Raw genomic sequence first — 139586 nt, forward strand, 5'->3', positions numbered from 1 at the left:
AATTTAAAATTCTACTACCTCCGTTTCATATTTTTTGCAACTTTGGGTATTGTTTGTGCAACATAAAATATTCCAAAGTTGCAAAAAATATGAAACGGAGGGTAATATATATTTTTTCTAATTTTTTTACCTCTCTGATTTCTAAACCCCTTTATTACTGAAAAAATAAAATTCATAACATAGCCCTAAATCAAAAATTATTCACGATCACCATAATATTAAATCATTAATGAGCTATAAATGGGTTAGTTTTCATTAAAATTCTAGCCATTCATATTGAATTACATAAATCCCTTTCCATCTTGGTATTTCTCTTTTGCCCTTTGTTACGGGCTACTTGTGCCCTTTGAGTAATCCTCGGACAATTAATAATTTAATTTGCACTCAATGACTGTTTTAGTTGGTATATGTTACACTTGTTATTAATTTTGTATTTTTGTGCTTTTGTCAATAATAAATATAGGTCATTTTCAAACCAGTTAACAAACATCCCCACAACAATGACAAAACCAGAAACAATAAATACGTAGTTAATATCACTAAGGTTAGTTGAATGTGCATTTTAACAATAACACTACTAAGGTTGAAGTGTACGGAATGATGAATTGATAGGAGCTCGAGCTCCTACTTTTTGATCTTTGCAAATTAGGGGGTCGAATGAAGAAGTAATGCAATGTAAAGGATAAATGCAATTTGCAAAAATTTACCTATACAACTTTATATGTTCATTCACGAATAAGGGATTGGACTATCCAAAAATTATCACGAAACGAGACAATAACCCAATCAACTTAAATCGTTCAACAAGTCGATCATGAGATCATTGACAATTTGACACACATATGGTCTTGAACTTTTTAGGGTTCGGGGATGATAATACATACTTAATCAGGAGTTAATGTTTGTCTGTATTGTTCTCTAATCATTTTTATAGTGACATACTACTTACATTATCAAATTCTAAAATTATGACATGTTGTCTCTTGAATCAATCACATATATAAAAGAGTAAGCTAGTTATTAATTAAGGACTACTTGAATTTGAATTAATTAGAAAGATCATAACAACTAACAAGTCGATCCTAATCATATTATATATGTTATGTGATTGCATGTGCTTTTTTCGGTCTTGATTAACAATATACAAACATATGATTGACAATTTATTAATATAAAATAGATCATATATAATCATATATACAAAGTATAATGTACATACATAATAACATACAATGCTGTAAAAGTGTATAAAATATATATAATAAAAATAATAACTAATTAAAATGGATATCTACATCATAAATTGTTAGTATAATCCAATAGATTTACACGTTTAGCATCGTTGTGGTTTTCTGTTTTTTGGTTTTTTGTTTTTTAAAAGTATATTATATATGTCACATAATGAATCAAAAAATATTTAGACTTATTAAAATCATGATAATTTTGAAAACTGATAACAGAAAAGTGGAAACACCTTTTTCTTATTTCTTGTTTTTGGTTTTTAGTTTTCAAAAAAAACAGGAAACAGAAAACCAAAAGTGATACCAAACAAGCCCCGAGAAAAATATTTTGTTTTAAAAGTACCCATAGAATAGACTTTCTTTCGTTTTTATAAATTATTGCATCATTTGGACTTTTACGCTATTCACGCAATCTCCTTTGGCTATATTTGATGATTTATACGCAAGGTGAACATAGTCATGTGAGATCTATTGAGAATCATCTCGATATCTTCTTATCAAGTATCACAATTTTTTAAAAAAATATTTGCTAAATTAAGATTAAAAAAGTTACTGGAAAAAGTAATGTATTGGCAAGCATGAAATCACAAATGGTGCATTTAAAAGAACAAGGGAAGTACATTTTATCACTGTATGATTTGAACCTTCAATGAACCTCAAAATGCCTAGGACTAATAGTGTATATTAAGGATCGAGATTGATGGATTGGATCACCTAATAGGTTGCATAGTTACATTTAGATTCTCTCTCCTCTAATTTACCTTTCACTAACCCTACTATCTCTGTAGTTTATTACTTTCTTCAATTTTTCTTAAAACTCCGCAGATGGAGAAATGAAGCAAGTATTTAAAAATAAAGGGAGTATATGATCAATTTGTATATACATAATTTGTAGACACTTTGCACTAGAGCTGGCAACCTTGTTGTGTCGTGTCATTCTCATATTCGTGTTCGAAGTTACACGAGTTAGATGATCTCAACACTAACTCAACCCGTTTAATAAACATGATGTGTCATATGGTGTCCCATTGAACTAATCGTGTCAGAATTGCTAGACGCTAACCCACTTTTTTTAGTATTCAGTTCGTGTCGTGTTGTCAGTTATAAGTAAAAAGTTAGACCCAAACAAAATATTTATCATAATATTCGTAAATTATTAATTTTTTTTCGTAAGCGGGTTGATTCGTGTAAGAAATCTATACACTAATCCGACCTGCTTAATTCGAGTCATAAATTCTTAACGCTAATCCAATTTTTTTTATGTCCGGTTCGTGTCGTGTTAACTTTTGTCAGCTCTATTTAATATTGTATTACTCTTGACCAATAATGTTATTATAAGTCTTTTAGGGTTCTTCATGGTCCGGGTACCTAGTACAACCGTCTATAAATACATGTACAACTCCTGCCATTCTTTCATATCCGATTTCATCCAAAAATAATATTAATTGGAGACTACAAAATATGGCAAACACAAAACCTTTTCTTATTGTCATGCTCTTCGCTGCAATTCTTATCAGTTCCTATGAGGTCTCAGCTCGTGAGCTTGCTGACCCTCAGTCGACTAGACAAACTCGTTAGTTTCTTTTACATCCTTCCCATTATTTATGACCTCTTTTTCTTAAAATTTTATTGAGTTAGTTTTGTTGTCATGCTCTCTGTTGATAATTTTATATTAATCGTTTGAAATATGACTACCACAATGTTTTAATGATTATATGTTTGATGATTGACTTATTTTACTCAACTTAGAAAATATATTTATTTTATTATTGTTATTATTATTATGTTTTGCATAAAATGAATAAATGAATATCATCAATATTTTTTTATTTATCCAATATATATATATATATATATATATATATATATATATATATATATATATATATATATATATATATATATATATATATATTATAAAAAGTTATATTTGAAAAATTAAAATTTATAATAAGAGGATTCTAATAAGATCCCACCTGCTAATTTCTTTCTATTGTATACATCATAGATTGCGGTCAAAGTTATTTTATTTTGACTGTATGAGTAGTAAGTGAGTCGATCTTTTAGGAACGAAGGTAGTATTTTTTTAATATTTAACAGCATAACATGACTAATTTAAGTAACAATATTCATAATTTATGTACAAATAAATATACCTTGTAGTAATATTGTCCTGAAGGTTTTATGTAGATCGTGAGTTTGTATGTTCATTTCGATTTTTGCAGAGTCCGTGGAAGAGTCAAAGCAGTATGGTAATCCAGGAGGAAGTTATGGTAATCCAGGAGGAAGTTATGGCAATCCAGGAGGAGGTTATGGCAATCCAGGAGGAAGTTATGGTGGAGGAGGTTATTCGTATCCAATTAGCCCACCCTCAAGACAAAAGATGGCTAAGGTTGTTGAGGAAAAGCTTAACTAAATGATACGTTGTGCATGAAATCTTTGAAAGGGAGAGCATAACAAAATATGTACTCATATATATTTGTGTGTACCAATATGAAATAAATAGATTGGGACTTTGGGAGTGAACAAAATATATGGTTTGATAGATTATTCTCATAAGTTAATTGAGTTGGTGCAGTGTTCGTCCCAAGTTAACTATCATGTATAATATGATCCTAATATATATATAGACTTGTAATATATGTAATGCTTCTCCATTATTCAGTACTCGTACTCTTTAAAGCTTTATGTGTATCAGTGTCTAAGGGATTACTAGCTCTAAATTTCAAGGTTATGGGGTTGTTTGGTAAGTAGCTTTTTGATGGCTTTTTGTATAGCTTTTGGCTTTTGGCTTTTGGAAGTGGTCAAACAGCCAAAATTTGTGTTTGGTTAATTGGCTTTTTGGTTGGCTAAAAAGCCAGCTTTTCCGCCAAAAGCCAAAAGCTAGTGAGAGTAGCTTTTTTGGGTTGGCTTTTGGCTTAAATGATAACAATTACATTTTTATCCCTCATGACACCTATTATCATTCTCATCTCAATTACCTTTCTCTCTCCAAAAACCAAATTACCCACTATACTGCTACTATACTACAGAGAGAATTTGGGAGAAGTTTGGGTGAAGGTATCACTTTCACTAGAGCGTCGGGAGCGGCGGAGTATAAATTCATAATCAAGCTCCGGCATCTGCATGACTACATTACTTGGTTACTTTTTTTTATTTTCATTTTTATTTTTGTGGTTATTAAGTTTTTTATATCTGTAGAAAATGCTCATTTAATTTGGTGAAATTTGAGGTAGAATTTACCATGAAGCTCTTTAATTATCTTTTTATTAGGGAAGAATTTAATAAGAAGCCTTATTGGTTAATTAAAACAAAATTGTTGAGATCTCAATTTGCAAATGTATGGGTTCTGATTTGTTTTTTATAAAAAAAAAATCGAAAAAAAAAAAATCTCATCAAAAGAGTGAGATCCCAACTAGCTTAATGCACGAGCATAATGAAGAGGAAGCAAAATGACGTCTTTATTAGTGTTTGCTGCTTAGATTTACTACTATCACCCTAGTCACCCAAAATTTAATTATACAAAAATTAATTTGTACAGTAGTTGCTAATATGTATTAGAACATTGAATTTGCAATTTACATCTTTTAGGAATGAATTTGCAATTTACATTTTTCATATGCCCTGTCCTTGTGAGTATAATTTTAAGAGTTTGAGTTTTAAAACTTGCTATTCTATACTTAATTATCTTGTTATGTGTAGTTGTTATTTACATCTTTCGTATCACAATTTTGGTTTTTCATAATAATAATAATAATCAACAAAATAAAAAAAAATTATTATGAAAATAAAAATACGAAGTAACAGTAAAAAGTGTTAGTAGTAGTAGTAAATAATAATCCTATTTACAAAACAAACAAAAAAAAATAAAAAATAAAAAAGAATTTATTATTTATAAAAAAAAAATAGGGAGTAGCGGTGATACTACTTGGTAGTAAAAGTTTAAAAAAAAAAAAAAAAAATCATTATTGTTATTAGAAAGATAATAAAACATATCAATGCCCTTAAATGTAATTTTAGCCCTAAACAGCCAACAGCCAATAACCAATTTTACCAAACATATTTTTTAACAGCCAACAGTCAAACAACCAACATAAAAAGCCAATACATAAAAAGCTGGTCAAACAAGCCAAGAGTAACAGCCATCAGCCAACAGCCAATTGTCAAACAAGGCCTATATATTCTATGTACTTGCTAAGTTGGTGCATATAGGCATATAGCATACTTCCTGTGTTTTCTTAATTTAGTTGATAACTTTAACGTTTGTCTTATTTATACTACGTATAAATTACACTTTGACTAGATTTTGTGGTGATTTATAGTTACGATAAAAAATAGTCATGTGATATCTGGTTTTAATCACCATAGTGTAAATTTTATTAATATATTATAATAATTTTTAAATGGAAAATTGACTCTAAATAATCTCAATTGTTGTTTGTGTGCATAATAATACAAGTACTCGTATAACCTAAAGTATTTGCTCTCAGTATCACCTCCTATTTAACTATCTATGCAATTAATACGCCGGTCCACGGAACCGGAATCTAAGGGAATATTCCATTCAAAATTTATTAAAAAAAAATTTTATATTTAAAGCATCGGTTTGCATGCAATAGTGCCTTGGTATGCCGTATGCGTGCTTTATTTATAATTTAAGTCGCAAAAATTGTTAGGTTATGGTTTTTATGATTCATTTTGGCCCTTCAAAATTGCAAAAATGATCAAAACCCCCCTCAATTTGCTTGCAAGCAATTTCCAGGATTTGATGTTTGTTTCGAGCTAAAAAAAATTGCTCAATTATGTTTTTGGGGGGTAATTTTGGTCCATTGGGATCAAATTTGGGGTTTAAATTGGCAGTAAATCAGTAGAAACGCCCCCAATTTAATTATCAGCGAGTAAAATTCTTGCTATGTGTCATTGGATGGAAATCGATTGAAGTATTGTTTTCTATCTTCGACCTCAAATGTGAGCATTAAGGACTAAAATTACCCTCTAAACCTCACTACAACAATTAAGTAATTGCGACTATGAAACAAAATACACACGCATTGTAAACTAAAAGAGTATTTATTAAGCCTTTACGTATGTCAATATATACAATGTTTGGTTAAATCAAAGTCTAATAGTTGATGTCAACTAAATTGATTGATTAAAAATCAAAACTTCTACACTATTTGCGTTTTAGTGTTCTTTATACACAAAAAATTTATACTGATATAGTACCACTTGGATGGATTATTAATTGTCCCTGTCTCCCTGACAACAATTTTCTGATTTATCCTATCTTTAAACATCGTGAATGCATCCTATCTAGTTGATAGAATTTATACCAAGTGACCTAAATTACACGTTTCCATATTTTTAGTACTAACCTCTCATCTATCTACAACAATAATGCACACTCAAGGGGTGTTGAAAACACACTCGGGCCCAATAAAACGTCACATGTGACCGAATTTAAAAAAATAAATAAATTAAAAAAAAAATAAAAAAAATTAAAAAAAAAAAACCTCATATTGAGGGGGAGTGCTGAACCATTTTGTGCTATAACAATACATGTGAGTGTATAGTTCCGCATTGACACAAAAAAAAAAAAAAAAAAAAAAAAAAAAAAAAAAAAAAAAAAAAAAGTGAGAGAATTAAACACGTTATGATTTAGGGACTAATCCTCTTAGCTACAACCACATAATTTTGAGATAGAACCCCGTTAGTCATCTGAATTAGAAATCGAGATTGGTTTCATTTGTGACAATGTGCCATCAAGCTAGCTGGTATGTAACTTTGATGATTTGCAAAATAATTTGGACATTTCATTAATCGAAGATAAAATCCTTAGGATTATGTCTTGTGGAACCAAGATATTTATTTGCTAGTACGTAAGTCACAGTCACCGGTGGTTGGTCATGGGACCAAATGCAAATACAATCAATTTCCTTTAATTAATTATCTTTTGTAGTGTTGTATGAATAAATGCATAACGAGGGGCATGGGGGTCATCACATAAATGCAACTCTGAATTTAGAGTAGTGCCACTGAGTGATCAATTGTATCACTAGATGATTAAATGGTATTGTTCCAGGTGTGGATCCTAGGGTTCTGCTGGGTGAACTGGGTCCCGTCAACTACCTATACAAGGTAGCACACGTAAACTGCCCTCGGGGGTGGCTCGAGGAACCCCCCTCCGAAGCTTAAGTTAGAGAGTGTTTAGAGAGAGAAAGTGTACTTAAAAAGATGTAGAGAGTGTAATAACTTTAGTGTCTAACCTCTTTTCCGTTGTACTTTACCCTCTATTTATAGGCGTACTATCTCCTTCGCGGAGAGTTTAGCCTGGTCAGCCCTGCGGGCTAACTCTGCGGGCTAATGAGCCCTCCTTTAGTTGCTTTCTCGGCAGTGAGTGCGCACCTTGGGGGCAGGGCGATAGTTCAGCAGGAGCTATCCTATACAACTAGCCCCTCAAGAGGTGGTATGAGGTTACTCATGCCGACTCTTTGCCTGTAAGAATCGTTCTTCTCAACTGAGCCCAGCTGGAAGGAATAGCTCAGCAGGAGCTATCCCCTACAACTAGCCCCTCAAGAGATGGCGTGAGGTTCTTTCATGCCAGCTGTTCTGAGCGTGTAGCCTTATCGGTCCTGACTCAAGGGGTCGTCTGACTGAAATAACCTGCACACTCCTAGCCCCTCAAGTCTCTAGGGTGTTGAGGCGCCCTGGAGACTTGGGAGGTCAGGTTCTGTTACCCTATTGCTGAGTCTGTTACCCTACCTATTGCTTGTATGGTAACATTATTGGTTCCACACTTAAGAAGTGACGAGCTCGCAAAGAGGAATTTCGATCACTCCCGCTGAAGTCTGAGAGAAGACGAGCTTGCAGAGAGGATTTTCGATCACTCCTGCTGAAGTTTGAGAAATGACGAGCTTGCAGAGAGGATTTTCGATCACTCCCGTTGAAGTCTGAGAAATGACGAGCTTGCAGAGAGGATTTTCGATCACTCCCGCTGAAGTGCTCTCTTCTCAATTTTTTTTTTTTGTGGAGTGAGACACGTGTTGGCAATCCGGGCTGTCAGTTTGATTTTACTGAAGTGACATGGCGGTTTGGCTTTGCCCTTTGTCTAACTGCCCATTTACTCCATATTAATTTCATTGTCCCCCTTTTTTACATTATTTCTTTTACGCCTCCAATTTTTTCATCTTCCCTCTTCATTATTTTGGCATTTCAAAATTTTCGCTCTTTGCTCTTCCTCTGTCAAGCGTCCTTGATCCTCCATTGTTGTGGTAAGTTCTTGCTTCTTCGTCTTTGTTTTTGTCTTAATTTTCACTTTACTTGCTTTTTCTCCCTTAATTCTTGCTCTTTTGCTAACTTTTTCTTCTTTGTTCTTCTTAATTGCATATTCGAACTTTTGTCTTGCTTGGGCTTTTATCTCCGCCATCGTTGTTGTACTTTGTTGCTTCTGCAACTTTTTCCTTAAAGGTACTTACTTTGTACCTTTTGTTGTTTGTATTTCCCCAATTTTGGTTCTTTTTACTTTTTCTTACTTTTTCTTCGCAAGATTGTGCCTTTTGATTCTTCCCAATTGCCGCTATTCCCATTTCTTCTCTTTTGTTGTTGTATTTGTATTCTTGGCTTTTTTCTACTTATTCCTTCATTGTTTCTAAACTGATTCTTTGATTTTCTCGCGCCCCATTGCTTTTTTCCTTCCTTTGCGGGCCTGTATTTCCTTGTAGATTTCATAATGTCTAACGCCTCTGATAGTCAGAATATGAGTGAGCCTCAAACGGCCACAAGATCGGATTCCTCTTCTTCCCGATTTTCTCTCTCAGGTGAGCGCCCTGAGCACACTTTTTCTATTTCTCCTACTTCTATACAAACTGTTATGCCTCCTGAACTTCCCCCCGCTTCGAGCGGGATGGGTACTACTGCGACTCCTGCTGCTGCGTCTGGGTCGGGCAGTAGTCGTCCCGCTGAGGGTAGTGCGTTTCGCCTTTTCCAGCGTGGACCCCGTCCCGATTTCTTTGATCCTTACTGTAAGCGAGTGCTCACGCTGGATGGGATTCCCTTGTCCCATCTTACTCGCCTGAGGCTGCGCGCAATGCGCCATAAAATGTTGGCTGATGTTGTTAAGGCTAATCCCCCTGACGTGTCTCTTCTTAGCCCCATTCCCCATGTTCAGCCTTTAAACAGTTTTGCTTGGCTTGATGACATGGCTGACATGCATCGGTTTGATCATTATGTAGTGCGCGGTGGAAATACTAGGACTCCATCACCTTCTCCTTCCCCAGCAGTTCAATCAAGTAGAATGTCTGAGTCTCCTGGTGACCGCTCATACTTTGACTGTCAGCCCACTTATGTTGTAGAGCCCGTAGGGGAGGGCAAGACTGAATTCTTCCTGGATGACAAGTGTTATGGGCCTAAGAACTGTGTGTTAGATTCCAGTTGGCATAAGGACGCTGAGAGGTTGGACCTGGCTGCTGTTAGGCAGAAGTTCTATGGTTTTGGGGAGGGCTACGAGCTGGTTCTGCCTGCTGACGCTGCGAAGTTATCAGCCCCTCCTGCAGGTCATATTTCTGTGTTTGCCTCACAGCTAGATTTGGGCTTGAGGTTCCCTTTGGACCCCACCTTAGAGAAGTTGCTACGTGCTTTTAACATCTGCATATCTCTGGTGCACCCTGCCTCCTTTCACACCTTGATTTGTCTACTGTGGTTTCTGAGGTTTCGAAGGTACCCTGAGTCTCTGCATTTGTTCAAGTCTCTCAGGAGCCTGAAGAGATCAGCTTCATTCTGGGACTGAGTCAGGGTGGTACTATGTTGCTCCTAAGGAGAGTAGGGTCTTGTCCTACCCAAAACTTGGACGTTTCAGGGACTGGATTGGCAAGTTCTTCTAGGTGAGAGTGTCTTCCAACTTTGCTGCTCCGCGGAACTTCAGAGAAATTCGCACCAACATGGCTAGGGTCACAGTTTCCCTCTCTGAGCCTGCTCGTGAGACAGAGGCTTTTGAGGCTCTGCAGGGAGCAGAGACAAGTGACTCCAAATTTTCCAAGGTCTGGCTGCCCAACTAGATCTATTTACATCGTGGGTAATGAGCAGTTTTCTGCCATGCGTTTGTGCCGTACACATGAGTCTGGTAAGCTCTTTCTGCCTTCTGCCTTCTGCCTTTTTCTATTTTCTGCCTTTTCTCTTTTTTTTTTTTTTTTTGCTCTTGCCTCCCTGCCTTTTTTGACTTTTTTGGAAGGACCTTTTTGCTATGACAAGTAGTCCAAACGCATGCTCGGGCTGGCTGATAATTGGAAGGACCCTTTGACTGCCACTCCTGAGAACCTTCCTCAAATTTTTGATACGCTGGAGGTGTTTGTTGGCTTCCTGAAGAGTGAGGTGCGTTTGGCTCCTGCTAAGTTGCAGGCTGTTGTTGGCACCGCGGCTACTGGTGAGCCCTAAACTGAGCCCTCGTCTTCTACTGTTGGGAGTAGGCGTGAGACTCGCCCTGCTCCTCGAAAGGTGGCTTCATATTCTAAGGCGTTAGTGGCGCCTACTGCTTCCCCTGAGAAGCAATCTGTCGCGGCTTCCGGCCGGGTGGCACCTCAAACTTCTGCTGCCAAAAGGCACGTGAACAAGCTTCTGAAGAACCAAAGGCTACTGCCGATTGAGACCACTGTTGCGGGTGATTTTGTGAAGAACAAGCTTCTGAAGAACCAAAGGCTACAACCTCAGACTTCAAGTTTGTAGGTGTACGTTGCGGGCTCCGGCTGCGAGCACTACTACAAAAAGAGTGATTTTTGGACGCAATTGGTTCGACGCTGTTGAAGGGGCGTCAGTCTATAATTTTTGGTTCCGTCTTTTTGCGACGCTTTTTGTAGTCGAAAATTTTCTCGACACTTAAAAGCGTCGAGAAACTCACGTGCTATGCACGTGAGTAAGGTTGCCCGCAATTTTGAATTTTTTTAATGAAATAATTAGCGGGTTCGTCTTTTTTCACCCTCAGCTCAGTCGAATTAGTTCCCAATTAAACGTCTTCAAAAAAGAAAAAAAAAAAGAAAAAGGTTCCCAATTAAACTGCCCATATTCTGTTCTGCTCTCCTCCAAATTTGGACTCCATCATCACTTTCATCAGCGACAAAAAAAATCTCACATTTTAGGTTAATTTCTGGGTTTTGCTTGCTAAATTTCAAGGAATTTGGGGTTTTGTGGCTCGTCACTTTCATAAATTTGAGGTATTAATTTACAATTTGCTGAACAATATTGTTGCTAGGTATATATCTCTATCGTTTTTAGCATATAATATATCACAATTCTCTAAATTTTCGTTAAAATTGGGAATTATTTGTTTGCATGTCTTCGATTTTGCGTTGGTGAAGAACAAGAATCAATCTCTTATTGCGAGGTAATTTTTTTCCCTTAATTAGATAAATTAATTTCTTTTTATGTTGTTTTTTCGTGAATTCTGTTTTAAAATCCAATTTTTCATGTTTTTTTTTCATATTGTTTTTTGGTTTTTGTTTTGATTTTTATGGCGTTTTAGGGTTTAGTTTGGAATGTTATGGGTTTTTTATATGAATATTATAGGCTTTGAATTTTCTGGTTTTTGATATGAATTTTGTAGGCTTTGAATTTTATGGGTTTTTGATATATATGAATTTTCTGGTTTTTGATATGAAATTTGTAGGCTTTGAATTTTATGGGTTTTTGATATGAATTTTCTTGTTTTTCTATGGTGATTTTGTGGCTGATGATTGCATTCTGTCCTCACATGCTCTACTCTTAGAAGCAATACTCATTCCCTTATAAATCATTAGACAACACCCCCAATACTCACGGCCTGCTGCTGATGAATCAGTATAAGTTTGTTTGTTCGTTATTATGATATGTACGTATAGAGCCAAGGCAGCAGTGTGAACTGGATATGATCCTAGATTTGGGAGCAGTTGATGAATCAAGTCTTGTTGTTAAGAATGTACGTATTGTTGTTTTCTTTTGAGGTGTGGGAGCCATAGCAGGTAATCTCATATAAATAATGTACTCTATATATAAGAGGAGGACAGTGAGATTGATTTTGGGACAGTGAATTTGGTCTAATATTGGGCTTTATCTCAGAGATGAAATCAAACTTTATGATTTCCCCCTTAAATATGCTATATTAATTGGAAGTTGAAACACAGTAGTTTTTACATGGACTGTATCTAGCAATATCCTTTGTCTTTAGTTTCCCCAATTCCATTTTTTCCACCTAATGTGGTTCCTATCGTTCTTTTTTCCTTTTCCTCTCAGCTTCCCCATCTGGGTGCTCAGTTATTTAAGATTTGATCACTTTGTTTTTCTTCTATCATATTTTGATATTCTCAGTTTATTCGTTATTGTATTGTAGGAAAAATAGAGTTTGACTCGTTGCTTTTCCCTTCTTACACATGCATATTGCATGATGTTTGGGAATCATTGTAGTCTTTACAAGGACCCCTTCAATTCCTTACCCCATGAATTTTGTTACTTTCAGTGCCAATCTCCGCATTGTGCATATTTTGTCTAGCTGGACAATTTACACTCGGGTATCACATCTTGCTCAAAGGATATACACCTTTTTCTTTGTGAGTGACGAAGTAGAATTAAGATTTGATAAAAGATCTATACATAGGATCCATGACACTCCATCAGTAAAACAATGTGGCAGCAATGGGCACATGCCCATAGATTATCCAAAACTGCTTTAATTCTCTGATATTCAGGATTCTTTGTTATGGATGACTTATTTGTCTGTATAAAATAAATGAAGTATCTGAATAGATTTATAATTTAGATAGTGAATGAAAGTAGCTAATTTCTGTGTGTTCTGCCTAATTTTTTAATCATGATAGAACTAAATGTATAGCTGAGTTTACTGTTATTTGGTACTTGTGGCTTTTCATTAAATGTGAGGCTTTCATTTATCTTTTTGAAAGATCTCTTGATGTATAGATATTGCAACTTTTGCACTTTTGACATCAAACATTTCTATTCAACCTCATATCGCGGTTATATAGAAGAAAATATATACTACGTAGTTATGTGGGGTCTTGTTGATTTGTCTTGGTATACAGTTTCATTTTGTTTTAGGAGGGTAAAAATAATTCCAACAAATAGACACGTTGATAAGGATACCAATCTGAAACACTAATGTTGGCTACAATCTGATCACTACTGCCTCCCCTAGCCTAGTTCTCTTTCATTGCCTATATTTTTTTAGCTCTTATTTTGGATCAAGAATCTGAAATATTGACAATTGCTCGGTGATGACAATTGCCTCTTAGTGGTAAAAGTAAGCAATGTATGAATTTACATGATTGACAGAAATTTATGTGCAGAAAGCTTACTTCTAAGGTGGAACACTGTTAAATAACTTGTCATAAATGATTTGCATAATATTTAAACAACTCTATGATGTTTGGAGGGAAGCATGAGGCTAAAATTTTTCTTTATAAACAGATTTTTCCTTTGATGTTGCTGCAGCTGTAGATTTCTAGTTGAGAGTTACATTTCGCTTGTGGTTTTAGACAAGCCAAAGTTTATTAAGGTACGATTTTCATTGCATCAAACATCGATATATTCATAATCTTGTCTGATTTTGTTGTGGTTGAGTAAAGTCTCAATTTTATACATTTTATATTTACTCTAAATATGGAGTCCTAGTAGACTCCTACTGTTGTCTAGCAAAGATAGATTACCAAAATGGATGTGTGTGAGTTAGTTGGATTTGAATAGCTTCGTGCCTCAACTTTCCTTTTTTTTCACTATTATATTGGTGCCTTGGTGCCTTTTTTTGTTCACTCCGGATTGGCGAGATGACATTGATTTTGACGACAAGGAGGAGGTTCTAACCATAGGTAAATGTTTTGTATTCAAAGTTGTCTGCTGATGCTTGATGTTGTTGTGGTGTGATCCTGCCCTATTGCTGCTGCTTGTTATTGTGGGGGGAGGGGGAGGAGGGCTAGCTTGTGTTATACGTGTTATACATGCAAAAGTATTTTAAATATCATTGTCAAACTTGTTCTAAATTTGGATATATGGAATTGTTTATATCTTGAAACTTGTATTGAGCTGCATAATTAATTGTGTTATACGTGTTATGTGCTAATGTCATGTTTGTTTGGTTTTTATTTTTATTTTTATATTTTTTTTCCTTACTTCATCATGAGATCAGATTTTGAGACACACATATGATATGTGTAGCATGCTTTCTTTTTTGATTCAGTACATGCTAATTGTGTTATACGTGATTCAGTACATCTGATTTCAGTTCTGGATTTCAGTTTTGATTTCAGCTCTGAACATCAGAAATGAATTCTAGAACTGAAATCAGAACTGAAAATCAAATCTGATTTCAGTTCTGGATATCAGTTTTGATTTCAGCTCTGATCATCAGAAATGAATTCTAGAACTGAAATCAGAACTGAAATTCAAATCTGAATTCAGTTCTGGATTTCAGTTTTGATTTCAGCTCTGATCATCATAAATGAATTCTAGAACTGATATCAGAACTGAAATTCAAATCTGAATTCAGTTTTGGAATTCAGCTCTGAACATCAGAACTAAATTACAGAACTGAAATTCAAATCTGAATTCAGTTTTGGAATTCAGTTTTGAATTCAGCTCTGAACATCAGAACTGAATTACAGAACTGAAATCAGAACTGCAATTAAAATCTTAAAGCGCTTGTTGGACAATTTTCTCAGATTGTAGGTGCAGTTCGTCAAGGGAATGCATCTCCGGGTCTTCTAGACAAAGCATCTGAATTCTTACGAAAGGCAAAACATCAGGTAACAAACTGATCTGAAGTTCAGAAATGGAAATCAGAACTTCAATCCAAAAATGCTTGTGTGTGTGTGAAATTCAAAGCTTGTGTGTGTGTGTGTGAAAGTCAGAGCTTGTGTGAATGCTTGCTTGTGATGTGTGTGTGTGTGTGTGTGTGTGAGTGTGCCTTGCTCCCCTGCTACTGCTTGTCTGCCCTGCTCCCCTGCTGCTTTTATTCTGCTTGTCTGCCCTACTCCCCTGCTACTTGCTGTATTGTGTAGTAAGTTGTTGTATTGTGTATTGTAACTTGCTGTTTACTATATATTCTTAACAATTTCAGAACTGAAATCCAGAACTAAAAATTGTTGATTATTTGATTATTAGTAGTGCATAATCGACCTATAAATTGTTGTATCGCCTTATGAAATTGGTTAAATTGCCTTGTTAAATCAAAAGTTTTTTTGTTTCAATTCTCCCTTGTCATCAAGATTTGTTTTTGAAATTTCATCGCATTAGCTGTATGTTTTTGCTACCCTCTGATCTAAACTTGTTATAGTGAATATTTGTTTATTTTAATTTTAATGTTATTAATTTAATTTATGATAAATTTAAATGACTATATTGTATATGATGGTAATAATTTAATAAAAGGAAAAAAAAGAAAAAATAAATCTTAAAAAATAAATCTAGACGCTTTTTAATGTCTACATAATTGCACATTTTCAAATTTCAAAGACTTTTCCGCCATACCATAGGCTGACACGAATAAACGCAAGACAACAAAAGGCGTCGCAAAATTTGATTATGTGGACAGGAAAAAGCGTCGCTAAAAAACTACATACATTTGGGATAATGCGCGAAATACGTGATTTTGGACGCTTCGTATATTCGTTTGGACAATAAAAAGCGTCGAGAATCTCGACGCTTTTTTGTGTCTCCGAAAAATTTTCGACTTTTGGATTTGCGACGCTTTTTTGCAGCGTCGAGAAATTATTTTTCGACGCTTTTTAGCGTCGAAAAAAGGCCTAAAAAGCGTCCAAAAAACACGCATTTTGTAGTAGTGGAGGCTCATACGCAGGCCTGCCAGCGTCGCCTCGTACTCCGCTTCGTTATTCGACGCTTTGAACTTGAACTTGATGGCATACTCAAATACGTTCCTTCTGGAGATGTCATTATGACTCCTGCTCCGCTCCCCATTTGGGCTGAGGATCCATCCACTTCTACCTTCCAGACCCCAATGTCATCTTCCTTCTCCTCATATGAGGCTTCCACTATGAAGTCCGCCAAAGCTTGTTCCTTGATGGCTGCTCTAGGCTTGACCTCGAATTCATACTCAGAAAGCTCGATTGCCCACTTTAAGAGTCTGCCCGATGCATCCATTTATTGTAATGCTTTCTCCAGCGGGTGGTTTGTGAGGACCTCTATTACATGCGCGTCAAAATATGGTTTTAGCTTCCTTGCTATTGTGACCACTGCGAAGGCTAGCTTCTCTACCAGGGGGTACCTTTGCTCTGCCGCCTCGGTCAGCACGTGGCTTACGAAGTATATCGGCCTTTGTTGCTTCTGTCTTTCTACCAGCAGAACGGCTGCGATTGTTTGTATTGACGCTGAGATGTACAACTGCGGATTTTCCCTCAGCTCCGGGCTGATCATTGTTGGGAGCTTAGTCAGATGTTCCTTAATACCCTCATAGGCTTCTTTCTCCTTAGTCCCCCACTTGAATTCTCTGTTTCCTTTCAATAGCTGATCGAATGGCAAGGCTTTATCTGTTGACTTGCTGATGAATCTGGTTAGTGCGGCCATTCTGCCTATCAACCGCATGATATCTTTGATGCTCTTAGGTTGAGGACTGCTTCGACCTTTTCTGGATTGGCATTTATCCCTCTCTCGCTGATCAGAAAACCCAAGAACTTTCCCGAGCTTACTCCAAAGGCACATTTCTTCGGGTTGAACTTGATTTTATACTTGTTCAGGGTGGTGAATGTTTCCTCCAGATCCATGATATGCCCAGCCTGCATGACGCTCTTAACAATTGAGCCGTAAACGTATACTTCCACATTTCTACCCTTTTGGTGAAGGAACACTCTATCCATTGCCTTCTAAAAAGTTGCCCCAGCATTCTTCAGCCCGAAGGGCAAAACTATTTTAGACTTTTAAAACAAAAATTCCAAAATTTCTTATGTACAAAATAAATTATAACTTTCAATTAATATCTTATAAGTATGTTAATCACTTCATAAGGCTACAAGCTTGAGAAAAAAACCCTCTAAATTATTAAAATTTGCTTATAGAACGGATCCTGCTTAGTGTAATATATTGAATTGGATTATAAATTTCATCATTTCATGGGAAGGGGGCAGTTGTTTTCATCTTCGTTTCTTGTATATCAACGGCAAAGCCCTTTCTAGATTGCTTCCAGTGATCTACGTACGAATTCAAGTTTTCTGGTGGGGCGATATTAGCCCTTGATGAGATCAAATTATCACTTGTTATCTGGTACTTCTCATCCCTCTTCTTCACTATCTCTGCGCAAATTGTGCTCTCTGGTTGAGGAGACATCATAAGGGCCGGTGCACCCAAGGGAAGCTTATCTCCTTCATATAATTAGTAAAAAAAAAGAGATCCATTAATAAATTTACGTACAATACGAAGTAGTAAATACTTGTTCCTCCATACGATAAATATTTTAAACTTATATAGTCGATACTTATTCCTCCATATGATAAATTTTGTAAACTTATATAGTCGCTTCAAAATATGGTCAAAATTATGTAAATGGGAAGATAAAAAAAATAAATGAAAAAAAAAACGAAAGGAATACTAGTAGATGAAATGAAATTATTAATAGATCAATATACTCCATAACGATTATTAATAGATGAAATGAAATTATTTGTACTCCATATATTGATTGATGAACTTGATAATGAAAAAAGCCAGGCCAATATGAAAAATTTGGTCTAGTTACTTACCTCGGTCAACCTGCCAAGTGCACCAAAACTTTCCGTACATCTTAGCAAAGGTTTGGAGCTCTGAATTTTCAATTATTCCTGGCACTCTAGGGTTATTCCAAAGGCCTGCTTTAATCTTAAACATGCCATCTAGTAAATCAATTGTACAATCTCCAAAACAGATAAGTTTGATTTCAATATAATTTAACTTGCTAACTTTGATATACTACCTCTGTTTTCTATTACGTACTTGCAACAAAAGGTACCATTTATGAGACATAAAAATTGCTTTATTGCAAATAATAAGAAATATAGGTAGTATATATGACTGTACGCAATTAGTTAAAACATTGAGGAATAAAATGATACCTATCTTTCTTAATAATTCATAATTTAAGTAATTACTGACTCTTTATGTGAAAAAAAAAAAAAAAAAAAAAAAAAAAAAAAAAAAAGTGCAAATTAAAGTAATAGTTTCTATTTTTTATTGATTGGACGGAGAGGTCAACACAAGTTTTAAATAAGACAGGTATACATTAACTATATTGTACGAATGAAGTTATCAAAAGTTTTCTGTGTGTCCGGGTTACTCAAATTACTCGGTGAGGGGCTACTTGAGTTGTCGGGGATACTTGAGTTACCCGGTCAGGGGTTAATCGAGTTACTCTGACCGAGTGACCGAATAACCCCTAGTCTGGCTAAGAAACCCTTAAGTAACCCCTAACCGGGTAATCCCTCAAGTAAGATCGAGTAACCCCTAACCAAGTATTCCCTGACCGAACCCCTCAAGTAACCCCTGACCGAGTAACCCTTGACCAAATCCCTCAAGTAAATCCTGACCGAGTAATTTAACTAGATTAACCCTGCCTTGCCACACGGTATGGCCAACCACAAATAAAAGTTTGTTTATTTCTTTCATTTACGATTATGTACATACATGAGATTAAAGTAAGGAAATTTTGTTTTTTACCACCTCACAAAAACATGAAAATCTGTTTTACCACCTCCCAAAAAAAAAGTATTACTTTACCACCACCTCATAAAAAACATGAATATAGGTTTTACCACCACTTAACGGTTTCCATCCAAAAATTCCGTTAAGTCACAAACTAACCTCGTATGTATGAGAATGCCACAACTTCTTTTCATCGGGTGGGAGTCCATCAAATATTTTCTCAGAGATTATGTACTCAATTCCTGTTGACGAAATAGATGATGAACAAACACTTTCAGCATGACATGACACGATCCAAAAAAAAAAAAAAAAAAAAACAAACGAACATAGGCTATCAAATTTGAGCTCCTAAATAACTAATTTAAATAGCTAAATGTAAGACATGCATGGCCTGAATTAAAACAATTTATGATAATGAAGGGTAAGAAAGAAAACCAATGAGACGAGCTGAAGGAAGATCGGAGTCATAAACGCACACTGGCAAAAATCTTGGTTAAGTCTCGAAACAAAATGATGAGTCTCAATCTGTCGAGACATATCGTGGCTATAAATCGCAAAAGTGTTAAAATACTGGCTCATGTTGTTGATTGGCTTCATCGACGTTGTCATTAGCTGCGCACCTCTGTCTATTACTTGTTGTCCCACCGTCAACGCCTTCCCTGGCGTCGTCCCATCATCCCGCCCTGGCATTGGTCCCGGCTTTTCGTCACTTGATGCCATCATTCACCTCCCTAGCAAAGAAGACTATTTTTCACTCGCTACAATAATATGGGCTGATTGTAATGTAGTTTTTGTAACGTAGTTTGAGCAAAGAGAAGAAGGTTCGTGTAAAAAGAGTGGAAACTAGTGCTAGTTTTGAGGATAATAGTATGTGTAATTGTTAATTGTTGGTTGATTGACTAGTTTTTTAGGAGATGTAACCTTTTTTTCGGATCTCTAGCTAGCTTAGCTTGCTACTTTGATGACCATTATACATATAGGCTCCCTTCAATTTGATGAATTATGTTATTATTTTTTTTATTTTATTTTTTTTTTTTTTTTTTTTTTTTTTTTGACAGGGATGAAAACAATTTTTAATTTAATGAAAAAATGTAATTTCCTGAAAAAAAAAAAAAAAAAAAAAAACACTATTTTCAAGGAAAAACTAGCATTTCAAATTGGTTTTTGTTTTTTGTTTGTTTTCTTAGAAGAAGAGTCATACAGAAACTGGTAATAGGTGGAAGGCGAAAATATCTATACTAGATGAAAGGAGAGCTGGAGAGAAGGAAAAAAATAAATGGCCAGATGAAAGGACAAATATTTTCCAACCGAGTGTAATTTTCTCGATCACTTCACAAAACAAACAAGAGGAAAACGAAAATTGAAAAATTTATGTCTTCCTCAAATGCAATAACTGGATATATAAATGGATCAAATTATGTTAATAATTAATTTCGTCTATTTGAGTCGTCATTATATCATAGTTAGAGGTACATACTAACGATCTTTGGGCTAGTAAATAGGCCAAAGTCCAATTGGACGGATCCTCTTAGGTCATACAAAGGGCCTAGATCGAGTATTAGAGGACAAGACCCATAATCCCCTAGGTGGCCGGCTATATGGAGAGGTTTAGAGGATTTTGGGCTTCATGACCCAGTCTAATTATAATATGATTATAAGTAGACTAGGTGATTTGATTATTCTACTAAACAGTTTTACTGTTAAATTAAAACCCTAATAAGCAAACACGAAACCAGGCCTCTCTCATACTCCTCTCTCTCTCTCACGGCTCTCTCCTCCCTACTCAGCGCCGGTGATGTCTCGTGGTGGTAGTGGTTCGTGCGGTGATCGGTTGTCCGTTGAAGGTGGTGATTGTAGTTTTCCCCCACTCAACCAATCTATTATTGGTGAATAACTCGTTCAAATCTCATGGATTAAGTAGAGGAGCAACGCTTAGGGCTCTATTCTCTCCTTGAATTGCCGATCGAATAACTTCGTGGAATTCACATGTGATCTTAGTGTAAGTGCTTATGAATATAATTCATGAAAATATTTGACGTTAAACCAACTTAAATTTTAATGCTTAAAACCGATCTGCCAAAATAATAATAATAATAATAAATAAACAATAGTAAATATTATAAGAGGCAAAAGCTAACGAACGCCATGTGAGCAGCGTTGGATAAGTTAGTTAAAAGTAAAAAGATTAAATTAAAATTAACATTAATTAAACCGGTCGACGTGTTAGTTTATCATGCTTTCTCAAATTAATACCATTTTAGGTAATAATTTACGTCTTATCCAATGCCCCAAAAGTGCTTGTTAATAAGATCCTATAAGAGTACTTTTAGGAAGGATATAAATTCAACAAGATTTAAAATTACCAACTTCTTAATTTAAGAACTATATATAGAGTTCTTCACATAGATATTTATCAAAACAAAATTCAAAATAGCAAATTAAAACTAACCCTACTTACATTTGTGATCAACAAAAACACATACATGCGTAACCTTATAACCATGTGTAACATCACAACAGTAGAACAAGTGCAACCTTACAAAGCTATGGATGATATACGACCATCTTTCTTTATCGATCATATAGCAAGTACATACAACATGTGTACTTATCATCTAAAACTTCACTCTATGGCAAAGGGGTAATTTTCTTCATCTCAGCAGTGATGATATCGATAGCAAATCCTTTTCCATGCTTAATCCAGTAGTCTGCATTGGGGTTCATAAGAGCAGGGCCAGTAATATCCACCCTTGAATCACTTATTTTGGTGCTTGATATGCCGTATTTTTCATCCCTTTGCTGTAAAAGAGGCGCCTTCACATTCCCAGCAACCTCTCCTACCGGAGATGTCATTAGAGACGGTTCCCCGATCGGTAGGAGATCACCTATACATTAATATTTACCTTTAATTGCAATTATTACAATATGATGTACTCTTAATAATTTCAATTTACACCACTATATATATGCATGTAATTAAAATACACAATATATGTATTACTACTACTACTTCTATCCCATAATATTTTATCATTTCTACTTACATGGACTTTAAGACTTATCTTTTACTTATTTTATCATTTCTATTTACATGGACTTTCAAGACTTATCTTTTACTAGCAATAATATTACTCTCTATGTACATAAATAACGATCAGTGCATCTTGTGTGCGGCTGGCCACACCATGTGGCCACTTGTTAAAGAACTAATTAATCCCTATAACACTTACTCAGTAACCCCTTGTAATATTGACCGACACCCCAAAGTAATCCCTATAATAACACTGACAAAGTAACCCCTGTAAAACTGAACGAGTAACCCCTATAACACTAACGAAGTAACCCTTATGATAATGGATTGTCACACCGTGTGGCTAGCCACATATAAGACTTTGTGAATAACGATATTTTAAAATAACACATACAATGAGATGAATATAACATATCTCAAAACAATATCGTCAAAATTTGACCCAAAAATTAAAATGGAAAATTTATTTTAGAACAGAGAGTACTCATATTAAAAACTGAACGTAAATATCATCACCGTTACGGGCGTTACCTATTAGGCCATTAACATGCACCTAACAAATTAAATGTGGCTTCTATGTATACGTAGTTATTTTTACAATATCCCGAGTTTTTAGAGAGCCACGTAGTATTTAATTTTCTTAAAGCGCCACGTAGGATTACAAATTTTTGTTGTAGCCAATCAAATAAGAGATTATTAATTTCTTTTATATTAATAATTCAAATACCACATAAGAAAAATTGAGGAATGATATTTTTAAGTTTAAATTAATTATATATAAAAATATTATCTTTTGATAGTATGAATTTTATCTAAATTTATAACAAATTTAGCACATAAATTTAAAAAAAAAAAAATCATTTTAAAAAATTCTAAAAAAATTTCATCTAGTTTTTAGAATAAACTTATCAAGTGAATTTGATCGTACTCTTATATATACTACTCAATAAAATAATCATTATATGCTAAGATCTTCTTATGCTCATCTCATTGAATTGGTACCTAATTTCGGATTATCACAACTTGGTGTCTTAGTAGGACAATTATAAGTATAAACTTTGTAAATAAGTTGAATAGTCTAAACTATAAAGTTAAACCACATAAAACAATCATACAATATGCTTGCATAGTGCAATGAAACGATCAAACGAAACAAAGATTTCAAATGAATTATTTGATAGTGTTACCTCGATCAGTTTGCCACGTACACCAAAACTTCCCATATGTCTTAGCCAACTTGTCTAGTTCCGGCTTAGCCACCGCTTCCGGAACCCGAGGATTCACCCAAAGCCCTGATTTAATCTGCCACAAATACAAAACTAGATTGGTCAATTCATTCTTTAATTCTACAACTAGATCTCATATTAGTAACACCCATTTAAAACAAAAATAAAATAAAAATAACTTCGACCCTATTTTAGTCGAATCGAAATACATTGACAACAGTAAAAGTCAAACTCTTACAAGAAAAATCTCATGCATGCAAACAAAAAATAAAATAAAGTAATATAATTGATTACTTGGAACAAAATATGTCAACTATAAATTCTACTAAGGTTAAAACATATGGTAATCATATTTCAAACGACTACTGTAAAATTTTCACAAAATACAAGGGTAAACGAGATTGAGTGCAAAAAAAACCTCAAAGAAATGAGAGTGCCAAAGCTTCTGCTCCTCCAAAGGAAGCGCCTCGAAAATCCGATCGGAGATAATATACTCGACACCAATAAGCCTACCATTACGATTATCAGTATCATACACCGCACACTGGCAGAAATCCTCGTTGAGGCGGTGAACAAAGTGATGAGTCTCAATTTGAAGATTCATATCTTGGCTATAAAGAGCAAAGGTACATACATGTTGACTGAATTGCTTGATTGGTTTCATGGATTGCATCATTTCAGCCCCTTTTTCGATTATATGCTCTTTCATTGTCATCCCTTCACCAGCTGTTTTGCCTTCTCTACCAACTGATGAAGCCATTTTTTGAGCTTTTTTTTTATGTTTAGCGGATTTGTTTTAGCGTTTTTTGATCTTGAGCGTTTTGTTGAAGTGGTGAAGGAGTTTTAAAAGGGTGATTTTGGTTTTTAGTTTATTGTTAAGATTGTTAAGGGTGTGTACACGTGTGGTAGTGCATGTAGAAGAAGATGGTGTGAGTAGTGTGATAAGTGTAGTTTAGGTGGCTTCAAGGATTAAGGCCATTTTGCACTCTTGTTTGGGACACTTGGAGTTTGTTCATCGTGTTAGCTTATTTATTTGTAATTGTCGTGTCTATCTTCTTATGTAATTCGTATTATTCATATAGTAGCTTAAGGTCCATGCCATGCACGATAACTCTAATTTTTTTTTTTATGAAAAATTAATTATATCCAACAAATAAAATTTGATAAAAACATACACATCAAATATATAGAAATTATAATATCATAATCTATACTAATATGCAAAGCAAAAAATTAAACAAAAATGAATTTTTAGGGTTGCCCAAACTCGAGAATATTTTTAGGTGGGGTTTGGGTTGATCAAGTCTAGTGGTCATATTAGTAAACACTTATTTATAAATACATTTTTAATAAATATCAAAAATTAATCAAACAACACAATAAAATCTTCACTAAAACTATTAGCAAAAGTGCACAACACACACACACATATCATTTCAATGGAAATAAATACTACGACTCTAGTCATTAAAGGCAAGAACAATCAATAATTGGGCAACACTAATCTAATTATTACGGGTCCGTTTGGCATCGTTGTGGTTTTTGTTTTTTGGTTTTTTGTTTTTTAAAAGTCTATTACATAAGTTACATAATGGATCAAAAAATATTTAGACTTGTTAAAATCATGATAATTTTGAAAACTGTTTTTGGTTTTTAGTTTCAAAAAAACAAGAAATTGAAAACCAAATATGATGTCAAACAAGCCCTACATTTTCTGTTTATGGATTGATGCTCTCGGTATACAATATCGTTGTTCTTTGTTGTTATAAAACAGATGTGTTTGAAGTTATCCAATAATTATAGTTCAATCATTTTTGTTTATTGTGTTAAAAGTTTAATTGGAGATCATAGATGATATTTTTTTCAAAAAAAAAATACAAAAGGAGATGTCAATTGTCACTACGTCTGATGTGTCTTTTAGTATATATGCAGAATGATGTCAGATGTAAAAAAAAACTTAGGGTCTGTTCTCTTACGCTAAAATTCAGTTCAGTTCGGCTGAGTTCAGTTCAGTTGAGTTCAATTCAATTCAGCTCAATTCAGTTCAGTTCAATTCAGCTCCTAATTTCCTTCTCTTATAAAATATTCATTTCAGTTCAGCTGAGTTCAGTTCAGTTCAGTTCAGCTGAGTTCAGTCAATGAGAACAAGCCCTTATTGTATCATCTCAATCAAGTGTATCGGCAAAAGATAATTATTTATTTTTCTTTTATTAAGATATTGATTTTTTAATTACGCAATTTTCAACAAAAAAATTAAGTGATGTTTTAAAGTAATTTCCTTAACATTTATTATATGAATCAATTTATTATTCCTTTTTTGGCAAAATTGAAAAATACTCTATTTATAAGATAATTACTGCCTCCGTTACATATTATTTGCAACGATAAGACATTTTTACTCCTACTTTATGTCAAATCGTTGCAAATAATATGTAACGGAGGTAGTAAAAAGGATTTAAATAATTATTTAGGTAAATATGTATAGAAAAATTGTGAACATCAAATAAAAAGGAATTCATCATAAAGATAATATAAAAGATTGGGAATAATATTATCATAGAACCAAATATTAAAAATAAAAAATAATTAAAAAAAAGGTTAAAAAAGAAAAGAGAGTTTTGGTGGGAAAAATTAGCACCAGTATGTGACATGTGTCAATCCCGGTGTCTGTTTTAGTATTAAGTTATTGATTGATTGATTTCATGCAACGATCGTAGGCATCGTCCAGGCTAATAACTAAAGTTGTTTTATCTAATTTTGTGATAATCTAAATTAATATTTCTGAAATTATGTTCTAAAGTCTTACTCTACATTTAAATTCATTTCTAAATAAGTATATATATGTCATAGCTTTGAACCCAAGACTTAACGATACAATTGAATAATGCCTTTTATTTTTTTCTTTGGGTGTTTGAATAATGTCATATTACATATACAAGTAATTAGATTAAATTCAAACTTAAAAAATTAAAGCTTATAATTTAACTAAACACTTTTTGTTGAAAGTAAATGAATTTGTTTAGAATTAAACAAAATTTAATGAATTTTTTATGAACGTAATTGAACGAGCATACATCTTCCTACATGGTTTAATGGGGGAAAATGGTTTGTAATGGTCCTAATGGGTGAGTGGTGACTCCGACCTTATAGTCCTCAGTGCGTGTCGTGCTGCGGGAAGCGTATGGTGCGTGACTAGATCTCAGAAAGTAGTCGCTAGTCAGCAACGTGATTAGCTAGACTTTACTAATAATCTTGACTCAAGGTCAATCAGATGATCTAACATGCTCAGGAATTTGGTTCCTAACTCTTATTGTGTAGCCAAATAGTGATTCAGTTTATGTTAGTTGGCTTTGTTTCCTCATTTGTAGCCTTATCCTGGTAAGTATAAGCCATGTACAGCACTAAAGTAAGTACTCCAATTTACTGAGTTTAGAACTCTAGGATGTTTAATTGGTGGATTGAATGATCATTAAGAGAAACATCTGCTGAGCATACATTAGAACTATGTACGTGAGATTTGAACTCACATCTTTTATAGCAGCTTAATCAGCTAAAATTAGTTCAGGCCCATTAAATCAATAGTTTAATGACCACAATCAGGTGTCTACACTACCATATTCATGTTTTTCATAAAGAGTGAAATCAAAAAAATTGCAGGCTTCATCCAACATTCTAATTGTTAAATTTGTGAGCAATCAATGCAAAATCAATCAAGATCACATCCCATTTAACCCGAATTGCTAAACGTTTCAACATTCAAGTGGAAACCTATACATTATTTGCAGCACCAACAGGCACTTAACAACCAAGTTCCTCATTTTTCCAAGGAATACCCAGAACCAAAAGAAAAAGAGGCTCTAGAGTAGTAATATCACTACTAAATCGAAAACCCTAAAAAAAATATATTACAAAAAAAAAAAGCTTGACAATTGAGAACGCATCACTTATTACATGAATATACAATCAATCAGATCCAGTTGACTAAGACTACAAAAAATGATGGAGCATCAATTTGACTAAGACATAAACAACCAACACCACAAATGACATGTATCAGTAATTCAAAAGGGAGTATTTGGCCCTCAAAACAATTTTCCCTTTATCCACGCCAAGCTTGGCACCGGTTACTAACCAGTGACCAGGTGAATCTTGTGGCCCTTTTAACATCTCTGTCGAGTCTACTAGTTTTGCAAGCTTTGCTGCAGCAACACCGCTGTCTAATCTCTTATCTTCTGGAGTTTGTTCATTGGATAAAGTACCATCTGCTTTATGCAAAGCAGTAAAATTTGAAGGGGTATGGTCCCATACAGATCGTCTTATGGTGCAACCCGGTACCTTTGAAAACAGGAGTTTGAGATAAAGCACGCTTTTAGCACCAAAATCCCAAACTCCAAGTTGGGCTCCTGTTACAATATGTACACCAGAAAGATCGACGATGCAAGTCTCTTTATATTCTATAGGAGCAGTGCTTACATGAGAGAAGTGCTTCCATTTAATAGGTTCAAACCAACGGCTATCTTGTTCCTCAGGTCCTTGCCATTTTTGTGCACCAATAGCCATGTGGGAATCCCAGTGGGGTTGGAGAATTTTCGGGAGTGAAACTAGGTGCTGGAGATGGATGGCAAGCCTGTTTTGCTTGGCACCTTCAAGGCTAAGCCTCAGACCAGTTACTGGTTTACGCCCAACTGTCACCTGTTAAATTTCGTCATGGACTGTTTGTCAGAGTGAATTTTTTAAAAAAAAAGAGCAATCTTATTCTTATATAGCAAAACTTTAAGTAAATTATTTGGAAATGTCCAATAGAAGGATGTGAACGCAGTGGTCACCATATCTGGTTCGCTGAAAGACCTTACCGTAGGATCTCATACATTACATGTATGTTATAAAATATACATGCCATTATTCCCTGGAAGACCGGATATTTTGGGAGTCATTTTTTATGCAGTTATTATAATGCTAGACATCTGCAGGTATTGTAACTCTACGCTTATTACTTAACAGAATAAAACCAGGCATAGTTATCATACTATGAGTCATACATCAGATTTCTTTCTTCGAGTTATAGATCAGGTTTCCCCAATCATCAATCACCAAATTAAGAAACCAGAGCAAAACAAATGTTAATTAGAAAACCCGTTTTTGAACAAGACAGAACTGCTATCAACGAATATATCATGAGAAACTCAGAATAGATAAGTCACCTGCTCAGGGCTGATATAGAGCTTGGGACCCATCAAGCTGAATTGAAGTGATTGGCAAACAGGCTCTTTTCTTTGCAGATTGCTTTGCTCAGGTGCCCAGACTCGAGGTATTTGAAATTCTAAAAAATACTGTAGATCTTCAAGAGGTGGTTTATCTGACAAAATCAAAAATACAAGTCAGTAATGTAAAATGCAGAATAACTTCTCCCCTCCCACAGTAGCTCAAATACACATCTAGACATCTACCTCTCAAAGAATAATGACACAACAAAGAATGCACATAGGGACGATAAAGCTATATGATTGACCACTTTTCCGAGAGAAAAAACTTGCATACGTCATAGTGAACTTTATTTTCCATTTTTTTATTAGAGAGTAAATATTGTGAGTTATCCTGTTTTCTTAAAAGCTAAATAAACAAAATAAGAAATTATATGCTGGAAATATTGTTCTAGAAAAAGTAACTTTGTGTAGCAAATTAGATACCTAATGAAATCATTGATGAATGATACATACAAATATCTAGGAACATAAGCTGTGACATCTAAAATTAGAATGTACGAATATTAGTACGGGACAGAGGCAGTGATTATTTCAGATGGCATCCTATTTTTCTCTAAACAGACTTAGTTGCACATCATAGGAACACAAAAATAAGCATTCTCTATACGAAATACCCAGCTAATTCTTTGTTGGTACAGTATGGAATTATGGATCCATGGTGCTGGTAAAGCTGAGTAACTGATGACTGTTACATATGACAACAATTTATTGTAATGAAAAATGCTGTAAGCAAAGTGTGGCAGTCATATAAAACTTAAAGAACGAAAAACTACATAATACTAGAAGGAATGAAATACTGAAAATAAATAGAAAATTTAGCAGATGTGACTTGTGAAGAGAACCTTACACTCCAAATAGAGCTCAATAGCATGGGCTAAATGTTTAAGACCAGGTACTCCTTCAAGAAGAGAGACTATAGGTTCAAAAGTCATGTCAATTACATCCGGTGATAAGTAGACAGTCTCTGCCCACTTGATTGAACTCTGTTCAAGATCGTCGCCTCCTCTTCTTCTAAAAATAACAGTAACATCCTGCAAGATTATATTGATTTGTCACTCTGCCCACTTCAGTTTAGTGACTTAGAGGCACAAGGGGGGAACTAAGAACTCCTTCCTCCTCTCTTCCATCCAAAAACAAGAGAGGAAGATAAAGAGAGACACTCCTCACAAGAAACACACCCAGTATCAGTGATAACAGGGATGACAGGGACTAAATAAAAATAAAAATAAAAACTGCACCTACTATAGCAAGAAAAATAAAATAAAAAAATATTTTTGTTTGAGCAAAGCAGGTAAGCAGCAATACTAGCCTTGTCCTTGTATTTCAGAGGGGAAGCATTAGGCTGGCCTCTCAAGTCTGTAAATCTCTGATCCCCAATGTCTTTCATATAATTCTCAATATCTGATGCTGATAAAAGTGAAGATTGGTCTTGTCGGACATAAACTACATCCCGCCCACCAATGGTTGCAGATTTAACAACATGGGTACCAAAATTTTCAATAAAACTGAAAAAGAACAAAAAGAAAACTCAAATGAGCTATCAATCGGAAACCTCATCCCCAAGTTTCTAGCAAAAAGAAAGGGATATCAGCAGAATATAAACATTTGCCATATCATTTCAATACCAAACATATTTAATATAAAGTGAATCACACAAACATGTTTACAACTCTGTGTGTGTGTGCGCGCGCGCGCGTGTGTGATCCTACCTTTCAAGAGAAACTTGAAATAAGTTGCTAAAACACCAAAAACACTAGATGACTAGAGTATTGCAGATGGTCATGCCGGTGGAACAAACAATAAATCTATCAGGCATCATTATAGAGATTAGTTTCTTATGAGATGATTAAAACCTGATAAGTTGTCACTCTCATATGATTATTTTCAGTTCAGTTCAGTTCCGCTCTAATAAGTTTAGTTCAGTTCAGCTCCTAATTTCCTTCTCTCATAAAATATTCATTTCAGTTCAGTTCAGTCCAGCTCTAATAAGTTCAGCTCAGCTCAGTCAATGAGAACAACAGGACCTTATTCCTGATGATACTACATGAAAACCATGCAGACTGATGATAGTTTTTGTTACTTTCATTCCATTCACTGTCCTTAAAAAGAGCGTCAATATTTGCATTGAATACCATGTAGAGAACATCTATGTTATATTAAGAACATGAACATGTAATATCCTGCATAACATTTACCGAAACGTCCAACTAGACCTAGACCTGAGTCTTAATTGTTTCATTGGGCCTTTTCTGATTTTAAAGTTATATGTTCTTTACCCTCAATTTATGATAGACTTTTGGCCCCCCTACTTTGCATCTTTCTTTTAATGTTCAGAGTAATCAACCGTCATAATTCAGCCTCAATCAAAAAAATATAAACTACTACCTCCGTTTCAAATTATTTGCAATGATTTTACATAAAGTGTGAGTAGAAATGTATAATTGTTGCAAATAAATTGAAACGGAGGTGGTAATACCCATCAATATTTTTTTATTTCCGCTACACAGGAGACTAATTGACTTTCAGGTTTTTTTTTTCTTTAAATGTACATACAAAAGCACTTTTGAATTTATAATTGTAATTAGTTACTAGATCATTATATGCAAAAATCCAAAGTAAAGTGCACTACAATCAGGATTAGGTGAAAGTATCATTATGCATAGATCCAGGAAGGATCAAACTTCAAACTTTCTTGAGGTAAATAACTTAAATTTCTAGGGCATACACATAACTTAAGTATCACGAATGCCCAACAAAAATTCTGAACTTTTTCTGATAGGTGCTATGGTCAATCGGTGATTATGCTATCATCTGAAAATCTCAAAGGAAGAAAAATAAACTCAATATACCTTGTGATTGTTATGAAAAGTTATTAGGCATCTACTCTCTTCACCTGATTATTGCTGGACTAATATTATTTTTACTGAGATTATATTATATTTGCTGAACTTTAATTATTTTCACAAATTAAACTTTTATTAATTGAATATTATTTTTAGTAAGGTCAAGACGGGGGGGCATTCAATTAACCAATTTTTGCGAAAGATAAATTAACAAGAATAGACACAACTTCTAAGTTGAATCAGGTAGGCAAAAGACAAGTAACATACTAAAACAAATAGCTTCCACCAGCACAATCACAAACACAATCAACAGTACAAGTGAGCTTTAAATAATTAAGATCAATGATTGCCTCAAAATAAAATATAAAAAAATAAAAAAAGACCAATGATTGTAATTCACATTGTTATAAATACCAATATAGTATGAATATTATTACATAATATCAACTTCTGGTAATTATATTACCTAGCTTAGTACTAGAATGGTGTGCATTGAAAAGCATGAAAAATGAAGTGGAATAGCTACTACCCCTACTAATCTACTCAAGCTTGACGACATGTTCACTTTTGCACTATTTACCGGTCTCACTTTTACCATAATTTTTTTTTTTTACAAACATATTAAAACAAATGCTAGTATATCTCAATGTATAACATACTGCCGTGCATTGGTAAGCATGTTAGTCATTATAGGGGGTGTTCAAAATTACCCGACCCATTGTCCCGATGACCCGGCTTGATTTAGTAAGGTATTTTTTTTATTTTTTAAGAATTAGCGGGTCGGGTAATTAGGGAGATTTTCGGTTCGGGGCATGGCCGTGTTGTAAGAGACGTAGGTACCCGCTGACCCTTTTTTTTTTCTTTTTTTTATTCACAGGTCTATTTTACTTGGAGGTAGGGTTTAACATTTTTCACTTTTATTCTCTCTCCTCCTATAGCCGCATCTCTTGTTTTCCTCCTTGCTCTTCAATCCTCAATTTCTCACAACTCTACAACCTCTCCTCCATTGTTATCTCAAAAACTCTTCAATCTCTCTTACATCTCACAAATCAATAACTGTAATCAATAACGGTTGATTGCTAGCAAAATGTCAAAAAAAAAGTCCATTACTAACGAGGAAATCAGATCAATTGCTTTATCTTCATCAGTTAGCATCAAAATGTAAAGAGTTCATGACGCCGTGACGACATACACAACACACATAGATGCAGCACAGGTGCGCTTATGGTAATTATATATATATATATATATATATATATATATATATATATATATATATATATATATATATATATATATATATATATATATATATATATATATATATATATATATATAATTGTGAAAATTGCATAGTACACTAGGGTGTACCATTCTCATGGTACACCTAGTGTAAAATGATGCGTTTTTAACATTTTATTTGCAAGCTGTAAGTTTGTTATTAAAAAAAATAAATCAATCTCTTCCACAATTCATGGGTTTCAACGTGATATCCTCCATTTTTACATAACTTTTAAAATTAGATTTCACCATATTTCAATTTCGAATTAAGAGAGAACAAAGTTAATAAAATCATTTTATAGAGAGAAAAATACCGAGCAAATTATGAGGACATTATAATCAATGGATCGGAAAAGGTAATTTGATTTTATTTGTTATGATTTTAATTTCATGATTTTGCTTATTAGATTGAATATATTTCGCTATTATTTTGCACGATTATTGTAAAATATTATTGTTTTTTTTTTTCAATTTTGATATTTATGAGAGATACATATGACAAAAGTTGAAGATGATTTTCTTATATTTTATCTATCCAAGGTTGAAGATTATGTTCTTTATATTTTGTTGTAATTATGTTGAGTTATTATAAGTATTGAACAATTATATGAATGTCTTTTATGTTTATCCTTTATGTTCTTCGCTTAGATGTTCTTTGATTTATTCTGTATTTACTTTGAATTATTATAATATTTTTTAAAATAATATAACATTTATTAATTCTATATTTTTTTAATATCATTAATATTAATTATCACTAACTAAGTATATTTATTTTTTAAATCAAGATCATGATGATTGATGACGATATTCTTTTGAGATATCCTCTATTGATGATTGTTTTTCAGGTCTAAAGAACATCCGTAATATTATCAAAGAACATGATAATATTACGTATTGAACATAACTTATATACATACATACCACGATCCAAAGACAAAATTCAAAAAATATTTCACAATGAACATTATGTGACGATAAAAGTACATTGCAATAACAATCAAAAAACATAGACATTTAAAATAAACTATCAAAAAATCTAAAAAAAAATCATTATATGATATAGCTATGGACATAAGGAAAAAGATATAGTTTTACAAACAACTATAAAGTACATCATGTTTTCTAATAGAGAACCGTATTAAAAACACATATAGAACATCACAAAAAATTTATATATACCAACCCTAAAATGAATATTGTAACTATATGGAGAAAAATATGAATGAAATAAAAATAAAAAAATAAAAAATAAATTGAAAACTAAAATTTTGAAAATGAAATTTATAAATTTAAATTTTAAACTTGAAAAATGAAATTTTGAGTTATGTTTAGGTGAAATTATATTAGAGAATAAAAGTAACTTAATTTATAAAGAATATTATATATTCACATAAAGAACCTCATAAAAAGTACATAGAACAATCATTAAAATAAATATTATAATTAAATATTTTTTTAAATTGGTGAAAAAATATGAAAAGAACTTTTTTTTAAAGAATGGGAACGAAATATAGTATTTTGGATAATAAGATTTTGAAAATGAAATTATAATTTTAAATTTTAAAATTTGAAATTCAAAACAATTGTGTTTTTATTCAGGTGTACCATCTGGGTGTAGGAACCACGCGTTGTTATAATTGTGGGTTTGTTAGAAAACTAATGTGTTGGGATTTTTGGTTCCTAAACAAAACAATTTATTTGATAATTTTTTGGGAATCTTGTTGTCGATTACTTGTGTGAGTGTTATGAACTTTGAATTTTGAGTATGTTATGAATTTTCAGTAAAAGTGTAGTCAAATTCAATATGTGTTTAATTGATTAATAGATCTAATAATTTGAGTAATTATTGGGAATTTTTTTTTTTTTCAATTTCTTTTACAACTTTTTAAAACTACGATCTTAATCCTCAAAGATGGAATATAACTTTGTTTTCCATTTTTCTCAATCAAGAATTTCAAAATTTAGGTACCCTATGACCCGACCCTAGTAATTCGGGTACCTGGTACCTAGTTTCTCGGGTAGGGTCATGGGACCTGGTACCTAGTTTCTCGGGTAGGGTCATGGGCCGATTGTTCCGCTACCCGATAATCCGGGTACCCGCATTTTCGGGTACCCAAAAACCCGAGTACCCGGATTTGAACACCACTATTAGTCGATCTACCACATCCAAGGCTTAGGGGTCGTTTGGTTCGCACGGGATAATCGGAACGAAATAAACAAAGGAAAAGACAAGGAATGGAATGAAAATGCCTAAAATTTGGGGTGTTGTTTGTTTTAAAAATAAGGGGAATGAGACCCACCACCACACCACCACTACACAACCACCTGTAAAATTCATTGTCCAACGTTCCCACCACCAAACCACCACCGAACCACTCGCCGCACCTCACTCACCCTTCGCCTCCCTTCTCCAGCCATCCTCGCCCCTCGCATTGCTCTCCCCTCCCCTCGCAACACCTTCCTCAATCGAAACAGGGCGGTGATGAAGGTTTTCGAGGGATGGGGGAAGTGTGACAACCTTCGACGAGGGTTGAGGGAGGTTCGAACATGGTCGGCGAGTGGCGGATGGACACGACGACCAGGGGAATGCCTTTGCGGGGATGGGGACAGGCGGCGAGGGTCAAGGGAGGGGCTCCGGTGGTGTGGGTAGGTAGGAAGGTGGTGGTGTGGTGGTGGTAGGAAATGGGAATGGAAATACCTAGGGGGTGGGGAATGGTCTTAGAAGAATTTGGGCGAATGGAGAGGGTAAAGGGAATGGGAAAAAACGATTAACAAATAGCAACAAAGGGAATAGGGTGGTTGATTCCCTTTCCCTTTGATGAATACCCCCAACCAAACGGCCCCTTAGTTCTCTTCACCTGAAATAAAGTGTTCAGATTACTGGTATGGTTTGAATAATTTAAATCTAGTCTGATGTGGTTGTCTAGTAACTTTGACCTTAATTGGTTATGTATAAGAAAAAAACATAATCAAGTGGAATCCTATTAGATTAGTCTCAACGTGTATTTTCAAATATAAAATTTTCATAACTTTTAATGTTTTACATATACGAAATTGAAGATACATGGCAATAAGCAAGCGGAATTAAGATTTAGTCCGGTGAATATTCTTATGTAGTCTAATTCTAACAAGAATAAGGTGAAGAGAATAAAGCCTAAAACAAAATGAGTAGCTTAAGAAAAGACAATTAAAAGGTACATATACTGCAAAATCAAAGTAAACATCAAGTAGTGAATTATGTCCGTAACCAATAAACAAAAGTAGAGAAAGAAGAGCATGTACCACAGAAAAACGATAATGAATCAAAATGGAAATTTGGAAAGCACGAAACGAAATTACAGAATATGTAACCCCCAAGATTTGAACACTTTTTACTAGGGATCTGGACATGGTCCGATCTGACCGGAAAAAAAAAAAAAAAGATCTAAACCGAATCCGAGAAATAATTATTCTAATCCAACTCTGTATTACCGAATTAGACTCCAAGTCGGAGGAGGGTCAGAGGAGGATTCTTCCAACTTATCCAATCTGAATCCGACTTTTAAATGAACTTTTTTTTTATTATTTAATTAATGGATTTATAGGTTTTTAACATTTATTAGATGTTTGGTTGCTTATTAGGTCAAAATAAGTGTGAGATTCAGAGTCAAAGTCGGTCGAGTTGGAGTCGAATAATGGGATTTTTTGTCGGATCGGAGTCGAATGTCAAGGTCAGAATCGGAGGTAGATTGAAATCAACAGCTTGCAGGGTCGGAGTTGGATTTAGCATAATCAAATCCGAATCCGACCCCTTGTCATCCCTATGTTTCAATTTCATTTGTGTTTAGACTAATAGAACACTTCATTTGTTGGTATGGTCCTACCAATTATCAATTATTTATTACCTTTACCTATGTTAAAATTAAAATAATCGTACAAATTCCCCACTAAAGCACGAACTCCCATCACATATATCTTTCTATTAAAAAAGCAACAGATAACCAAACAACTTATCTCCTTTAACTATGTGATATCACAGATATGTGTTCAAGTAATGTGGGACAGAAGGATTAACTAATTTTACTTGCCTTGCCAGAGCAGGAGGATCCCAGGTGTAAGGAACTGCAGCTTTAATTTCATCCTTCAAAGCTAATTGCGATTTCAATTGAAGTTTGTACAAGGGTATGAAAAAACCCAGCATAGCAAGGGATTTAGTAGCTGCTGCATCAGCTTGCCAATTACCACTAAAATTAAACATGGCATTAAAGCTTCCAAGGGGTATACTTCCAGTCAATCCTGACTTCTTATTGAAATGCTCTGACATCTGAACGAAAACATGAAAACAAGTTTTTATTACTAATTAATTAAAAATTCAGCCATATATGAATATTCCATATTCCAATATATTTCCCAAATAGCACCAATGTCAACTAATAAAGTACAAATTGTAAAAAAAATTCATCTCCACTTAGGCCATGACAACTAAAAAGAAACAGAAATGTCTCCAGGAAAAACTGATCAGCATAAGAATTTCAAAAATGATATATAAAAATCATCCTTTGTGTGGACCTTTGAAATTTTAAGAAGACCAAAAATATAGTTAATGGAGTTCAATTACACTAGTAAAACATCCCTTGAGTAACAATACTTCATTAATTGAACTAGCAATACTCCTTGCTACAGCATTTTCACTGAACGCATAAAAAAGAGTGGGGTGCATGTATCAATGTTTTGAAACTCACGTTGAGAAAAGTTATATTTACTTAAAACTTTTTCAAAAAGATTGAGTTGCTGAAAAGAGTTCACAGCAAAGATGGCTTACTGGCAATTCAATGTGGCACAAAACACAACTCTCAGTTGAATTTGAAGTTTAAGAGCCAGGTACATCTGATCATAGCACTCTTGTAATTTATGTAGTAATAAGGAGAATGCTTGGGGGAAATAGAAAAATATATTTCAATTGTTAGGCTGATTTAGTAGAATCTCCTACTTCTGGAAAAATTGAAAATATGAAAGTAGAGCTCATATACACATACTGGAGGTTGGATTGTTAATGTTTTATATAATCATTATATAAAAGCCAAATAGGATCTGTTGTACATTAGTTCTCTGGATCATACAAGGGTTTGGATTAGAAAATTGCTGAAACCAAAGGAGTTGAAAACACCTTTTCCATAATGGATTCACATGGAATAACGACTTTTAAGCCAGATAGTGTGCTGGATAAATAAAAGAAGAATATATAGAGAGTTTTAAGATTTTTACTAATCCTGCTTTGGTTGGAGGAGTTAGGATACTTTTGGAGAGGATAGTAAGTTCGGTCTGTCACTGTTATTAAACCGGGGCTTGCAAGATATAGGCCAATGCTACCAAGCCAGAAGTAGATGGACATCTATGCAGATTTTGCCATTACGGAATCAAAGAAGACAGTATGAATCATCAACTTTAATAATTAGCCCGTATGGTTGGTATTGTTTCTAAATGAAGAAATCTTGTGAGATGATCAATCCAGACTTCTTTGCAGTTGTCTTGTCAGAACTCAAAACTGGGTTAATGCTTGAAGAAGTCAATGTCACATTTCTTTTTACGATATGACGAATCATGCTGACAGGGTGATCCTTCTCAATAACATCAGAGCTCAGTTGCTTATGTGGCAAAATACTGATTCAGACTTCTCCAAGCAGTTATTGATCATAATGCTCTGCTGGCACTAGACTCTATGAAGTTCTTTGGAAGGAAGAACATATCTCTAAGACCACAATTGAAGTGGAATTATAGAAAGCTTATGATATCTTTGAATGGGTGTATTCAAAGCAAAGATTGCTGATTCTGGGCTCGCATTCAGTTTACAGAAAGCAATTATGCTCAATGATGACTCTACATTGTCTTTTCAAGCACAAATGGGATGAGATAGGATGATCCCTTTTCACCCTATGTCTTTGTGCTTGGCAAAGAGTACCTTAGTAGAGTGATTGACACAGTTTACTAAAGATCCTAAATTCAAAATCCATTTAAGATGTGACAATCTTTGCAGACAGGGTGACCCCTTCTTAACATTTCAGAGCTCGGCTGCTGATGCAACAAAGTAGCCATTCTGAGCCCTAGAGGCAGCTAATCCACCATAGGTCCAAGGCAAGGCGTTAAGGCTGCATCAATCAATCAAAGCCTTTATCCCATAAGTGGGGTCGGCTAACATGAACCAAATTTGATTATTCCGTGTAGTCATCGACATAAATCTTCCTCCTCCATCCCTTACGATCCAATGCTATCCTCATGCAAATCCATATACTTCATATCCTTCCTAACTCCTTCCAACCAAGTCATTTTCGGTCTCCCTCTCTCTCATTTTCCCCGCCATAGTCCCACTCTTCCACTCTTCAAACCCGTGGATTGATAAGGCATTGATTGACGTGCATCAGTTACAGACTATGAAACACTGGTCCAAGTCGAACAGCGTTGGACAGAACAGAGAGAACTATTTCAATTTCAACCGCTACAAACTCAATTGTTTACTTCGACAGAATCTGGAACACATTGGTCCAGTAGAGGCAGATAGATAACGATTTCTGCTAAAGAGCCTCTTTCAAGGGCTATGTAATGTCCAAAACCAACCATCTGTCAAAAGTACATCGAAAATTGATTTGTATCATGATGACTAAAATGACATCTCTATTCTATAATAATACACTTCCAAATTGCTCACTTCATAATATGGTGGGGTTTTGAAGTGAACCTTCCTTAGTCCACCACCCAAAAACTTTATTACAGTCCATGAGCATACACAAATTCTCTCTTTTATTTTACGTACTTGTTTCGGTGTAGAGAAAACCACAAAGGACACTGATGTAGACGGGAATTGATACCAAGTCTTTAATCATATTTTATCTCCTCGATGAATGGTTCAAGTACAATAATAACTCTAAAACCTTATCTTTCAATATCCAATTGAGAAATTCAAACAATAAGGAACCCTAAGCAATGACAACATAAACACAAACAAGCCAAAAAAAAACCCAAAAACCTCATCATATAAAATATACACAGCATCAATCAAAATTCTAAGAAATACCCAGATAATAATTTCACCACAAAAAGCAAAACCAACTTAGAAAATAAACATATAATAAAAAAAAAATTAAAAAATAAAAAAAGGTAAAAATTATCACCTCATGAAAGTTACAAACAGGAGTAGCTTCCCAAGCCTTTTTCCCAGGAGAATACTCAATATCAACAGAAACATTAGGAAGAACAACATCATGAGAGATCAAAATATCCCTTTTATGATCTTCATCAATATGAATTAATCGAGACCCAGGTGCCCCTTTACAGTATAACAATCGAATATCTGAAGTAACATCAAATCCTCTTCCAACTGCTTGGATTGCATTGCTTAATGTAGTGATTAATGCATCAGTTTTTGCCATTTTTGAACAAGATAGAGCTCAGATAAGTTGAAAAAAGCAGCAAGAACAAAGCTTTATAATTGATTAAAGAAAACCCAAATCAAAAAAATAATATTTGCAGGAAATCAAGGGTTTTTTAGGGATTAAAATTGAAAGAAGAGGTGGGGTAGGTTGGACTTTTGAATGTACAAAGTAATGGAATGAAGTGTTGATGTTGTTGTGAGGTTTTGACTGTAATAATAATGGGTTGGCTGGCGGGGTTACTCAAACGCGTTTTTAGTGAATGTGAAGTGGAAGATTCGGCGTTGACTGGTCCTCTTTTCAAACCTTCAATACTCTCTTATCAACGAAGCAAGTTCTTCATTTTCTTTCTTTCTTTCTTTTTTTTTTTTTTATTTTCTATTTATATATTATTATTTTTTGTTATTCACTCTATTTACCCTTTAGGCTAAACCGGATTCGAAATTAGTTAGCTTTCAGTCCCCTTCCAATTGTTGTTGTGGGAAATCAAACACGGTTCCTACCTACCGAATGCAGTCTCAATCACCATTGCACCAACAACCAATTGGTTTATTTTTCTGTGAACACTCTTTCAACAATTAACGTGTTTTGTGTGCAACTAGTCACACCATGTAGCCACTTGTAAAATAAAACAAAGTAATCCCTTTAACATTAACCTAGTAATCCCATATAACATTGAAGAACTTATCCTATAACACTGATTGATTAACCCATATAACACTAACAAAGTATCACCCATGAATCCATGATGTTTGGTCACCTAATGTGGCTAGCTAGATAAAATAATTTGCGTTCAGCAATCCTATATAAAGGGGCGAGTTGTTCTGGTTCCTTGGTTGTTCCCTACTTACCTTAGGAGGAGGGTTTTTCTATCTTCATCCATTGCTAGGTTCTTTTTGTTCTTTTAAAAGTTTTCTTCGCTCTTATCCCTTTTCCCTCCTTCTCTTTCCATCTCTTTTCTTCCTGGTCTCAGTTGTGAATCTCAGTAGGGGCTTTCATTAGTGTTTATATCGAGGTTTTCTCCAAAAACATTTAATAATTTTCAATATATAGATCTCATCATTATTTGTTTTTTAGACAAAATGAAACCAATAATTAATTAATTCGATATATCTTCACATACAGCCAGCATTGGAAAAGATAGTTATTCTAGTGTGTTTGATTTCTTTGTTGTTCATCTGGCGATGATAGGTAATTAAAGGCTTCATAATCACCGTAAGTATATATAGAACAACACGAGTATTATAAACCAAATCAATGGATTTCAAGCCGATTTAATGTTAATTCACAAATTGTATTATTTCATATTAAGCTTTTTTTTACAATGTAATTAATTCTAAGATTTTATACTTTTATGTAAACAACTTGTATATTGTAAATTTTTTTTTGTTACATATTTTCTCCTATTTTATATATTAATGCATCTTAGCTTGGATTGGTAGTGATGGTGGCCCTCTCTTTTTTCTTTTTATTTCATAAATTTTGACTTAAGATTTTGGGAAATTCTCAATGATTTCCTCAACTTTTGCTAAACTAAAATGGTAACCTCAATATTTTAGAATGACTCAAATTAAAGGTTGACTCTACCTAACCCAAGTCACCCGACCTCATCGAACCCGACCTAAACATCCTTATTGACACCTATTCACTCCATTCAACTATGGTAATTGACAAATACATATATAGAATTCTATAATTTATACAATTTTCTTATTAAGGTCAAATCACAAGAGGCAATCAACGTTTGGGTTAAACTTGGGGATGAAACCACATTATGGATATTGGGCCTCATAGGAGTGTAGGACCCGATCCCCCTTAATTTTCTTAAGAGTTATAACACATAATGAATATATTATATTACCTTAAATATTGATATAAAATGTAATGCCTGATAGAGAATTTCCATAGAATACTCTCATCCGTAGAAGGAAAACCTTGAATGGTGTGGTGTTTTATCATCGTATCCATGTTATGCGAACTTGTTGATTGGACAACAAGAAGTTGAGTGCACAAGGGCCGATTGGGCTGGGCACTAAGCAGAAAGACTAGACATCTGATTATATATGGAAGGACACTCTTGGCTATTGATTAGGTGTGTGAGTTGTTCGGATGCACAAGAGACTATTGGGCTGGGCACTAAGCAGAACGAACAGACATCTAACTACGGAAGGACACTCTTGGCTATTGATTAGGGGTGTGAGTTGTTCGGAGATTGTGATGGCGAAGTGAGTCGAGGTGGGCAAAAGTAGGATCAGGTCCTTGAGTTTGGGGCGTCTCAAAACTTTAGGATACTATAATGCATGTGACGTCTCAAAAGTGGGATCAGGTCTAACGACGCAAACATTAGTAGCAAAACTTGAGTTTAAGAACTTAAATCTTTAATTGATCACAGCTCCTTGCAGAGCTTAATTTTGATATTACACTGTTTTCCCAGTGTAAACTACATTAGATTGACAAAAACATATATAACAATAGAATCTAAGGCCTAGGAAATTATAAAAGCATCTAAAATATTCAATCGACGATGTTGGATTCTAACACATCCCAAGTTTTAAAGATCAACCAATGCTCAATAATATGAACCCTTCTATGAAACTGAAAGAATGATAAAACCTTAGGTTAGACCTCCTTCAATTACTGGGGGCTTAGCATAACGAGAAGATGAACAGCCGTTCCTTGCATCTGGAGAGCGAATTAGGCTGTGAGTCTCACTGTCTGATGTCATATCGTGATACCCTTTAGATGCCTCATAAAACCAGTCATTGTTGCATCCACTAGGAGCCAAGGTCAGTTCTTTTACAACCATTTTTCCTTCAAGCATGCTTAGTACCTCAGACATCACTGGCCTTATTGCAGGAGATGGATTAGTGCATAACAAAGCAACCTTAATCATTTTGAGTACTTCTTCCTTATTGTAGTCAGTACCAAGCGTCGGATCCACTAGTTCCATCAAATTTCCGTTCTGTTGTTGCAGAGCAAAGGCCTGAACACAGAAGCAAGTTTAAGAACGTATTCAATCTATTCAAACAAAAAATAAGAACAAAATCTGATCACAAGAAAACCATATTCCTCCCCATTAAGCACATCCAAAATGAAAAGTTTGACTTGATCAACCAACAATTACATACAGATTAAAAAAAACAAAATTAACATTGAGATAAATTAGAGCAGATCTGCCCATAAAATTAACATTTGCCTGTTCCTTTCTATAACGGGTTTGGGTATAGCCGTTCTGAGAAAAGCCATTATATAACGGCGCTTTGAAATCCACACCCAACTCGCAGTGACAGCCTATGGCGCTCCATAACCATTCTATGACACAGCCGTTAAGTTTTAAAAGTCAGTTTTCATTGTTTGCGAAGAACGGAAAGCCGGAAGAAGAAAATAGATTTCAGGGCAAAAAAAAAAAAAAAAATAAATAAATAAATAAACAAAAATTGACATGAAGTAAAGCATATATTCAAATTGTGTGATTATGTACCCTATTTTCCCACCATATCGATCCATATATAACCTAATTACTCTAGTTTGTCATCATCAATACATTTAATGAAACTGATGAAGTGGTCTGGTAGGTTACTGCTAGATAGGGTTATTCATATATATATGGACACTCTAGGCCCCATTTTCTACCTCAAGTAACTTGACATGATGAAATTACTTTGTTTAGTTTCTTGTAAAGAAATTTCAAATATCTGCAAATAATGTTATCCTCAATTAACTATATATCTGCAAACTTAAGCCAGCATAACTAGATTCAATTCTAAAGTAGCATACCTTGAAATTACCCTAATATCTTTGACACTCAACAGGGCCGTTACCTAGAAACACAAGGAATTTTTTAAAAAAATATTATTTTTTTAATATTTTTTTTTGTTGGGGGGAGGGGTGGGGAGGGGGGAACTAGGTGTACGTAGCTTACCAGCACAATTGTGAAGTGGCTCTATCTGGAAACAATCATATTTACAACAAGGTTGTTTCCATTTGTGATTGGACCCATGATTTGGAAGGCAAGTAGCTACCTCTTAATTAGCACTTTACTTTAGAGTGAGTATAAAAAAAATTCTGCCCATAGCAGAAACCCATCTAGTTCAAGAAATGGCATTACCAATCAATTGTGAGTGCCCTTTTTTTTCAGTATACCCCTTAAATAAAGTTGCAATGTGAAGTTTCTGGATGATAGAGCAAGAATATAAGGACTTAAATAATAGCATACCCAATCAAGGAGGCAGAAATAATTATCATCTGGTCTAAAATTTGTATTGTTTCTACCAGCAACTATCTCCAACGCCAAAACCCCAAAGCTGTAAACATCTGCTTTATAGGTCAAATAGCCCCACAATGCATATTCTGGTGCCATGTATCCTCTGCGAGAACAAGATAAGCATATCAACCATTATTCCACGCTAAAGTATCAAAACTTAACCAGAACTTCACAAATGTTCAATTCCATGTTAGTACACTAAAAATTATTTAATCATGACGAGAGATATAACAATTATAAAATTAAAAGCAGCTTTACTAATGGGTGGCTTATATTTTATTATAAAATAAAGCAATAAACTTCATTTCTTAAGATGATTGAGCCTGTTATTTAAGAAACCATTTCTATAAAATACCAGTATATAATAAAAAGTGGTTAATCTTCATAAGGAATGTCTCCGTGAGAACTATTCACAACATGAGATCCTTGTCCTTTTTTCAAGTTTTACTTTTCTATCAGTGTTTTTCCTAAATCAGTTGTGTTGTGCTTCAATGTATCCTAACTAAGGGTATTAACAAACTAAGCCTACTTGCAAACTGCTCAATGCTTGGTGTTGACTCGAATTTGGATTTGGCTCCAAATCTTAACAAGCCAAGCTTGAGGTATCCTTGGCTCGGCTTGAAAGCTCTTGAGTAATCTTAAATATTTTTTTTTTTATAAAATGATTTGACCTAAAGTTATTTATTGATAATTAGGCCTTGGGGGTCCTCTTCATATTTAAAGGCTGATTAAATCAAACATTTGATGACCGAGCTAGAGTCGAGTCGAGCTCATGCACTGTCTAGTAGTTTTGAGCTCAAGCTAAGAGCCTAAGTGTCGAGCTCAATCCGAGCTCAATTTCTAAGATCTTCAAGAGCCAAACCCGAGCTCACCACTATCGAGCTGGTCTTGGCCTGGCTTGGTAACACCCCTAATCCTGACTCCCTGTTTCTATACTAGCAAAACCAACATTTATCTAAATTATTGTCTACCATAAATCAAATCCACTTTTGGCTATAGGTTCCAAAGTTCTTCCATATTAGTAGCAGTAACAATAGTAAGGGTTATTTTCCATTAAGCGAGAAAATATTATGCATCAAAGATTAATTTTTGTGACGTCAAAATCCATCATGCAAGATGACAAACTTAAGTGTTAGCAAGTTGGATCCAAGTAGATGGTATACAAAAGGAAAATGCAACTAGGATAACAAACAATGAAGTATGCAAACTCCAATAAAGATAAAAGACCTCAGCAGTAAAATCACTAGATAAATTACTCACATTGTTCCGGCAACTCTAGTGCTAATGTGGGTGTGCTCCCCTTCATCAAGCTTAGCCAGTCCAAAGTCCGAAATCTTAGCATTGAGGTCTCCATCAAGCAGTATATTGGTTGCTTTGATGTCTCTATGAACAATTTTTATTATTGATTCCTCATGCAAATAGGTCAAACCTCTTGCCACATCAATGCAAATTTTCTGTCTAGTAGGCCAATTCAATTTCAGGTGACTTCTTCCTGTAAATTAAAAATACAGTTACAGCCATGTCCCACTAATTTTTTTTTTTTTCCCTGTAAATATAACTAAGAATTATGAAATGTTACAAAAAATCCAGGGAACAAAATGAACCATTTCTCCAATCAACTAAGTACCCAGGATGTGACTATTTGATTAAAGAATCGGTATAATTCTGTATTCAGAGCATATGTATACAGTAAGGATTTATCAATCACAATTGTTACTTACCAAACAGTGCACGTGCAAGGTTATTGTTCTCCATATATTCATATATCAAGAATAACTGATTTCCCTCGACACAACATCCATACAGTCTTACAAGATTTGGATGACGCAAACCAGAGATCATGCCAATTTCATTCACAAATTCTTGATTTCCCTGCTTTGATCTTGATGATAGTTGCTTCACCGCAATATGGGCACCATCTAGAAGTATCCCCTATGTCATAAAGTGAACATTAAGTACATAAATATAGCTATGACTCTATGTTGTATACAGTGAAGGAATTGTGTCATTAAAGCTAGAAGGATCAAGATCTTGCTAGTAAATTGATAATTATGAAACCTACCAAGTATACTGAACCAAATCCGCCTTCCCCAATTTTACTGTCAGCACTAAAATTGTTGGTGGCAGCTTTGATTTGCTTAAAAGTAAATAACCCAGTCTGCAGATCAAGTCCAGCAAGAACTGTGTACAGTATAAAAAGATTAAGCATTGAAAAAAATAAAGGCACCTTACATATAAGATCCACAATAAACATAGAATTTCAGAATTTGCACATACCCTATTAACAGAAAAACCAATAGAATATATTTTTCCTTCATACATGCTAGGATATTATATCTTCAAATATTAATTTTCTCCACTTCACAAGTATTCTACGCCTTCATCCATATTAGGCACTCTTCATTTTTAAATATCGATTTTGTCCACATCACAAAAATCCTAGTCATCAACCTTACCTTGACCTTTCATGCAACTTCATGGTTAGCAATTGCGAGTTATGTCTTGGATACTTATGCAAGTTTATGTTCAGTTATCCACTTATTCTTTCCCATAAGATTAGATACCGTGACAGTAATCAACACATAGTGAATCTGAAACGGCTTTTGAGGGTATGAGCTTGAATTATGAAAAGAAAATCTAGTAAATAAAGGTTCAAGGAGTACCTTTTTCTCTTGTTGCCATGTCTCTCGAGCCATATTTCCGCCAACAAATGAAAAGACCAATAAGAGTGGTGCACACCATTAAAATTGCAACTCCACCTAAAATCTTTACAATCTTCTGTCTATCGGGAGGAGGTTTGAACTCTAGCATGCAAAAGGGAGTTCCTTTAATTATCTTATGAGGTGATAGAAATATTAACACACAATTAAATTACTATGCACAAACAAATTGTCATTGACTCAGTATTTTTTTTTTTTTTTTTTGCCACAATGTCTATAAATTCCATGTTCATTGTAGAAAGTTTGTTCCTTAGATAGCCACGGAAATGTTTTAATAGACCAGCAAGAAATGCAATTGAAGTAGCACACAAATTTTCTTAGATCAATATTAGTGCAACGAATCAGTCTTTTTGTTAAAATAAAACTCCTCATAGGCACTTTAAAAAGAGATGTTGCAACCAAAGAGCCAATATCATATATGCAAACATTATCAATCAACAACAGCAGCTATAGGTCGTGAACAGATCACGGATTTCAGGTCATGGTTCATTCCCATTGATGTCTTTTTGTTGGTTGTAGTGCTTCAAAATAGTGTTAGTCAACGTATTTCCTATTTTTAAGTGTTATGGTTATTGGTCTGACTTAGTCTATTGTTTGTTGAGATAATTTGGTAGGTAGTGCACTAGTGGACTAGTGGGTCATGTGTTACATGCATCATGTCAGTAATGCTTCCATTATTCTAGTTGTTAGTTATTTTCCTAGTCTATATAAGTCGTGTAATCTTTGGTATTAAGGTAATCAAGTTATTAATCTTTTTCCCTTTATAAACTCAACACTTTTAAGTTGGGTCATATTCAAATAGTCAAATGTATTGACAACTAGCTTATTAGGAAAATCAATTCAATTGCAATTTAACAAAGTAAAAAAAAAGTTAGATAATACTACTGGTCTACTGCTATGGATAAGAAGCCACAAAATGAATGAAATAAGATTTTTCAGCTAAAGAACATTTACCAGACTTCACAGAAATTGCAGATACAAGTGGGCCGTATGTTCCTCTTACAGGTATTCCTGTGCTCCCTTTTCCAGCATAATAGAAACGGATTTCTATAGAATCACTCACGGGTATATGTTGATATACCTTCTTAACAACCTTATTAGTTCCATTTGCTTCCTTTACTATATTAAAATTCTTGTGAACAAGCTTATCCTACAAAAAAGAAAATATAGATAATGCTTACTGAATCTGTTCGTGATCATTAAGAATTCTATGAGCTTTGTGATGCTTTTAAAAGTTACCTGGATATATATATCAAACATCCGTCTTCCAAGACTGGAATAAGAATTGTTAGCAAAAACTATCTCACAGAAATGAAGTGTCACACTGTAGTTCCCTTTTCCCAAGCAACTACCATAGTATGTTAGAGATGTAGCTGACAACCGTGCTCTCGTGTATAGATTTGAGTCCGGCAATCTTAGTACTGGGTTGCCTTTTGCTATATAATTACCAGGAACTTGTGAAAACCAGAATTCCCCACTACTGCTAAACCCCCAATCTGCCCTTCTGGGAACAAATTTTGCAGCGCCCCCACGTTCATCATCTTCCTCATATGTAGTGTCTGCAATGGTGGTCTCTTTCCCACCACAGTTGATATGCATTGAATACCGAGCTTCATATATGAAAATAAATGTCAAAAGAAAACAAACAGGATGGAAATAATAGTGTTAATCATCTTAATGATTCTCATGATATCAAGACAAAGCATCCAATTAATAGAATTTGTCAGGATGTTGCTTCTGTTTACCTATAAGTACTTTTTATATAGAATGTAGAGACAATAAAAGAAACTAGAGAAAATTATATATAATAATTAAAAGTAAATGGGTATAATGTGTGGGAGTGTGCGACTGTGTGGGGATGGAAAAAGGGAGGAATTTTGCATCACAATGTTAGGAAAGTTGAAGATGTAGTGCACCTTTACAATGAAAGCTCTTCAAGCAGACACTAGATTTTCTGCATGAAGTTTTGACCCATATTAAAGACAAGTTAGGATGTTACATCACACAAGAGATTAAAGTCTGCCTATAGAAAACAAAAGCAGTTGACGAGCTTACAGGCTCTCTCCCCTTGAGAAGCTTCTGTATAAGTTTCTGAAGATGATAATGTCAAACATTAATTTCATAAGAGCAGAGAAACTGCCAAAATTTGAAGGAAGAAGTGTCTCACAGAATCTTACAGAGTCTCTTTATTGCAAGAAGAGGGTGCAGAATGTTCATCAAAATTGTTGTATGAAAGATCTATGTGGCTGTAAGCAAAAATATAAAAATAAAAATAAAAAATTAGAAACAAATTTTAACAATACAAATATAAGCATCTTATTGAATGGAAAAACTCAAAAGTAAAACTCCTAAAGGAATGTTTGCAGATATATCTCTGATGAAGAAAAAATAGTTATATATGAGCAGACTGCAGAAAGTACATGAACACAGGACAAGTTGTCCTCAAATAGTAAAAACAGATTACACAAAACCCATCGCTGTATTAACCCACATAGTAGCACAATTTACCCTCTGATGAAGATTCGGGCAGTCTGTTGACTCTGTTCTAAGCTTAGTCACTACATCATCTTCTCCTTTGCCCTTCCAAAGTCCACAAAGTGAACTTGCACCAAATACAAAACTCTACAAGAGAAAACCAGTACCCTCCATACAAAGCAAATAGCCTCCTACAAATATTACTTGCCATCTCACATTACAGAAAGAGATACAAGTATATCTCACTATTGGCAGAACAAAACAATTACATATCTGGTAAAAAGCTATATTTGGTGTTTTCCTTTGGAGCATATAGTTGGAGTTGATTCTGCTCAGAGCCAAGGTCCACACAAACACTCTCAGAAGATAAACTCTAATCCTCCCAATAAATTTGTGAACCAAGAAGAGAAGTAACCTTGGCAGAGAAGATAGACAACCCAAAAATGAGTTACGAAAAAAGGGTGCCTGTTGCGTCCCCATCCTCTTCCTAGGGTCCTCTTTCTCCAAAATTTGAGGTGGTAGAACCTTGAAAATCAACTAATCAAGTTGAGCTCATCTATCTCTCTATCATGGGGATGCCTCCATGATTAAAGAACTCAAACATTGTAAGCATGGAGTTTGCAAACGGGAGCAATAATGTGAAGTGGGCAAATTATATAATTGAGATAACCGAACAAAAAATGGTTGCTCCCCTTACCAAATTTGATTGTATAACTTCATTTACTTTTCTTCTTTTTATGAAACCATATGTGTTACTATCACCTTATCTCTTAATAAAAAAAATGGAATGAAGCCCTAATTCTTTCTCATACTTCAAATCTCAAGTCTATTTTACGCAAACATATAAGTAAATTCTTATGCTAGTTATATAATGATTTTTAGAGTAATTCCTAAGATTATCTAGGCTTTGAATACAATTATGAAGTTATTGTCAATCTAGTACACAATAGGAGAGCATTGTAATTCCAAAATTAAGCTTTTATTGACTGGCGATTAATGAATGAGAATCAAAGCCTCCTACCCCGTGTTGTCTTGCTTTAATTATTTGGTTGTGTTATATGCAACATAGATATTAAGTATATCATTCATTTTAATGCACCCCAAACACAATCAAGTCCCTCACACTCAATTTTCTCATTGCTGGCCCCATTTTGACCTCCTAAGCACACAATCAATTCTCAATATCGACTTATCGCTCTAGTCAAGTTGTCACCAATAGGCAAGAGTGTCTTATAAAAAATCAAACGCCATCTTTTATCACTACATACACACCAGTGCGCCACAAGATCTGGTGACCAAAGAACACTCAGGCCATGACAATAAGGCTACCGCAAGCAAACATAATGAAATAGCCAATGTCCGGTAGTACTTCACATTGCTAAAATATCAAGTAGCCTGGATTTAATTATGAATGATTAAGGTATTGTGCTTGCCTAGATGTAATAATGATGTATGCCAACACATATGCACATTAAATATTGACATTTAGCATTAATGTTATAATGTAGACATATATACTTCTAAATAGGTTTCTAATGGTGTAGAGACATTTTTAGGTCCCACAACTTAAGTCCAAACGGAACTTAAGTAAAACATATCAAACCTGCTGTCCGCTTTATTTGTAATCCAACTTGGAACAGGTCCACTTAGCATATTGCTTGTTAAATACCTGAAATTGGCAACAAGTATTATTCAGTAAAATCATGAAGGCCCAAATCAATGGGGTGCAGACACAATGAGTTACTACACAAGCACAGTATAGCATTGTTAAAAAGTGAACAAGTATCAAATTTGTGCAACATACATGATTTATGATTTGTGCTATCATGACACCAACTTTGATAGAGGTGTCAAAATAACTTTCAGAGACGTTTGCAGTAACTTTCTTGTATCAAGAATCAATATGGTTCCCAGAATCCCAGTAGTTGTCAGAGTTAAGGTCCTCAAAGATTTCTTCCTCTCACACCCCCCCTCCCCACCAACTAGCATTGTAATGAGCCAACACAATGCGGATGATTAAATAGAGCAGAAAATGGTGATTTTGATTAATAAAGCGTATGACTGGACAATTTACACAGAATATAAAGGAAATAAGACGAAATTTGCATTTAAATCTTAAACTTAAATAGATAGTACAAGCTTTGACTCTTTGAGAGGGATGCAATTTTTATTTTCTGCAAAATTAAGCTTTAACGTTTTTTCACTTTTGATAACTAAAAACATAATGCTAGAATCACTCATAATAAGAATAGATAATCGAAGAAATGGCAATGCCCAGCTGTCTGATTTTTAGTGATGGTCAGATTTCACCATTTCTGCTTTAATCTTTTATCCATTTTTTTATATTTGTGAGCAGGAAGATGGTGAATTTAGCAAAAGACAGTCATGATAAGATATTTGCAGAAGTCCATGTCTTTGAAAATATCAGACTGTCATAGGGACAGATGCCGAAGTTCAAAATGAAAAAGCAGATTGATGTTAGAAAGAATATCTGAATATGCTTCATACTTCTGGTGGCTTAATTATGACATTACATAGTAGTAACTGGATTACATAAATTAAACTGCTTACATATTTTGCAATTTATTTAAATATTGAAGCTCGTTTGGAATAGATCCATTCAATTTGTTGAAGCTGAGATCCCTGTAAAATTTAATGACAGATTAGCAGTAACTTTTGAAAAAGAATGTCAAAGAAGCTAATATATATTTAGAATTCTGGATGAAAGATTGCTCTATATAAAAGCGAAAGGGTAGTATAGTGCTATAGGGTATTCGCTTTATTTCAATACCTTTTCTTTCCAACTATGTTTCATAATAGCAACAACTAGGAGAAACAATTAAAACATAGGTGACTATAATGGTATAACCCCTGTCCTCTCTAGAAAAGCTTAAATGCTATGCATACCTTTGTCCCTCTTTATACTTCATCAACCATTAGTTCTGGTTCATTGAGCAGATAAGAGAAAATGGCATGGCACATGCAGTAAATTTAATGCTTATGTGGCTCAAGATCACCAGCTCCTTGAATTATTACTGATTAATTGATTCAAAATTTCTATCAAATTACAATCTTCAGCACTGTAAAGCATGAATTATTATTTCTTCTTCAAAAAAAAAAAAAAAGAGGCATGTATTATTAACTGCTTCCTCCTCACAGCTTCACAGCTATCATATTTCCAAATCAAAGCCACTAAAGGTCAGTCCCTTCTACCAGCCACTAAAGGTCAGTCCCTTCTCCTTTTAGAAATCTTTACACCGTAGGGACTAGTAGCAATTCACTCCAAATCCAATCTGTCCAAAGCCAAAAATTCTAAACTGAATTCAAAAATCCAACTCCATATCCAATTAAAAAAATGAATTTGATTAAGGGATGGGAGCGAGTTGGATGTTATGTAGACTCCGACTCCAACCGCTCAATTCTATGTGTTGGTAATTAGATGGTAGCTAATAAAAATTGCTTACTATATTAATTGGTTTGACTAACTAGTTTGATTAGCTATTTACCAAACACTTTTACACAACCAGCTAATCAAACTAGTTTTTTTTTTTTATTAGCTGGTTGTGTAAAAGGTTTTGGTAAATAGTTAATAATTGATAGTTGTTTCAGTGTATGTAATAACCAAAAAGCTAAATGTTCAATAAGCTAATTTAATAACCAAAATAGCTTTTTCAGAATGATCAAGCCACTGATTAGCCTTAATAAGGTAAAAACGCTCGACAAAATTAAATGTAGCAGGTGATTTACATAACATTAATAAATTATTCAATCTGTATAAGCAAATGAGGCATAGTAATTTAGTGTTACTCCCTCATTTTTTTTTTACTGTTCATTTGGTCAAACCTTAAGATTTTTAACCGTATTTTGTAATTTATCAGTATGTATAAAAAAGAATCATACTAGATAATTCCCAAGTATGCTCTGTTTTTAAAATTAATAGTATTTCAAATTCAAATATAGAACTGTCTAGAAAAATATGCATATCAAAAAATAATTAAACAACAACGTTCCTACACAGATTATTAATTCTATAAAAATCTAAAAAAAAAAAAAACGAGTAAAGTAGAGTTTAGGAGGAAATATTTCCTTAAAGAAAAAAAATCTGCTCATATAGCCTCAATCTTTTGTTTGAGATGGTTCTTTAACATGGTATCAGAGGCAACGTGACACATAGGTCACGGGTTCAAATCTCGTCCACCCCCCACTTTCAAGTGGAATATTAAGTGCAGGAGTATACCATCAACTCCGGGAATATTTTTTATACTCTATCATAATATATATACATGGGACATTATAGAATCGTGTAAACATGTTTTATAATATCAACTTTTAAATATTTATAGAAATAATATTTAAACAAATATTTATGGTCAAATTTGTATAATGGAGACCATGCAAATGGAAAGATTAAAATAAATTTTAAAAAGAGAAAAAAAAAATAAAATGAAGCAATTAAGAGTGTCTATTCTCATATTTTATACTCCCTCTAGTTTTTTTTTTTTTCCTTTTAATGCATCACTTCGATAGCAATGTCGATGAATACATAGAATAATCAAATTTGGTACATATAGCCGACCCTACTTATGAGATTAAGGCTTTAATTGATTGACTGACTTTCACTAGCATATTAACCGACACACAACTTTGACTATTAATACATTATAAAATTAGACATCGTGACTAATCCAACAATATATTAAAATCTGATAGAGTATAAAACATACCTGAGAATATGTTATATACTCTATCACTCCTCCTCAAATGAAAGGCCCTTTGGGCTTGAAATGTGGATGCGACATAGGCCCACCCATATCTGGTGCGAATTAATAGATTATAAAACATACTAGGAATATGTTTTATACTCTATCAAAATCATTAAAATATTCTTATTAAAATATCCCAATCTTATCAAATCATCACTGTTTTTAATTAATCCACATCGATTTTCATGAAGGGTTGTGCTAATCCTTTTTCAACATTATATTAACTTCTCATTTTCCTAAACCTAAGAAAATATCTTATTAAAATATAAAAAATGTCTTAAATATAAATTAGCAATTTAGCAAAGTTTAAGAAAATTATAATAGTAACCACTAATAAATTTCACATAGGAATATTTTCTCTCAATCTCAATCTTAACCTCCGTTTTCTACTTTTTTACTACGGCCATGAGGCTCGCCGGCGGCCGTGTGGCTCACCGCCCACGCCAAAGCGTCGGCGAGCCTCCGATCTATTCCCTTAGGTTGTTTTTTTCCTTTCCCGTTTTGGTTTTTTATCTTTTCAGCCTTACAACTTGCGCAGCTCCTCTTCGTCCGCCGCCTCTGTTCATCACCGGCCGTGAGGCCGGCTTGCCGCCGTACTTCTTCTCCGCTTCCCCGCCGCGCCTATGCTCCACCTCTTTGGCTGTTGTAGCGACGTTGAGTTCGAGGACGGGGAGGGTGAGTTATCTCCCTCTAAGTCCCTCGTGTAGGGCCGTTCTGGGTCCCTCGTGTAGGGCCGTCGGTGCCGCGGCTCAGGGGTGTGGGGTTTGGGCTTCTCGGGCGGGTCTCGGTCTCAGCGGTCCGTGCTTTTATATCCGGCGGTTTGTGGGTTAGGTTGGTGAACCTCGGAGCATTAGTGGTGGGGCTCGGTTTGGCGGCGGGGTGGGTTGTTAGGGTTTCGTTCGTTGTCTTAGTTTTTAAGTTTTTTCCTGTTTTTTCTTTTAGGTGCCTTTGTGTGTTTTTTAGTTTTGTTATTTTTTCTGTTTGTGTGGTGTGCTTGGGTGATTTGGGGCTTGCAGATCGGTTTACCGATCTTCTGGTCCAGGATTTAAACCGGGTTTTTTGGCTATGGGGCTTCGGTTTGATCTGGTGGTTTGGGCTAAAGGGGTATGCTTCCATGCCGATATCCGTGTTTGAATCGGAGATTGTCTTGTCTATAGTGAAGTGTACGACACCAATTTTGATTTCAGGTGGAGGAGTACGGGATTCTGAGCTAATGAAGGTTCACGTCAGAAACTACAACATATTGTCAGATCCCCTTGCAAGAGGCTGCATAGGACAACATTATATGAGCCAAGGGTACTTAAGAATGTCATTTTGCGCGTGCAATTGTAGTTTCCTTTATTTCGAACTTGTAATTGGTTTTTTTGTCTTTGTATTGTTCGATTACGATCTCTTATGTAAGTGCCGTATGGCTTATTATTAATGAATTTTAATCTCCCCCCCTTCAAAAAAAAAAAAAAAAAAAAATTATAATAAATACTCATATCATTAAATAAAAAATCCAACCCGAGCATGGATAAAAACTAGTTTTATTAAGAGATTTTTTTTTCAGAAGGAAAGTTTTATTAAGAGACATTAGTTTCCATGTAAATCAATCAATCAATCAATCAAAGCCTTAATCCCATAAGTGGGGTCGGCTAACATGAACCAAATTTGATTATTCCGTGTAGTCAGCGACATAAATGTTCCTCCTCCATCCCTTACGATCTAATGCTTCATCCTCATGCAAATTCATATACTTCATATCCTTCCTAACTTCTTCCAACCAAGTCATTTTTAGCCTCCCTCTCCCTCGTTTTACCCCTCCATAGTCCCACTCTTCCACTCTTCGAACCGGTGCACCCTCGGGTCTCCGTCTTACATGCCCAAACCAACGCAAGTGATTTTCCCTTAGTTATCTGCAATGCCTGCCACACCTACTTTCTTGCGAATAACCTCATTTCTGATTCCATCTCTTATAGTGTTCCCACACATCCACCTTAACATATGCATTTCCGTAACTTCTACCTTTTTATGTGCTCCTTTTTAGAAGCCCAGTACCATAGAGCAACACGGGTGTTATGGCAGTCTTGTAGAATTTTCCCTTCAACTGTAAGGGAATGCTTCGGTCACATAACACTCCTGTGGCCGCTCTCCATTAGTTTCCATGTAAATATCGATGTATAATTGTTTCCCCAGGAAATAAGATTTTAGGTGGAATTAGATCGAAGTTGGGAGATCCAAGGCTAAGCAGAGTAGGATTTTATTAATCAGTGATGGATTGAAAGTTTGATTCTTAGTCAGATCAGAGCCAAGCTGCCAAAGTATACGCAATTTGATTTAAAGCCTACACATAATCTTTTAAATATCTAACAAAAAGATTAACAAAAAAGAATCCCAACAAACTTGAAATGAAAATCATGAAGAAGAGAGTTACAAAATTTTCAATCTCGACATGGCTGCTATATAACGAGGAATAGGCCCATAAAGCTTGCAGCTCCTTAACATCCTAGAAGAAAAAAAATGATAGTGACAAACAATTAAAATAAGTAATAGTAAAAACTGGCAATGTCAGCAGTGGTCACCAACTATATGCTTTTTTTGAAAGAGCTCTTTCACAAAAGAAAAAGGAACTCACAATCGCATCAAGCCGGTCAGATTCTCTAGAGATGGAAACTCGGAGCCTTCTCCATTCAAATCACTGATCCTTCTGTACATGTCATGCTTAATATTGTCAGCATATTTTCCCAAAATATCTAAATTAGTTTGAGCTTACAGCAGATTCCAGAGACTAGCTTAACGTAATTTGTTTACAGTATGCTTACAATTCAATTAGGTTTGTCAGCAGTGATATACTGGATGGTACTGGTCCTTCAAAGCCACTACCTTGAATCTGTCTGCAAATAATCAAATTTGGGTAAATTTAAAGATGTCATCATACAGTCTGCACTTTGCAGTTCAACAAACATTGAAGCAGTAAAGACTTACAGCTTTTCAAGTTGTTTCAAATGATGAAAAAAATTGGGTATCTGTCCGCTGAAGTTATTACTGCTTATCCTACTGATAACCAAGTGAAAAAACAAAAAAAGGGAGCATTATGACCACAAATTGGGCAATGTTTCGCAATTTATAATAAAATCAATTTTGAAATGAAATTTAAAATTAAAATTCCATATCAGTCGGGATATTCTTACAGTTCGATCAGATTCACTAGCTTATTTAGCTCAATTGGTAACTGTCCAGCAAGATTGTTGTCATTAAGCAGTCTAGCAACAGGCAACCAGGAAACTGTCAAAGATATGCCATTAAAATTTCAGAAGTAAGAAACCCTGCAATGCTTTGGTTGCCTGTATAAGCAAACAGATCATTGTCATAAGAAGCAAATGACCTACAAATTTTTTAGGTTGACCAACTTCCCAAGCTCTGCAGGAATAGTTCCAGTAAATGAATTGCTTTCCATGCATCTGAGATTTAGTATCACCAGTGCAAAGCATCAGTATTAAATAGGCTTACAATGAAATATGTGATCAAATATATATATATGTGTGTGTGTGTGTGTGTGTGTATATAGGGGAGGGATCCGGTGAGAATAGGTCCATATGTGAGAAAATATACTAATATGAGAACTGATTTTAAATTTAGAATATCTGAGTAAAAATTTAGAACATATGAGTAAGAATTTAGAACATATCATGCAAATTCAGAACACATGATTTAAAATTTCAGAATACATGATTTAAAATTTTGAACACGTGAGTAATAATTTAGAACTTCTACACGAGTAATAATTTAGAACATTTGATTTTGGATTTACAATGCGTGATTAAAAATTTGAAAAGCCTGATTTGAAAATTAGAAAATTTGAATAAATTTTAGAGCATCTAATTTAAGATTTAGAACATGTGAATAAAAATTAAGAAACCAGATTTCAAACTTAAAACATATGAGTAACATTTAAAACATGTGAGTAAAAGTTTGGAACATACTAGTAATACTTTAGAACATATGATTAAAAAATTTAGAATATACGAAGTATAAAGATAAGATTTAGAACAAATAATTAAGATTTATAACATGTGAGTAATGATATAAAACATTTGATTTAACTCATTTAAGATTTGGAACATGTATATTAAAATTTACAACATCTGGTTTAAAATTTAGAACATACGAGTAAAAATTTAGAACATGAGAGTGTTCTCACATATGAAAGATTTCTCACATAAAGAGGAATTCTCACATGAGCCTTCCCCTATATATATATATAAGTGTGCCTGCAATATTAGGAAAAAAAAAGGCATACACATAAGTGAGAGTTGTAATGTTCCCCAGAAACTTTGGAATTTGACCAGACAGTTGGTTTGCCATAAGAGACCTGTAGCCACTCCATAGTTATGATAATAAAAAGCAAAGACAATCCAAAAACAGATTACAAGATCAATGCTGCATACAAATATTCTAATTTCATTGTAGCCCATTCTTCTGGTATTTTACCACTGAGAAGGTTCCTCGACAAATCACTGAAAATTAAGAAAAAATAATGTTAGTCCTCTGTCCTCCAACTTCCATATGACCAGCTATGATCACCAATATTATAAAAAAAAAAAAAAAAAACTGAAGTACAAGAATTCTGATACATTGTCTTGAGGTGGGGTAACTTCACTAATGATTTCGGAAGGCTACCAGAAAGACTTTGACCCTTAATGGACCTGTTCAAGCAACAAACTTAATAAGTCAACTACCAAAGACTTGATTGCAATAAAACTGATATTTCTACCTCAAGCTTCATTGAAATGGAAAAAAGGGACCAGTAAATAAAGCGTGAAAGATGCATAAGAATTAAAATTGCTATGCGTACCCATTTTACAGAAAAATGATTTGCGTCAAAGCAATAAAGCATGTAGAGAAGAGGACAGACTAACACTACAAATTAAGGAGCTTCTGTACTCCATAGTTCAAGCTGTGAAGGTGGAGTTTCAGGTCCCGAGGATTCAGCATAAAACAATCTTCCTTTGCAAAATAGCAGTGTGTATGGGGTTATAATCCTGAGCCCCATACCTCTGAGTTAAGCATAGCATATGTTTCCTCAACAGCTTTGTATTTTTTAAAAAAAAAAAAATTCAGAACAAAAGAAAATGAAAAGAATGGAAATTGTAAAGAAAGGGATCAAATTAGGATTTATATTGTTAAACTCATCAGAGGAGTTGTGAATCATCTGCTTTAGTGTTAATTGCTACTGAGGAATCCATGTTTCTTGCTTTCCCTCCATCCAAATTCCACCAAATTTGAGGGAAAATGAAAGCTGAAACCTTCCTATAGTTTACTTCCCATTCTTTCCAACCCCGAAACATTAAATCTACAAATATGTGAATTGAGACGATTTTTCTTTCCAATGTCATTCTTTTCAACTATTCAAGACCAATTCCATTCAATCAAATAAGTGGTTCTTAAATTTTTTACCAATAGCAAAAAACTTTAGGGAATCATCATTCATCAATAGCAAGATCTCTGAAGTGATATATCTATGAGTAAAAGGGCATTTCAAATAGTCCAAGATTAACAGCACACATTCCTCTTAATCTTGCATATGTATTCCCAAATCTGTATAGTTTCTAATGAAGAAATTTTGCCAATCAGAAAAAGACTTCTAGTGGCAATGTGGGTTATACAAATGCAGTTCTTGTGTCCTAGAAAAATGTCCAAGAGTTGCATTCTCAAATCTCTAGAAAGTTACCTTCTATAAAACTACTCAATTTTCTCAATGTGGCTTAGTGCATATTTTGATATTTATTCAATTAGCACAGCCACAATGCCCACAAGTATACAATAATACCAAAGCCTATATTCCAAAAGGATAGGGTCAGCTGCATGAATTAATAATTAAACTCCCATGGTCGACGCAAATATTATTTTCCTCCTTTCACTTCTATCAAGTCTTAAATGTGCTCTTCCAAGCCAAATTCTTCAGATCTTTTATAGCTCCTTCCATTCAAGTCACTTTGGCTAGCCTTGACTTCTAAAATTCTAACAATATATAGATATCCTTACTAGTAGTCAAATTAATTTTATTCCACTTGAACTAGTCAACCATTTATAAATATTGACTTCAACCCTACCTTCCCTTATTTTCAAAATAGAAAGTTGCCTACACAGTGGAGTTTGAAAATTGAAGTCATATCATCTTAGGCCTTGTCTTATCTGCAAAGAGCCATCCAAATTTAGACTTCACATCAATTTCAAATAAAAACTTCCGCTCCCTATCCCCATCCTGCACACATTTCACCTTCATAGCTTTTTAAGCATTGTGAATGACTGAATGGCCAAGGCGCAAGGCAAGAAGATTCTCATTTAATATTCCACATAGAAATAAAAGCTTGTTCATTCCCTCAATAGAAAGTTTTATAAGATTTTGCATAAATCATACGAAGCATTATGAGTTTATGACATCAAATAGCCTACGGCTATGAGTACTTTGTGATATTATCTTTTCAGCATATTTCATTTCCCGAATCAAGTTAAAAGATATACTCCACAAAAGTTGTGAAATCACTAAATTGAATAACCTGAAACTTTAGTTCCATTCCCATAGCTTAGCTAGATATCTCCTCAAATAACTTATATCTTCCATGTCATATTAACTCTTTTTCAATTTCAGAGTACAGAAATACAAGCCAAAGCTGCAAAAACGTTTAACAGCCAATGCCCTGCAAAAGCTAAATCACCCTACCCTATCAACTCTTAAACACAATTGCGAAGATGACTATGATTTACCATCTTGAATTCAAATGTGAGTCAGATTGCTCTACATATCATCTTCTGAAGTCTACTCTTATGTTCATGCTTTTCTAAACTCATCAATAGCTTCCAATCTATATAAAAGCTCAATCCTTTAGAAATTCTCTCTCATACATTCTGCGATCACCAAAATCTCCAATATTCCTGTCTTTAACAGATTTTTCAATATTGAACTTCTCCATAACTTAAAAAAATAATAATAAAAAAAACCCTACCGACTCACAAGATCAAACTTCACACCATTTATCGACCCTTCCCTTCAATTCATTTTCAGAGGTCTTAGGATTAGATTCCGACAAATATTGGCGTCTTTGATCATTAACTTAATACTTCCTTTGTTTCCAAATACTTGCAACAATATGGCTTTCACACTATTCGCAAACTAAACTTTGATTATGGTTATCTATGCTCAAGGTTAAACATAGTCATGTGGATCTTGTTAGATTTGCCTCAATGTATATCAATAGTTGAAATTGTACGTTGGCAAGCATGAAATTGGAAGTGTATCAAGTATTCTAAAAAAGTAGGAAGCATTTAGTTGGTAAGTGTTAAATCACTTTTGACTTCCAACAACTTAAAATGTTCACATAGACAGGCCTGCAACATATTCTTCTGTCTGTTGCCTCTTGATGAGTAGTTTTTATTTTTATACTTTCATTATAGCTGCATCAGCAACCCATTTGATTGCTCCAAGAAATCTTAATACATGCCCAAAACAATTAAAGAGTAATTTTAAGATCATAATATTCTTATTTAAGAAAGATGATTTTAAACAAATAAAAAGGAAGACATCATACTGGAGTTGTTCACCACTATATATAAAGTATAAACAGAGACATGGATAAATAGTTAAAATAACTATCTGATTCTGACTGAGAATAACTCACAAATTTTTCAAGTGCCATCTGCCACCAAAACAATCGCAGGTCACTTGATTAACATAAGTTGGTCTTGCTGGGTCCGCTTTAGAAAACCAACTTGTGTGATTACTGCAAGGATCTTCATTGAAATTCCAGTCCCTTTTCCCCAATTCCTTGGCTATCTCACGAAGCGCAACGACTGCAGAATGATTACTTCATTGTGTTACTCACGTGCAAAGGGGAGTACTTCACTACATTCCATTAAACTAACATTTCTTCAAATCATCAAACCGAAAATTAGGCTCAAGATGAAATAATTAGTGAACTCATTACCAATATATTCTTCATTGTCAATACAGCATATTCATCTACATATAATGTGTGGGTCATTAAGAAGTATACTCTCCAAGACAACCCAATCACCAATTGCCACGACATGAAATTTGATTGAACTATTACGACTTAGCAATGGCTACATGTCAACAAAGGGCCTATAATATCAGGTCATCATGAGCTAGTTACTTTAGGATAGCATTTATGCAATTGTAGGAACTTGGAAGGAATTTGTAGAAGGGATGAGATAAAGATAATATAAGGAGAAAAAGATGGGTGAATTATTACCCTCTGTATTGTGGTAATATATTATCCTATGGGTGGTGGGGGACTATTACCCCCAAACTGAGGGCAGTAATTTCAATCTCTGCTCCTTACACCATGCATTACCACCATACAACCCTTTTAATTGAAGAACATCCTGTATATAAGAGAGAGGGATGATAGCAGTAATCATCCGACTTAAAAGCAAATTGCACACAGCTTTTAAATAGAAATGGAAGTCAACATAATACAAAATTAAAAGCTAAAATCATATTACCCACAAATCAGTCTATAAATAACTGTCCATTGTTGGCAAGACCGTAAGACCAATTCGTTACAATTTCAATCCCCTTCCCTTTTTTCCTCATTTGTTATCCAAATGAAAGATAGTTCGTCACTCCATTTCCCTTCCCTTCCTTTTCCCTCCATTTCCTTCAATACAAACAAAGTGTCATTCCTCAATGTGGCATGTCGTACATCCAAAACCAAGATATCAACACGTCTCGATCACAAAGACAAAGTTATAGAACTGTTGATTTTCTTCAATTGCTCATACTGTAACTTAACTTTTTGCTAAATTTTCAATCCTAGCTTTCATTCTAACATTTTCCCGCCACTTGTTAAGGATAAATTGTGTTATGTAAGATTAGTAGTAATGTAATATCTAATGATAATTAAGTATTTTAGCTACTATTACTCCAAAAAAATGCAAGCCTTTATTGTTTCTAATAAGCATTGACCAATTCTATACTCCAAGTACATAGTTATACCAACAATAAAAAAAATCCCAAATCAATAAACAACAATTGTAAACACTTTTCATTGACACAAATCATCAAACACTTGGTAGGCATAAAAAAGGCAAAAACCATGCTCAACCACTCCAATAAAAAACGAAAAAAACCCACCAAACTCATGAATTGTAACAAGGGTAAACGTTAAATACCTTCTTTAGCGGCTGTTCGTTGACAATGATCACTGCTTAACCCAAACTGAGGAAGCAAAACCCAGAAAACAGCAACAAGAACAGTACCAAAACAACGCAACATAATCTTCCAAATTCAGCTCAAAAATCAACCCAGAAAAACTGAGGTTCTTCTTTAAAGTTTCAAAAATGGTGGGAAAAAATGGATATAAAAAGGATTGCATAAATGGTTGTGAAGAAGAGGAAAATTGATCATTCAAAGTTAGGTGGTTGTTTCGAAAGTTTAATTTCCGAATGAAATTAATTATTGAGAAAGATAGTGGAAAAAATTCTAATGTATTAAAGACGAAGCTCATGATTTCCTGATAAAGTCACATCAATTTCCGACCATTTCCGAGTTGAGGATGAAATTCAACTTCGGACAGCAGATACGACGCACTTGGCCTCGGTTGCTTTTGGATTTTTTTTTGGACAAAACGTGTCACTTCACTTCATCAGTACAGAAACTATACTGTACAATTTTATACGGTTATCATCTGACTAGGAGGTATCCCAATTTTCCAATCAGTATATACGAAATACTCCCTCTATCTCTATTTATTTTTATTTTTTTTTTTTTTTTTTTTTGGTTTTTCTACATGGTACCCCTGAGTTATTGGGTTTTTTACGTTGTACCCTTTTAAATCCAAAGTTCTACAAGGTGCTCTTGAGTTTTTGGGTTTTTTCTACATGATACCCTTGAGTTGTAAAATAAATGACTCTTAACGTTATTTGACTCAAACTAACACCGAGTAAAGTATAAAGTTCCTCCCTAAACTTAGGCAAAAATTGCAATTCACTCACTAAACTTACAAAACTTGCATTTCACTCACTGTACTGGTCACCGGAGGTCATATTTCCGTTTGTAACCGGTTTCTCCAGGTAAAAAAAAGGTAACTCCCTAAACTTTGTATTTTATTTAATTTTTTAAGTCTGTACAATCTAATCAAAACTGAACACCCAATGGGGAGCACCTTGGAACCAGGGAAACCATCATTACATCTCACAATACCCAATGCGCGGGAAAAGGAATACGCCTTTATAAGGAAGCTTCTGTTACTCTGTTAGAAGCTTTCTCATTTCATTTTCTCACAAGAAAACAGAGCTTTCAAAAAAAAAAAAAAAACTTTGATCTTTCCATTTGAAGACGAACACCATTAATGGCGTGGCCTGCAGATCAACTACCAGACTACAAAATAGCTCACCTGTACACCGAAGACGGTATATTCTTGTACTTTTTTGTTCTTGTACTTTATATTTGTTGTTTTTTGTAAATAAATGTTTCGTGGGTTTGTTTTATTTTTCTGAATTATGGTACTTTTGCTTGGATGTAGCTTAGATTGTGGTAGATAGTGACATTAGGACAAAATTTGTGTTTTTATGTGTGTTATTGATTATAAAGTAAGTGTGGGTAGGGTTTTAGGGTTTAGTGTAGAACAGGGGAGTTGCAGGGTGGGTTTGAACATGAGTTTGTCCTTAGTTGTTGATACCTTGCGTTGTATCCATAGGTATGGAGGCTTTGGCTGATCTCACCCTCTATGGAGCCAGCAGGATCTCCTCGTCACCCACCTCTTCCCGAAGCTGTCCTGGGGTGCTATGATTGCTATGCAGCGTGTGTGCGTGAAGTGGAGGCTCTGGTGGCGTATGCGCAATTACGCATACACCCTTCCATTCCTAGGCCCTAGGGCTGCTGTGAACACATGGATCCTGGATGACCTCGTCTTCAACGATGGTCGTGACTTTCATGCCTGGATTAACAAGGACATGACCGTCTATTTCGATGGATTCCCCTGTTGTTCAAGGATGAAGAGTAGGGTAGTTGTAGGGATGGGGGGTAGGTCTCCAGTGAGCAGCTAGATGGTTTTTGGAGTTGTGCTGCTCTTTTTGTAAAGCTTTTATGTTTTTATGTTTTTATGTTCTAAGATCATTGTCATGGTAAGGTAGGTAGTGTAGTGACAGATTTGGGTAGGTTTTTGGTTTCTGTCACTACCATGACAATTGAATTGATGATGTAATGGCTTCTTATGAGAGGCCTTACTGAAATGTATTGAACAAAATCCATCTTTTGTTGATGATTGGTGAATGAAAATTTCTTATTTTGCATATATGGTTATTCATCTTGTTATACTTAATATGCTTACATTATTGTATGATTATCAAATTATTCTACTTTGTATGGTTGTTGAACATGTTCTTGTCATGACTAAATCACTAGTCCTAATTAAAATATGTGTTTTGTATGTTCAAATGGCAGATAAGCAAATGCCTGAAATCAAACCATGCATAATTGTTCACCATGGTGGGGAATGGTTAGAGTGTGGTGAAATGATGTACATTGGGGGTAGTGTTAGAGTGTTTGATGGATTACATATGGATTTAGATGCTACTTATGTCAGGGAATTGATAGAGTCTTTGGCATACCATGATATAGTGAAGCTTCATTACTTGGACCCAAGGAAAACATTAACTGATGGTGTTAGGTATTTAGGTTTTGAGAGGAGCACTTTTGATCCATTTCTTGCTTTGTTATTAGAGCACAAGGTCATTCATGTATACACTGAGCATGAAAGTGGGACTGATGATTTAGGTGGGGGTTCTTTCTTGAATATGTTGACTGGTGGGGCATCTGGTAGGTCTAACCCTAGGAGTAGTGATGTGAATGAGGTCAATGAGGTGGATTATGATAGTCAGGGAACAGATGAGGATGACATGGAATTTGTAAATGCTAGGATTAGGGTTACTCAAGAAAAAAAGGAACTAGCATCATATGAGGAAGAGCTTAGTATGTTGCAAAGGTTGGCTGACTCAAAGGGTAAAGACAAACTTAATGTTGATGATAATTGGGAAGATTGGAGTGACAATGGGAGTTGTAGTGAGGGGGAAGGTGATGATGAAGACTGTGGTTATTTGGTTGCACCTGACACTATAGATAATGTTAGGAAACAGCAGAGAGTACTAACTGGTGATGCAGATTCTTCTTTTTTTGTGGGACAGTCTTATGAGAATGCTGCAATGTTTAAGAAAGCATTGGGGAACTACTCAATTGAATCAGGCAGGGATGTTCCATATTTTAGGAATGATAGAGACAGAGTAGGTGCCAGATGTAAGCATCATGAGAAAGGCTGCCCATGGAAGATCTGGGCCTCCTGGGATCAAGGGAAAAAATATTTTAAAGTAAAAACACACATAGGCAAGCACACATGTGGTAGGTCAGCAAGAGTTAAGAGAATGAATGCAACCTGGATTGCCAACACATATGCCAACAAGTTTAGGGTCAACCTTTACATGAAGCTTCATGACATAGTGCAGACAATCTGGTTGGAAAGGGGAATCAGGGTAAGCAATTTCATTGCTTACAGGGCAAGGAAGAGGGGGCAGGCCTTGATAGTGGGTGAGTATGAGGAGCAGTATGGTCTTCTCCCAAGATATGCTGCTGAAATACTTAAATCCAACAGGGCAAACACAGTCAAGATGCAATTGAATGCTAACATTTTCCAAAGACTGTACTTATGTTTTGATGCTCTAAAAAAGGGATTCTTAGCTGGTTGTAGGCCTTTCATATCATTGGATGGATGCTTTTTGAAGGGACCATTTGGGGGGCAGCTTTTGGTAGCTGTAGGGAAAGATGGGAACAACCAAATGTTCCCCATAGCATGGTCTGTTGTAGAAGTGGAGAGTACAGACAGTTGGTCCTGGTTTCTGACTTTGCTAGGTGAGGATTTAGGGACTATGACTGGTGCTGGTTATACATTCATGAGTGACCAGCAAAAGGGGTTGCTTGCTGCAGTTGCTGCAGTGTTTCCTGAAGCAGAGACTAGGGTATGTGCTAGGCATGTATATTGCAATTTCAGGGGTGTGTTTGGAGGTAGTCTTGAGTTCAGAAAGCAGTTCTGGATTATTGCTAAAAGTTCAACAGAGAATGATTTCAATGCAAACATGCAAGTGTTGAGGGAGATATCAGAAGATGCAGCAGATGATTTGATGAACAGGAACTACATGAAATGGTGTAGGGCCTTCTACAGCACTACCTCATGTTGTGAATCTGTAGACAACAACATGAGTGAGGTATTTAATGCCTACATTTTGAACTCAAGGCATAAACCCATCATAACTATGTTGGAAGACATCAGAGAAAGTCTGATGGAAAGGTTACATAAAAAAAGGGATGAAATTGGGAAAAGAGAGGTGGTGCTATGCCCTAGGATTCAGCAACAACTAGAGAAGCACAAGGTTTGGGCAAGAGGGTGGAATGCCTTTTGGGATGGAGGGTTTACTTATGGAGTAAGGAGAGGGGCAACACAGACAAAATTTGTAGTCAACTTGCAAGCTAGAACTTGCAGTTGCAGGGCTTGGCAAGTGAGTGGTATACCTTGCAAGCATGCTGTTGTTGCCATCTGGAACAAGGTTGATGAACCTGAAAATTATGTGAGTGATTACTTCAGTAAAACAACCTATCTGAAAGCCTATGATTATTTACTTGAACCTCTAAATGGTCCTCAAGAGTGGGCAAGGTCTGATGATATAGTGCTGCCACCCAAACTGAAAAAAGTCCAGCACAGACCTAAGGTGAAGAGAAGGTTACAGCAGGGGGAGGTGACAGCAACTGTGAAACTAAGGAAGAAAGGAGTTGCCATGCACTGCAGCCTCTGTGGGGTCCAAGGGCATAACAAAAAAGGGTGCAAGAATGTCTCTCAAGGTGGTCCTAGCCACACCAATGCTCAGTCCAGCAGTACACAGCAAACTGATCATGCAGCTGCAGGACAGAATCCTCTTCCCATGCACATGAGAGGGATTGGCTTATATACCTACCCTAATGGCTTTCAAAGATTGTCAACAGTAAGTATTTTCTAGTCAATCAATTTCCTAGCCATTTTCTCCTACACACTCTAATTTTAATGTTAATAATTGCAACTTTGTGCAGCCCGCTCAACCTGTTCAGAGAGCTTACTACAGAGACAATGGGGGTGGTGAACAGTCAGTGTACTCTGTCAGTCAAGATGAGTATCCACTGTCCAGCCAGCCTTCTCAGAGTCAAAACACAATTTCAAGCCAAAGATTGCAGGTATTATTAGATTTAAGAAGTACATTGTAAATTTAACCAACACAATATTCATTTCATTTATTTAAATTTTCATTCAAACAGAACATGGCAAAGGCAAGGAGGCATGACAAGCACTAGGAACACATGCCTAAGGTACAATCCCTATCTCTGACTTCTACATTACATTCTAAATACAAACCAAGTTACAAAAACAACAATTAAAACCAAAATAAGCTTCCACAGTTCACAGTTGAAGCCCAATTTATACCCTGCTGCCCTTTTTAACTTCAGCATCAAATATTCACCCTCAACCTTCCTTAACTTCTTGTTGGCTTGCTTCAGATCATGCCTAAGGCTCATAACCTCTGTTTTCAGCTACTGCTTCTCCTCCATCAAGCCCAAAATGACTTCAGTCTGCCATGATGTGGGATCTTCAACATCAACCCACCTAAAATACTTGCAACCCCTCCTTTCTGTTTCAGCATCATAGTCAGGGCATGCATAAAACCTTCTACCAGGATTATCTTTAGTCCATGACCTACTCTTTGACACTAACAACCCACAATGACACCTTCTTCCCCCTGAACTCACTCCAGAACTTGTCCTTGACATATTGCAGAATTAATTTTTTTTTTTTTCCTAAATTTTTTTTCCTAAATTTTTTTGCAGAGTTGAAGTGCAGAAGTAACGGATGCAATGGAGTTTATATAGAGCTGCTGCACTTAGTTTTTGATCCAACAATATTTTGTAACGGCTAGTTTTTTGGAACCAAAAGAAACTGATTTCTAAAAATAGTTTAGGGAGTTCCTGCAATTAAGTCAGAAAGTTTAGGGAGTTGTCAGAAAGTTTAGGGAGTTCAAGTATTTCACCTGTAATTGAAGGTCAAAATTCAGTTGAGTGAGTGAATTGCAACTTTTGTAAGTTTAGTGAGTGATCTGCAACTTTTGCCAAAGTTTAGGGAGTGACTTTATACTTTACTCAACTAACACCATCTAAATGATCTATTTACCACTTCTATTTATATTAGATGGAGGAATTATCAATCTTCATTATTCGCTATTTAGTGGAACTTTTATATGATTGTTTGAGATGGAAGATAAATTTTTTTTTTTGCTCCTAATTTAACTACAAGAGCTTGTTTTAGAAGGAACTCAAATTTTTAGTCCTTTTTTTGCAATAAACATGCTAGTTGTGTCTTTGAGGGTGCTAAATAAGTCGTTTAGATGATATTGGTTTGAGTCAAATTAATATAGAGTCATTTATTTTACTACTCAAGGGTACCATATAGAAAACTCCAAAACTCAAGGGTATAATGGAAAATAAACTAATAACTCAAGGTCACCTTGTAGAAATTTGAATTTAGGAGGGTACAAGGTACAAAACTCAAAAACTTAAGGGTACCATGTAGAAAAACCCTTTTTTTTTTTTTTTGCCTCATGTTAGTTTACAAAAAAAAAAAAAAATACTCCCTCTGTTTTTTTTTTTTAATATGCATCAGTTTGACCGGTACATTTTCCGATATGCTACTTTGACCATAAATATCTTTAATTGTGTATTAGTAAAAATTGTAACAAAATTATATGATGAAACTAGACATTATGACGAATATATTCATATATAATATAATAACATTTATTCATTTTTTAGAGGTGAAAAATTAAGTCAACCATGGTATGTGAATTGTCAAAATGATGCATATAAAAAAAAACTGAGCGAGTAATATAGTTAAGTGAGATTTTGTTTGATTCACCTTAGTCTATATTTTATTATATCAACTTTTTATAATTTTTACGCATTAGAGACCGTGAAAAATCAAATGCAGCAAAAATTTAGAGACAGATGGAGTACCTAATCAAGCATGTGTTGGTGATCATGAAATTATGGGATCAAACCCCATTAAACACACTTTAGGGTGGAATTTCCTTATCCTCCCCCCCCCCCCACTTTTTAAGAGCCTATTCCGCTAACTTGGGTCGAAGAACCTGTGAAAGGTTCCGGCTCGATAGGACCCTTCTCCAAAAATAAATAAATAAATAAATAGAAAAATAATAATAAAGCATGATTGGTGAATGTGGTGGATAACTCACCTTGTGACTTAGGCCCTGTTCTATTGAGCTTCTGGGCAGGGCAGAGCAGAGCAGAGCAGATTTCAGCAGAGCAGAGCAAAGCAGAGCAGATTTCAGCAAAGCAGAGCAAAGCAGAGCAGATTGAAGCAGAGCAAAGCAGAGCCGAGCAGAGCAGAGCAGATTTCATTATTATTATTATTATTATTATTATTATTATTACTAATATTGTTATTATTACTAATATTGTTATTATTATTATTATTATTGTTATTATTATTATTATTATTATTATTACTACTACTACTAATACTATAATAATAATTGTAATGCTTTATTATTGTTATTAAATATTAAATATTATTATTATTATGATTATTATTATTAGTATTATTATTATTACTACTACTACTACTACTACTACTACTACTACTACTACTACTACTACAACAACAACTACTACTACTACTATTATTACTATTATTATAATCATTAAATTTAATTATTAAAAATTAATTATTATTAATAATATTAATATTATTAAATATTAATTATATTATTAATAATATTAATATTATTAAATATTAATTATATTATTATTAATATAATATTATTAAATATTAATTATATTATTATTAATATTATTGTTATTAAATATTAATTATATTATTATTAAATATTAATTATTATTATTATTAAATATTAATTATTATTATTATTAAATATTAATTATATTATTATTATTATTATTATTAAATATTAATTATATACTTTCTCCGTTTTCTTTTACTTGCAACACACCTTTTAAGCACGCAGTTTTAGGAGATGATTAGTGAGGGTAAACGAGCGATTTTATCAATATAATTTTTACATGAAAATTAGAATAGAGTTAAGTATCATTTGTAAAAATTATAATAAAAAATTTGTCTATTTACATTAAATAAACCAGAGTTCAAAACACGTTCCACAAGGCTGTGTTGCAAGTAAAAGAAAACGGAGGAAGTATTATTATTAATAAATATTAATTATTATTAATAAATATTATTTAGTTATTTATTATTATTAAATATTAATTATTATTATCATTAATTATTAATTATTTATTATTATTTTTATTAAATATACATTATTATTATAATAATTCAATATTAAGTATTAATTTTAAGCAGAGCAGAGCAGGGCAGAGCAGAGCAGAGCAGATTGAAGCAGAACAGAGTAGAGCAGAGCAAATTTCAGCAGAGCAGAGCAAAGCAGAGCAGAGCAGGGCAGAGCAGAGCAGAGCAGATTGAAGCAGAACAGAGTAGAGCAGAGCAAATTTCAGCAGAGCAGAGCAAAGCAGAGCAGATTTCAGCAGAGCAAAGCAGAGCAGAGCAGAGCAGAGCAGCTCTAAAGAACGGGGCCTTAGAGAGTTCCCTTACCTTTACTCTTAAGTGTTGACCCTGCATAGTAGGCTAGTAGCTGAGCTAAATCACCAATGTGTGACATATTGATTCAATTAGGTCACTTCTTCCTACCAAACCAAACTTGATTTTTATGGCTCTATGCGTTTTATTTATTTATTTATTTATTGTTACAATTGTAATATTTAATCGGCAAAAGTGGCTAGAACGGTACTAACTATTGCTTGAGTGCGCTCAACAGCATAAGTTTTAAGTGGAGCAATAAACAACACAAATTTAGGAGTTGGGTGATGTTTACATGTAGTAAATGTTTTGTGATACTGGATATTCCATGGGATTCAATTTTTTTATTATTATTATTTTTTTTTGTAACTCCCTCCCCCTCCCCTTCACGTGATTACTGCATTATTTGTATTTTAGATTTGTCTAAGGTTCGTTGAGGCAATTCTTTTCTCTAGATTAAACAATAAATTGACGTATATATTCATCATCAAACTAAGCTTTAAAACATCAAATTAAAACAAGCTCCAATAGGATATGTGTGAGTATGACCCCAAAACCTCTAGTTTAACTATTTTCTTCCTAATAAGGCCCTGTTCTTTTGAGCTTCTGGGCAGAGTAGAGCAGAGCAAAGCAGATTTCAGCAGAGCAGAGCAGGGCAGGGCAGGGCAGAGCAGAACAAAGCAAGACAGAGCAGAGCAGATTGAAGCAGCTATTTTTAAGTACTATTTTTAAGTAGAGCAGAGCAGAGCAAATTGAAGCAGAGTAGAGCAAAGCAAAGCAGATTTCAGCAGAGTAGAGCAGATTTCAGCAGAGCAAGGCAGAGCAGAGCAGAGCAAAGCAGCTCTAAAGAACAGGGCCTAAGAGTCGTCACAACTTCAATGATTATCTTTAAGCACTAAAACATCTTCAAACCACTAATTTTTTGCTACTTATTTTTCTATATGAATAGTCATTGCCAAAAGAGATTATTTGACAAAAAATTTCTTGTTATTAGCACAGTACAATGGTCCTAGGTGTCCCCTCACATGACTACTATTATATACTACGTATTTACTAACAGTTATTTCCTTGATATTAATACGGAGTAATATGTATATTAATTTATATAATATTTTAATTTAATTAAAAAAATACAAGAAGTCGGAATCCAATGGAATCTTCGACATTAGAAAACATTTATTTTATGTCATTTACGGCATCAAGCCCCAAAAGTTTGTGTTATTCATTAGTTCACCTTTTTTTTTTTTTTTTTTTTTTTTTTTTGTAAGACATTGTTTCACTTAAAGTTCACGCTGTGGAATGTACCCAAGTAGTAGTTTGAGCTATTCCAACCAAGTTTGAAGTATGCTTTGGTTGTTTTGTGTATAAGTTAAATACTTATTCTCTCCGTTCCTAAAAGTTCGACTCACTTTGTATTTTACGCAGTCTTTAATGAACATCTTTAACTAACCATGAATATCTTTAGCTATGTAAAAGTGAAAATTATAAAAAGTTGATCTCTAACATGTGGTCAAAGTTATTTTATTTTGATCACATGAATAGTAAGTAAGTCGAACTTTCAGAAACGAAGATAGTACAATAACTTATTTTTTCTATCAAAATAAAAGTAAAAACAAAAAAAGAACAAAACAAGTTCTTCTTCTCGAACTCACTTAAAATATTGGTTTTGATTTGAGTCATTTTCTTTTTGAAAAAGTTTTGCAACTTAAAAGTAATTTGAGGACTATATAAGAAAATTAAAGTGCTACAACTAAAGTTGGATGGAACATAGGATATATCAAAAAGCAAAATGTAACAAATTATATAAGCTATTTACATGTTTGTCATTGCTATATACTTCGTAGTATACACATACACAACTACATGAATATGAATTACTCCGTATATTTAGGAATTTTCCTTACAATATAACAACTAACAACACAGGATAAAACATGGTACAAAACTACAAATCAAAGAGATCCTGAGGATGAAAGGATTTTAGTGATTATAGGCCGTGGTTTGTACATGGCCTCAAGAGGTTGTCCTTCATCACAAACTTGTTTCCAATCGAAGCACTGAATCAATGAACCTAACACTAAACCCATCATTCGATTGCCCATCATTGCCCCGGGGCAAGATCTTCTACCAACACCAAAAGGCAACAACTTATAACAATGTTGATCAACCTTACCATTATTATTATTCGTGTACGTTTGAAAACGCTCTGGCTTAAATTTTGTAGGTTCGTCCCAAAGATTTGGATCGCGGTGAATAGCCCATGTATTCACTAGTAAAATGGTCCCTTGTGGTACGTCGAACCCTCCAATTTGACAATCTTGTGATGACATGTGAGGTACTAGAAATGGTGCTGGAGGGTACATTCGTAGTGTCTCTAAGATTACGTTTTGAAGAGTTTGTATTTTTTGAAGGTCCAACTCGTCGATCAAATTTTCTTGACCGGTTTGATTTATAACTTCGGATCTTACTTTGCTCATAACATCCGGGTTTTTGAGTAACTCCGACATTGCACATTCCATTGTTGTTGTAGAAGTGTCTGTCCCAGCAATTAATAATAGCTACATATATCATCGGTTTATACATGTTAAAAATAAAGCTAATTTCAATTTCTATTTACTGTATTAATATATCAATTTAGTAACTACTTAGTCAATTTGACAAATGGTCAAGATTTATTAACATATTTTAAAGATCTGGATTAAAAGATTATATTCACTACAAAACCGTTGTACCCATTGTAAAATTGTTCTTTAAATTACATAAGTACTCCGTATTAGCATTTGTAATTAAAAAATTATGTCTCGAATGGGTGCTATATTTGTTAATATATCACGTGTGCTAAATTTTTTAAATTAATATCACACATGCATAAAGAGTTAATACTTAATATCAATACAAATGAAGATTATAAAGATGAAAGAAAGAAGAAACTCACAAATATAAGGCCTTTTATAGTCTCATCAGTATACAACTCTGGTTCAGACTTCTGCAACGAAAGCAGACGATTTATCAAAGGTTGATCTTCAATTTTTTTGTGTACATTCACCTCTTCCTTTGTATGTTCATCAATAAGACCTTGCAAAAATATATCAGCCTTCTTTGCGAGCTGTTTATTCCTCTTTAAAAACCCGCCGTAATCAATCCATCTTAACACAGGAAGAACATCAGCAGGGTCCAAAGTTGAGAACAACTCGATAGCCTCTGTGATTATATCAGTAAACTGTCTCGCCTCTTCTGAATCCATCACTTGGCCTTCGCCGTTGTAGTATCTTTTCCCAACCAGCATTCTCAGTAACATATTCAGAACCACACCTCGAATTACTGACTTCACCTCAACCTTGGTGTAACCATCGCGGTCACCTGCACTTACACTGTCCTGCAGTAGTTTACTCAGCATCTGTCTTATTTCATCTTTCCTGATGCCAACAGACATGTTAAGGCGCTGTTTCGACAAAAGTTCTAGTAAACTCATCTTACGCAGGTTACGCCAATGTTCACCGTAAGAGGCAGTTACCATTGAATTATAGTTATAGCCAAGGTGTTTTCCTATGAGAAGAGGAGGACGATTGGCGAACACGATATCGTTCTTTATAAAACATTCTTCTACAGCAGATGGTGAGGAAACTAATAGTACTAAGCGTGAACCACATTTTAGAGAGACTACAGGGCCATATTTTTGTGATATTTTCTGCAAGGTTTCATGAAATGGTATTTTTAAAAGGTGTAAATGGCCTATTAAGGGAAGACTTGGTGGACTTGGAGGAAATTTATGTGATATTTTACTTTTTTGTACTATTAATTTCATGAATACTATTGATATAAATAATATTAATAATGAAATAAATGGGTTCAAAAATATTATGTTCACCATTGTTATTGTGAACTAAGGTAGTATGCAACTATGTATGTCTAAGCAATTACAAATTTATATCTATTTATGTAGGAATACTTTGCCCACTTGGTTTGACTTATAAAAAATGTCAACATGGAGAATATTTCAAAGGCTAGCTGTATAAGTAAAATAATAATTGCACCATGTCAAAGACGTACTCTAAGACGTCGTAGAGTACTATTGAAAAAAATATATTGTTGCGCATTTTGTCAAATACTTTTATTTCTAACTAGCGTTTCGACTTAGTCAACGCGTTACTCACTACATTTTTGGTATCATCAAACATGGTTAGGACTTAGAAGCTAGAAGGATTGGTAAACCGTAGACCAATAGAGCATACACGCCTTCCGGTGGACTCATGGCAATGGGCGGCACAAGCTGTTCTTTTGAGGAAAGTCTTTTTAATGATCCCGTAAATTACAAGAATATTGACTTGCCGTTATTAGCAAATTGTTAAGTCAATAAGTCATACAGTTGACTTTTGCAATGAGTATATCCTTGATTCATTCCCTAAATTGCCGTACCAAAAGAACTCACATTTGACTAAGTCGTCTAAATTTTGCTAGTATCTGATGCAAGTAAATGATAATGAAGTCATTCATACCAACCAAGATAGAGGTAGGATAAACCCAAATTCCCTAATATATTGACAATAATGTGCTTTCCAAAGTATATGCAACTAAGACTAGCTACGAGCCTACAAGCTTTTTTTTAATTACCATACTAATCTAATCTTTTTCTTCTTGAACGTGAATGCCTTAGGGCCTGTTCTCATTGACTGAAATTAGCTGAACTGAACTGAACTCAGCTGAATTGAACTGAACTGAACTCAGCTGAACTGAACTGAATTGAATATTTTATAAGAGAAGGAAATTAGGAGCTGAACTGAACTGAACTGAATTGAGCTGAGTTGAACTGAACTGAACTGAACTGAACTGGATTGAATTTCAACGTAAGAGAACAGGCCCTTAATCCCATAAGTGGGGTCGGCAAATGAGCTAACATGAGAACCAAATGAACAACTCTCAAATATTGTGGCTCATGTCAAGCAATATGACAAAGTTTTACACTGACTGTCACTATTAAGTATTTTAAATAATACTTTAGAGCAAATGCCCTAATTTTAATTGTGTAGATAGTATTATTTGGTTGACCCTTTTGAGTTACTAAATCTCATAAGTTATGAACGAGAACATCGATCGTATAAGTTTTTTAACTATTACATACAACAATTGCCCTTTACAATAGCTTTTTACAATGTGTCATTAACTCTTAGGTGTCTAAACTCTACATGCACATAATAATTAGAGATAGAGGGGCACCAAGACATCAAGAACTTGTTCAGGCTTCAGTACGACAGTACCCAATGGTCAACATGGCGCACTCTTAACATATTTTCGAACAGATGATACATACACAATTACACATACCAAAACGCTGAGAAAAAATAATTGTCATGAGTTTCTGTAGAGGCTATATCAATGTACACGGTGACTGGATGGTTGACTGGATGTAGAGGATGATACAGTTTCTGTATGCATCGTTGTTGAAATCTCAGATTGCCCATCACCAATATTCTCGGCTTCTCTGTGAGGGTGTTTACCTCTTATGCTTCTAAATCTTATGTCATTAGTATATGCTTGGAAGTCTGGAACCACATCTGGGACTGCCATTTCGCCTTCGAGCATTTTCACCACCTCAGACATAGTAGGTCTTTCAGAAGCCGTAGCACTGGTGCACAGGAGAGCTACGTTCACCATAATTTCTGCTTCTTCTATGTTATAATTACATCCCAACCTTTGATCAACAAGTTCTACATAGTTACAACTTGTCCGCAAATGGCATGCCTGCAAGCGAAGGGGTCAGAAATAATGTAAAAGTTTCTACATATATTTTGCTGAGAAAAGCGAACCTGGGTACAAAAAACCATACCCAATCTAGAAGACAAAAGAAGTCAGTAGATGGGACATAGTAGCTATTGCTCCTTCCACTGATAATTTCCAAAGTGACGATTCCAAAACTATAAACATCAACCTTATAACTTAGGTGACCCCAAATTGCGTATTCTGGCGCCATATATCCACTAGAAAGGGACAAAATATCAAAACAAATGTCATTACAGGATGTTTGGTGCTCAAATTGAAGTCTGAGGCATGTATATGACTATGATGATGAAAAAAACTAGCTGTTGTGTGTGTGTGTGTGTGTGGGGGGGGGGGGGGGGGGGATCTAGTCATAACCCACAAACTTACATTGTTCCTGCTACTCGGGTGCTAACATGAGTCTTTTCATCCTCACCAAGCCTAGCCAATCCAAAATCCGAAATTTTGGGATTCAGCTCTCTGTCCAGCAGTACATTAGTAGCTTTAATATCCCTGTGAACAATCTTGAGTCTTGAATCCTCATGGAGAAAAGCTAAACCTCTAGCAATTCCGAGGCATATTTTGACTCTCGTTTCCCAGTCCAGAAAAATCTGGCTTTGTTCATGACCTACAATCGTATTCAAATAGCCTAAATTTGACAAGTACTTATGAGGAATCCTGCCAGTGTTGATCTCAAATTTGATAACCTACCGAACAAAGCACGTGCCAGACAATTGTTTTCCATGTATTCATATACTAACAATAATTGATCGCCTTCAATGCAAAATCCATGAAGCTTAACAAGATTGGGGTGCTGAAGACAAGAAATCATGCCAATTTCATTGAGAAATTCATGATTCCCCTGCTTTGATTTGGAGGAAAGCTGCTTTACTGCAATAACAGTACCATCATGCAGCAAACCCTGCCAGCCAATTCACCTTCAGTAATTATTTTTCTTCAACAAATATACTAACACATGACGTATGACTCATCGAGCACTAACATACCTTGTAAACAGGTCCAAAACCACCTTCACCTATTTTGTTCGAGGGATTGAAGTTATTGGTGGCAGTTCTGATTTGTTTCAATGTATACCCACCACCTTGTATTTGCAGTCCACTGAGATCTGTATATGAACACGGTTAGACAATAGCATGACATTATTTGACAAAAAACCATGAGATATAAAGAAATTACAGCAAGATAACCCCAAGACTGTTATAATCATTCCAGTGCATACTTCATGTAGCCTCGTCTACATCACCTACCTTTTCTGATAAGCAACAACCATATTCACTTATAAAACTTAAGAGTAATATATTTTACCAACAACAATGATACTATTCTAATAACAAGATCATCCAAACTCCAAAAATAAAAAAGCAATGATTAGCTTTAGAAAATAATTTAAGCAAGAGCAGCCACTGTGCACAAGTATTGGAGAAGGAAAGAAAGTGGGTTTCAGCCATTCACATATAAAGAAATTTAAACAAATGCAACCCATTGATATCTAGATGTCAGATGCATCAATCTGAGATCATGTGAATTCTCACAGATCCCGGAGGCTCACATTATTCCCAAAAGCGCAGGCTCACTGCATGAACTGAGAATTTATCACTAGTGGTAATCCATAAAGATCCTCTTTCTCCATTTCATTTCTGTCCATTGTAGCATTGTTACATGCCCTTGCAAACCCACTTTCTTCATGTCATTCTTAGCTCCCTCTATCCAAGACATCTTTGGTCTCCCTCAACTCCTTTTAAATTATCCATTATCCAAATTCTCCAAGACTCCAGCTTCCGTAGCGGTGCATCCTCTGATCAACTTTTCACATGCCCAAACTAACTTAGCCAGTTCTCCCTTATCTGAAACTCAATATATGTAACTCCAACTTTTGTTCGAATATCTACCTTTCTAATTTTATCATGTAACAGGCATGGTATAAATATATAAGCTGGGTCTGTTTAGAACTATTTCCGAATTAATAAAGAATAAAGATACGCAAAACCTTCATAATCAAGGTCCATTCTGAACCACTGTAATTTATCCTGGCCACAACATAGATCCAAACTAGCATGCCCTGCCCAAGAGCTGATACACAAGCACCCAACTACCATGGCTTACACACTGTTAATTCAAAGTATATACCAAGGTTAAGATGATTCTCAAAAAAACTATTATAAAAGAACAGTCAGATTTACATTCACGCATTACCTGATCATCCTAGTAAAGAATAGCAACAACCACATGCAGCATGTATGAACATCCCTGTTTAGAACCAATAGCAAGCGACAAAACTTTGTGCTTTTCTCTGGATTTCATAAATATTTACCAAACCTTGCTATATCATAGAGAAGCATCTTTTAAATATATTTCCAAGATGGAAAAGTATCTCATGAAGTTAGCCACAATTGGTGCTATCATAAACCTTAAATATTCCGATGAAGGCGGTAAATGGAGATATTAAAGTCCACATTTCTTACTCTAGCGGGACGAAAATGCAGAATTACCACACAATCCAGAATCAAAATTGACTTAACTCACTATCAATGAACTTAACAGCAGTTATTCTAACTTGTGACAGGCAATTGCCCATCAGTAACATGAAAAGTATCATCACAGTGAGTTGAAAATCCTGGAATATCCCCTTAAGAATTGCACTTCAGGCCAGGCTAGGTTATATGAAAAATCAGTTTGTCAATTATATGTATACTCAATCATTCACTGCCAAGCTAGAACTATCTTTACCATCGCTCTTTGTCCTGACTCTGAAGCAGTCTTTCCACCATAAAATAAGCACAGCCAAGATCAGAAAGAAAAAGGAGACGATTCCTACAGCGATATAAATTATCCTATGGCTTGATTGGCTTTTGCCACTTGAGCATTGTCTGGAAACTGTAGAGAGGCACACCAATATTAGAAACAAAATTAGCATTTAAAAGAGTTATAGAACAATGCTTGATGGTATAAACCAAAAAGAGAGAGAGAGAGAGAGGTTTAAGTATGTCTGTGATGAACAAAAGATTCAATCCTTACCAGGATTGACAGAAATAGCTGAAATGAGGGGTCCATAAACTCCTCTGGTCGGAATTCTTGTTGTCCCTTTACCAGCCCAGTTTAGTCGGATCTCCAAAATATTATGTGTCACGCTAGAATTAAACGCTATGACTGTGGGCTTTTGAGCACCATGTGCCTTATCTTCAATGTTGAAATCTTTCTGCACTAATTTGTCCTGTAGACAAACTTAATATCAGGACAATTGTAAATAGAAGAAGTACACACACCATGGAGACAACTAATTACCTGAATGTAAATATCAAAGAAACGTCTTCCGAGACTGTCATATGTTTTGCTGTTTGTGAACTGAATCTCAGCAAAGTGTAATTTAACAGTATAATTGTCATTCTCCAGGCAGTAAGTGAAATAAGTAAGTGTAATTGGGGAAACACGTGCTGTAGCATACAGATCAGATAAATCACTTCCAGGCAAATACTTAGTATGACGTATACTTTGCAAATCATCATCATCCATGAAATCACCAGTGGCACTAAATCCCCAGTGGTTTTCACTGCTCATAAAATATGTGGCAACACCACTTCCAACACCTCCATCTCCTTCATAGACAACTTTTCTGCCTTCATCCTCTGCTTCTAAATCATCTCCTCCGCAATTAACATGCAAAGAGCAGCCATCTGCCAATAGAATAGTAAAGTAAGAAAACATTAGATGTCAATCTTGTAATATTCTCGTTCAGAGATAAACTCTCACTTTGTTTTTTCACTTTTACATTCACCAAATATATAGCCCTTTCTCATGACATACTTTTGCTTTCACAAAACTTTCTTTTGCCACAGCAGTATCTTCAAAGAAAATTCACTGATGGCATGGCACAGTGGTAGGAGGTAGGACAGTCAAGAAAAAGAAGAGTTAAAAAACCTATCAGCTTTATCATTTTTATATATTCTCTATGCGCAAAGTTTAAAAACTTTTAAATTACCTTTTTGTTTGACAAGACTAAAATAATCCAATTCAAAGGTATCTCACAAACCTACATGGAGATGAAACTACAATCTTCTTATCAATTCACCTCGGATTGTATAAGAAGAGTGAAAAGATTTTATATTAACAAATCTAGCCAGGTGTAAGAAATTTTAATTCATGCTTATGTCCATTGTCTTAGTTTGTACATGCATGTATCTAGTGAGTTTAGTTCCATCTTACGCCTCCATATATTCCTAAAATGCAAATTAGCTACCTCCCGGTGAGAGGAGTGACCTACCAATGCAGGGTATTTCCTGTGCGTTCTTTGGTTAGAGAGTAATGGCAGTTACTCAGAATAGTATAATTGATGTCTATTCTACCTCATCCTATACTTATATGCCTCCACAGTTTTTCTGCGTATGTATATCGCATATACATGAGCACCCACTTTTTCTCCATTATATTTGTTTGAGGAATAATGATGCTTTCGTATTATTCTGCTCTTGATAAATGGAAACTTATTTTGCATTTGAAAATTAAAAAAATCCATATAAATCCTCTTACTTTCTATCTCCAACTATCAAATATTCATCTCATAAATCATACCTTGTGAATTAATAATCAGGAAAGTAGGAAACAGCTTAACACATTTAGTCCTTGTGATTGCCTTATAAATCTTTCTGGGATGATCAATTTCAAAATCTTTTCATTAAACAATTGTAGATTTAGAAGAATAAGAAAACATTGAGATCTGTAGTGCTTGTTCATAAATGAAAGCAAACAATTTAATTAAAAGCCTAATTCTCACAAACAAACCAATAAAAGAATGCATATCCGGTAAAATTTACTTACGTCGTGGACAATCAAAATTGCTTGAGCAAGGGAGCAGTCCTTTTCTACAGAGATAAAGAAGGAAATAAATACATAAGCCTAATAAGAGCACAAAGAGTTAAGCACAACTTTTTAAAAGTTCATGACATTCAATGCTTGTAAACACATAACTCTACTTCTACTTCACAGTAAAACTAAAAAGTAGCTTACAGACTGACACCAGTAGAAGAGCTCCGGAACAAATTTAAGTTCAAGTTCCTAGTTAACAAGTAGCAGGCAGAAAAAAGAATGTCAGAACACCACCAAACAGGTAACACAAAAAATAAATTGTATACAGAGTAAATGAGAAAGGATAGGCTCACATGTTTTTTCTACACGAGGGCTGCTCAGGACCTTGCCAAGTGAAATTATTGTAGGAAAGATCACTGCAAGAAAACATCAACCAGCTGTCAACATCTACAAGGAAGATCAATTTTAAGTGAAAACAAATGAAACAACTAAACAAGAATGCCCTAGTTATAGCCAGAACCAGCAAATTTCCATTGTCATAAGAGGCTAAAGAGAGGTCAGAAACACAAAAGATACGTCTATGAACAAAGCTGAAGTTCAATGAGGAAGAACAACTCAAAGCTATGGAAGTTCAGCAGCATTTATAGCGTACCAATTTCAACTATTTAAATCTCTGATTGACTAAGGATTAGGAGACAGCTGTAGTGTCTTAAGACGGAAAATTTTCAAGCAATAACTGTCTTGTAAAACCTATTAGGAGCGTCCAAAATCCTTAAAGTTTCCATAAACCATGTAAAAGTTATAAAGTATCTAATGATTATAGTCACTTGAAAACTCTACAGAAAAGAAATTTTATGTGGCCACATCGTCCCCATAGTAGCATGACTAGCATCCATTCAATTACTTCACAAAACAAGTAAACAAGCATTTTCATGTCAACGTCTTAAAAATTCTAGACTGTATTTGAATCCCTCTATCTCGTATTACATTTCACCTGGGCGGGGGGTGGGTGCGGGTAGAGGGTGTAGAGGTTACATGGACTCTTCATTTTACCTCAAGTACCCATGTCGGACCCTCGACACTTAGACATGGGTGTGACACTTGGACACTTCACTTTTGGTTCAATACCATGGACATTTTTCACAAAATAGCCGAGTCGGACGCTTGGACACATATCCGTGTCGGACATGGGTAACCAAGTCCATGTAACAAATCAGGATGTTACTTCAAGAGAAATTTCGTGGTAGAACATTTAATTGGTAGTAGTGTGAAATGTACAAATGACTGGAGATAGTGTCTGATTTTATATTGGAGGAGATTGAGAGAGACTAGGGGTATGTTAGTTTTATCTTATTGTGATGTAATTCAGATAAGTTAGAATAAGTTCAAAAAATAAAAGGAAAAATTAGAAAAAATAATCCCAACTTTGTCTAATTTATGTAGAATAATCCCAACTGTCGTTAATACTGGAATAATCCGAACTTTAGGGGGTATTATTTTTCTTCAATCCCAAATACCGGTTACCGGTTGAATGATTTTTTTTTTTTTTTTTTTGTTAAAATGACACGTGTCAAAAATTAATTGGTTAAAAAATATTAAAAAAAAAAAAAAAAAAGAAAAAACCACCCAGCCTAAACCCCAACCACCCTAAAAGTCCGGCAACCCGCCAGCCAACCACCTCCCTCGTCGATCAGCCGTCTCCCCCCCCCACTGGAGTCGCTGCTCCAAGCCAGACCACCACCCCCCTACCCGAAACTCCCATGCCACCAGCCAAACCCCCAAAACCACTAGCCCCACTCCCGAAAACAACCAGCTCCAATCTTGAAACATCCCTCTAAACCACCAACCCCACTCGAAAACCCCACTAAACCACTTTGTCCACTCCCGAAAACCACGAAAAACCCCTTCCCCACCATCGAAAACCCTAGCCGCTAGGTTTTCGGGGTGGGGGGAAAAGTAATTGGGGTTTTTTTCGGGAATGGGAAAGGCCGTGCTTTGGTGGTTGCGTGGGGGGTTGCAGGGGATTTCGAGGAAGGGGGAAAACGGCGAGGGAAGAATGCGGTCCACCGAAGAAAGAACGGCGGCTGTCCGACGATGGCGAGGCGGCGAACTTTCTGTGGTGGTGGAGGTTAGGGTGGAATGGTGCTGCTGCTGGCTGGGTTTTTCTTTTTTCTTTTTTTTTTTTGTTAATTTTTTTAATTTTTTTTTACCAATCAGGACTTGACACGTGTCAAGTGACCTGATATTATAGGTCATTGACTTTGGTTGACCGGTTAGGGATTGAAGAAAAAGAATGACTCCTAAAGTTCGGATTATTCCAAAATAATCAAAAGTTGGGATTATTCTAGCAAAATTGATGAAAGTTGGGATTATTTTTTCTAATTTTTCCAAAATAAAAAATAAAAAAATAAAAATAAAAATAAAAATAAAAAATAAGAAGAAGAAGAAAAAAGATTAGACAGGTTCAGGAAGAAAAGAAACATTTTTAAAAATCTGACAATTCACAAACAAATAAGACTATTTCAGACAAATTACGTTTTTTCAAACAAAGCAAGTACAGGAAATTTCAGATTTTCAGGTAAAAGAAGCTTAGATAATATATGTTGAACCAAATCGAGCAAGATGTGATCAAAGATATTGAGGAGAGAGAACAAGTAGATGTAATTGGTGATAATGGGAAAATCAGCAATTACAAATATGCATGTAAATCACTTTAAAAAGAATGTAGGCAAATTACTAGATCATAAACTTAAGAGGGCTAGAGAAACAATAAGAGAAGCCAGCCACTTACAAGAGACTGCCATAAACTATACTAACAAAAATAATAGCTTACATGTTCCTTCCATCTTGCAATAAAGATGAAGGTATGTTTCCACTAAGCGTGTTATCTGTCAAAAATCTGTTCAGAAAAAACAAAAAACCCCACAAGACTCTTAGTTAATATCAAGAACAAACATTGGGCAACATTGTTGTGATTAATTCTGCTACTGGAAAGAAAGCAACAGCTAATAAATTAAAAAACTTGCTACAGTTAATAATTGAGAATTGGGCCGTTTCAGAGAGCTGTCATCAAGCTTGAGGTAATAAGATTGTTAAGAAGGAAAAGGTTTAGTGAAAGATGAATCTTGAGAAAATTGCCACATAAGCAAGGTGGCAAGAATGGAGGGGTTGTTTAGAGTTCATGAGGCATGAAAAGAAGCTCTAGTAGAAGGAAATGAGGTACCCACTATTGAGAAACAAGAGCAAAGAGTAAGTACATATCCTAATTTGAAGATTTTCATATTGATTAGTCGTCTTACAGGTGTGTATGAGATTTTGGCCAAGGTTGTGTTGATTTACAAAAAGAAAGGTAAAAGTGCAATAGTTTCTCCCTGGATTAATTGCACGCTAAACCATGATGTATAGCATTAACATTAGCAAAATGACTAGAACATAAATTTTGAGTTCAGAGAGTAACTCACATAAACTTCAAGTTCTTGGCTTTGATGTCATTTGGAATTTCACCCACCAAGTTGTTCAAGCTAACATCACTGTAAAAATGGACAAATATCTGACATTAGACCATTATTTGTGAAACAATTAAATCCTAGAAAGCATGGAGTGGCAGGAATTCTCTGATTGAAAATAAAACCACGGATATTTAAAATCACCGTAATGAAAATTGTTGAAAATACACAGAGCATTCGAGCAAAATACATATCATAAGTCATTCCACTTGATTCTAAACTCTAAAGTGTCTTTGTGTCTTTATACTAGTATCCTAAATGAGTTATAATTTGGGGTTAGGGCTTAAGTAAACTCTAAAGCTGAAAATTTGAGAGAGATTTGAGACGCACAATAGGTTATGAAATCCATTGTGGGGTGCTTAAGTTCATTGGGAAACTTGAGCTCGAGTCTTAGGTTGTAATAGGTTGTTGCCCTATTATAATTAATAAGAGTTGAGTTAAAATTCTGAATAGGTTGTGGATTTTCTTCTTGTTGGACAAGAGAAGTTTTTCCACGCTAAAATCTCTCTTGCATTATTGAGTTCCTTGAATTTTAGTTTGCATCTCCACAAAATTTGCCTAAGTTCCTCATACTCTATTTCGCCCCTCTCATGTAGTATGTCTGGCCAACACAATCATTGGTGATCCTCGTTTACTCCTTTTCTTTAGTAGAAGAATGACACATTATGCCTTTTACAATAGGTATAGGCTTTTCCCTTTTTCTCCATCACGTCAACTAGGATGATAATCATGGGACAAAAAGATTTGAAGTAGCAAAAAGTTTAGCACAATGTGGTAAGACAACAAATTAGCAGCACTAGAAGACTAATATCGAGAAATAGGAGACAACCACCTGACCTACACAAAATTGTTATTAGAGAACAGGGAACACCACCAAAGCTAAACAGCAAACAAGATTCTATTCCCAAGTAGTTTAAGAAACACATAAATTCTTCTAATAATGTGAGACACATCAGGCATGGCCTTGACAGCCAACCCTAAGTTATTCTCCCAAGACCCCGACTATATAAAAAATGTAAAAAAACTGTAAAGCAATGATCTGGAGGTGTAGTACATTGCATTAACGTCATACTCCCTCCTTATTAGTTTAAGTGAAACGTTTCTCATGTGCACGTATGCCAATCCAAAACTTTGAACATTATATCTTTAATTATCAATAAGTAAAAATTATAAAAATGGAATATTAAAAATTTATTCACAGAAACGATTCCAACAACTACTCAAAAGACTATTTTTTTTTTTTAAGGGTATAAATCAATAACATTAGTCAAAGTGGATTAGGTAAATAGTGCAAAAATGAAAAAATACGGAGGGAGTAACTCAATACATAGTATGATAATTCCATTGCCAAAATTAGCAAGGTTTGACCACTAAAGTAAAATGAGGTAATTACTTCATAATGAATAAAGTACAGTTCAGAATCCACAACAATGGGCCAGTTAATGGCAGAAGCTATCTGGTATTGACCTTGAAGGCCTGAATAGCAGATGTACTAATCACAGTCAGCATATACAGCCCTGGGGTCATATTAATTTGCCGAAAGCATGCCATGACAACTTTCTATTCTCTGCATAATTTAGCTTTTTACCTGTATTTGCCACCAAGGCTACCACATTTCCCACAACAAAACTAATATGAAAACTTAAAATCAACATATAAAAGTTAAATTTTGACACCATAGTATAAGTTCAAAGTTAGTCACTTACATCATTTTTAAACTTGTTATATCCCACAAATACACAGGAAGCTCTCCAGCAATGCTACAGTTCCTCAGCACACTAAAAACACAGAAATGATCAATTTAGTGAAAAGTGCTGTAACAAATCTTTAGTTATATGATAAAAGTGTTCAACATACTTTTAGTTATATGATACAAGTGTTCAACATACAGTCTTACTAGGCCAGTCATATTCCTCAAATCCGGAAAATTCTGAGTAGGTCCATTGATGTCGCTGATTCTCCTGTGAATTCAGATATCCTTCAAGACATTGCATAACTGAAAGTGTCGAAATGCTACAGCATATCACATATACTCACAATTCAGTTAGTCCATCCAACAAAGATATTGAAGAAGGAATAGGCCCTTGAAGTCCACTTGCATGCATTTCCCTGCAAAGATGCAGAGCAAACAGATTAACACCCAAGTACAGCAGCATGAAGTAACAGCCTCTGGCCAATGGGCAAGTATCTTACAGTCTTTGAAGCTGTTTCCAATTTTCTATATAATGCGGTATTATCCCATTAAAGTTATTATCGTTAATCCGACTGCATTGGTCATGAAGAGAAAAGTTAAGTCATGGCAAAGGACAATATGCACGAGAGATGTTTTACATTTGTTGAAAACTTACAGATCTGATAAGTTTGTCAGGCCAGCAAAAGTTCGAGGCAGTGTTCCTCTTAAATCATTTGACGACAGCATTCTAATTTTCATACCATAAGAGAGAAAGTATATGATCAAACCTGATGTAACATGATTATATACTGATCCATCAAAGAGCTTATAAGTTACTCACAAAGTCTTCAAGTTGACTAATTTCCCAAGTTCATCAGGAATTTTTCCACTAAATTGGTTGGCCTCAAGACTCCTGGAAAGATTGCAATGACAGACATTACAACATATACACCCAAATGTAATTCATTCAACATAGGCTGAAAAAAAAAAAAAAAAAAAAAAAAGCAAAAACAATATTTCCAAACCCTTTCACAAATAAAATTGTCAAGAAAACCTACAAGCCAAATTATTTTTGCAAGAAAATTTGCCTAGAACCACCCTTTATTAACATGCACAAAAACAGTTGAATTTCATTTAACCAACCATACAATAATTTCTGTTAACAATACGCTACGTCGCCACCCACACAATTTCTATATCGGTCAAAAATGCACATTCATAGGCCTTTATTAACATCTTTCTTTCCTCCATAAATGCAGAAAGATAATCAGGGGACTAATATTAAATATAAAGGAGAAAAACGACAAGAGAGGGGAAGGATGTAGGGATTAAGGGACTGTAAGTATACAGAAAAGTCTATGTGATTGCAGATATATAACAGAAATTAGCATACCAATAGCGAGACAGATATTGTATATATAGGAACAATGTGGCAAGAATAAAAGGTGGTTTCAAACACATTACTCATAAAAACATAATGAATTCCATACACCAGGAAAAACAGCTACCAAAAACAACAAATGGTAGAGTTCCCAGGTATGCTGATAATGAATTTAAGTATTCACAGAGGTAACTCCCTAGATAACTGCCAAGGTAGTAGATGGATAAACTGAGACATACAAGGTAGTGAGGCTGACAATATATCCCAGCTCCTTGGGGATTTCTCCAGACAACCGGTTTGCAAGAAGAGAGCTGCATGAGTTTCACCGGCATGACTTCGTAAATTTTGGACTTCAAAAACAATTAAAATGCTAGAGATATTAACATGCTTACATGAATTCTAATTGCATTGATCCCCACTCCACAGGTATTCCTCCTGATAGATAATTATAGGCAAAATCACTGCAAGCACAGCAATGAATGATGTACACTGTAATCAAATAATAAAATGACATAGAAGAGAAAGAACAGATGTCTAGTTCTTACACTTCCCGAAGATAAGGAAGCTTCACCAGTTCACGTGGAAGCACACCAGGAAGACTATAACCTTTGAGAAATCTGCAATGCATATAGTACATCCATTTCTATTTTACTACCTTCGAAAAAGTTATACAAGTTTCAATGTAAAACTAGAAATCCTCAACTTGTATTCCAAATTGTACAGCATATCAAAGAGATGAATGAAATAAGGCTATAAAACGAGATTATGAAACAGTACATTCTTACAACATGACAAGTGTTGTTCTCCTGATGACAATCACAACTAATTTCACTTTCAGCATCCAATGGTGACTGTGGTGTTACTCCAGCCATTTCAACTTGACAAGAGACATCATCAAAATTCCAGTACTTGGCACCCAATATTTGAAATATTTCTTGGAGAGCAACCACTACAAAACAGAAACAAATCACAATCACCACATCTATTGGTTTCTAATTCATAACGTCAGCTTTTAAATGGAATGTTAAACTTCTGAATTACTATCAAGAGAAGTCAGAGTGATCTCAAACTATACACACATCAAAACAAGACTTTATTGTCCTGTCATAGATGGCAAGAATTTTGAGTTTAAAATGAGTTAAACATGAAATGCTTTGAATAGGGCTCATGGTTGTAGGCTTATGAACTCCAAAAAAATACTGAGTAGTACATGTCTTTTACTTCCTCTGTTTTCTTTTACTTGCAACACTTCCCTAAAAAGGAAATGTCACAATAGTTGCAACACACTATAAAAGGAAAGTTACTTTAAGGAAAAACTATACTATATCCCTTATTTAAAGCACATGGCCCACTAAATTAGATTTCTAACAACCACTTATCCTATTTTAAAGTTTATTATATCATGTAAACCCTACATTTCTTAATTACCGCGCTAAAGGGTGTGTTGCATCTAAAAGAAAACGGAGGAAGTATATTTTAGTGAGATTTGTATATATCCTTTACCCTATCTCCTTAAATCCTAAAAATACTAGGAATAAGGTAGTTCTTATCACAACTTGCCCAGGTCGAACATGATAGAGAATATATGCACAATATTCTCTTCCTAAGTTTAGGATGTATTTTTGTAAAATAATATCATTACATATCTCTCTAAACCTAGAAGGAGAATATTTTGTATATATTCTCTATTAGCATAATATTCATATAAGAACACTACCATAAAGCCAAACAATAGCACCTGATTATCGAGACATGCTCAAGTTCAAACTCGAGGGCTTCTAAAGTTCAAAGTTAAACTCGTTTATAACAATCTATTCAACCTAGAGTCAAGCTATGTAGTTTTGAGCCACGTTTGTCATTGATTAATGAAGAACCAGAGCTCCTTCCATACAAACCCTTTAGCCCAAATTTGTGAATTAAGGGAACAATAATATAAATTAATAGAGCAATACTAAGTTTATAATGTATTGCATGAAATAGTCTATGAGAAATTTCTCAGTTATGCATCTTTACTAAAAAGATAACAAATCAATGTTTTGGTCATTAATTTCATTTACACTCATATGATCATATCCATAAGACCATAACTCTAGTTTGTAGTCGAGTGGCATAACTTGGGGCCCATTACTTTCACCTTATTTAACATGATTTATATTATTTCGGACAAAATAAGTTCAACTAAAACAATATAAGTTCCGAAAGAGATAAATTCAAACAAAATAATATAAGTACACTAAGTTTAGATAATACAATACAAGTTCAAACAAAATAATATAAGTTCATATAATACGATTTCAGAAAAAAAAATTAGATAAACTAAACAGAACCTTAGATACATCTAGCTCATTCCACATTAATTTTAAAATCTCTCTCATTTTTAGTGCAAATGCATAACTCAACTATAATCACATCGTTCATTCCACTATATTTTGAAATACACTCAAACTAACAAGTGCATTCCCCTTATAAGATCCTACACCAAACAAGCCACTTGAACCTTTAATGTTTTCAAGTATATAAATAACAAGAACATAGGTTCACTCTAATCCCAAAGGTTTTCTCTAACCCCCTAATATGTAATCAGGTTTTCTCTAACTCCCTCCTCACATGTCACACCACTCACACTCTAATTAAAAATAAATTATAAATTACATAAATAAACTTAGGATTTGGAACTCCAATTATAAAGTAAAATCACAATCATCCAACCATAAAAGCTAAAGCAAGGCAACTATTCTAAGAATATATAGCAACAAACACAGATACTTGATGATTTGTCCTCAACATTTTTACTACCACTAATTATTCATATGTCTAATTTAGTTAAACTAGTGTCCAGTAACCATTCAATCCTTCACCATCCTAAATCTCAACCAATACTTAAGGGGAAAAAAATCACTACAAAGACTTTCGATCCTACGTGGACGGTATCACATTACTATTATCAAAACCAATGAAAATGAGTGACAGAAGAGTATAAAATTTGGGCACAATGAACTTTATAATGGGTCTTTATAGCTTTTGAGAAAAATGGATATTTAACCACCAAACCTTTCATCATCTCACTTTCCAGCCTATAATTAGAAATAATAGAAATAATATACCGCTGACAAACTGACAGCAAATATTAAGAAAGAAACAAAACAAATTATCCAATTTTGTCTATTTACAAATATTATCCTTCTAAATCCATAAAATGATAATCAAAATAAACCCAATTAAAAAAACTTGTGCAAAAAACAGAAAATAATTCAAGAGAAAAAATAAAAAAAACTAACCTTCATTTTCATGTACTCTGGAGTGTGTTGGATAAAGAAGAAAACCCAGCAAAATTATTAACACACCAACAAGTTTGGCCATTAAAATGAATTGGGAAGCTATAAAAATGTCTGGGTATTCCATCAAAAAATCATACTACGTAATTTATAAAGTGAAAGTATGATTATTCAACAGAAATTATGAATTGGCGAAATATCAGTACCAGGAATTTGAGGGAGAAACTGACTTGTAGGCTAGATTCATATAATTATTAAAAGTAGTTGTATTATTATTGTTTAATAATCAAATGTAGAAAGAGATATTGGCCAAAGATTTGACAAAAAATCAACTAGTGGATAGAAAGGCTGTCATTGAGTTTTGACTATACTACAGTGGAGTTCGGAATACTAAAAGTCATACTTCGTATGCGCTAATTGCATATTTGCATAGTTTGTTACCGTAAAGTTGCATATTTGCATAGTTTGTTACCGTGAAGTTGTGTGATCAAACCCCATCGAGATATCTTGGAGTTGGAATTTCCTTATCCCTCGTCAACTCTTACAACCTCTACAAATTGTTAAATGGACCTCGTTTACACTAATTTATTATGGACCTCTAATATTAGAGAAACTATGGTTGTTTTATTAATCTATAACTATTAAAAGTGAGAACTTGGCAAGTTGAAAATCTCTTAGTAATAGTGTGGTGACCCTTTTGCCCCTCAAAATGTTCAAGTACTATTCTGCCCTTATTTGCTCTTTGGTGATCTGTTTCTTTCATCTTTGCTCTGTCAGGATGCTTAGGTGGCGCTTTCTTGTCTTTTGATTACTCTGTGAGCTGGCTTGTCGACAGGTGGCGGTTGGAGTGCACAGTTGTTTCTGTTGTGGTTTTCTCCATGCAAAGATGGCAATGCTTATGGTGTTCTGCATGTGTAGGGGAGTGAAAATGTATTAGGATTAGGAGTGTTTTAGGAATTGTGTACATTTATGGTGTTGTATTTTGTTTAAGTCTTAACAATTTTTAAATGGAAATCGTTGTTGTACATTGTAATTTAAAGATTAAATTTAGATTTTTTTTGTTAGGTTTGGAGTGTTTTTGTTTTTAAAAAAATTGCTAGATCAAATGCTGATATTATGTGTTGATTAAAAATTGCTAAATCAGATGCTGATATTATGTGCTGATTGATATCCATTTTAGAGCATTTTAAGGGATTGGCTGATACATATGCTAATTTATGGGCAATGGAAATCGTTGTTGTACATTGTAATTTAAAGATTAAATTTAGATTTTTTTGTTAGGTTTGGAGTGTTTTTGTTTTTAAAAAAATTGCTAGATCAAATGCTGATATTATGTGTTGATTAAAAATTGCTAAATCAGATGCTGATATTATGTGCTGATTGATATCCATTTTAGAGCATTTTAAGGGATTGGCTGATACATATGCTAATTTATGGGCTGCATTTATGTTTGTAATTAGTGAGCGTTTAGGAGGCTACCTTTATTAGTGAGCGTTTAGGAGGCTGCAATTAGTGAACTTGTGGCTGAGTGTTCAGCTCAATTGAGGCTTAAAATTCTTAGTTGCTTTTGTTTTGGACGGTGCTGCTGTAAGGCTTAAAATCAGGCGTGCTAACAGTTACCAATGCCTTTTGTATTTGTTTTAAGGTTATGTTTGTTGAATTTGACATTTTAAGCTTGGCAGTCTGAGTTGGGCGGCTTAATCTGCTGGAGTCAGCTTCATATCCATTGGTCACTCCCTTTATCCACTAGTTTACTGGGTGTTTTGTGTTGGTAATGATTAAAATTGAGTTTGGGCGGTTATAAGAGGGGCTTTGGTATGCAGAGGCTTTTCCTCTTTTTTAAAAAAGTAATTTTAGATTCACTATAATAATTTTTTAGATTAAAAATAGGAACAAAAAAGGGGGTTTATAAATAAGGTCTGCATTCAGTGAGTGAGGGCAGGAAGAGAGGAAGCAAGGAGCCCTGTGAAGGGTTGGAGCATACACTGAGGTTGAGGTATAAATTTAAGCTTTATAATTTTTTAGTTAAAACTTTATAATGGACAAGCTTTGCTATTTTGTGCTTGGGTGTAAATATTAGTTTTGTTGGTTTCAAGTAAGGCTCCATGGTTAGCAAAATCTTCATTTTACAAGCTCATTGTCCATGTTTGCATTGCTTCAGTTGGATTTCTTTGATGGACATGGCAACTGTGTTTTCTGCTGCCTTAATGTGCGAGTCATGCTGCCTTTGTATGCTGGTCATGTACTTCGGGTTTCTTTTCCTTTGCTGCTGGAGTAAGTTTGCTGACCTTTGGTGATTTGTGCTGTCATGCTATATCCTCAATCAGTAGTTGCTTGGTTTGTTTCTGTTTAGGTTTGGTGGTCAGTTCTCTGTTATGTTTTGTTATTTAGAATGCTGTGTTTGTGGTTCATGTTGATGATCCTGTCTGTGAGTGCTGATTCTCTTCTTGTGTGTTTCTTTTTGACAGGTTCTATTAATTTGGCATTCAGGAGAGAAGTATTCTGTAAGTATTACGTACTGTAGTTGTTTAATATATGGAGCTTTGTTTGTGTGCGGTTTGTTTGTGATGTTTAAAGATTTTTAGGGTATAGTGGAATATATATACTGTGGTTATTTGTGCATTTTTCAGTTCATGTTGGGGATCTTAATCTTGTGACTAATGTAGTGTCATGTGTTCATTCATGCATGTTTTGAGTTCTGTGGTCTAGCTTTTTAAAATGGATGCCTATTGTTTATGCTTGCTGTGTTGTGGCTTGCTCTGCAGTTCATGCTTTAGCTTTAAATTAAGATTATATGCTCTTTATAAATATGTTTGGGTTTGCCTTTTGGTTTAATTATACTTGTAATGTGTAATTATATATATTTGTTAAGGTATCAAGATCTTTTTGGTTGAATTCAGCAATTTCTTATTTTACATGCTTTAGGCTGTGATATAGTACTGTGGTCTGGTGTGCAATTTGTGGTGTGTTTGAGGAATTCCCTTTAAGAGTTTGGTCGATTTAGGCAGCCAGTTTGGGCTTATTTACTTGCAAGCCACAACTTGCTTGTTGAGGGTCCTTAAATCTGATTACTATTGTAAGGATACATTTAAAAGACATGCTTATGTGATCAGTTTGTCAGAGTTGCTATAGGTTACAACCTTTGATCCAGGGAGGGATTTGTCTTTGCCTTACAGTTTACCCATGGTCAAGAAACTATGTCTTGTTGGTTTGTGTTTGAGGACCTAGGTGTTTTGGTTTCCTTATACGTGGTTTTCTATACGGACTGGTGATGGCCATCCACCCTCGGAATGTATCCATTTCCTAACAGTGTTTGCTGAACCAGGTTGTGGCATGTTTGGAGCTGCCAGCCCCTCTGTACACTCTGTCTGTAAACGGTGGAAATGTTGTTGAGTTGCACCTTGATACGGGTGACGTGTTAGGGCCCTATGTGTACAATGGCGGTCCGGCTGATACTCTTAAGGCCTCAATTGAAAAGGCATCTGAGCTGGCTGTTAGGGGGCTAAGGGCTGAATTTGGTGTTCAGGTCGATGATTGTTCAAGTGACAGGATTGGCAGGCCGGAACGTTGCGGGTTTTTGTATGAGATGAAACGCTTGGGATTGGAATCTATTGAAAAGCCTAATGGGAAGACACCTGTGAGGTGGCCTTCTGTTCCAAATCAGAAACGCGCTGCTAAGTATGTTTGCATTGATTACTTAGATGTCTTGCGCACTTTGGCTGCTGAGACTGGAGCCAGCGTCTCATCAGTTGAGGCTCTGGAAATAGCTGACAAGAAGTGCATTGCTTGGCTTACAATATGCACTCCATGCTCATATGGTGGCCTAGAGTGCATATACAGTTCACTAACTGCGAAATGCAAGACTGCTGCTCAAGATGCGGCAAAGAAAGGAGTTGCCTTTTTATGCTCAAGCTACAATCTGAACATTGTGGATTTGAATCATGCAAATGTGATTTTCGCTGGGATTAAGTGTGCTTTGGCAAAGGAAAGTTTCATGGCAGTTAAGGAGCGCTCTTAGGTGTTCAGCAGCCCTTGCATTTACCTCCATTCTTCACTGCAGCTGAGTGCAACACTCCTAAATCTACTGCCCATCAATTAAAGTCTTCTGACTTTCCCCCAGCTGCACCACGGAAGCCTAAAGCGCGGCCCAACAAAGCCTCTCGGGCTACTATTACTCCTGTTGCAGTCCCTGAAGACTTAGAGGCTGTATTTAAGCGTGGGAAATTAGAATAGAGTCTAAGGAGGGGGGGAGGGAAGCTTTTTGGGGGTTGTTTTGTGAACATGGCACATTCTTACAGCCAAAGTTAAAAATGCTTGTTTCAGAAAATATCTTATGTTTCTTGTTTGTGGTGGCTAGCACTGCTTATGTTTGTTATTCCTAAATGTCTGGAGTTTGTGGGTGTGCCAGAATCTATTGACCAGCTTATGTAAACTTATGCTCTATATGTTTAATGATAATGACTCAGTTCCCTCCTTTTAATATTGGATTATTGTCTGCAATTATTTCTGTTAGAGCACTCTTTTCTGTTGTTCATTATATTTCTGTTTTTGTTTGCTTGTTGTTAGACTTGCTGCATACAATATTCTACAGCAGCTGTGTTTGGCTACAGTTGTAGTGTTGCTGCCATGAGTAAGGAAACTTGCCTTCTTTACTTTCTGGCTGTTTGTTGTTAGGCATTTGCTAAGTATGGTGGTTTATAATCTATGTAATGTAGATCGTTGTCTTAATTACAAGACACCTGCTAATGCTCGTGCTACCAAACGTACACGGGCTTTGGATGCTATGGTCCAGCCATTCTCAATACGGTATAAATTGTATATGTGATGTTGTTGTGGTTAGCTTTAGTGCATTATGATGCACAATGGTGATTCACCTAATAATATTCTCCAATTGCAGTGAACCTGGTGAAACAAGTCTTCAGAGTGCACAACAACGTACATGTGGATAAAAAAAAAAATAAAGCCAAAGCCTAATCCAAAATCAGAGCCAAAGCCAAAGCCTAAACCAAAGCCTAAACCAAAGAGTGAGCTCCTTTCATGAAAAGTAATTTGTTGTCAGCTTGCCTTGTAAGCTAATTCTACACGTTGTGCTGCAGTTAACCCGGCTGCTATTATTGGTAAGCCGCTGCCAGTTGGCCCTCTGCAACTGAAGATGCTGCCTCCTTGTCTGAAGTGCGGTGCTAAAAAAATTGAACATGAAACATTGCATTTCTGTTGTGGAAATGGGGATATCAAAATTGCTTCAAATGAATACCCTCCTGAATTGGAGCGTTTACTTACATCTGGTGATGAAGATGCAGTGCACTTTAGGAAATATGCTCGGTTGTATAATAACTTATTTGCTTGCAGCTCGTTCAGGGGTGACCATGAAGCTAAAACTGAAAAAGGCATTTATGTGTTCAAAATGCATGGTCAGATATACCATTTTCTGCCTGATCTGTTGCCAAAAGAGGGAGGCCCTAAGTTCCTGCAATTATATTTTTATGATGGTCAATGTGAGGCTGCAAATAGGACTAAGTGTTTTCCAGAAGTTAGGGATGATATTATTGAAATTCTAATGAGAGTGACCAAAGACAATCCGTATGTTCGGTTTTTTCGGTCTTTAAAAGAGATCAACGTAACTGAGGATACGCAAATAGTTATCAATCAACATGCAGTTTTGGACCAGTGCGTGTTCAATGCGCCAACAAGCGATGAAGTGGCTGCTATATGGATAGACAATACAGGCTCTAGCAACTCAGAAGGTCCATACATCTCTGTATCTGGTAGATCAGATAAGATCCATCAAATATATCATTATTATGGATGTTATGATCCACTGCAGTACCCTCTTTTATTTCCCCATGGTGATTGTGGATGGGCACAGGGGATGTGCAAAAATTACAGGGATCAGCAGCAGCATGGTTCAGGAGCAGTTGACCCTGTGCATTCATGTTCTGTTAACACTGAAGAAGATTTGCTTGCTCAGGAGGCTATTCGTGAGTCTCTATATTACCATGGTCTAATTTGCTCTTTTATTGTTGCTGTTTGGTGAAAAAAATGCACATTTCTAAACAACTGTGACTAAGCTAAAAATAATTTTAGCAAATATTTTGAAGTTCTCTAAGCACTGAGTTTGCAATCACCAAGGTCATTGTGCTTACTATATTCTGTGTTTTATGTTTAGGTGCTTCGGAAAATAGTGGAACTTCAGACAGGCATATTTCCCCAAGGCAGTATTATGCATATAAGCTTCAAAATCGCCCGCACAATATGCTGCTTCGTGCAGGTCGTCGTTTTCAGCAATACATTGTAGACGTGTACATCAAAATAGAAAATACACGGTTAGATTTCTTCAGGCGAAATCAGCAAACAATACGTGCTGATCTCTACCAGGGGATTTTAGATTCTGTAGAAGGAGGTGAGACAAATGCTATAAATGTTGGCCGTAGAGTTATTCTTCCTCCGACTTTTATTGGAGGGCCACGCGATATGAAACGCCGGTACCTAAATGCAATGTCATTGGTTCAGCGCTTTGGAAAGCCTGATTTATTTGTTACTATGACATGCAATGCTAAGTGGCCTGGAATAACAGCTGAACTTGTTGATGGGGAACTTGCAGAAAATCGTCCTGACCTTATAGCGCGTGTTTTCCGGTCTAAACTTATTAGCCTTAAACATGAAATCATGAAAAAGCATGTGTTTGGTGAAGTTGAGGCAATGATATATGTAATTGAGTTCCAAAAAAGAGGCCTTCCTCATGCTCACTTCTTAATCATTCTTAAAGGTGAATACAAGGTCAAATCACCTTCAGATTTTGATAAGTTTGTGTGTGCTGAACTTCCTGTTGAGTGCGGCAATCTTCGGAGAATAGTCTTGGCCCATATGATGCATGGCCCTTGTGGCTTGAGAAATCCTTCATGTGGGTGCATGAAGAAGCAGACAGATGGCTCTGTTGCTTGTAAATATAATTATCCTAGGGCATTTCTAAGTGAAACAACAAGCAATGAAGATGGCTTTCCAATGTACCGAAGGAGAAACACTGGTGAAAGTGTGCGTATTTGGGGAGCTAACTTAGACAACCGGTGGGTCATTCCGTATAATCCCTATCTGTCGACACTTTTTGACTGCCACTTAAATGTTGAGGTTTGTTCAACAATTCAAGCAGTAAAGTACTTGTACAAGTATGTGTACAAGGGTCATGATAGGGTGTCGTTCAGTGTAGCTGGCCAGCAGGATGCTGCCTTGGATGAAATTAAAAACTTTCAGTCTGGAAGATGGGTTTCTCCATGTGAAGCGGCTTGGAGAATTTTTGGATTTGATTTATTTGAAATGCATCCACCTGTGCAACTCTTACCTGTGCACTTGCCTAATATGCAAACTGTTGTTGTGCACCCTAATGAACGTTTAGATGTTGTGGTTCAAAATGATAAACGTTCACGCACAGCTCTTACAGAGTTCTTCAGACTGAATGCAGCTACTGTTGGTGGCACAAGTCACCTCTACAGCGAGATGACTGAACACTATAGGTGGGACAATGGAAAAAAGGCATGGCTTCAAAGACAAAATAAAAGAATAGTTGTTGGACGCTTGGCTTTTGTTGCTCCAGGCGAGGGTGAAAGGTTTTACTTACGTCTGCTCCTTATTAATGTTCGGAGTCCTAAGTCCTTTGAAGATTTGTTCACAGTGGGAGGGCAACTCTGCTGTACTTTCCAGGAAGCAGCTATTAAAAGGGGCTTAATGGAAGCAGATGGTGCAGTGGTAGCTTGTTTAGAGGAGGCATCAGAAGTGCAAATGCCTGTAGCAATGAGGCAGCTCTTTGCTACTATCCTTATTTTCTGTCAGCCCAGCAATCCTAACACTTTATGGCTACGCTTCTACAGTTCATTAGCACAGGATTACAGGCATGCAAATCCAGGTGATGAAGACAAATCAAGAAGGCTAACTGTGAGATCGATTGAGCAGTCATTAGAAGGCATGGGCAGATCCTTGGCAGACTTTGGCTTGGGGCATTTAATAGAACCTGATGATGCAGAAATCAGGAAAACCAAAGACATTGCTGATGCATTGGAGGCACCAATACCTGATGAATGCATATCTTGCAGAGACGCTTTGAATTCAGCTCAATAGATAGCATTTGATAGCATTATGGAACATGTAAATGAAAGCATTGTTGGCTGCTTCTTTGTTGATGGTCCTGGTGGGACTGGGAAAACTTTTCTGTATAATGCATTATACGCTGAGGTCCGACTAGCTCACAAAATTGTGTTGCCTACTGCAACTTCAGGGACAGCAGCTTCAAACATACCATCCGGTAGAACAGCACATTCTAGATTCAAAATTCCTCTTGATTCAGAGATATCTCTTGCATGTGATGTTCCAAGACAGGGTAGTCTGGCCGCTTTAATTAGAGCCACTTCTTTGATCATATGGGATGAAGCATCCATCGCACGACAGGAAAATGTGGAGTCACTAGATCTGCTCCTTCGGGATCTTTGTGACCCTGATCAAGTATTTGGAGGAAAGGTGGTTGTATTTGGAGGGGATTTCAGGCAAGTCCTCCCTATTGTCCCTCGGAAGTCTCAGAAAGAAGTTGTAGCTGCAAGCTTAGTCAGCTCATACTTATGGCCTAAGATGATAAGGTTTCGGTTAACAGAGAACATTAGAGCTAAACACGATCCTGTATATTCTGAATTTTTACTGGCACTTGGAAATGGACAGCTGCAGAATGCTGAAGTTGATTTTGTGCAGTTGCCACCGCACATTGTGCATTGCTATGACCCAGAAATCGATCCTGTGCCAGCTGTAGCGTCTGCTGCTTTCCCGGAAGTTGGCAGCATGGCTATGTGTCCGGGAATTTTTACAGAAACAACAATCCTTACGCCCATGAATGAAGATGTAGATTCAATCAATACTTATTTGATTAACCAATTCCAGGGAGAGCATTCTTCATACAAGAGTTTTGACTCTCTTCTTGATGATAATTGCACCCTCTAACCGACTGAATTCCTCAACAAATTATGCCCTGGAGGTATGAGCCCTCATGAACTCATCTTGAAGATAGACTGTCCTGTCATCTTACTGCGAAACATAGCGCCATCTGAAGGTCTGTGTAATGAAACAAGGCTTATATGTAAGCGCTTTTTGCCAAATAACATCCTGTGCGTCATAGCAACAGGCCATTATAAAGGGAAGCATTGGTTTCTGCCACGTGTTAATCTTCGCCCTTCATCTTCAGCAAATTATCCCTTCCAATTTGAGAGGAAGCAGTTTCCCATTAAGCTCAGTTTTGCCATGACAATAAACAAATCACAAGGTCAAACGCTGAACAGAGTTGTTGTATATCTTCCCCAACCTTGCTTCTCACATGGTCAGCTATATGTAGCGCTGTCATGTGCGAAGAAATCTGAGAAAGTCATTGTCTTCACCCCAAAGGTATCTACTGCTTTGTCTACTTCACATGTTAAAAATGTTGTTTCTTATGATGTGTTAAGATTAGCTTCAATCATTTAGCCAACTGCAGCTATGGTATTTTTGACCTTGTCATAGTTCAATTTCATTAGTTTTTGTATGTATGGCATGTTGTAAGTTCTGAGCTCAGATGCATATCTTGTATTCTTGCTGGATTTAGATACATCCAGTATCTCTTTATTTTATACTAGCCAACTGCAACTATGGTATTTTCGAGCTTGTTGCAGTTCAGTTTCATTAGTTTTTGTATGTATGGCATGTTGTAATTCCTGAGTTCAGATGCAGATCTTGTATTGTTGCTGGATTTAGATACATCCAGTATCTCTTTATTTTATATGCTATTGCGCTTAATTAGTATCATTTGCATAAATTCCTTTGCCATTATTTATTTTATGTGCTAGATTGCATGTGCTAGATATTTGCTAAACAAAGAACTAACATTCTTTACTAGACTTTAACAAGGACAACCATTTTAAAACATCTTCTGACTAAGACTTAGCTTAGCATTAGTACAAAGGACAGATATAACACAGTGATAAATCTCACTTAGGGCACATAGAGCGATACACTTAATAAAATTTAAGTACCTAGACATTAAAGGCCTAATATCAACCTAAACACATTTTAGGATACATTCAGGAAATTAATAGCATTTACTCAGATCACTAGCAGTGCAGTACAGGTGTGGCAGCCAATTAGATGACATTAAAGCTTTCCTGCTTAAAATGAAACTCCACCTGAAGCATCACTTGCAGGGGTGTATGATGGGCTTGAGTGATGGTGAATATCAGTGCTATGAAAAATAGGATAGCCAGTGTACTTGCTTGTTCCTTCCTGTGAGTTTTGTTTGGCATCCACCTCAGCTGTTTGCATGCAGCAGTCTCCTTGTTGACTGGCCACCTTATCTTCTGGTTCACCAAAACAGAGATCAGAAACAAGCTTCTCTAGCTGTTGCATCCTTTCCTCGAGTGAATTAACGCGATCCACCACTGTCCTTATGCTTGTTTCTTTAGCCAACCCGTGCCGTCCAATGCTACCCTCCTTGCCTTTGCCTTTGCCCTTGCTTGCCATTGTGAATTGTTTATTGTGAAATATGCTGTGTGGAATGGCTAAGATGTTGCAAAAACAACTATAGATCTATACCAACTTAGCCTCATTTATATATACAGAGATGGTACACTCTATTGCCTTTGGGATAAAAATATGTCTTACATAAGTCATCTTATCACAGCTTATATACCATAAAATTGGTTTAGAACTCAAAAAAACTGATGGGCAAAAGAGCCTACTCATAAGATTATAGACTACTTAACATGACTTATAGCAAAACTTGCACACAATCAATGTGCAGTAGTTTAGAACCATTTGATGAACTACACAGCATACAAGTGGCTATCTGATTGTACACAGATGTTGGCTCCAGCTATATGTTTCTGTAAAAAGTCGGGCCTTTAATTTGCAACCTTTGTCTGATCATCTTATTTAAATTAGATATAGATTAGAAGTTTTTTTTAAAAAAAAAAAAAAAAAAAAAAAAAAAAAGAGTCCTAATAAGTCCCTATTTATAAACTCCCTTTTTGGTTTCTATTTTAAAATTAGATGTGTTGCACACTATGCCATGAGCTCAGCAGATATCCATCTATAAAAAAAATATTTAAAGCATATTTTCTTGTTACATTCAGCTTTCTGAATTAAGGTTTTAGCAATATTAAGATGAGCTTGCTGTTTAGCAAGTGTATGGCAATTTTTACATACAAAGATGTTTATTTAATCAGCAAATAATTTCAAACACAAACAGCATAGATTATTTAGATCAAAAAAACATATAATTAGAAATAGCACACTAAATCAGGCTTTCATATTAGGCCACCAACACAGATAGCCTAAATTAAATACAGCATTGTGCACTTTTCTTATTATGTCCTCTCAGACTATTGTTAGGACTTATTACATCAAACCCAAACTAGGAAGCATTCATAATGATTCACATTGGCACTAGATCTATATCAAAGAGTGCAGGGTATCCTTTTCTATACTTAATTAGTGCGCCTTGATTTTCTTGAACATTATACTGAGCTGTGAAATTGGTGACTCTTGTTATATCACATTTGGTGATTAGGCCGCCATTCTTCACACACTTCGCCTTAACATTAAACTGTGTATCAGAGTGCTGAAGTAATACATAGCTTGAGTTTTTAAGTTCACTTAACCAGTAATTTGCAAATTCGACAGGCACATTCTGCAGACAACAACATAACACACAATGTTATTCCATGCAAATAGCTTCAAACATTTTTTTTTAAAAAAAAAAACAAACACTTATTATAAACACATACAATTGTCCCTTTCTTAAGATAAGGTGCTGTAAAAATCTAAAATGCGGCTCACGACAATGATCTGCAAGCTCCTCAAGGTGGCCATTTGTTTCAGCCATACTCGCTGAGCTGCCATGATAGGCTGGCTTACGTCCTCGCCTTTTGCTCGAACTGCTATTGCCCTTGTCAAATCCGCTACCTTCTGTTCTTCTGCCCCCTGTTGGCCTTAGGATCTGAACATAAAATGTACTCTCGCCTGTGTATGAAAATTTGAGACCATCGCCTAGAATTACACCATTGTCCCTAACAAAATCACACCAGCCACCTTCTAAAACAGTGATCCAGTTATTTCCATCCTCTTGTTGTACCATGGTAGCTTCCCAGATTCTAGATTTACCATGTACTAGCAAACTCACACCTTCAAATCCTTCATATAGTATGTTTTGAAATTCATCAGGGATGCGCTGTAGAGTCAAATGCATAGCCAAAATATCATCACAATTATAAAATTAGCAATAAATAATAAAAGCTAAGCATATAATAATTTTAGCAACTGCAATAATGCTAACTACATGTGTTACAACATAGCAAGATAATAGTTCAATGGGCTCTATTTCATACCACAATCTCTGCATTCTCAGGCTGATAGCAAACAGTAAACGTAGGTGCATATTCAGCCATTTAGCTTGCAGGGCAATCTGTTGGGATGAATTGTATTGCCTGTAATCACAATTTGATAAGCATTCCATGCTTGATGGCAAGCAGTACTATATATAGAGCCAAAAAAAGACCAGTTTTCTTTATCACATTAAATGCATTTAATATATCTTTGACAAGAAAACACTTGAATAAGATTCTGTTTACAGACATTGAAACAGAAGCCATATTCAATATTCTTTTTTAGTGTTCAATGGTAGTCATAATTACCAGTCAAAAAATTCATAGCCCTCATAATGCTCCACAAATATCTATATTTTAAAACTAACATAAATAGTTTAATGCAGATTCAGGATATTTCATATATATCAGATATCCTCAAAAGCATAATATTATCTGCAAAGTGAACAGCAAGTCATTTGTTGATGCCAAGCATTGCAATTAAGTCAACTGTGTACACAAAAACTGTGCTGCAATAAATAGCAGATTATTGTAAAAGTTAACTCAAATTGTTTTAATTAGACTTTCAACCCTTGATTAAATGCACATCTTTGAAAAAATCTTGAAAGAACATTGTTTTCAACAGATAGGCATGTGTAACAGATATTCCTTCCTAATATTCATGGACAGGTTATTTACTATTCTCCAAAAAAAAACATATATAAGTAACTGACTTGCACAGGTTGCCATATATGTCTTAATACAAAATGTATCTTTAAAGAGGCCATGTATTATGTAATGGCCTAATCCCAAAACTCATCCTACATATGTGATTGTATGAGCCCAACTTTACCTTAGTCTATGTTCTAAGCCTAACACAGATGCATATGGCCACATATACAGCCCATTCCTTTGATTGCCAATATACTTTCATTTCTAGATCCATCTCAACTTTCAATAGACAGATTGTTTTTAAAATACAACAAAAAAAAAGCATCTTGGATGACAGTAATCATAGAACAGCTTATTATCCAATGGTTATTAAAAAAGAATCAGTCAACATCTCCTTCAAAGCTATTACACATAAGACAACTACTTAGCCCAATTTTAACATGAAGCTCTGAATAGACATCGAAAAGAATCCCCTTTTTTCTAATATAGAGGTCTTAACTATGATAGCCTCCTAAGCATTTTTAAAATCAAAAAAGCTAAGCACTGCAAATTGCAAAAAAACAGCAATGCAACAAGACTTGTTTACATGCTGGTTAATAGATTGCTCTCATCATTGACATTTTGTGCACATAGGGTATTAGATAGCAACTTCTTTTCATCCAACTCCAAATCTTCAAGAAATATCTGCATTGATAGACCTCAATGCTGCACAAATCAATAAAGCAGTTTAGCTTTCTGGGGAACTAAAGCATTGTAGCAGCCTTTAATCTGTTGGTTAATAGACCATTCTCATCATTACTTAATTTTGCACACAGGTTGTTAGGCAACAACTAAATATTTTGCTGTTTATTTCTACTGCTATAAGTGCAAGCTACTAACATCTACCTTGTTTCCTATTACAACGTTCTATACACAAGTTGTTCCAGCTTCTTCTTCTCAGCCAACTGCATATCAGAGTAAGTTCATTAATTCCTTCTGCTATTTATTTCTATCCTGTGCAATTAATGATGGTAATATTATGCATGATATAGTTGTATCATTCTTTCTTATACTGAATTTTCATGCACATAGCATTTAATATCAATCATTTATGCTTATATCATGTAGCAACCTAGATCTATCATATCTGTCTCCTTATTGTTGAATTTTTGCTTGCAATTCCTACACCTAATGCTTCACAGAACTATACTTAGATAGTCCCCTGCTTTTTTGTACAATATTTAATATTTATTATGGTACTGCATAGATAGCATGAACATAACTTGTAGCTTGTTATAATTACAGTTTGTTTCCAGTTTAGGTACACTAATAGCATGAACAAATTACACTTGCCTTGCCTTAGTGGCTGCATAGATCAAAATCTAAATTAGGTTATTGTAATTTTATAAGTCCCTGTGCTAATCAAACCTGGTGTGTGCCTTGATATATGCTTAGTAAGCAAACATATGAAAGCTGCTTAATGCTTTGATTAAAACTTAAGCTTTTAAAAAAAAAGAAATTCAATCTGGAAGGCTGCCTAAAGCATAATATGTACATGAAATGTGTTTAGTTGGGAAAAATACTCATATGTGTATCCTGTTAGATGAAGCCTGAATATGTGCCAGTCAGCAAGCTAACTCCTAAGAGCAAATCCTATAAAATCAAAGTTGCTGTGAAGGAAAAGTCTCCTGTAAAAATTCCTTCTAATAAAAGGAGATTCCAGAAACTTGTCTTTGAAGACGATGAGGTACCACTTTATAGTGTAGCTATCTTATTCTGCATGCAATGTTGGTTGTCTTTCTTCACTAACATTTTTTTGGTTGTATTATTATGTATACAGGGCAATGAGATTAGAGGAACATTGTTTGGAGATGAGATTGATCACTTCAAAACAGTCCTTGAGCATCAAAAAGAATACATAATTTCAGATGCTCCTATCAAGGCTAATGACCCCAGATTTGTCAACAAAGAAGGACCATACCAGATTGGCTTTGGAGGAAAGATTGCAATCCAACCTTTGGTGCCTGATTCTGGTCCTGTTCTCCCGCACTATACTCCTATTGCTGATGTTTCTCCGACTAGCAATGATAATGATCGATTTGGTAATGCTGTTCATTTTTATACCTAGATATGCAAGTGCTTTTCATGAATTACTCTAACTAAATGTCTGATGCATTTACTGATCTTCAAAATTCAAACATACTTGGTGTTGTTGTTCACATGGAAGATGTTCGGCAAAAGACTTCACTCAATGGATTTCCATTTCATGTCCGCGACATTGCTGTTGTTGACCACAGTGTTCAGAGGTTTTCAAAATTAATAATGCTAATGATTACTCCACACATTATAGGCTACCAATAAACTTTACAAAATGCTTTGTCCATGCAGGCCTGACCAAGCTCTTATTATCTCAGTTTATGGCGAACTAGCTACTGTTGACTGCCAACAATTTAGTAATTGGTTAGACTCTTTCAAGATCATAAGCTTTAGGCATTTAAAGCCAGCTACACACAGAGGTAACTTTACTCCAGCAGCTAAACATTTACTGCCTTTGTTTGCTGTTTTGCCTAATGCTCGACAAACATTGCTAGGTTTTTCCCTGGCATCTTCCATGTCAACAACCATTGATCCAAACCCAGTTTCTCCTGAGGCAGTTGCACTGCGCGACTGGTACAATCAACTTATACACTGTCAATTTAGCATGTCCTCTGCTTATTTGTCAACCTTGATCTATCATTGCTAATTCATTATAAGTATATAGGGTGCAAGGAAATGTTGATAAGTTAAATGACTGTGTTGCTCGCCAACTCAAGCGGATAGAAGACCTTAGCAGCAAAAACGTCACACCAGTTGCTGCAATTGCTGACAAGACGGTATCAGCAGATTAGCTCTGCAACACAAACTGCATAACTCCTCTCGTTCTCTGACATACTTCATTTTTCAGTCAGCAGATGTTACTCCTGACACACGCTTCTGGGTAAAAATAACAATCCCTAATCCTCAAGAAGATGTTGTTGCATACATTGGATGTGCAATTTGTAGCAAGCGCTGTGACTACTTTCAAGGCTCTAGGTTTATGTGCGCATACTGTGGAGAAGAAAAAATTGCTGAATTAAAGTATGCCTTAATTTACTACACTAATTATACTACATATGTACAGCAACTAATATCCATTCAATCAATGCAGGAACAACTTCACCTTTGTTGCAACGGATGGAACTGGTAGCATCCGGTTTACTGCTTTTGGCGAAGAATGTGCAAAGCTGCTACACTCTACGGCCACTGCACTTCTAGAAAAGAAGAAACAGGTAGTTAACAGCTCACATACTCACAGTCTAGATTTCAGCACCATGCTAACTATACCTGTGTAATGTATAGGAAACTTGGCCAGAATTTGCTGCTCTAGCCACTACACTACAATCTAGAGCATCCCTTATTCAAGTTGGTCCTGCAGGCACCATCAAGAGGTCAGGCGTGCTTAAGTGGTACGTAAAGGCTGTTTCACTCGAGCAATGATTGCAGCATAATCAGGCTTCTAATAGGAACACATTCCCCTAAGATAAGCTAGGCTTATCCTTTTGCCTGCGTTCCTATTCGACGCCTTTAAGACAATGCAAGATTACTTAGCCTATTTGATTTCCCTTGCCTTAACTACTCTTAGTGCACATTATAGTTATGCCAGCCAAACATGTTAATTACCATGGCTTTTGAAAACTTTGACCTGCTGTCACAATATGCACTTTATTCTTGTAGCTTTTGTTGAAACTGATTTGCTATGGCTATGTGTGCTTTTAATATGATAAGTTATGCACTTATTCTCAAGGCTTAAACTAATGCCCTTAACTATTGAGCTGCATATCTATACTGACTGTTTTTGCTTTATTCATTGCTATTAGCATGTTGTTTCATATTCTTAATGAAGTGATCGCCTATTTCAAATTACAAAACTCAGATGGCTTCCTGATATAACAAGTTTCAGAATCTCAAAGAGTAATTCTTGCATTCATTTAATCTTTCAGTTTAGGACACAATCCTTAATCTCTGTGAATATCAGCCATTTTGATAAACGTATCCAAGACAACACAGCGCCCCAATGAACATAGACATATACTAAATATATATGCAGCTCATCTATAAACTGCCCTGATCCCTCTTCCCTTTCAAACCCTAGAAACTAGAAGGATCTGTTCTGCAACAACATTCACTAGCTGGCATATATCTTGACAGTCTTGTAAGCCAAATACACTCATGGCTCATCGTTTTAATGGCACCTAATAATAAATCTAATTTTTAAACAAGTTTTAGAATTACGAGATTAAAATCTAGGTTTAATTTTTGTTGGTAAAGATAGAAAAAAAAGTCTGAGTTATCACTCTACATTGATAAGGCTTTGGCATGTTAGCACCTAATTAATAAGCTTCAAGTATATTAGAGGTTATACTCATTTTGCCAACTACAATCAAGTTCAAAACTATCAATTAAGCCACAACTAATTAACCAACATCCACTTCATACCCAATGCTTTTGATTATATATAACTGAATAAATAAACATTTAGCAAAAAAGTTCATAAAGCCTCTTAGATTAAACATTCCAACCATAATATATATATAAAATTATATAAGAGTCATTACATCTACATAGTGCATATAAAGCACAAAATAACTAACTAGCCAGCATTTCAAACAGCAAGATTACATTAAAGCACTGAGACAACTAGCTGGCCCTATAATAATTATCTACTTATCCAAAATAATTCTGCAAAGAGTACTTGATTCGCTTAATCAGAATCGAACCCATAGGCTCCAGAATCATCATCAGAAACTTCAGGTGAGTGGTGATGGTAAGGGTAGCCAGTGTCTTCTTCAGAATCTCCATCATACCATGAATCATATTCTGCCTGCAGCCCATCATCCTCCTCTTCATTCTCTTCTTCTTCCTCTGGGCCCCTTTCCTGGTTAGCTAATAGATGCTGCTGCTCTTGCTGCGCCACACCAACGTTTGCTTCGCCAATTGCAGCCTGCTCCTGCACTCCTTCAGGTTGAATGACAACAGTCGAAGAGATTACCTGTTTCACAGCAGGCTCTTCATCGCTAATTTCCATATCCGCTTCCCCTCCCTCAACACCAAAGCCTAAAACCTCATCACCCCAACTACACTGACCCTTGGTTTTTGATGATTCCCCTTTGAAACCCACAAAGCTTCTCTTTCTCACAGGACCTCCGTCACTGTCACTATCGCTGTCAACCTGAATCGGACAAACAGAGCTACCATCAATTCTAATCCCCTTACTCTTGTTCTTATCCTCAGCAACTGGAATCGAAGGAGCAGGGCTACTGCCGATTTTAAGCTCCTGTTTCCTCTCCCTTTCCCGAGCAACTTCGGCGCACTTTGCAAGTTGTAAATCGATATCTTGCATTTCCTTTGCCAAATCTCCTAATTTCTGGGTAGCATCAAGGCGCGCCTCAGCTGCTGCGTAATATCGACCACGAAGGTTTTCTTTCCTTCTTTCTAAAAACTTGGGGTACCATTCTGTAAATGGAGTATCCTCATCACTTTCAGCCATAACAGAGCTTAGGTTTCAAGGCTTAATGGAGGGTCAAAAATGATAATTGCAAAAGCCTTTTCAATTTGCATCAAGAGAAAAAAGAGGATTTTCTGGGATTTGTGACTGTTCACTCTGCAATTTCCCAATTTAAACCCCAAGCCGTCACTTGACGTTTTTTCGATTGTCTTCATAGCATGCAGAAGTAGAAAGGACATCTTGTTTCAGACACTGCACAGTAATCGAAAAGCACTACAATTTTAAAACTAATGGTCTAAATGTTTTTTTTGAACAAAAAAAACTTGTTATATATAGCTACTACTAAGAATATCCAAAAATAGAAAGCGACTTTCGTTTTCGTTTGTTTAATACCAAACACGACTTTTACCGCGGAAATTTTATTTAATATAGAATGTCTACTATATACATTTCACTAAATATTATATACACACTATTAAACCGTCACGAGTACAAATTAAATAGACCCGGTCGTACCATCACAGTGTAAATTTAATACGCACAATTCCATTTACAAGTACCAAATATCTAAACTAAATATTTTAAATTTTAACGATTACAGTTTTGCTCATATTTTCTAAATTTGATATAACAGCACAATAAAGCATTGCTCATAGATAACAAAAAAATTACTAATCTATATACATTGATAGAATTGCAATTATAAATAACATAAATGTCCCAACAAATTAATTATGCCTTAACATTAAACACTAGACGGTATCCTCCCGATTCGCCATTCGGAGCGCGCGCATCGCGCGCGGGGGGCTCGAAAACTAGTAAAAATAAAAAGTCACTATAATAAAGTGAAAGTCACTATAATAAAGTGAAAGTCACTATATTGAAAATAAAAGTCATTTTGGTAATATACACCAAGAGGTTAATTTTTTGAATGAAATATAAATATTTTATAAGGTCAATATAAATAATAATGGTCACTATGTTAAAATTAGGGTCATAACGTCGTACTTCAAGTTCATAATAATATTAAACGTTATACGGCTTTTATAAAGGTTACTATGTTAAAAATAAGGTTACTATGTTAAAAATAAGGGTCACTAAGCTCAATATAATGTCAGTTGCGTGTGTATAAACCTCGGGTCCACAATAGTATTATTGTGGACTAGGTCCACGCAAGTATTTTTGTACGACTTGTTTGGTTGACAAATAAAAACATGGAAAGTTGCAATTTTTAGGAATTGAATTTCTATAGAGTTGTTTGGTTGATAAATTCATGGGAAATAGAAATTTCCATGAATTTCCACTTCCCACAAAATGGATGAACTAAATTACCTTAGGGGGGCCTGGGTAAGTAGAACTTCCCGTGGGAATTTTCACTTTCCTTGCTTAACCAAACACTTTTTAGAATTTCTTAGGAAGTTCAATTTCATGGGAAATCAAATTTCCAAGGACATTCAACCAAACAAGCCCTTAAAATATCTACCTCACTAACTCGCGCCAAGAAGACCTGTGAGAGGTTGCAGCCCGGTAGGGCCCTTCTCCTTACCAACCAAACAAAAATTTGCACAGTCTTCTCACGAGCCGAGTCGGGCCAAGGATTAAGTATAGGACAGTTCGGGCCAACTTCAAGCTAAACATATCATGTCCGAACTTGTTATTTTAGGCCAACGTCGGGCGAACCTAATTTTGGATGGTCCAAAACCCAAAAAAAATTAATATGGCCCAAAAAAGCTATCCAATTTTGGCATTATTCGGGTCAGGGAGGACCAACTTTGATCACATCTAAATTTGTATTTTGGGATACTATAAATGGACCAACATTAATCAGTGACCTAGCTTTCAATCCAACTTAAAAACACATTTATGGAAACACCAATTTAAAGTTTTACGTTTGTTAATGCAAAGTTTTATTCAGGAATACCTTAATTTTAACAAAATTACATCAAATTGATCAAAACAAATTTGATAAGATCTCACTTGAGATTAATCTATCCATATCTAATACTTCGTAATAAAGCAATAGAAAATAAATTCACACCCATTTGTAGGAAATTGTAAAGTTGTTGTGAGTACTCCGTACTATTTTTTCCAACACTTTAACAAACTTCAAATATTGTTGTGAACACAAGGGTTTACTAATAATTGAATTCATAAATGTAAATAATATAGAGAGAGTGAAAAATAATACTCCCTCCGTTTTCTTTTTAATGCATCATTTTGATAATTGCACTATTCACATACCATAGTTGACTTAATTTTTTCACCTTTAAAAAATAAATAAATGTTATTATATAATATATCATTAGATAAGTCATAATGTCTAGTTTCATAATATACTTTTGTTATAATTTTACTAATAGACAATTAAAGATATTAATGGTCAAAGTTACGTCTCGGCAAATATGCCAGTACGGTCAAACTGATGAATTTAAAAAATAAAAATAAAAAATAAAAAAAAGAAGAGGGAGTAATACTCTTATTAATTTTCTATACCTTAACTTAAGTTACCCTACATAATATATAAGAGAGGAAAACAAGCAACTAAAGCTATAAAATAGGAAGATATAGAGGAGAACAACCATGAGACATGACATCACATTACTATCAATAAAAGCATTTCATTTTCAATAAGCTTTCTTGAATTTCCCTTGACTATAGTTTAATCCATTAGTAAGTATTGAACATCAATAACTGGCTCTTGATACCATGTTAGAGGACCATCTCAACCAAAAGCTTAAGCTGATGGTTGAGGTCCAGGAATATGTTTTATACTCTATCATGTAGTCCTGCCTTTATCTTTCAGTTAATGGAAATCATTTACATCTTTTCTCATATGTGTATCTCATCATTTTTTTTTTTTCGCAATTTAACTTGTCTAACTTTTTTAAGGATAACTTTTGTATTTTTTTTTTTTGTTGTGTTACATTAGCGAGATTATCAATCTTTAAAAACTGTAACAATAGCCAATAGGGACATCCTCTTAAATAACCTATAAGTCACAATTTCATAAACACCCATTGACGGCTTGACGCCATATAGGCCTTGTTTGGTAAACAACTTTATGGAAAGCTTTAGTTATTAATATTTAATACTAGTATATATTCAATCAACCGATTATATCAATCAACCGTTCAACATTACGAGCTAATTAACAAACAAGCCTAGTCTCATTACTCATACTTTCCTACCATGTTCACATTGACCTCTCTTCACATTGATTTTTTTTATTTTTTATTTTTTTATTTGAAGAACTCTTCACAAATCACAATTATATCTGTATGATAACACTCAATCAAATCTGTTGTCACAATTATTTTTATTTTTTACTAAAAAAAAAAAAAAAAACTGTTTTCCCAGAATAATTCAATCCGTTGTCCCAAAATAATTCAATTAAAATCTGTTCTATCTTCCCCGCCAAATCAATCCCACGAAGAACCCTAATCTTCCATTTTTCAACCCTAAAACCCAATCTTCTCCAAATTCATCAATGGAAGATACAAATTCAACCGATGAAGACGACAAATTCCTCGACGCTTCCGATGAATTCCCCTTCTACGATTGCCCAAATACTTCCGATGATTCTCCTTCAACCTCTCAATCCTCACATTCTCTCTCCTCTTTCCCCGATTCAAGTGTCTCAGCAGCAGGTCTCCGCCGTCGCAAGTCTCTGAGAAATCGAAAATTAAAGGATTTTCAGAGTAATACCCAGAAATTGGATTCTGATAAAATCGAATCGACGTCGGAAACCGTCGAAAATGAGAGTTCTACTGTCACTACCGACGAAAAACGAGAAGATTCGACGGCGCAGCCGCCGCCGGAGGAGGAGGAGGCTGTCAGAAAGAGGGGAAATGATGATGGGCAGTTCAGTTCATTGGCGGAGGCGGTGAGGAAGAGGGAAAATGATGATGGGCAGTTTAGTTCATCGGCGGCGGAGGCGGTGAGGAAGAGGGAAAATGATGATGGGCAGTTCAGTTCATTGGCGGGGACGGCGAGGGAGAGGGAAAATGATGATGGGCAGTTTGGATCATTGGGTATTCTTGCTGAATTGTTAATTAAAGCAATTGGGTTTCAATTTAATTTGTTGATTAGTGTTGTTAGTTTCCCTTTTTGGGTGCTTTATTATTCTTGCTTGTTTGCTGTGAATCCATTGCTTATAATTGGGATTGGTAAAGGTTATTTGATTGGAAAATTAACGAATTTATGGAAAGTTGTTGGTGATACATTGAGTCCATATATGTCTGAATGGTTGAATGAGCATAAATCATGGTTGAAGCTCGTGTTGCGTTGCGGTTGGGGATTGTTTTGGTCGATTTATGTGTGCTCCATTTTAGTGATTTTGTTGATTGGTGCATTTGTGATTGGTGGGTTGATGATGAGATATTGTTTTGTTGAAGAGCCATTCCTGTTGAAGCAGGGATTGAATTTTGACTACACGAAAAGCAAGCCGGTTGCTTTCGTACCTATTATGAGCTGTCCGACTGAAGAATGGAGGGATATATATGAGGATGTGAATGCTGTTGGACATGCCAGGGTTATACCTCCAAAGCACAAGTTGCAGGCTACTGTTACCATGGTTTTGCCAGAGTCGGATTACAATAGAAAGCTGGGAGTCTTTCAGGTATATTTCCCTTGTGCAAGCTCTCGTCTTCTGAGTGTTCATTATGTTTAATATACTTTGATATTCTGGGCTTAGATTATGAATAATGGTCTATATTTTGGTTGAAGTTGGTTGTATGTGATTGTTATTGCCTCATTGTGGAAAGATTGGTAGTGCTTTGGCCTTAGTTTTACGTATTATGTTTAGGTTTTATACTAATGTTTGAACATGAAGTGTTCTGCTTGACTGCTTGGTTCCTATGTGATTGTAACGGTGCTGCTCAACTCATATTTTTATAAAAAGGCCATACCATAATTTTCCATGGTTATGATGCCAATAGGTTTTTAAAATATTAGTTATGTATTAATTTTGGCCTATGTATTTCGAACAAGAGAATGTAATTTAAGGTTGAATGCTTGAGTACTTGATTGATTGAAGATTGAATTACAAAGGATAAACATAACTTGAGGTTATGAATCTCATAGTAGCTTTAGGCTACTATTCTCTAATGTTTACTCTCAAATTTCTGGATACTCTACTAAATGGACTTACTACCCTACACATACTCAAGCTTAAGTGATACATGTGACTATTAAGCTAAGAATGGAAAACCATCCAATGACATTGTTGAAGCAGCTTGCTTTCGTTCCTTGAACTCTCTTAATTAGCTTTGTCCTGATGCTCATTGTCTCTGACCACCTTTGACCCTTGCTGCCCCTGTTTTGCGCCCCTTGAGTACACCAAAAGTGGTGGCTGACTTGGCTTCTTGACCTCGTTGACCCATTCTATTACATCGTGGTACTTGGCAAGAACTGCTTTTTTTTTTTTTTTTTTTTTTTCTTTCTTCCTTTTGTTTTGGAATCATTAATTGAAAGTATTGTTATTGTCCAAATACAGATAATAATCCTTTTAACATTTTTTGTTTACCTGCTTATGAGCTATTTGGTTCAATATTGGTTTTATGTACATCTTTATGGCACCATGGAGTGCTTTGCAGTACAAGTTTGTGTTCTGTAAGCTTCTTGTGATCGATCATCTTCGCATTCTGTATGCTTCTTGTGCTCATTTTTGTTTGATCCCATCCGCCTCTTTTCTTGTGTCTCAGTGGCTGCTCTATGGTTATTGTTTTAGAATAAGATTCTAGGGTAACATCTCAAACTAGGAGCACACCCCATTTGTGCCTGATCTCTTTATCTGGCACTTGGAAACTGGAAGAAGTTGGTCCTAATAAGATCAACACTTAGTTTGGATAAGAGGAAATGGAAAGTAAGGGAGGGAAGGGAAAAGGAGGGGAACAAGTTCCCTTGTTTGGTTAATGCATTTGTGGAGGGAAGAACCCATTTTCTCTCCTTTAATAAACACTAATCCTCCACAAGTCCCCCTCTACTTTTGATACTTTTAAGCATTTACTTATTCTATTTTTTAAGGTTCTGTTGCTCTCTCTTTGGTAGCCTAAAAATCTTATTATGACATCTATTTTAAGATTGAAGAACTATTGGAGTATAATAACATTTGATTAACCTTGGTGTTATACTAAATTATGAGAAAATAAATCCCAGGCTAGATTCAAGAAGAAAACTAAGCTGATTCATTCCTTCAGATGATAAGAAAGAGGTTGGGATTTAGTGCTTCAAGATGAAGAGAAAGAGAGGACACGAATAGCCATAGTTGCTCAGGAAGTCCCGAAGTCCATGCTGAATTTGTTTTTGGGAAACAATGACAAGTCTACGCACTAATAGAAACCTCAACTTAGACATGCATAAGCAAGAAAATAACAATCTATGCAACAAGGAATTTCCCAAACATGCTTGAGACAGCTTAACTTACACTTTGTTTGGATAGGAAGAAATGGAAGGAAAAGAAGAGAAGAGAAATGGAGGGGGATAAATTCTCTTGTTTGGGTAAAAGATTGGGGGAAGGAAGGGGAAGGAGAGGGAGGGATCCATTTTCCCTCTCTCTTTAATAAGCATAATCCCTCCAAAATTGGAGAGATTTAGAGGGAAAATGGAGCTCACCTCCCCATCCCTTTCTTTTCCCTTCCCTTCCTCCATTTTCCCTCCCCTTCTTTTCCTTCCTTCTTTGCTATCCAAACAAAGCGTTAGGCTTTTTCCTACATTAATAAGAATTGTGTTCCAAGAAATTTAGTAGCTTTGAAGTCAAAGCTTCTCCCATAAGGATATGAACAAAACCAACACTTTTGGTCTCCACGATTCAACATATATCTATTATCACAAAGCCAATAGCAGTCTTTTCATTGATAGTCCTGGGGCTGTAAAATTTCGATTACTGATAGCTTTTGGGTCCCCAGCAAATGACTAGAGAGGAGCTCACACTTTTAGACTTGAGGTACATTTGCCTAGAATAACTGGTTTTATGAAGTCAAATATGGTGCTATAAATCTTGGCTCGCTATAACAATGCTAAGAGTGTAGCTAAGGGTTCTCAAAGAATAAATATGTCAGGGCTGTAATGAACTAATGACTTGGTTGTTGTCTGCAGGTGAGGGTGGAATTCTTATCAGAAAATGGTAAAACTCTTGGCAGTTTTAGCCATCCATGCATGTTGGAATTTAAAAGCCAGCCACTTCGCCTACTGATGACATTTTTCAAGATCGTTCCTCTTGTCACTGGTTATCTGTCCGAGACCCAAATTTTGAAGTTGAAGTTCAGTGGTTACAAAGAGGGGGTCATTCCTACTGCTTGCTTGAAGATAACAATGGAACAAAGAGCAGAATTTCGGCCGGCAGCTGGTATCCCTGAAGTATATGATGCGTTTGTACATCTGGAATCCAGACTTCCATTCTTTAAACGTATCCTTTGGTATTGGAGAAGAACTATATTTGTTTGGCTCAGTATGATAGTGTTTACAATGGAGTTGCTGTTTGCTCTTGTATGCTGCAGACCTGTAATATTCCCAGGACCAAGAACAAGAAGTAATGTAAATAGAAGAAACGCTCCTTATACTCGTTCAACTCAAAGATAGCATTCTTACTTACACACGGTCAATTCATTTTTTATTAACGGTTTGATGATATTGTTTGCTGGTTATATTTTGTAAAAGCAGTTCATACAGATACTTTGTCCATTCATTTGTAGACATCTTATCTCCTACTGTGTAAGGGTGGGTACATAGGAATTTGTTTGTTGACACAGTAGTAGGCACTCTCACTTGTCACAGTATTCATTAGTAGATTACCAATTTTAGAGTTTAGAGTTCCTTCTGTATAGAATGAAATGACACGGGCTTTGGTTCATACTTCTGCTCCACTTCTTAGTATTGGTTGTTTTAAATGGTGTGATTTCAGATTTCACTTCACGGAAGTGCAAATGTGCAATAAGTCCTGTGAATTCTTAAATTGGGACGACTGATTGGAGCAATATACCAATTGATACATTCAGATCTACAAGCTAAGCTTATAGTATTGCCGTCATTGTTTATGGTTATTAATAAATACGAAGTAATTTACTAACATGAAAAAAGTTTTTTGATCCTTTATAACCTTAGAACTACAGAGCAGAGCCAATAGAGGAAAGCCTCTTGGGACAATCATATAATAATAATATAATATACTCAAATTAGAGACAGTTTTCTTTGAAACTTTAGAATCAATGAAGCCACATAGACACGACGTGGGGGATAAACTTCTCTCTTCATTGCGCAGATTAACGTTAACAGTATGCAAGCAAAGAGGGTGCTTAAGTTATCCTTTCTTTGGCATGGCTGCCAGTCTTGTATACATCTTTGCCATGGACTGGAATCCTCTTAAGTCTCCAGATCGTAGAAGATTGCCTATCATAGTCAAATTGAGCTATTAGAAATTATCAACCGAAAACTCATGAAAAGACGCTTGGGGAAAGCAAAACATGCATCCTGACATCCAACAAGAAAGTACTATCCCTACCTACAATGAGCTGGACAGCAAAAAAAAAAAAAAAAAAAAAAAAGCAGCACAACACGGCACAAAAGTATCAAGGTCTAATGGATCTACCTGAATCACAGTTTAAGGGGCTATCAGCTTCTGGATGAGCCATCAAAGCGATTATTGCTCTGCACACAGATTGCAATGTCCAAGCAGGACTCCAAGCATTTTTTAAGATGTCCAAGCAAATCTCTCCAGTCTGCATGTTGGAAATAATAGTTTCTGTCACACAACTAAAAAACCACATGTACTCTTGCTTGCTCCACCTTGATCTTATGTGTTTTTGTGTGCCTATGGTTGTGAATTTACCACTAAATTAATAATCAATGGAACGTCAAGTAGAGAGAAGCCTATGGTAGGACCACATCACTGGCATAAGTTATATATGTAACAAAATCTGAAAATTATGCTTCCTTTGTTGACAATCCTCCCACTTTAGAACTAAAAAGATCATGTACACCAAATAACCAAACTCCCTTACCTTAAAATGGACATTAGGATGAAAGATTTTTGTCAAAAATCGCACTTGAGGAGGTTGCAGAGGATATTGTTCAGGCACTGCAAATGCAAGCTGGAAAACACCACCCTCATAGGGAGTTTCTGATGGGCCCTGAACAAAAGCAATGGCATGGCTTAGTAACATCAAGAAAATAATAGAGCAGAGCTGATGGCATGTCATTTACCTTGATTAAAGCAGTCCATTTAAAAATGTTGGTGTCATCACAAACAAGTGTAATATCTGGATCGGCAGTTTTTTCTCGCTGCACCTCTTTGTATTCCTTGAACAACCTGGCCCTGGATGCCTGCAGTAGAAGCAAAGACCATATTTTGATTTTAATACATATAAGTTGAGAAGAGCTACTACATGGTGGAACAACAAGAAACAAATATCGGTAGTCATTAGGTTCAGTAAAATGCTTAGGAATGTGCATGTTGGAGGCACCAAACTGCAAAATACAATATCAATCTACTCCCTCCGTCTTTATTATCTACTCTTACGGCTAATTTCATGGGAATTAAGAAGGGGAAGGAGGAAGTAGTAAAAGTACATAAGAAAGTTAAATTCACATGAGATTTGCAAAAAAAAGTAGAGAGAAAGTAGTAGCAGTACATGGAAAAGTTAAATTCTCATGGTATAGCCAACTTTGCACAATTTTTTTTGCAAAGTATAGGGTAATTTAAGAAAGTCACCTAATAAAGACAAGAAAAATTGAAGATAAAAGGGTAAATAAATGCTACCCATAAATGGTTAAAAAAAAAAAAAGAAAAAAAAAAGAAAAAAAGAAAAAGAAAAGAAATGGCTACATCATTTAGGTCCATCGAAAATGGCATAAGGGTAGATCAAAATGGGATGGAGGGAGTATCACTTAACTACTACTTTTCTGCAACTTTGGGAATCAAGGAGACCCCTGTTACCCTGTTGAAAGCCCATGCCTGCCTCAAAAGCAGATATGCTAATTTATGTCAAACCTCCTCAAACTAACCAATATATATACATCTAAAAGGCTAAAAGAATGCCATAAAACAAGTTGTTACAGAAAACATGGTCGTAAAATTGTTGCAACTTGCAAGTATTAAAAGGGGATTAAAGATATTAATGACCTTCATGACCACTTATTGCTGAAATAAAGTCATTAATGACAGTTACAAAAACAGCCTCAACATATACAATCCCTAATATCTCTAGAGGATTCCACACATTTTTAGACAAGAGAGGAAGAGACTAAACAGGACCACTGAAGTGCAGTGGGCAGAGCATCCACAGCAAGAGGAAGCAACCACAACACACTATACCAAATGATTTGGAGCACTGACAGAGGACAGCTGGGAAAGTGACAAGCTGTAATCAGGAATTGGACATGCTTAACAATAAAACAATTGCATGATGTCAGCTGACATGTAAGATGTTAATGACATCCTCATAAAACAAGTCTCTCACGTCCCCATACCCCAACCCCAACAAAAAAAAAAAAAAAAAAAAATAAAGGAGGCTTGAGGAGAATGACAAAAAGGATTGATAACTGGTAACTGTTGATAACTCTTGCCACATAAAAGTAGCAGCACCAAAAATTGGAGCTGTACAAGCACGCAAACAAACACAATTACTGTTCTTACTTACATAGGGAAGAGGAGTGAAGGAAAGAGGCAATTTGGCTACTTTGTACAATGTGATTAGCACTAGGAGATTGATAGCCTCAAGCTATTAATTTTGAAGCTTGGTAGGCTAAACCAACTACCTTGTAAGAATTCTAAGAAATACTACTTACAATTTATGCAATAACCAAATCGCTATTGTGTTTTTGTCTGTGAATATTGACTGAGGAACCGTGAGTCTATTGCAAGTTGACAGTTACTTGAATCTCTAGAGTTGAGAATTTTAGGGCGCACACGAATAATAAAGCTGCAGAGCAGTATACAATTGGAGGACAAAAGTGTCCTCACAAGGAACTTAAAATAATCAATTTGAAAGTTAGCCAAATTACTTTGTATCTTTCCTTTGAATCATTTGGGAAAGCCGGCAGCTTTAGCATAGAGTCACAGAAAACAAAACCACCTAACAACATTACATTTCTCCAAAACATTTTCTTTCAAACCTCCCAAACTGAATTTGTAGCCAATGCCAATCTTTAAGTTAATAAGGCCAAACCCAAGTTCCTTAATAACCACAAAGAGTCTTCTTCGAGCTAACTCTCATTGAAGGGAAAAGTGTGAGCAAGTCTTATATCTAGCTTGACAAAGCAAGCACATCAATTAAGAATAACACATAGTTCTGCTTTTGGAGCATTTTAATTATGTTGATCTTGACAAAGCCCTCACCTCAAGAAGAGCCTTAGGTTCCAGATAATTTTTTGTAGTGGTTACATGGGGTATTTAGGGTACAGTCAGGGAAAATTAAAAAATTCACAATAGAATATCCTATCCATTCACTAAACTTCTTCTTACCCTTCAACAATTATGAAAAAAGACAACATATCAGTGCTCTCCTGAAATGCATGTCCCGCAAAGTACAATAATAAAACCATGATTATTCAAAAACACCAAACTGAGCCTCCCCCCATTATGACACAAGTCGTACTTACTTTTGATGACAGTGTATCACAAATATCGTAGTTCGAAAGGATATCTCCACCACCACTTTCCCACTAGAGCAGAATTCTTTTAAATCACCCTCCCAAACCCAACCTAGACCAGAGCATCCCTCATCAATCTCTCAATCTTATATGCAATAGAGAACGGAACTTAAAATAAAGATAAGAGCAATCTTGCTGCCAAGTGAGAAGCACACCTCTTTCAGCCCAGTTAGCCTTCTAGAAATCATTAAAATTATAGGTTCCTAAAAACTTCCAAACACGAATAACCTCCTAGCAGCAAGCCTAGAGTTGTCAAAGGTCACCCTGACACCCAATCAAAGCTACATAGTACATACCTCTCCAGATTGATCTCTGTTAGTCTTTGTCAACACTTTGAGAGAGAATTTCACAAACCAAAGCCCACCTCAAAGTCATGAAGCACATTAGCGCCTTTATCAGCTTCCATGAACAAGTTATTATCATCACCATATTGCAATTAGATTACCTGAACTGCCTTTCTCCACCTTAAAACCTCTAACCAATCCTCTTGACCAATGTGTGCAGTACAATACAATTTGTAGTATGTAATAGACTGATTTTCTGGCTTTATATTTCAGATTTGACAATGCAAGTAAATTAAGATTAAAGCTTGAATATTGACTGAAAATGGCAAAAGGTTTACAAAAGGATAGGTTCATAGCTTTAAGCTATCACTCTCAAACAATAGCCCGAGGCCATAACTCTCTAGGTTTTCCAATACTAATTTCTGCCTATTTTCCCAACACTGCTTTCTACCTATTTAAACTACTTAGCTATATAGTACAGCTTTAATTACTAACTTTACTACCCCTTTTTCATTATCCCAGTGTACCAACTAGTGGCTGCAGCTTTAAGCTGTTGTTGCTTGGCGTGGTTGTGCCTCACCACATTGGTAGAGATAGTGCTCAGAGGTCTCCTGTCCTTTCCTCTGCTGGCCGTTGTTTGTATACAGCACAAGTGGCTAGCTCTGATTTATTACATAGTATGGGAATGAGAATGCAGAACGCCACTCGCAGCGAATTGAGTAAGTCTGGGGTGAATCCAATAGTAAACAGTAAGACAAAAAATGTGAGGTATAGGTTTATTGAACTGGATCACAGAGATCAGCAAATTGGAACCACATTCCCAATGCTATAATGCCAGAGAATTTTCCTTTAGCAAACCACTTGAAGAAGAGAATCATTCCTTAGGAACCCCAATACCCCATTAATCATAACAGCAATGAAACATTTGGAAGACACCCTTTCATCCGACGCCTTACACTGAATCATTTCCTCTCAAGGCTTCAAACTCCTACTTCTATGTATCATGGGCTTTATAAAAATTGAACAAAAAATACAAACCCTCAAAGGATTTACAATGAGCCTCATCCACAACTTCATTTTCCATGAGCGCTGCATCCAATATCTATCTTCCTAGTAAGCAAAAAGTGCCTCCCTGAGCCTTTTTTTTTCTACATCTCAACTTATTTCGTATGCTTTTGAGACAATTTTGCATGCACTAAATGTAGATTGAGTGGTAGTCTCTAAACATGAGAAAGCTATCCTTCATAGGTAATAGGATGCTTTTTCCCAATATCCTACTATCATATAACTTTAAAAAAGACCAACAAAACTAGCTTGATCAAATCTGAAAACTACTAGAAAAAGGCCATAGTTAAACCATTAGAGCCTTTAACCACTCTACTACCATTCACCTCTTTACAAAACAATCTAGAACAAATTTATCCTTCTTTTTCACATTTCAATTTCATCTTTTAATATTGTCGTAGCTTTTCCCTCAAAAGATATTAACAAAATAATCCATTAAAAGCATATTATAGTACACACCATCTTTTCCATATAAGTACTGTTATTGTCTACCTTTTCATGGTCACCAAAACCAACCATAACATTGGTAAGCAAATATCATTTTCATACGACTTATAAAGTTACTTCCAAAATGCACCCAGAAAACATCATTTACATCTGTGATTTATATCTGTGGTAAATATCAAAATCAAAAGGAAGGTCCCTAAGTATTGGATAAACATATAAACTATCCAATTTAATCACATTCACTAGGAAAGCAATTCCCTCTCAAGAAGCATAACTTCCAATAGCAATCAATATAGGTATAACACAAGCCAATGCAATCCTCCATTTGTCTTATTGAACTGAACATCACACGTAATGCATGATAAAAACACTATGTTCCCCGACCATTCCATCTTCCTTGCTTATTTGAGTTAAAGCTAACATGACTATTGGTAGATCAATATTTGCTAGATTAAGTACAAACATTTTCTCAATATGCCTTGAATAATTTATCACTTTGACATCTATCTTCATTATCTTTGAAGGATTCATCACAGTTTTATCTTATACTTCCTCCGTTTCCTTATAGTTGCAATAGCTCCCTATAATAGACTAGTCACAATAGTTGCAACACACCATAAAAGGAAGGTTCTTATGGTGAAAATTATACTATTACCTTTAATTAAAGCACATGACCCACTTGATTATATTTCTAACAACTTTTTAACCCCAATTTAAGTGTATTATAACATGTGAGGTCCGCTTTTCTTAAATATCGTGATAAAGTGTGTGTTGCAACTATAAAGAAACATAGGAAGTACATAACTAACGCCCGATATGGATCGTGGATAAGGTTTCTAAGATGTCGATACTAATTTATACTGGATTGTTCAAAGGCCATTACCGTAGGGGTTCTAAAGACTCAATACACGCAAAAAATCTTAAGAGTTCACTGACACATTTTCAAGTGTTTCACATCTACTACCTCCGTTAAATATTATCTGCAACTTTTGCCATTTCGGGATGATCAGGGTTATCTGCAACTTTCCATTTTTTTGCCATTTTTAGTAAACAAAAACGCATGAAATTACCATTTTACCCTTATTTAACTTTTTTTTTTTTTTTAATTACTACCCTTATTATCTCCTAATCTAATCTGATTTATCTAACCTAAAACTAATCAGATTAACTCTAACCTAACGATTCCCTCCCTTTATTTCCCATCTCCCTCCTTCTCTCTTCATTTACTCACATCCTCAACCACCAAAAATTAAATTCTGATGGTTGAGTTTCCCTTTATGTTCTTGAATCTTCTCCAGAAGATGAACTCTGTCGTTATCTCCAGATCATCTTCTGTCGTTTTCTCTCTCCTCTTTTACCTCCGTTCTTCCTCTCATTATCTCCAGATCTACTCCTCATCTCACCATTTTCACAAAAAAAAAGAGTCCCCTTCGAGTATGCCTAACCTCGATCCTTTGAAAGATGCGTACCTTGCCACAAATGATAAGGGTGAGGAGAATCTCATCAATCATTTCCTCCGTTGCTTTGAAACTGGGAACCCTTTTCCTCGTGAGTTCTACGAATCTTGTGAGACTGGTGGGTACTGTACGCTGTACACATGCAGGGCTTTGGGTCAAGTCCTCAAATCTATTGATGAGGAGGAACGTTTGAAGAAGGAGGAGGGGAAGTTGAAGACGGAGGAGGACCCTGTTCCGATGGTGTTTGAGTCTGGGTCTGCTAATCCTTCTCCTGCAGATCTGGGTTCTGCTGCTCCTTCTCCTGCAGATCTGGCCTCTACTGCTCCTGCTCCTGCAGATCTTGCCACGGAATCTGCTTTGGGGGTTCCTGTGGCTCCTAAAAAGGCCAGATCTAAGAGGCCAAGGTCCCCCCCCAAGGTTAGATCTACGAGGAAGGCGGCGCGTGTTGCTCTGAGAAGGATGCGTGGGCTTCCAGACCATGAGTTCATCATCCTTTCTTCTGATGATGATGAGGATATGGAGGACGCTTCACCTTCTGCTGCCAAGGAGCCTGAAGTCCCTGTGGTCAGATGCTATGTGAGGCGGATGAACCGTTCGGTTCAACCCTCTGAGTGACTGCTTTCGTAAAAATTTCTAACCCTAATCTCTTTAATTTAATTTTACTTGAGTCCCTCATATGTGTTGCTTGGTTGGATATGGAGTTATGCATGTGAATCCTGGTTTGATTTGGTTTTATGCATATGTTTGTTGGTTTTGATTTGGTGATACTTGATTATGTTGTTGGTGGGTGAATTATATGAGTCCTGTTACCTATATGCTAGTGCTTTGTGATTTCTTTGATGGGTATGTTGGATGAGCATGCTTGTGGCTTAATTGACAGGCTTTGTGAGGCTGGATTCATGTTCATGTTATGTTAAATTGTTATGTTGATGCTGTTTTTGACAGTACTACTTCTGCTGCCTTCATCTGTTTGCCTTGATCTGTATGAGTGTGTACTGTCTAAGTTGGAACAAGGGATTGTGTTTGATGAATGATGAAAGCTTAGGTCAGTTTGCTTTGATTATGTTTTGTTTTGTGGTTTAGTGAGTGTTCTCAATGATCATGCTTTGTAGAGAGCACTGTGTATGGCTTGGTGTTGTAGTTGATGCAATGCTTGAATGAGTCCCCCTTGCTGCTTGTTGGCTTATGAATGTGTAGAGTCCCCCTTTGCCTGTTTCAAATAAGACTCTTGTATGCTTCAAATGATGAAAGGACTCAATTGAATTTCACTTTACACATTTGAGTTGCTCCAACACTCTCTTGTTTGAGATTGTTGTAGAGGGAACAATGTTGTGAAGTGTAGTATTCAACAAAATAAAAAACCCTTTCTGATGACTCCATTTTTTGCATACCACTACATAAAGTTGCCTTTGTCATTTCATTGACATAGTGATTACAAAAGTTGATGCACATAAACAAAAGACTACACATTTGACTGCCTATAGTGTTAGTTCAATATAAATCAACAAAATACACCTAACCACCTATTCATTAACAACAACATAAGATGAAAAAAAAAAAAAATTAAGTGGTTATGTGTGGCAGTCAATGTTGTCAGTGTGCAAAACCTGGTTTGAAACTGTGGGTCCCCTAATCTGCATCCACTTCCATTTCCTCTGCATCTTGAGTCCCTTGATTGGCTGGCCTAAACATTGTGTTTAGGTACTCTACACTTCCCAGCACTATATTCCTTTGCACCTCCACCTTGTCTGGCAAAATACTCAAATTCTCTAATTTTTTCTTGTTCATATGTGGAATTTTGTACTTGTTACCCCCCTCTGCGTGCAATATCATGATCATGCATTTTTGCAAAGTGATCCATATGTACTTGTTGACCTCTGGTTTGAAACTGTCATAAGACTCAATGACCTTCTGGACTAGCTCATCCAAGTTGCTTGGAAATGATTGGTACTGTAGTGATTGAATTGACCTGAACAATCCTAAGTCTAGCACATTCAAATCAGGTGACTGAGGTGGCTGAAACACCAATTCAATGTTGAACCCATTTGCAGTTGTTGCTTCAATGAATTCTTGATCTCTTGGAATCTGGTGTGGTCTTGCATTATCCCATTGAATTTTGACAATTTTGCTTAGACTTTGTGGCCATTTTGAGATGATTGATGGTATGACTTTTGTGAGCAACATATCCCTAATGACCTCCCTGTTCACATTTTGTATTGCCTTGGTCTCCCATGTTCCAGCAGGCCTGTTTTTGCTTGATTTTTTTGCTTGCTCTTTGACTGTGAAAGGGAAGATCCCATATTTCCCGTCATGTAGTAGTTCCCCATCTCTCCCATACAATGGCTTTCCCACTACTGCCATAAACATTGCTTTGAGTTTGAATCTTGTTGACTGTTGAACTTTGTGTGGGTCTTCCTCACTTGGAAGGAGATAAAATCTCCTTTTATCTGGATTGAGATAGAACCATTTCTCATCTATGTGGATGACATGGTCCATATCCTCAAATGTAGGGTCTGAGTCCCCAATGATAGGATTAATGTGTGACAAAATCCATTTAATTCTTGCTATTTTGTGGTCACTTGTGAGAGCTGGTTTGTTGCTGCTTGTATGGGTTCTGAGCCTGCCTTTTTTTTTTAAATTGTGAAGAGTAACATGAGATATCTTCAATGCTGCTGCATAACTCCTCTCTCTCTGCCTAAGGTGCAGGGGCACTGACTGTAGGAATTCATCAGTAAATTCCCTTGGTTTAGGCCCTGTTCTTCCAATTTTTTTGGACCTGACATCAATCACATCACCTTGTTCCAACTGTTTTTTGATATCCTTCAAAACCCTTGTGATTGTTGATTTGTGTACATTGAATTTCTGAGACAATTCTTGCATGTAACCTCTTGGTAAGTTGCCATTGTGCATTTTGAGTAACATTGCATCTACAATCTCCCTCTTCTTATGCAAATCAAGTTGTTTTCTGCTTGTTGGTGCTTGAATGTTGCCTTGAACTTCTGTTTCTTGCTGTCCCTGTTGGTTATTATCTTGCTGCCCCTGTTCTTGCATTGCTTCATCATCAGATTCATCATACAAGCCTTGATCTTGCATGTCCTCTTCATAATCATAGTACAGCTTGCTAGTTCTTCTTCTGTTAACAGCTGATCAACATCCAAAAACACCCCTTCTTCATACTCTGCCATGACTTTTACTACACATGAACTTTGTCCAGCTTTAGGTTGATGAAACAGGAGTCCCTGCTGGTATTTTTTTGTGAAGAAGGGGCGTTCCTGGTAGGCTATATGGATGATGGAGGTGCCAAGCCAATGAAGCGTCTGTCTATGTGAAGAAGATGTGCAGCACTAACTTTAGTTAGGGTATTTTTTTGGATAATTAGGGAATTAATGACTGTGATTAGTGCTAACTTTTGGGAAACTTATGGTGTAATTGTAAAAATTTCATGGCTTGTCTTTTGGGAGAAACATTGAATGGTTATGTAATGAATGAGGCTCCTTTTATATGCCTCATAAATGCTCAAACTTAGTTGCTGAAATCTGTTTTTTTTTTAAATTTTGGTGGGAGTTTTGAATCTCCAAAAAATTCAAATTGTTTGAAATTTTTGTGAAATTTTAAGAGGGAAATCTCTTTCCCTCTTAAAACTGACAGATTTCCCCACTCAAATGCAAGTGGGGGGGTCAGCTTTTCTCTCTCCTCTACTTTAATTAAATCCTCTAAACTTACTCTAATTTTCACCCCTCAAATTTTGCATCGTGAACCGCAAACTCCTCCAAAGTTGCAGATAACATTTAACGGAGGTAGTATTATAAATTCACAGTGTAGGCTTTTGTGGAGAAAAGAAGTTTACCACATCTTTTCTGCCACTAAAACTAAAGCACCATATAGAAACTAGAAAGTTCAGGATTATGTTTTCATATGAAACATAATCACAATAAGATGAAACCTGATATAGAGTGCCAAATCATGCTACAAGCATTCTGTATTCACACTTTGAAGATCTTTGTACACTCGACAAGACGACAACTAAACAGTATTTCATAAGCTTTTGAATCTCACCTACATTTCCCTATATCCAACTAATGGTGCTCTCATTTCCACTCATCCAGTTCTACACCATCTATATCTGATCTAATGTTTCAAGCATATTTTTCAAATTATCTGTCAAATCATTAGAATTTTTTAACACACTCTCGTACAGGGTTCATAGGCCTTTAATGGAGCACTATAATAGAATCAAACGGCACTACATATTCCTAGTAGCCACTGACTCATAGCTTGAGAGCTAAGATGATATAAACTGAATATCTGACGTTTCTTGGGAAATCAACTGCATATTAAGATACATTAACTACATGAAACCACCTACCTATCTCCTGAGAGTCCTGACATGTTCGCACAAATAGAAAAAACAAAATGGGCATTGATACACTTTGTGGTATGGTGTCGAGTTGGTATTAAGTATCAATCGGGATTTAAATCATGACAAATTAACAACTTAAACATCTTAAACAGACAAAAAGGATCAATCTAGGAGGAAGGCTTAAAATCAAATGAAAAGAAAGATTATAGTTTAAGTTATAAGGACAATAACCTGCATATTTCTAGATGTAGACAAGTCAGAAAATTCCAATCCTCGACTAACTTGAATACAACGAAGTAAGCTGCATATCAAATCAGAAGGAAGAAAGACGGTCAAGGACGAGACAGAGATAACGAATCATACGAAAAACTGAAGATTGTTAAAACATGAATAGTGAGAAACAAATCGATCGGGCTTGAATCCTACATTGCAAACAACTTTGAAATGATAATATTGAGAAACAAATCGATCGGGTTACAAAATCAAATTGAAAAGAACATCAAAATAATAAGACAGGAATATTATAAATTTACATTGCAAAGAAATTTGAAATTGTTAAATGAGACAACAAATTACACACAATCCCACTTAATAAAAGTAAGAAACTCAACAAATTAAAATTAAAAAAAGTACCAATTCACACATTCAACTGTTAAAGTGTTGAACAGTTTGAAAATTTGCATTCAATCACTGGGTGAATTATAACCAAAATCCCTAATTCCAAGGCCGAAAAAGGCGATGAAATTGGTATATATTTGTTGGCTAAATTAAAAAAGAAAAAAGTAGAACAAGAGATCAAATCATGAAGTAATACCATTATCGTAAGTGAAATTGTAGGTGTTGTTGTTCAGCAGTGAATAAATGAGCAATCAAGCAAATAATGGAAGAATAGAAGAGGATAATTATATACCTGGGGATTGAGTGAATGAGTTGAATTTCAGGGTTTCCTCCTCAAAATTTCAGATGAAATGGGAAGGAGGAGCTAAACGCCCTTTACTTTTTCTTTTTTGGTGAACGAATCAAAATTAATAAACCTATAAGTATTTGGTATCACTCTGGTCTGCTGACATTATCATTGCTCACGTGTCGCTCTCCCAATAAAAATTTTCTCGCCTAAATGCAATGGTGATGTCATGTCTTTTTTTTTTTTTTTTTTTTGCTATTTTGCTATCATATTTTACATTTTTTGAAATTTAAATATTAAAAGCTTATAGATTACAACTAAAATCTAGCTATCAGTATATCGTTGGAAATTTAAACAATTTTGAACAGCACACTAATTGACTAATATATGACCTTCTATGAATTAGACAACGTTGATCACTATATCATAATTTTGATGAAAATAAACCGTACATCGCACGGGTCCTAACCTAGTAAATAAATAAAAAATAAAAAATCGTTATATACTTAGGAAGGGGCTCACCCAAATTTATCATAGAGATGATCATTGGGCGGGGTGGGCCAGGTCAAGGTTTAAAATTTCAGCCCATATCGCGGGCTGGCCCGGCCCAAACTTCAAGCCAAAAAGTTCGTGGCCAAATTTGCCCAAAATGTTCGGGTTGTGCGAGCTTTTCGGTTCGGGTAAAAAAACAACGAAATTTACATAAAAATGCTTTTCCAAATGTGTCCAATTTTTTTTTGAAAAATCGTGCCGAAAAAATTGCCCGAAACCCGCCCAAAATCGGGTCGGGCTGCATATGATGAGCTCTTGTTTATCAATCCGTCTCCTTCCACTCCGTCCTCTAATCCTCCTTCAGGTACGTCCTATCCTTTAGCACATTATATAAATTGTGACAAGTGTTCTGTGAATTATTGTAAGTTTCTAGCAACTATTGTTGGTAGTCATGATCCGAAATCTTTTAGAGAGGCCATGAAACATGAAGGTTGGAGAAAGTCTATGCAAGAAGAAATAAGAGCCTTGGAAGATAACGATACTTAGACCTTAGAGCACCTTCCTCTTGGTATACGTGCTCTAGAGAGTCAATGGGTGTATAAGACAAAACATATGTCTAATGGTGATATTGAACGACTTAAATCTCGTTTGGTTGTTTTTGGTAATCATCAATAGGAAGGCATAAATTATGGTGAAACATTTGCTCCGGTTGCAAAGATGAGCACGGTTCGGGCTTTTCTTGCAATTGCAGCATCAAAGAACTGGAAACTCCATTAAATGGATGTGCATAATGCTTTCTTGCACGGTGATCTTGCTGAGGAGGTATACATGAAGTTACCTCCCGGGTTTGAGGGCATTGATCCGTCATTAGTGTGTCTCTTTAAGAATTCCTTGTATGGGTTGAAACAAGCACCGAGGTGTTGGTTTGCAAAGCTAACAACGACTTTAACACGGTACGGCTTCATTCAATAATCTTACTCTGATTATTCTCTCTTTACATATACTAAAGGCACAGTTCAGATTAATGTCTTAGTGTATGTTGATGATCTTATTATTTCTGGTAATCATTCCGCTGCACTTGTTGGTTTCAAGGCTTATCTCAGTGATTAATTCAAGATGAAGGATCTAGGTCCTTTGGAATCTTTTTTGGGCATAGAAGTTGCTCGTAGTGCTTTAGGTTTATTTTTATGTCAACGAAAATATACGCTGGATCGGATATTATTTTTGAAGTAGGTTTGTTAGGGGCAAAGCCGAGTGGTTTTCCCATGGAGCAAAACCACAAGTTTGGTCGTGCCACAAGTGAGCTTCTTGCGGATTCGGAAGTGATGTATCGTAGGTTGGTTGGTCGTTGGATTTACCTAGGGGTAACTAGACCAAATCTAGCATACTTCGTTCATATCTTGTCTCAGTTTACGCAAGAGTCGCGTATTGAGCATTGGGATGCAGCTCTTCGTGTCGTTCGTAATTTGAAAGGTACCCCGGGTCAGGGTATCTTGTTGAGTGCTACTAGTGATCTCACCTTGGAAGGTTGGTGTGATTCGGATTGGGCGGCTTGTCCTCTAACTCATCGCTCTGTCACAGGTTGGTTGGTGTTTTTAGGCCATTCGTCTATCTCTTGGAAGACTAAAAAGCAACCAACTGTGGCGACGTCTTCTTGTGATGTCGAGTACAGGGCTATGTATGCAGCCACTTGTGAGCTCAGGTGGCTTAAGGGTTTGTTGTTGAGTTTGGGTGTGCATCATCCTAAGGCAATCAAGTTATTTTGTGACAGTCAATCAGCTTTGCACATCGCAAAGAATCCAGTCTTTCATGAAAGGACTAAACATATTGAAGTAGATTGTCACTTTGTTCGAGATGCGATTGTTGAAGGCTTGATTTCTCCTTCTTATGTTCCTACTACTATTCAATTGGCCGACATTTTCACAAAGCCTCTTGGGAAGTCACAGTTTGATCATCTTTTGTCTAAGTTGGGCACTTATGATCCTAGTGCTCCAACTTGAGGGGGGTATTGAGGATTTGAGGATATATTTTGGTAGGATGGGGAATATTTGGTGTTATCTTTTATATTTTTTTCCTAATTTCTAGTAACCTTATTAAGGTAACTCTAGGAATTAGCATTGTATATATATGTTTTGCCCTGATTAAAGAGGGGTTAAGCCGTACGTTTACATAATTCTATACTTCCTCCGTTTTCTTTTAGATGCAACACACACTTTTTCACGGTATTTAAGAAATGTGGGGTTCACATGATATAATACACTTTAAAATGGGATGAGTGGTTGTTAGGAGTGTAATTTAGTGGGCCATGTGCTTTAAATAAGGGAAATAGTATAGTTTTTCCTATAATAACTTTCCTTTTATAGTGTGTTGCAAGTATTGTGACATTTTCTTTTTAGGGAAGCGTTGTATGTAAAAGAAAACGGAGGAAGTATATTTTTATAAAACCACCAATTTATTTCACTTTATTTTATTATAATTTTTAATATATAAACAATGACCTGGGGCATTCGGGCCAAAAACTAGTTCCACATTTAAATCCCCAAAAACCCATTCCAACATCTCAAACACCAGCTTTAAATACCTTGCTCTAAACTGATATAGGTAATAGTAATTTGCGCCCGTTAGCCAAGCCCCAATCCACCCAAAATATACTTGAGTTTAGGAAAAATTTCATGGGCACAACCCGATTTGATAAAAATAATTAGGATTTTTGGCAACTTTTTTTTTTTTTTTTTTTTTAACCAGGGTTTTTGGCAACTTAAAAATTATTTTCCAGCTATAAAATTTAATGGTCCAAAATCTTGCCATTATTGGTATGAACTTGGCCATGGCCCGAAGCTTAGGCCCAAATAAGGCCAACTTTTTTTATTTTATTTATTTATTTATTTATTTTTTATTTTGAAGAATGAGACTATTTGATGTAAATTAGAATCTCTATAAATTTAATTATGGGTTTTTCTACATTATAATCCTCTAACTTTCCGTTTTCTACGATGTGCCCCCCTTTGAGAAAACTATATTGTAACCTTAAAATACATTTACCTTCTATACGGTAACCTTGCCGTTATCTTGCAGTTAACAAATTTCGTTAGTGGGGCCCACTCACAACTTAATAATAATTTTTTTATCAGGGTTTTCGTGTTGGAAATGGTTCCCTTAAAGGTTTTGGGGGCTATTTTAGCGATAAAGGTTCCAAATTGAGCTCATATTTAGCAAAAAAATAACACAAATGCCTCGTTTTGCATATTAAGAAATGTCTCGATTTGCGAATTTACGTATTTAATACGCAAAATAAGACATTTGCGTCATTTTTTTGTCAAATCTAAGCTCAATTTGGATCATTAAGGGCCAAAATAGCCCCCAAAATCTTTAACGGGACTATTTCCAACACGCTAATCGATAAAGAAATATTATTAAGTGGTGAGTGGGCCCCACTACCGGAATTTGTTAACGGCAATGTAACAGCAAGGTTACTTTATAGAAACTAAATGTATTTTGAGGTTATTGTGTAGATTTCTCAAAAAGGAGGGCACAACGTAGAAAACGAAAAGTTAGAGGGTTATAATGTAGAAAAACTCGCCTGTAATTATTTTAACACTTATAAAGACTCACTTTTCTTAATTTACTCTACGATTCCAAAGGGAAGAGCAAAATAATCGGAGCAAGTTTATCATCACCAGCCCGTCATGTGTGTGGCCAGCCATACTGTGTGACCACTTATAAAAGAATAAAGTAACCCATATAAAACTGACCAAGTAACCCCTGTAATATTAATTGAGTAACCCTGTAGCACTGACAAAGTAGCCCCTTTAACACTGATCAAGTAACCCTATTACACTGACGAAGTAACCCCTGCCACACGGTGTGGCTAGCCACGTATAAGACTTTGTGTATCATCACTTATTTAGAAGGAAAATGAATCCACTTCTTCCTCCCTTGCTTTTCCTTATTATGCTCTTACTTTCTCTCTCTCTTTTTTTATTTTTTATTTTTTTTATTTTTTAATCTTATTACTTGTTTATATATTCAAACAAAGTGTAACGTGGAGTCTAATTGAGTTGTCTATTAGGAAAAATTTGTAAGACATTTAGGTTTATTTATTATTATTTTTTATAGTTTGAATCAATCTATTAACGATTACTAAAACAGAAATTGCTGACATCATCATTGCCCACATATCGCTTTCTCAATAAAAAATTTCCCGCCTAAATACAATAATGATGTCATCTTTTTTTTTTCCTTTTTCTTTCTTTCTTTTTTTTTTAATATTTTTTTTCTTTTTTTTATTTTATTTTTTTGTAAAGCTATCATATTTAACATTTTTAAATTTAATTACATATTGGAAGCTTCTACATTACAACTAAAATCTATTAATTTATCGTAGGAAATTGAAACAGTTTTAAATAGCACGCTAATAGATAACCTCCTACATTGAACTATAAATTAGACAACGTTGAACAGATACTATATCATAATTTTGATTAAAATAAATTTTTTTAAAATTACAAAATATACGTAGTTCTTATTTATATTCTTGTATAGCGATTTATTTTTAAAATGTACAAATTAAAATTAGGTTTTATATAAACCTTGCATCGCACGGGTTCTAACCTAGCAGAGTCATAAAAGACATTGATGCTGACAAAATTAGATCCAAATCTTTGATATCAGATCAATCACAATACTTTAATCAACTTATTTTAATATTTTTTTAAATGACGAGAACTATACTAATTGACACATAACACATGACACATATACCATAAGACAATTATCATGTCATCAATGGGTTAAAATTTTCTGTCCCATTTTTCATGTTTCATTTGTGTTCCACTTAATATCATTGGTTGTAATAATTATAAGGTCCCACTTCTCAAATTTTAAAAGACATATAAATATTTTAAGAACCAATCATATTTAGTGGAACACCAGTGGAACACAAATTATGGGACAGTTGATTTTCTCCAGTCATCAATAGACACTTACAATAAATCTATCTCCCAACTTAATCATAATGCCATTGAGAAAGATTGATTAGGTAAAGTAAAAATGTCAATACCAAAATTGAATGATCGATTAATGCACGGAGTAAATTGTGGGACATAAAATCCGGGCTATGATCGTGAGTCATTCCTTGATGTAGGGAAGGATATTAACGACCACATGCAAAATTTCAATGAAGTCTTCATTTGCATATACTTTAAAGTCATTTCGATGTTTGAATAAGCACATTGTCAAACCAACGACATGCTTAGTCTAAAAGCCTATGAAAAAGTTCGAGTTCATACTGAATTACTGAAATATATAATTTACACTTTAAAAAAGATTAGAAAACAAAACATTACTGTGAAAGTTAAGCTTCAATTCATTGAAGATCAATAACGTTTTAGCAATTGATTATTGATTAAAACTAGATTTGTTCATTTTTTAGAACATCTCCAATTATAAGCTACAATGTCTTGTAGCTACTTTGACACATCAAATATTTAAGCTAGTGTATTTTGTAGCTATAAAGTGCTCCAATGGTTAATTGTAGCCTATTGTAGCTTGGAAATGTTAACATTTAATCGAAGAAAATTTGACTTGTAACAGACCCAACATGAATGAAGGACCTGGTAATCTACATCCTTTTTCAACGGTTTTTTTTAGCCCACTCAACTCATTTTCATTATTATTTTGTTACAACGTATAAACATTACGGAGTAGTAAGTAAGCCCAACTGTCCAACAAAAACAAAACAAACAATAAATATTGAATATTATTAGACATATATATTGTTAGAGATATGAAATATATCGGAAAACATATGTGTCATATCTCTAACATATATGAATATATTTATTTGTAGCTTGGGGCCGGGTTAAGTTGATTGATAGAAAAACCTTGCATTATTACTATTTATTAGTAACCCCTTTGCTTTTCATCTTATGATTGCACGAGTAAAGATTTTTTAATACATAGTTTACAAGATTAAAATAATCTTAGGTTGGATTAGTTGGGAACTAACAGTCTCCTAAGAATCAAGAGGAGGATCTCCAAACTTTTCCTTTTAACCTTTATTTTTTTGCAACTTTTTCTAAGACAAGAAAACATGTAACCAATATTTTCCCTCTAACAATAAATGGAAGTAGAAAGAAGTTGGTAAATAGGGACATGCAATGGCATCCCACTACGAAAAAATGCATCTAAAAATAGTCCATGCATTAATGCTTGTTGTTAAACTTAGTCTAAAGTTAACAATGTGAAACGAGTGAAAATTGAAGAATCTTATATGCAAAAAGCCTTCAAACTTGGTATACATATATTCTTACATCATGCCTTAATTTTTGCAGTGATTACTTTGTCATAATTAATCAATTTTAGTCATGAGTAATCGTTTTTAGTACGAGTCAATAAGAGTTTTGAGTGCTAGATCAATGCATGCTTGTTGACTCCCAAGTACCAAGTGCTACCGTTAACAAATCAAACGAGTGCTAAATTTATTTACTAGTATAAATTATCCCTTTGTTTTTAATAATCGCAACTTCTTTTTGGCTATAATATACTACATGTAAGGGACAAAGATCATCACTAAGGTATATACGGAGTATTTTATTATTATTGGTAGTATATGTTTGGGAATTTTGACAAAATTATGCTTCAACTATTGTTAACTATGTAATTTTTTACTCCTTTTTTTTTTTTTTTTTTTTTATAATCTTTTCATGTGCGACACTATATCAAAATTTTTGTTTTTTTTTTATTTATTTTTTATTTTTTTATTAGAGTGATCTACTATATTTTTGACCACTTAAATCAATCTTAAACATGAAATATTATGTTATTACTCGGTATTAAACTAAATAAGGGTTCGTTTGGCATCATTGTGGTTTTCTGTTTTTTGTTTTTCTAAACCATAAGATATATGTAATATAATAAACAAAAAACTAGTCAAACTTATTAAAATCATGAAAATTTTGAAAACTGACAACAGAAAAGTGGAAACACCTTTTTCTTGTTTCCTATTTTTGGTTTTTTGTTTTAAAAAAAAAACTGGAAATCGAAAACAAAAAACAATCTCAAACAAGCCCTATAATTATGATCCCCTCAAATAAAAAAATTTATGAAATAATAATTTTTTAGTTAAAATTAGAATTATCAACAATATCAACTATGATTTTGGTGTAGTGAGCAACACCACCTTTAACGAGTAGCTAGAATAACATCAACTTTGCAATGGGTATAACGTTAAGTTATCGTAAATACTTAATTTTTAGTAGCCCAAACAATACCAACTAAATTTATTTATAGGGTCGTAGGTGTCATTTATGATACTCGTTGTACCCATTACAAAAGTTAGTGATGTACCGATATTCTAGCAACAAGTTAAAAGTAGTTCACTACACCAAAGTCATACCTGGTAGTGTTGAAACAAATTTTATCTTTATCATAAAAACATATCCAAGAAGATCTCGCTTAATTATATAACCCAATTTTTTAATTGTAAAAAAAAGCTATGAATCTATGATAACGATAATAAAGTTAAACCACTAAAGTACTAAACTCATAGATACAATTATTAGAAAACAATGGAAGAATATGCAATTATATAGCATGCTTGGGGGGAAGTTGGCTGGGTTGAAAATTTGTAGCATCAATTATGTTGAGCATTGAAATTTATGCAGATTTTACTAAGTCAATTTTATTTTAGAAAGGCAATTATCCTGAATTCCTGAGTTGCTCATATCATGTCCCATGAATATTGAAAAGCTATACTTTGGTCTTTGGTGCATGTAAATTATCCCGTGAAAAGCTATCCAAATAATCCAATCACACTTACGCATAACATCATCCACTCCGTGTAATAGTCATATAGTCATAGATTATAGATCCTTCTTGTTGAAAAGGCATGAACCAAATACGCATATTGTCTTATCCAAATTTGTTCAATACAAATGCTATTTACTATTCACATAGGTGTGAATGTTTGATAGCGTGACAAGCATTTAACGTACCCTAACCGTCATCAATTGTAAGTTGTAAATAACGCTAAAGATAAAACAATATTATCATCAACAATATGAGTACCAATGATCCAAGATCACTAAAAAACTGTAGGTTAAACTTGATTAGAG

At 35.3% G+C, this 139586-nt stretch overlaps 9 protein-coding genes and 3 pseudogenes across 12 annotated transcripts; 5 read left to right on the top strand and 7 right to left on the bottom strand.

Moving 5' to 3' along the window:
- The first annotated feature begins 2650 nt into the window (after window positions 1-2650).
- On the top strand, window positions 2651-3901 carry LOC145611979 (uncharacterized). The gene is made up of 2 exons (XM_081667360.1): window positions 2651-2814; window positions 3467-3901. The coding sequence occupies exons 1-2, from the start codon at window positions 2703-2705 to the stop codon at window positions 3655-3657; spliced, it is 303 nt and encodes a 100-aa protein (XP_081523486.1). The 5' UTR covers window positions 2651-2702; the 3' UTR covers window positions 3658-3901.
- A 13432-nt stretch (window positions 3902-17333) lies between these two features.
- On the bottom strand, window positions 17334-19616 carry LOC145610795 (oil body-associated protein 2A-like; annotated as a pseudogene).
- A 3913-nt stretch (window positions 19617-23529) lies between these two features.
- Window positions 23530-23913, bottom strand: LOC145610796 (oil body-associated protein 2A pseudogene; annotated as a pseudogene).
- A 3162-nt stretch (window positions 23914-27075) lies between these two features.
- On the bottom strand, window positions 27076-40168 carry LOC145611362 (MACPF domain-containing protein CAD1-like). Of its 2 annotated transcripts, XM_081666690.1 has the most exons (7): window positions 39690-40168; window positions 36612-36847; window positions 29727-29922; window positions 29265-29448; window positions 28355-28509; window positions 27627-27845; window positions 27076-27488 (listed from the first exon to the last, which is right to left on the bottom strand). In XM_081666690.1, exons 1-7 carry the CDS (start codon window positions 39945-39947, stop codon window positions 27207-27209), a joined length of 1530 nt encoding a protein of 509 aa, XP_081522816.1. In that variant the 5' UTR covers window positions 39948-40168; the 3' UTR covers window positions 27076-27206. The 2 variants fall into 2 exon arrangements, with proteins under 2 accessions (XP_081522816.1, XP_081522815.1); XM_081666689.1 differs by having other exon boundaries at window positions 27076-27845; window positions 39690-40166.
- A 2140-nt stretch (window positions 40169-42308) lies between these two features.
- LOC145611435 (putative LRR receptor-like serine/threonine-protein kinase At1g07650) lies at window positions 42309-63769 on the bottom strand. The gene is made up of 24 exons (XM_081666766.1): window positions 63347-63769; window positions 61831-62002; window positions 58786-58857; window positions 58600-58668; window positions 58452-58523; window positions 57541-57612; window positions 57343-57414; window positions 57137-57208; window positions 56974-57045; window positions 56787-56858; window positions 56586-56657; window positions 51978-52049; window positions 51010-51075; window positions 49109-49177; window positions 48987-49022; window positions 48848-48885; window positions 48171-48541; window positions 47886-48081; window positions 46875-47015; window positions 46274-46392; window positions 45933-46143; window positions 45472-45703; window positions 44164-44314; window positions 42309-42930 (listed from the first exon to the last, which is right to left on the bottom strand). The coding sequence occupies exons 1-24, from the start codon at window positions 63447-63449 to the stop codon at window positions 42562-42564; spliced, it is 2991 nt and encodes a 996-aa protein (XP_081522892.1). The 5' UTR covers window positions 63450-63769; the 3' UTR covers window positions 42309-42561.
- Window positions 63770-73823: 10054 nt separating this feature from the next.
- LOC145610797 (cytochrome P450 81Q32 pseudogene) lies at window positions 73824-75742 on the bottom strand (annotated as a pseudogene).
- A 1091-nt stretch (window positions 75743-76833) lies between these two features.
- On the bottom strand, window positions 76834-92659 carry LOC145611434 (putative LRR receptor-like serine/threonine-protein kinase RFK1). Of its 2 annotated transcripts, none has more exons than XM_081666765.1 (24): window positions 92284-92659; window positions 89783-89954; window positions 89551-89622; window positions 89398-89466; window positions 89245-89316; window positions 88466-88537; window positions 88301-88372; window positions 88146-88217; window positions 87990-88061; window positions 87842-87904; window positions 87659-87730; window positions 85908-85976; window positions 85280-85345; window positions 82800-82862; window positions 82648-82695; window positions 82459-82502; window positions 80929-81317; window positions 80662-80857; window positions 80374-80520; window positions 78633-78751; window positions 78337-78547; window positions 78016-78253; window positions 77696-77846; window positions 76834-77610 (listed from the first exon to the last, which is right to left on the bottom strand). In XM_081666765.1, the coding sequence occupies exons 1-24, from the start codon at window positions 92405-92407 to the stop codon at window positions 77242-77244; spliced, it is 3042 nt and encodes a 1013-aa protein (XP_081522891.1). In that variant the 5' UTR covers window positions 92408-92659; the 3' UTR covers window positions 76834-77241. The 2 variants fall into 2 exon arrangements, with proteins under 2 accessions (XP_081522891.1, XP_081522890.1); XM_081666764.1 differs by having other exon boundaries at window positions 87842-87913.
- A 7748-nt stretch (window positions 92660-100407) lies between these two features.
- LOC145610798 (uncharacterized) lies at window positions 100408-101256 on the top strand. The gene has a single exon (XM_081666088.1). The coding sequence runs from the start codon at window positions 100408-100410 to the stop codon at window positions 101254-101256; it is 849 nt and encodes a 282-aa protein (XP_081522214.1).
- A 36-nt stretch (window positions 101257-101292) lies between these two features.
- On the top strand, window positions 101293-101772 carry LOC145610799 (uncharacterized). The gene has a single exon (XM_081666089.1). It carries the CDS (start codon window positions 101293-101295, stop codon window positions 101770-101772), a length of 480 nt encoding a protein of 159 aa, XP_081522215.1.
- A 12389-nt stretch (window positions 101773-114161) lies between these two features.
- On the top strand, window positions 114162-118444 carry LOC145611872 (seipin-2-like). The gene is made up of 2 exons (XM_081667253.1): window positions 114162-115435; window positions 117913-118444. The coding sequence occupies exons 1-2, from the start codon at window positions 114305-114307 to the stop codon at window positions 118393-118395; spliced, it is 1614 nt and encodes a 537-aa protein (XP_081523379.1). The 5' UTR covers window positions 114162-114304; the 3' UTR covers window positions 118396-118444.
- Window positions 118445-118781: 337 nt separating this feature from the next.
- LOC145611828 (protein PEROXIN-4) lies at window positions 118782-131101 on the bottom strand. 2 transcript variants are annotated; one of them, XM_081667199.1, is made up of 6 exons: window positions 130987-131101; window positions 130308-130377; window positions 120016-120135; window positions 119814-119942; window positions 119402-119531; window positions 118782-119202 (listed from the first exon to the last, which is right to left on the bottom strand). In XM_081667199.1, the coding sequence occupies exons 2-6, from the start codon at window positions 130311-130313 to the stop codon at window positions 119114-119116; spliced, it is 474 nt and encodes a 157-aa protein (XP_081523325.1). In that variant the 5' UTR covers window positions 130314-130377; window positions 130987-131101; the 3' UTR covers window positions 118782-119113. The 2 variants fall into 2 exon arrangements, with proteins under 2 accessions (XP_081523325.1, XP_081523324.1); XM_081667198.1 differs by lacking the exon at window positions 130987-131101 and adding an exon at window positions 130710-130882.
- Window positions 131102-132737: 1636 nt separating this feature from the next.
- LOC145610800 (secreted RxLR effector protein 161-like) lies at window positions 132738-133472 on the top strand. The gene has a single exon (XM_081666090.1). It carries the CDS (start codon window positions 132738-132740, stop codon window positions 133470-133472), a length of 735 nt encoding a protein of 244 aa, XP_081522216.1.
- Window positions 133473-139586: the final 6114 nt, after the last annotated feature.

This window comes from Chenopodium album, chromosome 24, assembly GCF_948465745.1.
Source record: "Chenopodium album chromosome 24, dcCheAlbu1.1, whole genome shotgun sequence".
NCBI lineage: Eukaryota > Viridiplantae > Streptophyta > Magnoliopsida > Caryophyllales > Amaranthaceae > Chenopodium > Chenopodium album.

What these genes read in the sequence shown, in the direction of transcription:
- LOC145610798 (XM_081666088.1), top strand. Translation starts at nt 100,408, where the DNA reads ATGGAACATGTAAATGAAAGCATTGTTGGCTGCTTCTTTGTTGATGGT.
- LOC145611434 (XM_081666764.1), bottom strand. Translation starts at nt 92,407, where the DNA reads ATGGAATACCCAGACATTTTTATAGCTTCCCAATTCATTTTAATGGCC. An exon ending in CTTCCTTATCTTCGGGAAGT is followed by an intron (nt 89,467 to 89,550) that starts GTAAGAACTAGA and finishes CTGTGCTTGCAG; the next exon opens with TGATTTTGCCTATAATTATC. An exon ending in AGTCAGGACAAAGAGCGATG is followed by an intron (nt 78,752 to 80,373) that starts GTAAAGATAGTT and finishes GTTCATATACAG; the next exon opens with ATCTCAGTGGACTGCAAATA.
- LOC145611828 (XM_081667198.1), bottom strand. Translation starts at nt 130,759, where the DNA reads ATGCAAATTTTCAAACTGTTCAACACTTTAACAGTTGAATGTGTGAAT. An exon ending in CTACATCTAGAAATATGCAG is followed by an intron (nt 120,136 to 130,307) that starts GTTATTGTCCTT and finishes CTTCTACTGCAG; the next exon opens with GCATCCAGGGCCAGGTTGTT. An exon ending in AATGGACTGCTTTAATCAAG is followed by an intron (nt 119,943 to 120,015) that starts GTAAATGACATG and finishes GCTTTTGTTCAG; the next exon opens with GGCCCATCAGAAACTCCCTA.
- LOC145610799 (XM_081666089.1), top strand. Translation starts at nt 101,293, where the DNA reads ATGAGCCCTCATGAACTCATCTTGAAGATAGACTGTCCTGTCATCTTA.
- LOC145611872 (XM_081667253.1), top strand. Translation starts at nt 114,305, where the DNA reads ATGGAAGATACAAATTCAACCGATGAAGACGACAAATTCCTCGACGCT. An exon ending in GAAAGCTGGGAGTCTTTCAG is followed by an intron (nt 115,436 to 117,912) that starts GTATATTTCCCT and finishes TGTTGTCTGCAG; the next exon opens with GTGAGGGTGGAATTCTTATC.
- LOC145611362 (XM_081666689.1), bottom strand. Translation starts at nt 39,947, where the DNA reads ATGGCAAAAACTGATGCATTAATCACTACATTAAGCAATGCAATCCAA. An exon ending in GATCCTCCTGCTCTGGCAAG is followed by an intron (nt 29,923 to 36,611) that starts GCAAGTAAAATT and finishes GTTCTTTTTCAG; the next exon opens with TTTTATTGAAAATTTTGGTA. An exon ending in TATTGAGCTCTATTTGGAGT is followed by an intron (nt 28,510 to 29,264) that starts GTAAGGTTCTCT and finishes TGATTTTGTCAG; the next exon opens with ATAAACCACCTCTTGAAGAT.
- LOC145611979 (XM_081667360.1), top strand. Translation starts at nt 2,703, where the DNA reads ATGGCAAACACAAAACCTTTTCTTATTGTCATGCTCTTCGCTGCAATT. An exon ending in TCAGTCGACTAGACAAACTC is followed by an intron (nt 2,815 to 3,466) that starts GTTAGTTTCTTT and finishes CGATTTTTGCAG; the next exon opens with AGTCCGTGGAAGAGTCAAAG.
- LOC145610800 (XM_081666090.1), top strand. Translation starts at nt 132,738, where the DNA reads ATGGAGCAAAACCACAAGTTTGGTCGTGCCACAAGTGAGCTTCTTGCG.
- LOC145611435 (XM_081666766.1), bottom strand. Translation starts at nt 63,449, where the DNA reads ATGTTGCGTTGTTTTGGTACTGTTCTTGTTGCTGTTTTCTGGGTTTTG. An exon ending in TTACCCCACCTCAAGACAAT is followed by an intron (nt 58,669 to 58,785) that starts GTATCAGAATTC and finishes CTTAATTTTCAG; the next exon opens with TGATTTGTCGAGGAACCTTC. An exon ending in CATGGCAACAAGAGAAAAAG is followed by an intron (nt 46,393 to 46,874) that starts GTACTCCTTGAA and finishes TACTGTACACAG; the next exon opens with TTCTTGCTGGACTTGATCTG.